Raw genomic sequence first — 144,179 nt, forward strand, 5'->3', positions numbered from 1 at the left:
CGACCCGACCCCTGGAAAAGCGGCAAATGATGGATGGATGGAGGTCTATAAAAAAGGACATCGACCTACGTAGCCTATCGTTCACGTCAATCATGGCGTGTCATTTTGATAGAGTGGTGGATGAGGCAGTCGCTTAAAGGGAACGTTCTTTCTGGAAGAAGTCACGTAGCCGTGAACATTGCGTTTTGCCGTGGTGAATCGATATGATCCATGTTCTACCCCTCGGGCTGCTTAAGAATAGGGTGCACCCGCAATTAGCTTGACTACTTAAATCAGACTCGAATTAGTAGGATTGCATGAGCTGATTGCTGGCCTTTATGCAACCGCTTTAGCCCCGCTTGACTTGTTAAGCTAATTCAAGTCCGGTTTGGGACTTTAAGTCAAGCTTTTTTGAGCGGCCTTCATGGAACAGGCCTCAGACCTCTCCTGGGGGGTATTCCAGAAAGCGGGTTTAGTGAAAACCCTGAGTTGGGTAAAATGAGGCAAACTCTGGGTTTTCTGTTCCAGAAAGAGAGGTAACAAAAACCTTTGGTCAGTGTCCATGGTAACTTACTCTGTGAACCTAACCTACTCGCGAGCAGGTTTTTTCATGACAAACTATGCATTTCTACCTATTCCCTCCCACTTTCTGAGCCTGATACAGTTGGCAGACATGGGGTGTCATTTCCTGGTTCAGCCGACCAATCTCAGACTAAATGTAATTCGCTTAGTTATACGCCAGGAGAGGATTTTAAGACTGCGATGCGATGTGCTTTAATTCCCTGATGAATACCTAAGTTAGCATTACCGTTTCCCGTCACACTCCATAATTTATTTTAGCAACATTCTCAGTCCTGACAGTGCTGAGAATGTTGCGTATTTTTCATTCCCCCGAGGCAAGTAGGGTGAAGTGCCTTGCCCAAGGACACAACGTCATTTTGCACGGCCAGGAATCGAACCTTCTGATTACTAGCCCGATTCCCTAACCGCTCAGCCACCTGACTCCCCATGATTGACCTATGACCATCTACCCTCCTGTAACTGGTGTTCCAGCAAATCAATTTCAAGATTGTAGGGGGTCAATATTGGCCTAACAACCGAAACCAATTCCCCTATGGTTTGAAGGAAGATGGGAAACTGAACAGTGTATTAACATTAACCAAATAATGCCAATACCAATGGAATTACAGTTATTTGATTTGGGTTAAATCAGAGCAAGAATGGTCAAAGTAAGGTTAAATAAAATAATAAGTTAATCATATTGCAAATTAATGAAATCAATTACAAATTAAGGTTAACTCTTACCTACTCTACCATGATTATTGTAAACTAGAGATAGAAAGCAAGAGGTGCCAGAGCAAAAAACAAAAAACAAGCCAGAGCTGAGGAGAAGGTCTCAGGAGATCAAGAATCCACAGAACAATGCTTCACAATTCCTTTTATACCCAAGAACAACCAATCACACCACAATCTTGGCCCTTACTTATCGACATCAAGTTGAGACTCCATCCAGTAACTACAGATTTTAGCATATGAGAGGTGGGGGCAGGTTGACACTTAGCCTTACAAGATCAGCCTTTATTTTTCTGCCCTAAGTACACCATCTCTCGGTCAGTTTTTGGCACTTGCTTCATTAGATGCAGTTTGTACAACTCCTTTACTTGTAACTGGGAATACATGAGATTACATTAAATTCCTCTTGCAGAATTCACATGCCATGAAATGAACATCTCACTGTGTACAGCATCCGTGTTCGGTTCAACAGGATCAGAATGTGCAAATCGTTTTCTATTCGTTATTCTCATCATTTCAGTGTAACTGAATTCCACACAATGCTGTAAATAAAAGTGGGCTACATGGGGAGAGAACTAACAGTAGCTACCATACTTAGGCCTCTCTGCATCCATCTCTGTGGCAGCAGTCAACATCTCTTTATCATCATAATCATCATCATCATAAAAATAAAAAAGACTAAATCTAATCATCCTGTGATGAAAAGCATTCTGTTGGGGGTTACTGCTACTACAAGTTGAAATAGGCACCAACTGATATTTACTTTGTATCATGTCAAATATGATTAAAACCAAGGTGACGTATAGGCTACAATCACAAGCTTATAAGCCTAAGCAAAATATTTCTTACCTGTTCGTAGTATGTTTTATATTTAATATAGCCAGACACTATTCCACCAGTAATATTAACGGACAGTGTGGTTAAATGTTCAATGTATGGACTGGCTACTGCATTCAAATGTATGCATTGACTCGGCCAGCAATTGTCTCCCACGCCAATTGTCTCTCCTACGCTGCTACAGCGGTGTTACTTTTTTGTGGAATATGTGCTCAGATTCACCATAAACACGTATTAACATCTGAAGTGTGGTGAAGTAGGACAACGTTTTTTGACGCCGGGTGCCATGGTGGATCCTAGTATCGGAGTTCCATTGATGTTGGGTTTTAATAGGCTAGTTCTTAGCCCGCGCTTAATTCAGAGTGGATGTACTCCGAGTTGATTTAACTAATTCATATCATGAAAGCTGCAGCTTTTCTGGAACCTAAAAATCGGGGTTTCCCATTTTAGAGTAAATCAACTCAGAGTTTAGGGTTAGGTTCACAGTTTGTTGAACCCGCTTTCTAATACCACTTTCTGGTTGCCTTCCAAAAGTATGTATCTCTTGACAGTTTTGTGTATTACATCTTATACCTATACCTTATATATCTATAAGGTAAAAAATATTGCACCAACAATATAATACAAATAAAATTGTGACAAACTATGATGAATGTATGAGTATGATAGTTCAAGGCTCAAGTAGTTGTACCAATTGTTTGTATACTGCATGCAACAGTTAGCCTGGCTCTGCCCTCCTACGTACTTCCGCTCAATTTAGATTTTGCTTCTGTACTAGGTCTGGGCATGAGGTACGTAAGTCAGATGTCTCTGGTTAATATTCTACCTGTCCAATCAGTGAACAGAGGGAGTGGCTGAGAACGATGACGATGATGTTGTGCGCTAGTTTGTGTTGTAGTTCCGTGATGGCAGCAGAGAAAGATGCGAGCAAAGCCATTTGGTCCGTTTAGGCAGCGCTGTCGAATATCCAGAAGTTAAAGCCGGAGCAAGAACAGTCTTTGATCCCCACGGGGTTCGTTTGATTTTCCAGCTAGGTCCGTTCGTCGTGAAGGAGTTGGCTAAGGCGAACGCTAGCGATTGGTTATGGCAGATCCAGAGTGGCTCTGGGCGATCCAATAGTTTTAAACTTCAACAGAGTACCCGCCTTCAAGGAAGTTAACGCTTGTCAATGGAGCGAGCCCAGACTCTCTGTACAAATGAAATGTACGAGAGTCTGGTTAGGACCAGGCTATGCAACAGTAGCCTACTAGTCTAGTATCAAGCTTCCTACTTTGTTAGGGCAGCTAAAGTGTGAAGTACCAGGGTTTCATTAAGACCCTAAATTAATATTAATTAAATAAAAATGTATAAATTGTGGTTAATTTCCTTTCTGTTGAGGCTTTTTAAATCACTCACCAAATAAAACGTACTTTTTTTTGTTTTCATATTCAAACTTTTGTAGGAAGAATCTTTTATTTTGTATTTTTTTTATACAATTCCAATACTAGTATAGAAAAAGAAACATCGCTACATCACAAGTTACCAAGAAACAAATCATAACCACCACTTTTGTACAAAAAGTCACCCATTTCTTCTTGCGCTTCAATTGGTGATTGGAGGGGGCGTACGTTGTTGTTCACTTCCGGCCGACAAGTGAGAGCAAAGATGGCCGCTGTTACCAGATGTTCGTTCACATTGGTTCGCCGTTTGGTAGGTTCACTTAAGCTATTCTAAACATTCCTCAAATTGAAGTTTGACAAGCAAACTGAGATGCTAGGTACACCGCCTGAGTATTGTGTGTTCCCCTAATACTTTGCAGTCGCCACCAGTCTACTTTGTTAGTTAGCAAGGTACTACTGTAGGTTACCTACCTAGCAAGCTAGCTAGGTACTGTAGGTAACCTTTCTTAGGCAAGACGTACAGCCTTTTGTAAAGTTTAGGCTCCCGTTCATAGGCTGTGTAGTTTAAGTATTTATCAGGTATAAGATGAAATCAAGATGTACAAAAAACTAGAAACGGTACAACTTGTGGGGAAATTGAGGTTGCGTCGGTTGCAGCAGGGCAGTTCTTTTTTTACTATATCGATTCCAAACCTATTGTTTACATTTACATTTAGTCATTTAGCAGACGCTCTTATCCAGAGCGACTTACAGTAAGTACAGGGACATTCACCCGAGGCAAGTAGGGTGAAGTGCCTTGCCCAAGTACACAACGTCAGTTGGCATGACCGGGAATCGAACTGGCAACCTTCGGATTACTAGCCCGACTCCCTCACCGCTCAGCCAACTGACTCCACACTTTTAAACTAATATCAAACATTTTGAGAATTTTCAGGTGTGTAATTCAGTTTTACACCTGAGATTTCTGTATATTTTAAGTAAGTATGTATACTTATTGCATGACTTAAAAAGCATATATTTGTTGTTGCTCATTTACACTAAATGGAGTGTAGAATGAAACGATTCTCTTCCCATTTCCCTTAGTCCAAAAGGGAATGGTGATAGGCGATATGGCAGCCTCACATGGTTGAAACAGTTGCAAAAAAATCGGGTAATCCTGTATCAGAATCAGAAAGGGTTTTATTCGCCATGAAAGTTTGCACAGACAAGGAATTAGCTTTGGCAGGAAGGTGCATACATTAAACATATATGAATCTTACAACTTAAATATGTGGTCTAACTATATTAAGGGTACAAGTCTAACTAATACTAACTGGATTTAGAATTATATAATTAAAATATAAAGAGCCAAATAATTTACAATATAAAAATACAAATAGTACAAGATACAAATAGTACAAAAGATACAAATAGTGTAATATAGTGCAAATTGCAATGTGGCAAGGTGTCATTGTGCAGATTGTAATTAAAGTGAGTGTGAGCCCTTGGCCTTGTTGAAGAGGCAAACAGCGGATATAAAAATTGTCCTAGCCTGTATGACTTAAATGTTCCTTAAAGGGGTCATTGACTGATTTTGTAGGGTGTTTCACACTGTTACTTAAGGTCTCCGAATAGGGTATGTAACATTGGTTGGGCTGAAAATGGCCTGGGTGCTGTTCTATGCGCCCTAATGCAACCCTGTGAAATGGCCCTAGAATGAAACAAGGTTTTCTCCCTTTTATGGTTTGCTCATAAATATTTAGAAGAGCTGCGCTCTGATTGGTTGGTTTACCATGAGCGAAGCTGTGGAGCAAAGACTCAACATAGCCAAACATGCATCGTGAATTGTATATTTACATGACAACACAGGTTATTTATTTGAATGAAACAGTCAGGAAAATGAAATAACGTTAGCCCCATTGCCAATAAACTAAATCATCACACATTATACCTATGCTAGATACAGGAGACGTGAGCATTGCTAATAACTGTGAGCGACACAATCATACTTACAGCTTGCGGTTGTGATGAGCATACGGTCGGAACAGCACCTCTTTTCAGCAACAGCAGCTTAGCAAATCCTTCTTTTAATTGTCCAAGGTTTTCAAAACTGGTGGATTGTTATTCCTGTGGAAGTACACAGAGCAGCGCGCAGCTAAACTATTGTCTGAGATCTACGCGCCCCTGAGATTGGGGCGTGACAAAGGTACAGACCAGAGCGAAATAGGGTGGAGCCACCGAGTTGACGTCAACTCTCAATTTTTTGAAACCGACCGTTTTACAGCAGCAGTTTAAAATTGTGAGATTTGCATAGGAAAGAGGTGTCAATGGAGTTTGAGGTTCAACATGTCCATGTTACCCACCGAACTGTCGTTATTCAACTATGACTAAGGTAAACTCGGTTTTGCAGTCAATGACCCCTTTACGTTTTTTCCCCATTTTTAAGCATTTAACTTACTCATATTGTATTCATTCATTATTAATATTAGTTTAGGGTTAGGCTTAATAATTTAATAGGGTTAATAATTTAGTATACATTATTATTATTCATCCCTTTTGAAACAAGCTTATTCTAACAACGTTGTCACCGGCAGTATCAGCTGGAATCGCGATTCAAACAGTACCATCTGTAAACTGAATATATAACGTAAATAAGCTTGAAATGTATTTTGGTAAAAATGGTTAATATAACAAGTTGACTGGAAGCGATCATCAGGGCTTGAAATTGAGACCATATGCTCCCGGAATTGTCTGTGCGACCTCCCAAATATTTTTAGCCACGTTGGGAAGCCCCATTCAAGTGAATGGAGCATTCTACAGCATTAAAGGGGTCATTGATTGCAGAACCGAATTTACCTTGTCACAGTTGAATAACGACAGTTCAGTGGGTAAAATGGACATACAGTGAACCTCAAAGTCCATTGACACCTCTTTCCTATGTAAATCTCACAATTATTTTTTTTTGCTGTAAAACGGTCGGTTTTGAAAAAGCCACCGAACTGACGTCAGTTCGGTGGCTCCACCTGTTTTGGCTCTTGTCTGTACCTTTGTCATGCCCCAAAATTTGCTGCGGGCTGCTATGTGTACTTCCACAGAATTACAAAGAAGAAAGTTTTTCTAGCATATTGAAAATGGACTACGGTGGTAAATGCAGTGTTCCAGGCTGCACAGGGAATGCTGACACTTTTCAGAGTCTTCTTAAGGAACCAAACACTCGACGGGCTGTGATGTTTGTCTATGAGAAGATCCCTGTGCAGTTCGACCTTCAATTACACATTTGCTCGAACCATTTCACCAAGGACAGTTTTGAATGAAAACCTTGGACAATTTAAAGAAGGATTTGCTAAGCCGCTGTTGCTGAAAAGAGGTGCTGTTCCAACCATATGCTCATCACAAACGCAAGCTGTAAGTATGATTTTGTCGATAACAGTTAGCAATGCTAACGTCTCCTGTATCTAGCATAGTAGAAGTAGTTGGGGGAAGGGAAGCTTCCGAAAAAATAGCCAGAAAACAAATAGCCGTCTAGCCTATTGCTAAACGCCTGTCAAGATTATCTATTTGAAATAACTAGAGAAAGGCAGGTGCTAGATACAGGATACGTTAGCATTGCTAATAACTGTTACCGACAAAATCATACTACAGCTTGCGGTTGTGATGGACATAAGGTTGGAACGCACCTCTTTTCAGCAACAGCAACAAATCCTGCTTTACATTGTCCCAGGTTTTCTAAACGTCCTTGGTAAAATGGTTCGCGCAAATGTGTCGAGGGTCGAACTGCACAGGGATCTTCTACGCTACGGTATAGACAAACATCATGCCCGTCTAGTCAATGTTAGCTAGACTCTAGCTCATCTGCTTTTTATTAACGCTGATTTGCAAGGAATGCAAGAACAGCTAGATAGCGAAAACACCTAGACTGTAAACTAGTTAAGCTTGCTAATGCAAGAGCATAGGTAGAATGTGTGATGATTTAGCCTAGTTTATTGGCAATGGGGCTAACGTTATTTCATGTTCCTGACTGTTTCATTCAAATAAATAAAACGTGTTGTCATGTAAATCTACAATTCAAGATGTATGTTTGTCCAGATCTATTTTTCAGTAAGATAGCTAGAGCTAACTGAAGCTGAGTTGAATGACGATAGTTTGTTTGCTAAGCTGTAGTGCTAACGTTACCATCTGACGGGAGTCCGATGGCTGAGCGGTGAGGGAATCGGGCTAGTAATCCGAAGGTTGCCAGTTCGATTCCCGGTCATGCCAACTGACGTTGTGTCCTTGGGCAAGGCACTTCATCCTACTTGCCTCGGGGGAATGTCCCTGTACTTACTGTAAGTCGCTCTGGATAAGAGCGTCTGCTAAATGACTAAATGTACCCACCTAAGGCGATCCTGTTTGCTTCGACAACAGAAGTGGAAACAACTAACGTAATCATTTCAAATGATATCTAGTCAATCTGTTGAAAACAGTGTTGTGTAGACACAATAGATTTATTTGTACGTTTTTATTTCAAGTCTCCACCTTCATGTTTCAGTGAGTGTTGGTAGTGTTGCGTCTTTGCTCCGCAGCTTCATTCGTTGTAAACCAACCAATCAGCGCGCAGCTCATGTATATATTCATGAGCATACCATAAAAGGAGAAAACCTAGCGTTTTTTCCTGGGAAAATTTCACTGGATGTATAAGGGGGCATAGAACAGCACCCAGGCCATTTTCAGCCCAACCAATGTTACATACCCTATTCGGAGACCTTAAACCTTGTGTTATCTTCGGGTCATTCTGACCCATCAGTCATTGTGACCCACCGTCGTATTGCGACAACTTTACCGCATACAAAACCTAAGTGAAGCATTTTCTTTTAACCGGTGGGCTGTCTCAGACCCCCCACATTGCGAACGTTAAAAGAAAATTATTTTTATTTGTTTTTGTATTGGGTAAAATTGGGTAAACACAACGATGGTTCGTTATGAACCTTTGGGTCATGTGACCCGAAGGCAGCACGAGGGTTAAGGAACAGTGTGAAACACCCCAAAAACCTAGTCAATCACCCCTTTAAGAACAGCCGTGTAATAATACACTAAAATGCAGTCTATTAAGTTTGTATTAACCTTCCCTCCAATTGACGGTTTTATGGGTGTTGACTATTAATGCATGAATTAGCACATTCTTTTTACATTATTGATGGCTTTAAACCTCGCTTATAGAGGAGTAAGAGACACTTGATGTGAAATAAAGCATCAGTTCGTGAAATTTCAATGAAATTATTCTTACTGAATCTCTTAAAGTACTTTACAGCTTAAATTTTTTTACGTACACCGAAGGGGAATTATTTGTAAAATACTGTTTTCAGAGAGTGTGTCCTTTTTTCCTCTTACCAGTGTCTGTGTTAATTTCTCGTTACAGCTCTCTCTCCAGTACAAACGTTGCTGCTCCAGATTTCAAATAACCACACCAGACTCCACTCCTTCCTACTCCTTACCAATGCACCATGCCTTTATCTCAAAACGATGCAGTGCACGGGGGTTTCACACCAACTTTGGTATGCAACTTCGATCTTGTGCTGAATGTGCTGAATGCCCAATTTAATAATTAACAGAAATTATTGAAAATACTATTAAATCAGAAGTTTTAATGTATTTACAGCTTCAGGTGGACCAATTCTACAATTCAAACTCTCTGATATTGGGGAAGGCATCATGGAGGTGACGGTGAAGGAATGGTAGGCTTGTTTAAAAAAACAGAAGGTTCATTTCTGCAGAATGTGTGACTTAAATCTCGGTGTGTTTGTGTGTCCCACGTTGATTTCCCATGTTTATCTGGAGAACCGGGCACTCTACAAAGTTCGAAATGTTGCAGGTGCCCTCTTTATAATCGATTGTGGAACGATTGACGTTGTTCGGGCCAGCATTTTGACATTTTTTTTTAAACATTCCCCATCCTTCATGTGCCTCCAGTCCACGGGCATCATGGGAACTCATCCCAGCCCCTTCACTCTGGTCATCCCAAGGTCAAAAATGACTAAATGTAAATGTAATATAAAGTGGATATACTTTCAGAATAGATCAGTGAATTTTCGGACATTAAGCTTCACCAGCGGGTGCACTAGGAGGCTGTATCAGAGACTGTATGATAACTTTAGTGAATTTAAGCGCGGAAAGTAGGGAAATTCTGTTTTGTTATTTAGAAGAGAATTCACTTTTACAACCTATAATCAGCAGCTTTCAAAGGGGTTTGCTGGCTAGCTAACAGACCGACAATATAAAGTGGATATACTTTCAGAATAGATCAGTGAATTTTGTTACATAAAGTAATGTGTTTACTGATGTCAAAACTGCCTGCACATTGCAAATTTATACAAGCGCTGTGTGGTGAATTAGTAGGGGTGGGAATCTTTTGGTACCTCACGATTCAATTCGAATCGATTTTTCATCAAATTTCGATTCATTATATGCTTACATTTGATTCCAGTTTGCTGTTTAGTGTTCCTTGTTTATATTTGACTGTGATAGGCAGTTGTGTTGAAGATAAAAATCCCACTGCATCAAAACCTTGACAGTTTAGTAAACTCAGTGTTGTATACAAAAATTACACTGGGCACTACACTGCGACCGAAATGGTCGCATTTGCGACCTTTTGAAATGCGATTGCGACTGTACTTTTTAATGGGTCGCAAATATATTACTGATTTATTTTTGTGCTTACCTTAGGTTTTAGGCAATATGCTATGATTTATTATGACCATCTATTAAAACGGTAATGTGTAACGTGCTCTGAGCATTAATCACATCAAGTTGGCTTCAGCCCCGCGACCCCCCGCCCCCCTCCCGGAATGGTGTAGCCTAACGTTGATTTAAAAAAAATCTACTTCTCGTCAAGATGCACGCAGAAATCGCATAGCCTATATATACTCAAATCTGCCGTGTTAAGATGAAACAGACAATTGACTCCTTTTTTAAGAAGGGACGTTTCAAGTGTAACCGAACCATCACTTGATGTCGATTCGCCATGTCAAACAGAGCTAGTGAGCCGTCTAAAACTGCCCTGCATGTTTTAGACCAGTGGTTCTCAAACCTGTCCTCAAGTACCACCTGTCCTGCATGTTTCCCTGTTCCAACACACCTGATTCAAATGAATGGTCGTTAGCAGGCTTCTACAGAGCTAGATAACGACCCATTTATTTGAATCAGGTGTGTTGGAGCAGGGAAACATCTACAACATGCAGGACAGGTGGTACTTGAGGACAGGTTTGAGAACCACTGTTTTAGACGTTTCCCTCCTCAAACACACCTGGTTCAAATTAATGGGTCGTTATCAGGCCCATTTATTTGAATCAGGTGTGTTGGAGCAGGGAAATATCTAAAACATGCAGGGCAAGGGGTCCCGAGGACCAGGATTGAGAACCACTGCTCTAGAGGGCATTTTAGAAATGCTTTTTCAACCCTGGGAGCACCAGGCAGTCACTCCTTGTCTTCCAGTGGGTCTGGATACACATAGGGCTGCAACAACAAATCGATTATTTTAAAGCGTTGGCAACAAATTTAATTATCGATTAGTTGTGTCGCGCGATTATTACGCCACTCAATATGTCGCGGAGATGTTTGAGTATAAAAAAAAAAAAAGTTTAGTTGAGCGCAGAGGTAGAGGAAAGGCCATCGGAGAGACGTTGTTCTAACCCTAACCCTAACACATGGCGGAGGCAGAGAAATCAGTACGACCCAAGTCATCCAAGGTGTGGGAGCATTTCACACTAAATACATCGAAACAGTGTGTTAATTGACCGAGTTGAAGTTAGTTTCATATTCGACATTCGCCTCACATTCGGAAGACGCTACTTTGCAGCATCGCGTTAGGGACCGGGTGAAAACAACCCATACCATTTTGAAAAATTGTATGGGTTGTTGGTATGGGTCCATACCATTTTGAAAATGGTATGGGTTAATGGTATGGGTCCATACCATTTTGAAAAATGATATGGACTTTTATAATATTTTTAGGAATATAAAACCTCAAACAGACACCAGAGTATCTTAACAATGTCTGGTATACTTCCACAGCCTTTACTTTTTCAATTAAGTTTCAAATAAAATGATAGAAAATCACTAATCTTTGAAAATAGCTTAATCCTCGCAAATCTTAATTTTTTTCAAAATTGTGTCAAATCTTAAATATACACCAGATTATTCTAATAAAGTCTGGCCTACTTCTAAAACCTTTCAATTTTCAATAACGTTTTAAACAAAAGTCAAATAAATTGCTCATCTTGGAAAATAGCATTAAATCCACGCTAATATTAATAACTTTTTCAAAATTGTGTGCTTGTTTGTGCACATTCTGAAAAAAATTTGCACTGTGAATTTGCACTGTCAGTTCTGATTTTGGAATAAAGGGTTGGAAATTAATGCTTTTTTGTTTTTGTTTTTTTAATCCGATTCATCGATTAATCGAAAAAAGTATTGACAGATTAATCGATTATTAAAATAATCGTTAGTTGCAGCCCTAGATACACACATGGGGACAATCTATATTTAACCTATAACATTTGGGAAGTCAGAAGGAGAGGATTAAGTAATATAGAGGCTGGTCAACAAATAAGCTACTTTATTAAACAATGAAAATACTGTATGGAATTGAATAAAAAGTCTCTTTGATTCTTTGTTTCAAGATGACCTGGAAAACTGGTGAAAATATTCAGGTATTGCTTTGGAGCAAGGTATACCTTTCTTATTTCCTGGCATACAGTTACCTTTGCAAAACCTTTCTGAGTCACCAACCCTGTACAATGTCCCACATGCAAAGAAACGAACACAGAGATGCAGACAGACTGACCAGTGGGCAAGGCTTGGCTACAGTGAGTTTGCTTCCTTATGTGTGATTCTAGCAGACTACATAGTCTAGGCCTACCTACATAGTGTACTACTCTCCTTTCTACTACTTTCTACTAAGGATGGTAGGCTACTCTTATGTGTTCATTGCCATTCTTAGCCCTGTAAGACCCCTTGTTGTTTTTTAAGACCACATTTACATAGCCAATGGGTCTTAGTATCTTCCCTTGCAATGCCATTGCATACTAAATGTGTATATAGATCTGGCCATAAGGCCATGAACTCATTCCACCAGCAAACCTTCCTGGAAGTGAATCTCCTTGTTTCATTTGACTGGATATATCAACATTGAAGTAAGTAAATTCCCAGAATTTGTTTTGGGGTGATTGTTAGCATAGTTCATGTAAATACTAAGTTATTGTGGAATTCATGCATCACATTTGATTTTCATCTTGTTTTGTCTTTGTTGTAATTTTACAACATTGGGTGAAAATGGTAGCTAAAATAGCATGTGCACCTTGCACACTACATGGAGACATTACACTTCTCAAATGTTCAGATACAGGATAAATACTTACAGAAATATAATGTATTTGATGATTCACACTTTACATATGGGTTATTTGTTATAATTTTCAGTTTAGACCAGATTTGAATAATTCCAAATCAATGTTATTTCTATGTTAGCAGTGAAATATAGTCAACAGTTAAAAAAATAATCTGGACTTTGTTTGTTTGCCCAAATATCTGCTTGTTGCACAATGCAGATACTGTTTGTGGAATGCTTTGGAGGATGGTTATTCAGGGACAAGTGTAAATGTTTTGGAATGTGGGGGTTGCATGTATGGTGCATTGTTCAGGGACAGGTGTGAATGTTCTTCAATATGGGGATGTAAGAGGTCTGGGGGTTGGATTTTCCTTTTAGAATATTAAGTAAAGAGCACATTAGGCTAGCCAGACAGTATTTTGTGTCTGCAGTGGGGGTCAGATGGCTGAGCGGTTAGGGAGTTGGGCTATTCAGAATGGGTTTTATTCGCCATGAAAGTTTGCACAGACAAGGAATTTGCTTTGGCAGGAAGGTGCAAACATTAAACATATAGGAATCTAAAATTTAAATATGAGGACTAACTATACTAAGGGTACATAACTAGCAGTACTAAGTGGAATTAGATTAAAATAAACTATAAAATAAAATAATATATAAGTTGCAGTAATTTACAATATATAAATACAAATATTACAAAAAATACAAATGGTACAAGATTGTATTGTGCAGTGCAAAAAGCAGTGTGTTTTAAGGGCATTGAGTCATGAAGTCAGTGTGAACCCTTGGCCTTGTTGAAGAGGCCAACAGCGGAAGGGAAGAAACTGTTTTTGTGGCGTGTGGTATTGGTCCTGATGGACCGCAGCCTTCTGCCGGAGGGGAGTGACTGAAACAGGGAGTGACCAGGGTGGGAGGAGTCGGCCACAATCTTCCTTGCTCGCCTCAGGGTCCTCGAGGTGTGCAGGTCCTCGAGGGCAGGCAGATTGCAGCCAATCACCTTCTCAGCAGTGCGGATGATACGCTGCAGCCTGCTCTTGTCCTTGGCAGTGGCAGCAGCGTACCAGATGGTGATGGAGGAGGTCAGGATGGACTCAATGATGGCTGTGTAGAAGTGCACCATCATTGTTTTTGGCAGGTTGAATTTCTTCAGCTGCCATAGGAAGTACATCCTTTGTTGTGCTTTCTTGGTGAGGGAGCTGATGTTCAGTTCCCACTTGAGGTCCTGGGAGAGGATAGTGCCCAGGAAGCGGAAGGACTCCACAGTGTTGACTGGGGAGTCACACAGGGTGATGGGGGTGAGTGGGGCTGTGTTCCTCCTGAAGTCCACAACCATCTCCACTGTCTTACGAGCATTGAGCTCTAGGTTGTTCTGGCTGCACCAGGTCACCAGGTTGGCCGCTTCCCACCTATAATCAGACTCGTCTCCACCAGGAGATGAGCCCAATGAGGGTGGTGTCGTCCGCAAACTTCAGGAGTTTGACGGACGGATGACTGGAGGTGCAGCTGTTGGTGTACAGGGAGAAGAGCAGAGGAGAAAGGACGCAGCCCTGAGGAGATCCGGTGCTGATGGACCGGGAGTCAGAGACTTGTGTTCCCAGCTTAACGCACTGCTTCCTGTCAGACAGGAAGTCTGTGATCCACCTGCAGGTGGAATCAGGCACGTTAAGCTGGGAGAGCTTGTCCTGAAGCAGGGCGGGGATGATGGTATTGAAGGCAGAGCTGAAGTCCACAAACAGGATCCTGGCATAGGATGCTGGGGAGTCCAGGTGCTGTAGGGTGAAGTGGAGGGCCATGTTAACTGCATGTCCACAGACCTGTTGGCTCTGTAGGCAAACTGCAGGGGGTCCAGTAGAGGGTCCGTGATGGATTTAAGGTGTGCCAGCACCAGGCGCTCGAAAGACTTCATTACCACAGAGGTCAGGGCGACGGGTCTGTAGTCATTATGTCCTGTTGGCCTTGAGACAGGCTGGCACATGGCAAAGATGTAGGTAAACACCGGAGACAGCTGGTCAGCGCAGTGCTTGAGGGTGGCTGGAGAGACAGTCCGGCCCAGCTGCTTTGCGGGGATTCTGCCTCTTGAAAAGTCTGTTAACTTCACCCTCCTGAATGGAGAGAGTCGTCACTGTAGAGGGGGGGAGGTGGGAGGCCTCCTGGGTGCGAAGGGGTAGTTCAGGACTGTCCAATTGTCTTTCAAATCTGCAGTAGAACTCATTCAGGTCGTTGGCCAGGCGAGAGTCGTTAGTGGAGTGGGGGCTCTGGGTTTGAAGTTGGTAATCTGCCTGAGCCCTCTCCAGACAGAAGCATAGTCGTTTGCAGAGAATTGGTGTTTTAGTCTCTCCGAGTACAGTCGTTTAGCCTACCTCACCGCCTTGCTAAACCTGTTCTTCGACTCCTTGAAACTGTCTCCGTCCCCACTTCTAAACGCGGCCTCTTTTGCTGACCTCAACCTTCTGAGTTTAGCTGTAAAACAGGGTTTGTCGTTGTTGTAGCTCACCCTGGTGTGTGTTGGTATACAGCAGTCCTCACAGAAGCTGATGTATGATGTCACAGCCTCTGTGAGCTCATCCAGACTATTGGTAGCAGTCGTGAACATGTCCCAGTCAGTGCAGTCCAAGCACGCCCGCAGGTCCTCCATAGCTTCACTGGTCCACTGTTTCGATGTCCTCACAGCAGGCTTACAGCGCTTTAACTTCTGCCTGTATGCAGGAATCAGGTGGACCATAGTGTGGTCAGAGTGACCCAGTGCTGCTCGGGGGACCGCATGGTATGCTTTGCTGATTGTAGAGTAGCAGTGATCCAAGGGGTTTCCTTCTCTGGTAGGGCATTTGATGAATTGTCTATATTTTGGGAGTTCTTGAGTGAGATTGCCTTTGTTAAAGTTAGCACAATAACCAAGGAATCCGGATTTTCATGCTCCACACTCAGTGTCTGGCTGGCGAGCACACGTTGAGCCTCATTGACGCTAGCCTGCGGAGGCATGTAGACGCCAACCAGAATGAATGATGCAAACTCTCGTGGCGAGTATTAATCAGAAAGTTGTTGGTTCGATTCCAGTCCTTGCCAAATGACGTTGTGTCCTTGGGCAAGGCACTTCACCCTACTTGCCTCGGGGAGAATGTGCCTGTACTTTTACTGTAAGTTGCTCTGGATAAGAGTGTCTACTAAATGACTAAATGTAAATGTGGAATGTATTGCATGAATAGGATTCATTTGCATTGGAATTAGTGATACCTGAACATACCGTATTTTATGGAAAATAAGCCGCGGCTTGTACTCCGATGTTACAGTTTTCTTGTGCTTGTGCGGCTTATATTTCGAAGCGGCTTATAGTCTGGTTTTAGAACAAAAAAGTGGCTTCTCTCAAGATCTCTACTGACCGTGCAGCTAATTTTATGCTCAACACTTGAACGGGGGCTTATTACTTGAAAGAGGAATTATTTACTGTTTTCTCAGTTACACTATCAGGGCTTGGAAATACAGTGACTTGCTAAAGTAGGCAAATGGCTAGTAGAACATAACATTTCATAATAATTTCAGTTAATCAAACAGCTGCAAGACCCAGTGAAATGTTATAGGCTAGGCTAGCTAGCAAAATAACGCTACCATCACTAAAAACATTACTAATTCAACTTTGGTAGTCTAACCAAGCTGTTTGTAAGTTCGTTTTAGATATAATTGTTTATGATCGTGTGGACAATAAGACACGGACGCGGTCTCTTTTAATAACTTGTATTTTACCACTGCTCTTCGTGACATCGCCATTCGAACAGCCCTCATTGATTTCACATAATGCTTTCAGCATCAAGCCTACAGCAACTCCCGAGGGACAAAACACCCTTGTCCGTTGTCACATAGAAAGGTCTGCTACAGTAGGCTATCCTCAATCGTTTGCAAACGAGCTAAACTTATAATATATCTAAAATAATTTTGTAGACATAACAATGGATCCTGTCACTAAATGAGTGGCTTCATTTCTGCACATAGTATCCACAACCGAAGTGTGTAACAGTTACACAATGCTGTAAGATCGCCTATACTCGTGCATTGCTCTTGGTACCCAGAATGCCCTGCGGCAAGCTGAAAAGCTACTAAATTAAGGGCATTAGCTTAGTTAAATAAGCATTGTTTGGAGTTCTATTGTTGTGTTCGTTCTGTTTTGATATGTGTAATGCTATGGTCTATAGTTTAGATAATTTGAGTGTTCACCCTGATTGGGAATATTGTCTAGTTAGATCTCTGTCCGCAGCTACAGTATGAATGTGCAAGTAATCATTTTTGAGCATTGGTCCGCGCAACGGCAACGTTGTTTCCTTTTAAAGTGCGGCTTGTATTCCGGTGCGGCTTATACTCAAATTTACAAACGCAAAGTGCTCATTCTGGGAGGGTGCGGCTTGTACACAATGCCGCTTATTTTCCGTAAAATACGGTACTCTATTATTTCCATTTCAGAATGACACCAATAAGGAAAGTTTACTTCAGTGTGCATGATGTCATTGATGCTATCCAAAATGGAGAGAGTGATTTTGACATGGAATCAGACACCAGTGATTCGAGTGAGGAGGAGGTGGTTGAAAATGTAGAGGAAGTGGAAAAAGAGAATCAGAGACCCACTGATTGTCCAACTAATGATGATGATGGTAAGGACATTTAGCAAGCCAACCAAACCACAACATATGCGCTGTCAAATGGTATGACAACAGGGCAGTCACACTTGTGTCATCCTTTGCTGGCATTGATCCTGTGCAAAAGATTCAACACTGGAACAAAGCCACCAAATCTTACATTGAAGTTGAGAGACCTCATATTGTGGGTGCATACAACAAATACATGGGCGGTGTGGATTTGCTGGGCTCATTTGCAGCCAAATACAAGTTCCCCATGAAATTGTGCCACTGATAGTTACATCTTCTGGCACATTATTATCATTGTTGTGATCAACACCTGGCTCCTCTCCAAACGGGACTACAAAGCTCTCAATATTCACAAGAAAAAGATGTTGAACAGAAAACTGTTTCAGGTGCAACTAGCTTCCTCTCTCATCCTGACAAACATAGCTGTCAATACACCAAGGAGAGGGCGGCCATGTTCAGCCAGTGGGAGCCCTTTGACGTCGATAAGTGACACCTCAGAAACCTGTGACTGCTCAGAGGAGACCATCCTCAGGTAATGGGGGGTCTGCCAAATGGGGTCCCAGCCAAGAGGGCATGTGGAACACCAACAGTTGTGCGCAGGGACATGGTCGCACATTTCCCGGTGAAGACAACGAGAGGACGCTGCAGACACTGCATAAAAGGATATTCTAATACGCTCTGCAGAAAGTGCAATCTACGTGTCTGCTTTTCAGAGGAAAGGAACTGCTTTTGGGACTACCATTGCAAGTGAACAATGGAAGCTGGTTCTTGACATTGGCATTCTGTTCTGTATAATATTTATCCCGTTTTCTTTTCTTAATAAATTCTGATTCATCAAAATGACTTATTATTGAAATGTACTGTTATAGTGCTATGTAAGCAATCCACACTCCAAATTAACCATTAGTTGTTTTTTGTATTTGTTCTGACAGTTTGTGAGCAAATGCTGAAATTCTGCTCCCAACTAGGCCCAATGTTACAATATTACATTTCCCTACAAACTTACAAAAACATGTTTTTTTTTATTTTATCCAATTCATTATCTGCATCAGAGGACTCCTACAACATCATCTGACACACACATTTGTTTTTTTTAGACATGTTTTTATATTTGGGTCTTACAGGAGTTGCTCAAGTGTTTTTCTATATATATTTTAAAGAATGACAAATCTATCTAGATCAACGATGCTGCACAGTGCATTACTTCTCTGAAGACCCATGGGGCTGGTGGGATAAAGGCTATTTATATAATCTGAGCGCCTTCATCCACAGGGTTGTCGAAGAACGGTTACGCCATAATTTCTGTAACTTGTCTAGACGCTAAATGCTTAGTTTAGGCCTTATTTTATGTAAATTAACCAATGTCTTTTGAAAACAGTTAGTGGCATTATTTCTTAACTTGTTTATTTAAATTAATACATTCTTTGGAGATGAAGTAAACACGTAAATTCATTCATGCTGGGTCATATTGTGAGGGGGAAAAAAAAGTTTCCCAACACGGACAAAAGTGATTTGTGCGCTGGAATTCACTCGACGGAATTCTGTTTCCGCCTGTTTTAAATGATTTGCAACATATCTTAATTTAGCTCGATTTTTAGCCTGACACGGAGCAGGCTAGTTCAGAAGTATAAGTTACCTTGGTTACTTAGCTGGAACTAGAATAAACCACCTTAATGGTACGGAACTCTCGCTGAAGTGAGACTTGTTGAAATAAGGCTGACTTTTCCTTAATCTACGTTGATGGTTTCCATAGCAAATTACCTTTGTTGCATCTCCACATCTGTAAATTGGCCTTTGACATGTCTCCATATCCGTTGATTGACCAGAAGGTGTATTTTGTGCCCAGCAGCAAAGTTTCCCCAGCATAATAGGTTTGAAATTCCACAATTTTGTGGAACACAAATTAATGCTGTGTGTATTTGCTTGAGTGAAAAAGGTGAATGAAGCATTCTTTTGACAATGCCATATGAATCTTCTATAAATGTAAAAAACAAAAACAAAAAAAAAAGTCTGATTTGTTGGAGCTGGATATTATTAAATTTAATGTGATAGCCTCTTCGGATATAGTTAAACTTGAAAGTCAAACAGATAAATTAAAACAATTTTACATACAAGATTAACAATTCAATCTGTTTGGTTACAGCAGCAACTGCGAGAGTTGTAAATGTGACATTTGTATAAAGTGTCTTTAAGATACTATTCATTCATAATGTGTATATATATATATTTGCCTTATGGATTGGCTACATAAAACATTTTTTATGTAGCCACATATGTGGTTAAGTATACTTAACCACATATGGTTAAGTATACTTAACCACATATGTGGCTAAGTATAATAAAAATAATAAAATAATGAGTGCACACTTTTAACACATCTAATAAAAGCCTAATCAAAGTTAGTTCAGTCCGTGCAAGGATCAGATTTTTTAAATATTTATTTTTCAAATCAATTGCTTGCTTTACATGTGTAGTAATGCAATAACCTACCAACAACTTGTTACAAGATTGCTTCTTTTACAGATCACTCTATTCATAGAAAAACAAACATGCCTGTTAAATATTTAAATATTTTCTATATTTTGTTACTCAATGGTGACGCATGATATTTAGGGGTTTCAGTATTGAAAGAGAACCACATCAATGATTCAACATGTTAGGAGTGCTCAAGGTTTTATGTTCATACTTTATGCAGGTCTATTTGTCTTTGTATTTTCCATATTGTTCCTATTTTATGTAGAATGGGGTTTAGTTAAAAACCAAAATGGGTTCATTAGCCGTTTTATTTTGTCATCCAGAATTAAATGTTTTAACACTTACACAGATGGATCATTAACAAGCCACCTAGCCAAAACTTGGATGAGTACTGTTTCTTTTGCCGTGGCATGGCTTAGATGTGACAACATGGACCCTTCATGGCGTGATCTGTTGGCCCAGAACATTTTTTTTTGCATCATCCATGCTAGGATGATCTTGATGAATGGGATAATAATGACTGTTGGAACCGACTGAACTGGAGATCTTGTGTTGCCTGGCAAGCTACAGTACTAGCTTGGCATCCAGCCTTTCAATGGACCGACTTAAATCACACGTGTCAGCTTCACCAGGTTGATGAAACTGGATCGACTACTGCATATTCACAAATTTGGTGTCTTGTGAGATTTGACAGAGAGCCAAATGACATGTTTCTCAGAAACTGACAAGAATTCCCTTAGGTATTTTGTTGTTATTTGTAGCATTGTTGATATGCCTTTTACTCATTTTGCATTTTTTTTTAATTCATTTTCCCTGGGTTTTTATTGCAAGACCAGAGCTGCCAACTCTCACGGTTTCGCCGTGTGACACACACATTTCAACCATTTCCCACGCTCTCACGCCACACATTATATATCTCACGCTGAAAAGGCAACGCCAAACAAGTAGCCAAGCTAACGTTGTAAACAGTAACGAACGAGGCGCAGGTTAGCGGAGTGAAGCATCATTGACGCGCAGACAGCCGTGTAAACTCGCCTGGGGGGGGGGGGGGGGGTTGTGGGGGGTGAAGCTCGCGATAGCTCGGGGGGGGGGGGGGGGGTTGCTGCTACCAAATCTCACGCCTAGGTTTTTGGAAAAGTTGGCAGCCCTGCAAGACTGCCATTGAGATGGATATGTAGATGGATCTCTGTGGGCAAATTCCATTGATGTATAGGGCTGCAACAAACGATTATTTTGCTAAGTCGTCAAACGATTAAATCAGGGCTGAACATAAAAAAAAAAAAATTGCCACTGGCCCCACTGGGCCAGACGAGCTTTCAAGTCTGTTTCAACCCCCCCCCCCCACGCATTGACCGTGAAACACACGCATTTCAGCCCCTTCACAGAGGCTTGAGAACCCTGTTTATTTACGTTTCATTAGGCCTATTTGGATGGAACCGGTAAGGTTGGCTTAATAATAGTAGGCTAGCCGTTTGTCCCTGTCTTAATGCGATGTTGTGCAAACCAAAACAACGTTTACAAACGTGAATTGATCTTACTCTGTACTTGAGGCCTTTTGCGGGCATCTGTGGGAGTGGGAGCACTCGATGGCCTCTTCAAAAATAGCCTGATATCCATGGCTAATTAATCCATTCCGAACAGGTAGACTAATCCACAACGTGTATGGGTGTACTTCGTGGATCCTGATTGGTGTCGCCGCCGCAGCCGCAACGCATTGATTGGAGGGTCACAGACCATACAGAGCAGATGAAATGATTCAGACTACAGCGTTTATATATTACACAATATGAAATTTAGTCTGGTGTTTTAAAATTACACCAAATTTTTTTCGGATTATTCCAACGGCAGAATACGAGGCGCAGGGAATTTAGATGTGCGTAAACGCGCATAAACGCTGTTGGAGCCATTACGCACCTTGTTTTGTTTTGGGTACACACCACGTTTGTGGTGCTGATTAATCTGTAGTTTTATGTTTGAGCACTGGGTGGAGCATTGCCTTTTGGACGGTATATAAGTAATTAACAGCCACGGATACACAGGTGTGTGGCTAGGGGAAATGCATACAGCTTTTCACCCTGTCAGGTCTGTGTCAATTGATCCAATACAAAAGAAAATGAATGGAACGAAACCAAACCAGATCTAATGAAATGGACTGTATTACTGGTGCTGCCGTCAAGACAATAAATGGGTAAACAGCAGAATGCAGAGAAATGGTGGACATTGGTTTATTGGCACGCAGAACACGCGTCCAGGGCAAGTTCTCCCCTGGTCCCACCTCATTGGCCAAGTGTAGGAGTCGTTAAAAGGCTCTACAAACGCTATTTAGAGGTGGATAAACGCAATTTCCGAATTTCGGGAGGTGCGTAAACGGCGTTTACGTGCGTTTAGCCCCCACTACATCCCTGGTTATGTTATTCTGTTAACATGTTTAACCATTTATTACACATCCTGGATATAAAAAGAACAAACATGAAATCACATTTCTAGTGATAAAAAAAGGATAATAGTCAGCAAAACAATTGACTTTTCACCTCCAAACAAGACGTGCTCTCTTCCCTGCTGACAGCCATCTCTGCACAACTCTGTCTGGCTGAAACTGAAACCTCTGGTCCCTCAATGATAATATATAAAAGCTTCCATAGCATTTCATCAGTATGATACTAAGCCTACCCAAGTCGACACCATTCTTCTGCTGCAGTTCAATAGCCTGGGGGAACGAGGCGAACGGCTGGCCCGTCTTAATTACGTGATATGCCGTTGTTATAAGTCGTGCAATAACACGATGGGCATCTACATTTAAGTTCCTGACCAGCATGGTCAACAGCCTGGAAGATGGATTGTCAACCATCCGCTTGGCTGTCACGCAAACCAGGTGCTGTCTGCTAGCATGGCTGGTCAGGGATTGTTTTCGAAAATTGACAGTGCCTGTGTAAAAAGATCCACTTTTGTCTGCTTTAGACGGGAACATACGACAGACACAGTGCTTAGTTCCATAAAAAAAGTTGCTTCCATTTGAGCTCGTAGCTCTACTTTGCTGCCAGTCTCGCGCCAGTTCTTATTTTTTTTAATCGAGATTAGAGAATTACAATTTGACAACCACTCGTCACTCACTACTCAACTCGTGATTTGCCAACTGTGCGCCCCACAAGCTGCAACGTTATTTATGCATTTAGCAGATAGCAAAACATATGAAGGATGTTAACTTTTACAATGCTAATTTTTTTTTCAATCAATAATTTGCAGTGGCCCGATCGGGCCAGTGAGTTGCTAGTTTAACTGTCCCAACGTTACTTTTTACTGGCCCCGGGCTATTGGGCCATCGTTATTGTCGAGCCCTGGATTAATCGACTCATCGTCGAGACATTGTCATTCACCATTAATTAACTGTATCAACAAGTGACTGACTGCAGCATTCTGCCTAATATCTCCTTTTGTATGTCATATGAATATGGAACAAAATAAAGGTGAGTGATAAGATGTTTTATTTTTGGATAAACTATAAAACAATGTATTCACAAAATATCCTCTCTCATACCTTATCAGTGCTTCTCAATCTTTTTCAAATTATGTACCCCCTATTAAAAAAAATCGCAGCCAAGTACCCACTGACCAGCCTTAAACATTTGAGATGGAAATAACGCCTATGACTACGATATAGTGATGAGGATATATAGGATTTATTAAACATTGTAAATGCAAAACATTTGCAAAAAAGAAACGTGTAATAAACGATCATGCAGTTCAAGTACCCCTTGACTGGCCCCGAACATGTTTGATAAAAAAACTATATAAATAATAGATATATATTTATACCATGGTCTGGGTGAATACTCGATTCTGATTGGTTGCAGGGGTGTTGGACACCTAAGTAGTTCCAGCGACACTGTCTGTTCACCATTCTAAATGATTGCGCTGGCTACATAGTATGGCCTGTAAGTGTCTGAAATGAGTAACCATAACAACAGGGCCTCAAAGCCTCCATTTACAATTTTGAAAGACTTTAACAAGCTAACATGTAATTACAACAATGAGTGACTTCAATATTTCTTTTAACCTATTTGGAAAATGATATTTTTCTGAATTTAATGTGTCAGTGTCACGTAACCGCTCATCTCACATCCCATTCGCTATTCACCTCGCTAGTCAATCTACTTCAGACAGGCTGCTGCCAACACGACATGTCGATTTTGTTCTTAAAAATCTTGATTTGGGGACAATGACATGGCTGGATAGCTGGCTAGTCTTGTTGTTAAACATAGTCAAATTATAATTACTGTTTGCAGAATGTCACCTTTTATGCGATCATCTCACAATCCATTAGCAATTCAACTCACTACACAGTACACTAAACTAATAGTAGCCAATACTTTGTTCGTGAAAATCTTGATATTGATTTGGGGACAATACATGGCTGGTTAGCCAGCTAGTCTTCTTGTCAAACATATTGTACTATAATTTTAGTAATCATGAATGATTTTGTATGTATTTTTTTATAAATCTCACTTACCCCCTAAAGTAGCCTACCACAACGTACCCCTAGGGGTACGCGTACCCCTATTTGAGAATCACTGCCTTATATGATACGTGTTAAGATGACCAAAAGTCCCGACTCCTATGCTAGATCACTTTCATCTACGCAAACCAAACTATCACTTTACTGCAATAATGTACTTTTTAAATTTTATATAGGCTATTTTCATTCACTAGGTGCGTTCCAGTTGTACTCTGAATTTCCGAGTGTTATTAAAACTAGTGCATAATGTCCGTGATAAAATTGGTGGCACCAGTGGCAGCTGCTGGTCTTTCAAAGAGGGGAAGCTCATTTTCGGCATACATCATAAAAAATTTCAATTTATTTGTCTAGTTCACCCCTACAACACTAGCCTAGCCTACTTTATGAATGAACAAACAATCTAACAAAACAATATTAAACTCGAAGAAGGAAATGTGGGAATTAGGTTCAACTGAAACAAGGAATGTGGTGTATAATTGTATAAAAAATGTGCTTGCAATTTCGCCAAGCAAATGCCAAGAAATAGGTTGCAGCAGTTTGTCTTTCGACTACACTTGCAAAATCTGCGATAGGACTGAACTCGAATAGCTTTGGCAACTTTTTATAGTACAAAATCGCTGTCAATCTAAATTAAATGCAGTCTTTCGACAGACCCTCCAATCATCAAGCAGAAGCCATGCGTCCAGGCCAGCCCACTCCTCCATTCACCCCCAGAGACGCTGAGTGTCCGTGGGCGGGACGTAATCGCAGCATTTATCCAATGACCGTATCGTTTAGAAGCACTGAAAAAAACTGTTCAAAGCAGCCCCATTGAAGTCCATGGACGCCAGGCTTCAACAGGGAAATGCACTGTGACGCCAAGGGAAAGTATGAGAAGGAACTCGAGTCAGTCGACCTGCTATATGAAGCTGATTCTGAACAAACTCGTCTTCGAGATGAACGTGTTCTAATGCATTTAAAATGTTAACACTAGACCATTAATATTTAGACATTTTAGGGTAAGCCGAGCTTCCCTTGCAGTCTTAAAGAAATCGCCACTGTGGCACACATTTCTGGATTTATAGATAGATGCCTGTGATGCAGCTGGTGATGACACAGCGGTTTTGGTACTTCTCAGATCACAATTGAAATCCTCTTATCTCTGAAGTACTTGTTCAACCACATCTATTCTAGTCAAATTGCCAATGCTGTGGTAGCCCACATTCATGCGAATGATTATGTAGCCTTCATTTGTCTGCTGTTTCATAAGTTATAAATTGCTTATGTTATGTTGATCAAAACTTACTATTCGTTCTCTGTTAAATTGTCTTACCTGCACAAACATCTAAACATTTAGATCATAACAGGAGTCATTACATGCACAATGGTTGAGCCAGTTGTCATAATTGTAGGCTTAATTCACCTTACAGCGCTTCTACATTTGCAATGTGTTGGCAGTTTTGACATCAGTAAACAGGGCCGGAGTGGGTAATCGGGAGAATTCCCGGTGGGCCGCTTCACTTTTGGGCCGGTCGAGGATTTTTCACGTTAGTCTATATTCTCTTAAAGTAGGCTACACACGTTCCGCATTCTGACACCGCAGCCTCTGCATGGGTTGAACCATGTGAGGGAGTTCTCCCCTCCAAAATAGCGTTGGTTGGGTCCATAGCCCGTCTTTTCCGAAACGTTTTCTCAGGCTACTGATAGCTGGGCCGGGGGGGCCCTACCGTAATGATATGCGTCAGGGAGGATGGATGGGAGGAAGAGGCCAGAAGGGGCTGAAAAATCCAGGTTGAAAAAAAGAAAGGCATTGGAGGAGGATGCTGCCAATTGGCCAAGCTTACCGATTCATTTTCAAGAGGACAAACACAAGTGGCAACTGGTATTGAGAGATATAGGCCTAATGATTAGCATTATTCGGCTAATATCGTTGTAAAGTTGTCAACCTATTCACAACAAATATATTACATTTAATTAAAATATTAGCCTTTTGGTATACAAAAAAGTGAGCCAGTCTTGGGCCTGAAAGCTAAATATGAAATTTAATTCAAATATTAGCCTTTTTGTATCACCCAATATATGATACAAAAAAAAAGTGGTCCGGTCTTGGGCCTGAAACTCCCGGGCTGAAAAGTGGCCCCACTCCGGCCCTGTCAGTAAACATTCATTTATGTAACATTTCACTGATCTTGAAAGTATATCCACTTTATATTGTCATTCTGTTCGCTAGCTAGCCCCTTTGAAAGCAGCTGAAGATCGGTTGTGAAAGCAAATTTACTATTTTCCTTGCTTAGTTTCATTTTGAATGCCTTTGTTAATCGCATTAGTTCAATTGTGGTCAAAACTGCCCAAGCAGCCTACATCAGTAAACACATGTAACAAGTCCCTGATACTGAAAGTGTATTCACTTTATATTGTCGTTCTGTTAGCTATTAGCCCCTTTAAAAGCAGCTGAATATCGGTTGTACGCTAAAAGCAAATTAGCTTCTAAATAACTAAACAGAATTTCCCTATTTTTTGTATTACGCTTGGTTTAATTTCATTGTGAATGCCTCTGTTAATAGCATTAGTTCAATCGCGGTAGTTTACTGCACTCTGTTGGATTATAAAAAGGAGACTAGACTAATCGCTGCAGACTAGAGGACCAATCAGAGTGCAAGGGGCTGTGACGTGAAGATAGCAAGCCAAGCTGCTGCAATTTTTCTCTCTCAATTATGTGATGTCGAAATTCTTATCCAAACAACCTCAATCCCGGCACTGCACTCCGTTGGTTTATAAAGAGGACCTATGCAGAATATGCACTTTGCAGTGTCCGGTTCTTTAGTTGAGCGTGGGAAACTAAACCCATTCTAATTTGCACACACACACACACACACACGGATTTATGTAATTAGAGAGATGGTGTACACAATAGGCTACTGTCTAACCGCCGTCTTTGAACATGTTGCTGTGGTGTTAGGCGGTGTGAAATACGAGAAGACACGTAAAACTCGCCCTTTTTTATCAACTGGTGTCGCTAACAACGGCTATCCTGGTTAGTTATGTGTCCTTTTGTGCTGGGATATTTCCTCTTTAAATGCACGTTGTGCTGCCATGATAGACAAGTTCCGCCGTGCATCTATTACACATCACAGCGTTTTTTTTTGGGGGGGGGGGGGTTTACCCACACTGCTAGTTTGGCTTCGTTTGCACTCCGACATTCTCTTAAGCACCGTGTTGTCTCATCTTCTATTCATAGTTTTCAGTCACGTGACACGCTCGGTGACCTGGAGGGCAGAAAGCTGCTGGCGATAGCGGCTCACACGTTGAGACCCGTTGCTTCAAGGCGAGGGGTGGGGGTCTGGTTGAGACGCAGCAAAAGCCGGCAAATTTACCTTCCCACGTTTCTTTGGATCACCTCTCAGCTAAAGAAAAGGAAAGATATGGACACAAACTGCAGGTGTTGGCGTCTAACACAACAACCCAACTATTTAGCTAACGAGCTAACTTTATCTCACTACGACCAATGCAGTTGGTCGCCTCGATACACAACAAACTATCTCAAACCGATTACATAAAGATGTTTTATGGCGAAAAATACGACCATTAATATACTTGCGTTTAACCTTACTTGTGCTTAGTTTTGATGAAGTGTTCGCTGCAAATACGTGTATATTTGGACGGCTGCCATTGTATGCCCTCCCCGGAGACAGAGGTAGCGTTATGTTTAAAGATCCTGTAAAGTGGAATTAAAAACGAGTTTCAAGTTCACCACACCACAGAATAATGTTATTAACTACCCATCCAAATTCTAATAGAAAAAAAAAAACACCGACAAGTATGTTAAATTAGGCTTTGAAATCGTAAGAAAATCATCAGTCTCCTCTTTTCGAGACTGGGAAGCCGTGTGTTGGTGAACCCCGTCTGTCTCTGGTCCATGTTAAAACTGTCCGCCGTGAAATGGTCAGTGGTGCAGAGGCGGCTGTTGGAGTTTATCCGAAGCTTTCCATGAGCGTGGCTCTTCACAAAATCTATCCACCTATTTTTCCTTTCATTATCAACAGGGAACTTAAATGGCGTTGCAGCGCAGCTGGAGTTCTTGCATCCAGGGAAGATGCAGTTGCAGGTCGTGGGAGACATCCTGAAGCTAGCTAGCTAGCTGATGTAAGCTACAATAACAGTACAGCAGGAGGAGCCATTCAGTGATCTGACGTAGATGGGGCGAAATGACGTAGATGGGGCATTTTTTGGCTCCGCCCATTAAAACCTGATCTGTAAACGGAAAAGAAACTGTTCTTTGGTTTAACTCCACATTTCAGTGCGAGTTTTAGCGCTTTGCACATGCTTTCAGGAACTCATTTCACACGTATATAATGTTCTTAGAAGCAAAACATGGAATTTACTTTACAGGATTTTTAATGGCACAAACCCACAATCTTCTCTCTATTTTCTTTATCGGACGGAATTCTGTAGAAACCCAGCCCAGGCTTGTCTCCTCTGCAATTAGTGCATCCGATAGCACAACAACTATCCGGCATTATGCCTAAACAAAAGCAGCAGGCTCAACGTAATTGTATGACTTTATAATGGGTGGCTGGCAGCGGAAAGTCTTTTTTGCCCTCCAGGGGGGCATGTCCCTTGGAATGTGAAGTCACGTGAAAACTAGGAATTGGATTGCATACATGAGCGTTACAGTCTTAGCGCTACAGCGCCGCACTGATCAAATCGCATTATTGCAGCCCCAATGGGCATATTGATGACAAACAAAACATACAGGTCTTGAATAACAAAATTATATTGGCAATGAAATTCGCAATACAAAAATGCAGTGCGTACAGACAAGGCACATCTTCCTGTCAGGTGGTAATTACACAGAAGCGGTTTCAAGCTCTGGTTAATTACAAATGGGTGTATTTTGGTCTAGAAGAAGTATTAAGTAGTACTGTCAAACGATTACAATATTTAATCGCATTAATGTGGGGGGTCAGGTGGCTGAGCGGTGAGGGAGTCGGACTAGTAATCCGAAGGTTGCCAGTTCGATTCCCGTTCATGCCAACTGACGTTGTGTCCTTGGGCAAGGCACTTCACCCTACTTGCCTCGGGGGAATGTCCCTGTACTTACTGTAAGTCGCTCTGGATAAGAGCGTCTGCTAAATGACTAAATGTAAATGTAAATGTAATGTCATAGTTAACTCGCGATTAAAAGCCATTTTGATCTATTCTAAATGTCCCTTGATTTCTTTTTGACCCATTATTTTTTTCTCATTTTAATGCTCTTATCAACATGGAAAAGTGGATTGGATTGCTTAGTTAGTGCAAATGTTTTTTTTAAATTGAAAACAACATTGCAACATTTGCCTGGCTTTGACGAGGGGGCGGAGAATTCCCATCAGCTGTGTGCTTGGCCATCAAGTGGTATTTCAGACTGGACGTGCTGCGATGATAGCTCAGTTCACAACGACAAAACACACAGATCAAATTGGTCTTGTCAATGGAACCATTTGGTAACTTTTTAAAAGTAACCTTTCCATTCAGAATCTTAATGGCATCCATTTCGGCGTCTCGCGCTCGCTATCCACTCAAAACGTAACGTTAGTCTACTACTCTTTAGCCGGCTCGCAAGCCCAAACAAGTGTGTGCGGCGTGCCTGTTGTTTACGGTCTAGCTAGATCCGGCGTGGTGTTGTAGTTTTTCTAACGTCAATAGTCGTTGCAACAGCATGTGAAAAAAACTACAACGTTTGCTAGGCCAAAAACAATGTTAATCTTGCGGAATTGTTTTTTACGCCGTTAAAATGGGTTTGCGTTAACGCCGTTAATAACGTGTTTAACTGACAGCACTAGTATTAAGCAAAAAAAGTTGACTTGTCTAACATTAAGCAATGATGATATGAGCTTGTGTCTCTTAAATTAGTTTTTCTTTTAAAGATTGGTGCTTATTTGTCAAGTTTGGCAATTTTATGAAAAGCACCCTTATTTTTTAACACTAAATGTATAATGGAAGTTCAACAATTACCCATTGACAGCAATAAGTAGCCAAAAGAGAAAGTTAACTCTCGCACACAACCAAATACTTTGGTTTGGTTTGGCTGACCAATCATTAGAATAAATTCCCACCCGTTTTATTTTGTCGCCTTTCTACCTGGAGGAAATGGTGTGCTTCCATGTTTCTTTGGCTTGTGTGTGCATGTGGGTGGGTGTCTCTGAATTATCAAGTCAATTGGTCTCAATATTCTGTAGTATCAACTTGTGTATCCTTTTTCTAGTCCATCATAAAATCCTGTATGAGCATTATCATAATGCATACTTTTTCACAATGAATAAAGCTGCTTTTACTGTTTTGTTGACATACTGCAATGTCTCCCCATGTTGTAATGTTTGTCTGTTCTGTTAGGTATGTAAAGGAAGGAGACAAGGTGTCACAATTTGACAGCATCTGTGAGGTGCAGAGTGACAAGGCCTCTGTCACCATAACGAGCCGCTATGATGGTGTGATCCGCAAGCTTTACTATGAGGTGGATTCTACAGCTTTAGTTGGCACACCCCTAGTTGATATTGAGACGGAGTCAGGTCCAGGTGAGTATGTTTTATTGCCCAGTATTTTTTTTCTTTCCAAAATCACACCGGAAATTTTTTTTTAAGGATATTTCACTCATTTACTATTAAATTGCTACGAGATGCATACTTTATTAATATATAAATATGTGCAAAATGATAAAAATAATTTAATTATAAGTGCATTTGTTTCACACACATTTGTGTGTAGACAATGGTAAGAGCAATTGTTATGTCCCATTATTTTAGAGGCAACAATAATTTACAATGGTAGATTGCAAATAAGACATTTTGTAAAACAGATAAAAGTAACATAAACATATTTTTGCATGTATTAAAACATGGGTCAAAGGAATCATCAGTCAATAAAATTACCAATGAAAATTGAAATGACAATCTGTGTGTAAATTAGAACCTCTGAAATACATTCTTTACCTTAAAGCCTGTATTTTATTGCAAATTAACAAACAAGCAACAATAAATGTACCTAATGCTGATAGGAAGTAGGCACTCTAGGGATGTGCATCTCCATCACTGAGGACGATGCGATACACATCTCGATGCACTGCCAACGATCCAATACATTAAAGATGCATAAAAGCAACTACTAATGCGATACGATATGATTCACCCCTATTGCGATGCAGTGCGATTCGACATGATGCAATTCAACAAGATGCGATGCAAAAGAATATGATACATAATGATTTATTTCCTTGTTAACCAGCAAATCATAAATTCACAAAAGTGAACGTTTTACTTCACATATTAAACAGTCTCTAACAAAGGATAAAATCAGGCCTGGACCTTGCCTTAAACCAGTCCTTCTTTCCTGTTGTATGGGTTCTCTGAATAAAAAATAAAAAGGTAAACTATTACTGGCAGTCACAAGCTGCTGTAAACACTGTCATAACCTCACACACTAAATGTAACTCATATATTCTACTTTAAGGTTTTTCTCAATGACTCAGCTATCTCTCGTCTTTGTCGTACACAACAGGGATTTGTTTCTCATGAATAGGTTCCTATTTGGTATGTGGTACCTCGGCTCCAATATGTTGAGGAGGTATTGGAAGCCCTTGTTCTCTATAACACTGTAGGGATTGATATCTTTACAAATAAATAAGGCGAAGCTTCGGTTATTGCCTTAGAACAGGCAGAGCTGTTAGCCAGAAGGGCATGAAAAAAAGTTGCAATACTTTGCTCACCACTCTACTTGCTAGGGGTACCGGTGGAGCTAGCCACTGACTGTAGCCATAGCTGAATCCGAGGGGGAGGCAGACGTCTCCACACAAATACCATGTAGCCTCTTCAGGTGAGTATAGGGTTGCCACCCGTCCCTTAAAATACGTAATCGTCCCGTTTTGAATCAATACGGAATGGGGTTTGTCCCGTATTTTCAGAGTTGTCTTCAACGCAGCATCCCATACAAATCATCCCACCCGCATTCTGTGAAGACTCGTCCTATTCTATCCCTGATTGGGTAATACTCGCTGCCATCGTTGGTTTGAGCGGTTTGTTTCAGTGTCATGGCCAATCCGAGTCAGAGGAGGGCGGGTCTCTTATCGGAGAGTCGATTTGAAAGAATGGTGCAGGCAGCTCCAGATAGTCCCCGCGTAATAAGAATTACACTCATAAAAGGAAGTAGGCTTGACATGCTCCAATACTGCACACTACTACTTCTGGTCCACTGATGTTATCATGTTCATGGAAGATCCTTTCGCAAGTCTCCTGCACTATATATATTTTTTCCCAATATACCTTTTTGAGTATCAAAGCATTTGTTTAATTTAAAGTTAATAAGTTATGGATATGTTAATTTAATATGTTAATAGAATATGGTTCACATGTCACAAGTTCCTCCAAAAGCCTATTTTTTGTGGTCTCACTGTCAAACTTTAATGTTTATTATCGTCATAGCTGAACTTGAGTTGTGATAGAGAGACTCTGAGGGCATCTGTTCACACTGACTTCAATAGTAGATATATATTTTTTATGTCCATGTATCAATCTTCATATTTTTATGAAAACATGTTTTAAGTTGTGTTTTACCACCACTGGCACGTCATCGGGCCTGTGGTCATCATGCCCACCCCCCCCCTCTGCGGCAGGCGTCCCTTATTTTTCTGTATTGAAGGTGGCAACCCTAGGTGAGTACCTAAATTAGACATGCTGCCTGTGTACTTTACAGCCGCACAACATATCTTGCCAATTGCATGGGTCTTATAAAATTGCTCATCTTACTTGGAAAATCCGAAGTGTTGCCAAACCTTGGATTTATTGCAATTCGTAGGAACGTGTAACTCTTCCTCCGCCATGAAAACTCTCACCCGAACACGCCTCCAACTTGCGCGAAACTTGGCCGAGAGACTTGACGAGAATCGGCCACTGACAGCGCGCTTAAGAAACAGTTAGAGAGGAGGAATCTATCTAAATATAACATTATTGGTCATAAATTATTGGTCACATTTCTAAATACTAAAGATGTTCGCCTACAAATAATTCTAGATAAATACATCAGATTAGAACGATGCAAAAATGGTAGAAATTATGCATCGTCAGCTTTTATGCCGAAGCACCGATGCAAACCGGTGAATCATACCATCCCTAAGGCACACACTATAAGCTAACACGTGATGATATGGTTTTTCATAATGACAGTATCGTACCGCAATATTCTCACCCCAAATAAAGTTAGTAAAAAAATAAAGTTGTTTAATGCCCTTCAACCACAGTGGCAGGTAACCATAATTCATAAATTAATTAGTCTGACATATGTTTTGAATTTATTAAAGTAAAAGATTCATCTAATAAAAGTAAATCTATAAAACTAGGATCTGCATTCGGTTTGCAAAGGGGCTGCACATTTTCGGAACTTTTCCCGACTTAGTATGGGAAATGAAGCTCAGGACTTTTGGGAAAATTCCAAGTTGGAAATTGAACAGTAATTTACGGGAATTAAAAGGAAATTTGGGTAAATACATTTTTGACTGTTTGACTGATTAAAGTCATACTTACAAATAGAGCCCGACCGATATATCGGCGGGCCGATATTATTGGCCGATATTAGGCATTTTCCAAACTATCGGTATCGGCATTTATAATGACCGATAAATTAATTAATTAATTTATTAATTATTTTTATTTATTTTTTATTTTTCAAAGGACTTTAAGTTTCAGATCTTAAGTTTGTATTTTTATACATTTTATTTATCAAACTGCATTATCATTATTTTAGTGAGGAAATAATAACAGGAGTCAGATGGCTGAGCAGTTATAAGTCGGGCTATTAATCAGAAGGTTGCTGGTTCGATTCCCAGCCGTGTCAAATGACGTTGTGGCCTTGGGCAAGGCACTTAACCCTACTTGCCTCGGGGAATGTCCCTGTACTTAGTCGCTCTGGATAAGAACTTCTGCTAAAAGTGACTAAATGTAAACTACAAATAACTACTGTTAGGGAAATCAGTTTGTTTTGTTACGCGTTTCTGGATTTTTTAAATATATTTTTATATCGACCGATATCGGAATATCGGATTTTTTAATCACCAAATATTTGTATCGGTATCGGCCTTAAAAATCCTTTATCGGTCGGGCTCTACTTACAAATAAATCAATTATTTCATAGAATTATATTAATTCTTTTCACTGGATGCTCAAATGTAGTTGTGAGGCTTTAATAGTCCTGCTGTAGTGTGCAGGATCCTAGAAATGATGTGTGTATGTGATCGAGGAATGCACAGAGTATAAATTCAACTGAATTGCATTAAATCTGGTTGTTATAACCAAGATTATGCTGCAAGATGTTTTTTCTTTCCTCAACTACATTTAAGTTCCCTGTTAGGCTAACCTGCAGTTTTGCAAATTTCCAGTTTATTCCCATGGAAGGTTTCCAACTGGAATTTTGAAACCTAAACCCAATATATACAGTGTGCAGACTAGGCTATATGCAGCCAGCCACCATTAACTAAATACACAGCCTTGATTGTGCAATTTCATTCATTGCATCAAAAGGTAGCCAACAAATATTGAGTGACCGGCTGTTTTTCCAGCAGCTGATACTTTTGGAACACAGATATTGTGAAATCTCTTCTATCTAATCTATAATTGTTTCATGACTGATTCTTCTTTCAGAGGTGGCCCAAGAAGAAGATGTTGTAGAGACACCAGCAATGTCACACGATGAGCACACACACCAGGAAATCAAGGGGCATAAGACTCAAGCCACACCTGCAGTACGGCGGTTAGCCATGGAGAACAATGTAAGTTATGAATACACTCACACAATGCAAAAATGTTGGTTATCAAATGGCTAATAACTAAGGCTGTCAAACATAGTTTGTCTCTATATTGCTTTTTAATTCATCTGTGCCACATTTTGACTATTTATGGAATATGTATACATACATTTACATGATACAAGTAACATACCAAATGTGATTTTTGGGCAATCTCCGACTGCCTGACATAAACTAAAGATAACAATACAGTAGTGACAGATTCTGGTAGTAATATTTGCATCTCAGTAGTCCTCAAATCCCGCTATTATTTATTTATTTATTTGTACCACTTTTTTAACTAGAGCTGTACTATGACTGTGGTGAAAACATAGATCCGTTTTTATAATAATTTATAGAACTGTGACCATGGAAATTACAAAGCTATGAAACATTTGAGCTATGTGAAGTTGGCACCTCACCCAACACAAGACCTCGAGAAAATCTCGAAACAATTGTTTGTGCTCCGGTTGTGCAGTAAAAAAAGAAATGTGCTGCTGTCATTCTGAGGTCACTCAGCCCAAATGCTCCAAATTCACCCAAAATAGTCATTTGTTTGTGCCTCATTTGTGCTGGTCTGTGTCATTAAAAGTGGTTTTTGCCACATTGTATTTTTCAATATTAGACATTTAGTTGTAGGTCAGGGATATCCAAACGTTTTTAAAAGGGGGCCAGATTTAATTCTGTGGATACACCTAGGGGACGGAAACTTCCCATTGTTAGGGTGGGTGGGTGTGTGTGTGAGAAACATAATAGTCATACGTATGCACAGGGATGCAACAATTAACCGATTTTACTGTTAACCGTGATTTACAACATCTCAGTTTTGTAACCTTGTAAAGGCTCAGCTAGGCCGAGTGTTCTGTTCTGTACTTTGTTACATGAACAACGGTTGCACAGTGAGGACAATTAAACAAACACTGCCAGAGTTTGCAAACAGTTCTGGAGATTTCAGTTCCTGTTTCCCCTTCAGTGCACTTGTGAAATCCTGATGTTTTCTCCTGTTGCTATCTTGAGATGATGGTATGTGATTTATCATTGTGTGTATTAGTTTATAGTAATTTCCATCAGCATTTCTAGTTTTTGTTATTTAATTTGCAAATACAAGCTAAGTATAGAATGTATTGTTATTCAGATTCTAATGCTAATTCTAGCTTTCGCCCTGTTTACAGAGTCCCTGTGTAATAGCTAATGCGTGTAGTGTGTCCTAATTTACCGTATTTCTTTGAATAAACGCCGCCCTCGAATAAACGGCTCACCAAAAATGAATGTTGTGTAATAAACGCCGCCCTCGAATAAACACTGCACCAAAAAATCTGAAAACGGTCATTTAATTGGTTAAATTCAACACCAGTATTTAGTACACATGTAGGCCTACATAACTTTCTGCACAGCTTTCTGTTTAAAAGCTAAAGTGTATGAACGTTTCGGCATGCTGCTTCAGATTTCTACACAATGTAGAACACTTGTATTTGAGACAGTTGTACTACCAACGCACACCTAATTGATAGCCAATGAGAAAGGGTGTTGCCGCACTCATAGACAAACAAAGAATAGACAAGGAGGTCAGGGGTAGTAAATGAGACCTGTATTTTCAGCTGCATGATTGATTTGTCACAATGCCAGCAACAAAGTTGTCTATGGCTGCACTGCAGCTACAATTCACAAAATCTCTCTTTCTAATTAAACGCTGCCCTCGAATAAATGCTGCCTTCGAATAAACGCTGCACCAATAATGAACACAATTTTATAAACGCTGCAGCGTTTATTGGAAGAAATACGGTACTAATGTATCCCAATTGGCTATATGCACACAACAGTGATACATATTTCTGGGGAAAAAAAGACCAGGTCTAGATCTTCCGGTGAAGTTAGAAACAACCTGTTCTGGATATTAAAAGTCATGTTCTTCGTTAGTTATTGCTCTCTTAACCCTACAGTCAGATTGTGCGGCTTGTTGCTTTTTTTCCATCTACCAATAGCAGGTCGCCTTCAGAGATCTCTCCTGTTTCCATATTTTTGTTAGAGAAAAACATGTTACATTACATTATCTATAGGGGGCATATATGACTGACCAATTATTTATCTGTTAACATTAACGACAAGCAAGCACGCTGACAATCAGATAATTTTGTACATTATGTAGCAAAATTTTACTAGCTAGGCTCGCTAATGCTGGAGTCAGATGGCTGAGCGGTGAGGGAATCGGGCTAGTAATCTGAAGGTCGCCAGTTCGATTCCCGGCTGTGCAAAATGACGTTGTGTCCTTGGGCATGGCACTTCACCCTACTTGCCTCGGGGAGAATGTCCCTGTACTTACTGTAAGACGCTCTGGATAAGAGCGTCTGCTAAAGGACTAAATGTAAATGTAATGTTACTGCTCAAATCCGTTAGCTAGCTAGTGATAGCTAGCTACTTTTACTGTGAGTTACATAGACAATTACGAAGGTAATGTTTATCTATCTCGAAACTTACAATTTGAACCCCTTTTCCCCCTTGAGGGCAGCAACATGTACATCATTAATTGTCATTTTGCGAAGATCGTCCAAACTCATCGTAAAAAAACTGAGAACTAACGTAACTGCTATCTGTACGATAAGTAAGCCTAGGCAGTGTTATTATTTTAGGCTACTCATCCCTGAGTGCACCTAGAAAAGTAGTTTCATTAATTAATTTACTGTTATCATTGTTTTTTTTATTTGGTACTGTATTTATTTGGTACTGTTATTTGACAACTATGATTTCTGTTTCGAAAGGCAGCAAGTGTTAAAAAAACAATAAAACCTCTAATTTAAGAATTTTCATGTGATTTTATACATCCCTAATGTTGTAAAATAAATGTATGCATAATTGTGAAACCGTGATTATTCCTCAGACTATAATCGTACCATCAAAATCTGTAATCGTTGCATCCCAACATGCACATTACAGTTACAGGTTAGAATGTATAAAAAATTCCTATTTAGCTGTAGTATCAATAAAAAAGTGTGTATATATAAACTAACTTTTAGAGTTAATATGATTTGAAATATGTAATTATTAGTAAACCAAAGTTTTACGCCGAAGTTTCCAAAAGTAGGCACCTATAGCATAGCCTGGTCCTAACCAGACCCTCGTACACTTCATTTGTACCGAGGGTCTGGGATCGCTCCATTGACAAGCGTTAACTTCCTTGAAGGCGGGTACTCTGCTGAAGTTTAAAACTATTGGATCTGCCCAGAGCCACTCTGATCTGCCATAACCAATTGCTAGCGTTCGCCTTAGCCAACTCCTTCACCACTACTGTAACGGAGCTAGCTGACGTAGCTGGAAAATTACACTTTTCCCAAACCCCGTGGTGAGGAGGGCCACAACATCATGGCCACCAACAAAAAAGATTGTTCTTGCTCCGGCTTTAACTTTTGGATATTCGGCAGCATTGCCACAACGGACAGAATGAATGGCTTCGCTCGCATCTTTCTCCGCTGCCATTACTGAACTACAACTCAAACTAGCACACAACATCAAGGTCATCGTTCTCAGCCATTCCCTCTGTTCGCTGATTGGCCCTACAAAGAATGTATTTGAGAAAACCGTACAGAAGCAAAATCTAAATTGAGCGGAAGTACGTAGGAGGGCAGAGCCAGGCCTCCTATAGCATACATTTGACAGATTTTTAAACAGGAGCCAAGTATAAACAGTAAACACTGTTTACTAAACAGATTGTCACATCATGTGGGTATTTCAGAAAGCAGGGTGAACATACTCAAAAACCACAGTTCAAACCACAACTCTGGGTTGACTGATTCTGAGCTGTCAAATTCAGAGTTGACAGTTTGTTGAAAATAAATAAAAGTTTTTGACAAGGATATAAAATGCCCTCCTCAAAGGAACACAGATAGCACTTCATGGCAACGGGAGGAAAAATGACTTACACCGCCAGTGGTGAAAATCTGCTATCAACTTTGGGGGGGACAATTATATGACACTTTCTCAAGAGCAATTTCTGAGGGGGACACCAAAATGACTGCTGTAACACAGCCTACATTGTAATATGTTAAATGTATATTGAGGAACCATAATTAATACTCCTGGATCATTTATAGTTAGTAACTGAAGGGTTGTCTCAACTTGTTCAAATGTAGTTATAGTAGTGTTTCTTATCAGTCAAGTATGAATGCAGGTGTACAGTATTTACAACCAGCAATACCAAGAAAGGCCAGTATGTACTGTACACTGTATGGGTGCAGTTTATGTAATTACAATGGGCATGGTGCAGTCTCATCTAAAATAATCTCAATTGAACCATCATAAAGTCTGGGGAAATCGCAAAACCATTTCTCTTGAAATGTCAACACTTTGTTGGCAAGAGTCTGCGGTTCTATAAATTGAGGGTGTGGCTGATATGGTTCTGTGCCACCACTGAGGTGACTAGACAGTGCTATGCCACTGTCTCCTATACTGGTGCTGCTGGCAAAAAGGTTGACCCCCGGTCCTGCCATGGCTGTGACACTGTTATCTGAAGTCTCTCCCTGGCTCTTTCCCTTTCACCACCCTCACTGACTCACAGTCTGTCTCCTAGAAAAGAAATACGATGTTTGCCATCCTCCTAACTACCAGTACCCAATACTACACAATTAATCACAACAACAATACCATTGCCTCAAATTAATCTTGGTTCAGTCACCAGTTTAAGTAGAGAGTGGGGGTATCCATGGCATTGTCGAATTATGTCCCTATTTTACAAGTCTAAAGAAGAGAACCCATCATGTTGCCAAACAAGAGACTCAACAAAATTATTTTAGCACATTTCAAATCATTTTTTTGAACATTTTATCAACTAGTCTTTGAAATTAGGCCACTAGGGTTCTTTCTTTGCGTTTTGGTGTCCTGAAATGCTCTGATGTCCGTCTTTCTTTTTTCTGCAATTTTTCTACCATGCTGGCCGCACACACAATGTACAGGTTATTTACAGTAGGAGATGGGCTTTTATCATTTATTACCATTCTTCTAGAATAGGCTTCGATCTACCAGGTAGCTAGTCAGTTAGGAAAGGTGAAACGGATTGCATTGACAGCTGGATTGACAGCTGTATGAGTTCACCCTTTACACAACGCAAACTGCAACCTTTTGTCATTTTAATATAATTCATGTTTTGGTTTTATATTTGGCTGGCTTCCCAGAATAGCTGAATATGCAGCTAGCGAGCCCCAATTCCGTTTGTGTGGTATTTGCCATCATCATTGTTATAGCCATTTTACTCCAGATCGGCAAACAGGTGCTTCAAAGTCCCTAGAGACGATTTAGCTTTTGCAACGAGACCATTTAAGATAATTATGACAATGGTAGAAGTATAGGTATAGTTTATGGTATGGTTATAGTATAGTTCTGTTCAGTATCGCTAAGCATGGCAAATGGATTTAGAAGAACTACAATATCCGTGCTGATCTTGGATTACATTGACGATAGCAAAGTTTCCATCTTTTGACGACGCCAAATGGAATAGTGCTAGCTAATGTTTTCTCTATCGGTTTGTTTGCTAGATATGCAAATGCAGCTAGCTTAGTGTGTGTGAACCCTGCCAACATAGTGAAATCGCTATGGTGCGATTAACTGGATTAATTTCACGTTAGCCACGTGCATTTCAAATGGTAGACACTCAAGTCACCTTGTCAGATATTACAACTACTTACTGGACATCAGCCACCAACGACACAAACAGATACTGTCCGATTTTCACACACTCACCTGCATCACTGCTGAGGGCTGTGGCTGTGGATCAAACCATTGTGGGACCAAGTGCGGGGTTCGAAATCTTTTTAAACTTCAAAAAGCGCCATTGTGTCCATAATCAGCAAAGCGCTTTCATTGCATATTATCAATGTTGTTGAAATTACATAGGTATGTTTACAGTGATTTATTGGGGGGGACAAATCATATTTTATCATGTTCCATTTATTCAACATTTGTGTGCGTGTGCCAATTTGTTATATTATTTAGGTGCAACCCAACAGGCACCAAATGCATTTGGCAGCAACTGAAGATGAAATACAAAACATTCTTTAAACCGGTATGGTACAATTGCAATGCAAGTAATTGTGATGTTGCTATTCCTTAAACAGCATTCAGCGGCTAAATATTCTGAGCAATACCTCTTTTTTTTTCCATCATGAGCCATCTCCACGCTGCCAGTAGGGCTGGGCGGTAAGGCTGCACGACTATTACGCCACTCATTAAGTCGCGGAGATGTTGTGTATTTAAAAAAAGTTTAGTTGAGCGCAGAGCTGAGGTAGAGGAAAGACCATCGGAGAGACGTTGTTGAGTAACGTTGTTCTGAAACACATGGCGGAGGCAGAGAAATTAGTACGACGAAGTCATCCAAGGTGCGGGAGCATTTCACACTAAATACATCGAAAAAGTGTGTTAATTGACCTAGGTGAAGTTAGTTTCATATTCGACATTCGTCTCGCATTCGGAAGACGATACTTTGCACCGTCGTGTTAGGGACCGGGTGAAACCTACCCATACAATTTTGAAAAATGATTTTTACAATATTTTTATGAATATAAAACCTCAAACGGACACCAGAGTATTCTAATAATGTCTTCCACAACCTTAACTTTTTCAATTAAGTTTTCAAATAAAACTAATCTAATCTCTGAAAATATCTTATTCCTTGCAAATCTTTAACCTTTTCAAAATGGTGTCAAAAAATCTCAAATATAAACAAAATGATAATTGCTCATCTCTGAAAATAGCATTAAATCCACGCTAATCTTAATAACTTTTTCAGATTTGTACAGAAAAATCTCAAATATACACCATCTTATTCTAATAAAGTCGAGCCTACTTTCACAACCTGTCAAAGTTTTTAACAAAATTCAAATAAATTACTCATCTCTGAAAATAGCATTAAATCCACGCTAATCTTAACTTTTTCAAAATCGTGTCTGTTTGTGCACTTTCTGAAAATGTTTTGCACTGTGAATTTGCACTGTCAGTTCTGATTTTGAATAAAGGATTGGAAATTAATGCTTTTTTTTTTTATCCGATTCATCGATGAATCAAAAAAATTATCGACAGATTAATCAATTATTAAAATAATTGTTAGTTGCAGCCCTTCTGGGCGGTATGGCCTAAAAGATTTCACAATATAATTTGATGATACATTTTCGAGTCCATTTGTTTCAATAGAAGGCAATCCGCAATGCTGTGGCTAATCTATCTCACACTACCGTATTTGGATGCGGTGTTGAATTTTTCCAACTTTTGCATTGCTTTGGAAGAATTGCTAATATGCATCTTTAAACAGTACGTTTATGGCATCACAAGAGAACTTTTTGTTTGATATTTGTAGTGAGCTAGTTATAACAAATTATTGCGGGGCTGAATACTCGATTCTGTTGCCCTACAAGAAACATTTCACAATTTTCACAATGTTCTACTCCATCTGTGCAATACTGTTTATGAGGATGCGGAAGATTGCTTGCACTGTTTGTGTAGATTGCTAGTGATATTTGCATTAAAGTTCTGTACGGTAATTTTATGCTGTGTCTGGTTTGAATGGGGCTGTGACAAATCTTATTTCTGAAAGGCTCTGCCGCACTTAGCAAGGTATAGTCAAAATCCATATTGTAGGCCAAATTCATACCAGTATATTTGTTTAACATTCATACAGTCCACCCCTAACTGCCAGTATTAAATTCTGTCAATTTGAAAGTCAATGTTTTCAAATTTGACATCCCTTAGGCCTATAGCTAATAGGAAAAAGAGTCCCGAAGAACAGGTGAAGGTCCACCAGGACTACCACCATCGAAGGCTGAAGAGATGGCTTACTGTACTGCATTTTCACTCACAGGGAATAAAAAAACACTTTCAAAAATGAAAGGCATTGTCTTCATTAGACTGGAGAAGTGATGGGTCAAAAATGAACGTGCTGAGAATATTGTTCAGGTACTGCAGAAAAGCGGTCAGGCTCGACAATATATTCATCAGGGAATGATGTAACGTCCCATCTTAGTCTGATCTCTCTACTTTTGTGGTGTATTTGTGCTTCAAAATGAAGTATCTCTTTGAGTAAGGAAATGCCATGTCTGACACATTCAGATGGCAGGTATCATTTAACCCTTGTGTTATCTTCGGGTCATTGTGACCCTTCAGTCATTGTGACCCCTCCACGTGTTGCGACAACTTTAACTCATACAAAAATAAAGTGAAGCATTTTCTTTGAACTCTCGGACTGTCTCACACCCCCCACCGCGCAAAGGTTAAAAGAAAATGCTTCACTTTATTTTTGTATGAGGTAAAGTTGTCGCAGCACAACGATGGGTCGTTGTGAACCTTCGGGTCGTTGTGACCTGAAGGCAGCACAAGGGTTAAAGAGTAGAACAAACTCAAGGTTAGTTGAGTAAAACCTGCGAGCGAGCTGGTTAGCTTCACAGAGTATGTTGCCGTTGTAACTAACTAGTAAAAGACTACATTTTCTCTAAACCCGCTTTCTGAAACATGCTCCATAAGTCACTTGCAAACTCGACTAGACAGCCACCTCAATGAGATGGATAGTACTGTTACCTGCATTGCAGCATACTGTTTTATCCAAAGGTTTGGGCACTGTCGCGGGAGTTTTTGAGGGAATCAATCGTTAAGCTGAAGTTGGATGAAGTACAGAGTTAATGTTTATTTGAAGTATGACGTATACATAATAACGTTACCAACATAACGTAATCGACACCAACATAAGACAAAGACAATTCCATACAGCTCCATCTAGTATTCTAGAATGGAACCGGAGTCGAGCAGACACCAGCACCACCCAGCTGATGGTCCTGGACTCCCAAGAACATCCTTCAACAGACCATTTTATAGCACACAGTTCTCAAAAGTCATTGGTCCATCCACAATCATGATACATGACACTCTGGATAAGAGCGTCTGCTAAATGACTAAATGATACAGACATGCAGTTGTCCCATGTCTCTTGTCATTGGCTTAAGTCCGAATTATACTTCTCCGACTCCGTTACGGACGGACGGAGTCGGACGGATTGGTTGAATTTATAGTACTCCGAAGGCTGTGGGTTCTGAGAACAATTCACCGCCAGAAAAGTAGGTGGCGCAAATTTACAAATTAGCTGTTTCATCAATAAAAAAAAGCACATTTTCAGCAACTACACTGCCCATTTCTCATCACTTTTTAATTCAGATGCTGATTTACATATACTGTTTAGCTGAAATATGAATTGTAAAAATTTACAGCAATGGCGGTCAAAGGATTCTGTTCGTCTTGTTGGTCACGGCAACCCCGCCCCTGACGCAAGCAGTTCTTAATACGGACCAATCACAGCCAAGGGGTATCCGTAAAATGACTGACGGATAGTCATGAAAATCAGGAGGTGCACGTAGAGCTCTCCGAGGGGCTCGGAGAGGGTGTTCCACGTCGGAGAAGGCGTTCCCTGTGTCCGTGTAAACGGAGTAGTATAAATCGGCCTTCACTCCCTAAAACAATACAATCATTCAGTACAATCAGAGTTGAATGAACATCATCTCCAGACCAATTGTCTCAAAGCTTTCTCCCAGGTGACAAGAACTCTTAAGCCACCCAGACTTCACATCTACAAGTCAGGCTGTCATAAAACTCCATGAGGCATTTACCCCAAATGGTCAAACTAGTCTCCATTGTATCAAGCTTGACCTAACTCCTTTTCTGCCAACTGTAAACTAGTTTTAAACCACTATTAAAACACCATTCATTGTACATAAGCCCAAAATGTCTTTCACAGCACACCATGTCAATTTATGTTACTGTGAATAGCTCAGCAAGTAAATATTACCTGATTTCCACAAGGCATGAAGTTAAAGATGACAAATTTCTTTATTTTAAGCAAGATTATTATTATTTTTTCATCTATTACAGTTTCAAAAAAAAGTAAACGGCCCCAAGTAAAAATGTGGGCACCCTGCATGGTCAGTACTTAGTAATACCCCTTTTGGCAGGTATTACAGCTTGTAACGCTTTTAACGCGTAAAAGAGTCTTTCAATTCTTGTTTGGTGGAATTTCACCCATTCTTCCTTGCAAAAGGCTTCTTGTTCTGTGAGATTCTTCGGTTGTCTTACATTCACTGCTCTTAAGACGTCGATACAAAAAATACAAATGAATGGTCATTACCTGGCTTCCACAGAGCTTGATAACAACCCATTCATTTGAAACAGGTGTGCTGGAGCAGGGAAACATCTAAAACATGCAGGACAGCAGCCCATAAGGACCAGGATTGGAGAACCCTGCTTTAGCGTATTGAGACCAAACTTGGTATGGGTCATCACCAGTGTTGGGGGAAGTTACTCAAAAAAGTAATTTATTACTTATTACTTATTATTTTTCAGTAATAGTAGTGATTAAGTTACATTATTACTTACTGTACAAAGTAATATTTGTACTTATTATATTACTTTTACTATTACTTTTAATAGTAGCGAGTTGTGGAAACGGGTTGCCATCTCTCTTAGGGTTTAAAGTGGATCTTTCGCTAGCTTCCAGCTTCCTTTCTCTGTACACTTTCAAGGTGTTTTTTTTAAGTTGAGTTGCTGTTTTTGGCAATAGATAGTAATAAGTTCGGGCACAGTTTGCAGTTCACGTTAATGTTTTTTCCTATCTCTTCAATGAAAGCAAATAGTGTGAATATTTCCACTCAAACGTGACACGTTCTGCTGCCTGTTTGTCTGCAGCGTGAATCGAAGGAAAACTACGCCCAGGAATTGTCGTTTAGGCAACAATCTGTATTTCTAAGGCTATTTTAGTTTTTTGTTGAATTCATGCAGTAACTTGGACAATTAACGCAAGTTACTTAAATAAGTAACTGTAATAATCAATGTCAAAAAACGAACGTGTTATATTACTTTGTTACTCACTTAAATAAAAATATTATGTAACGCGTTATAATACCCCCAACACTGGTCATCACAAGCATGACTTGAGGGTACTTACACATTTTTGGCACAGCGACACCTGCTGGTCAGGAAATATGACAAAAGTCTTTGCTTATAACTTCTGAACAGCTTTGACCAAATATGACAAGATTTATCTTTCGATTCAGTGCGGCATACCGAGTCATTGTCAAATTTACTCTTGACGGCTATTTGACGGCTGCGAGGGTCAGTACCACCAAGTCTGAGGCCATGGTTCTCTGCTGGAAAATAGTGGATTGCTCCCTCCGAGTTGGGAGTGAACTGCTTCCCCAGTCAAAGGAGTTTAAGTATCTCAGGATCTTGTTGGGAGGAAGGAGGGTCAGATTGACAGGTGAATCGTGCAGCGTCAGAAGTGATGGAGGCGTTGTACTAGACCATTTGTGGTGAAGAGGGAGCTGAGCCAGAAGGTGAAGCTTTCCATTTACCAGTTTATCTACTTTCCACCCCTCACATATGGTCCTGATCTTTGGTAGTGACCAAAAGAATGAGATCGCAGATGCAAGTGGCTGAGTTTTCTCCGCAGTGTGGCTGGGCTCAGCCTTAGAGATAGGGTAAGGAGCTTGGACATTCGGAGGGAGCTTGGAGTACAGTTGTTCGTCCTTCGTGTATAAAGGAGTCAGTTAAAGTAGTTTGGGCGTCTGAAATACCTCCTGGGTGCCTTCGTTTGGAGGTTTTCCTGGCACGTCCAACTGGAAGGAGACACCGGGGTAGACCCAGAACTCACTGGAGGGATTATATATCTCATCTGGCCTGGGAACACCTTGGGATCCCCCAGGAGGAGCTAGAAAGCTTTGCAGGGGAGAGACCTCTGGAATACCCTGCTTGCAACCACAACCCGGCCCCAGATAAGCAGAATACGATGGATGGATGGAAGAGTGGGTGGATGGACTGGAACTGTCGAACAAGTGCATATGAGATAGTAACACAGGAGATGAGCCCTGGCTTTTGTCCCGTACTCTATGCTGTATGGTTTAAATACACTTTTTAACCCTTGTGCTGCCTTCGGGTCACATGACCCAAAGGTTCATAACGAACCATCGTTGTGTTTACCCAATTTTACCCAATACAAAAACAAATAGGATTTTCTTTTAACCTTCGCAATGTGGGGGGTCTGAGACAGCCCAACGGTTAAAAGAAAATGCTTCACTTTGTTTTTGTATGAGGTAAATTTGTCGCAATACGACGGTGGGTCAGAATGACCCGAAGATAACACAAGGGTTAAATTGTCCCTGCAATGTCTGCCTCTAAAAACACTTTTTTTTAATGTAATTTTGAACAGTAATTTTAAGTTTATAAATCTGCTTCTCTAACCATTGTGAGAAATAGACGATTAATTATGCCAGTCCCTGAACAATAGAAAAAACATATCTCAAAACACTCCAGAGCATTGAAATCCTGTTTCTGCCTACTGCATGCAACTTTTTGGGCAAACAAACAAAACCCAGATATGTTTTTTTGTTTAGTTGGTTTACAGAAAGATACAGAAGTTTCCAATGCTGAAAACATAAATAATAATGGTAATTTGTGCAAATTGGTGTCCCAACCTACTTTTTTCTGTACTGTATATTCTACTAAGCAGAATTTTTTCTTAACACATTTTGAATGATCAAGTAAAAGTTGAAATGACATATAGAATGCTCATGTGGAAAAATAAATGTGTAAACTTAACAAAAGTTTCGTATTTTTAGGTATACAGGGTTTTTGAAAATGTAAACCCAAAAACAAAAGAATGTGTATTGTAGTGCCAACTGTGATTTAATCCTGGTCGTTGTGGGATAGTAATGTGTTGTGTGTATAGTGCGTGCAAAATGCTATAAGTTTTGGTACAGTAGTTAGGGAGTTATTTAGCGCCATGGGGCACCAAAAGAATAATTGCCATTTCACAACATAATTATTATATGCAAAAAATATGGATCTTCTGATGTGTTTTACACAACAAGTGTCGGTAAATTGACTGCAATTAACATATTTTTCTGTTTTCCTTTAATATTTTAAGATCAAGTTAAGTGAAGTGGTTGGAACTGGAAAAGATGGACGCATTCTTAAAGAGGACATCCTCAACTTCCTGGCTAAGCAGACAGGGGCCATCTTACCCCCCACTCCATTCCTTGAAATCCAGACCTCTGCAGCCATACCCTCTGCCACCAAACCTAAGGAGAAGGTGGCACCACTGAGTGCTCCTAGCCATGTCATGCCCAAACCTGTCTTCACTGGGAAAGATGTCACAGAGCCCCTAAAGGGTAATGGCTAAAATGAGTCAACTACAGTTTATTTATTTTACATTTGTTCATTTAGCAGACACTTTTATCCAAAGCGACTAACAAGAAAGAGCTTTAGAAAAAGTGCATAGGTCAAAATTGTAGGGTGTGCTTGCTTGCGTCGGTTGCAGGTGGGTCCGTTCCCTTAAGTTTTTCCCTTCTAGTGATATTTTCAAGCATTTAGCCTACTCATATTGCATAATTCATTAAGAACCCCCTTTGAAACAAGCTACTGTAACAATGTTGTCACCGGCAGTATTTCAGATGGAATCGCGATTACAACAGTACCATCTGCTAACTGAAAATATGCCCCCAAAAACTTAAATAAGCTTGACATTTATGTAGGGTGAAATGGCTAAAGCGCTGGAAATGAGAATGTTTCTTTTGACATAAAGTTTAGGCTGTGGCATTGAAGACAGCAATGCACCACAAAAGCTTGAGTTTAAATACATTATTTAATGTGACATTACTTACTGTACATGCAAGTCTTGATTTGCTTAAATGTACATGTGCTGCTAGTACACCACGGCACGATACGATACTCACTGTGCAACAGCACATATATGCATGTTGTATCCATGCGTCATTGCTAACGTATGCTGACGTTGTGACGTAGGCTAGCACTGAGTTCCCTTTTTTGACACGAGGAACTTTTTGCCACAAAAACTTAATTTCAGCCTAAACTGTGCAACGGAACGGAATTCTGGCAACTCAATCGCTACCAAGACGAAACTTTTGACACCAACGATGTCTATGTAGTCCAAATATTGACGGATCCTTAGGGGTGGGAAAATAATAATAAATAAATATATATGTGAGAGAACAATGGTTGTGCTCGCCAAAGGCGTGAGCACACCCAATTAAACAACATGATCCTCCAAAGTGCTAGAGTGTACCTGGAGGAAAGCAAGCAACAATAATATAATTCACAGCGAGTACAAGTAGTTAAATCAGTTACAACTTACCAACAAGTGCAACAAGTCCCTCAATAAGTGTCATTGTGTTCCTGGATGATCCAACATATGATCCAACAAATCTTTCTTGAGTACCGTTGTACTTAAGTTGTACTTGTTTTTTAGTTAACGTTAGACCTAGCTAGAATGTTATCGGTAGCATAAATTTTCAGGACAAATACATTGCCATTGATGAAAAAGGCTTAAATTCTTGTGGGAACAAATATTGATGTGGGCTTTGAGTATTTTAATAAAAAAGTGTGAAACTTTTATCACAGTTTCAGCTAAATTCTAGATGATTTCACAAGCCTCTTTTTGATGTGGGCTGTTTTTGATTGATGAATAGATTGATTGCCTAAACCTCGAAAGGAAAAATATATCTTATTAATTGCAATTACACTAACCCTAACCCAAGGCCTAATAATTTGCACATCTACCGTTCCAGGATTGTTAAAATCCCTGTAAAGTGACAATAAAATGTTTTGTTGTTTTTCACACCACAGAAAAATGTGTTCCTAAACACCGTCAAATTTGAATGATTAACTCAAATGTGTTGAAATCTTGAAAAATTAGCAGTTTTCTCAAACGCTGAGGGCGTTTCCACTGAGGTCGCTGAAACCACGCCCATTCGCGGGAAAGCTGCTCCTCTCTCTACTGTCAAATACCGCTACAGCAAAAGGGTTAGACTCTACAACAAAAATGGATGCACCTAGCAGGATTGGCTTTACACAGCCGTATCAGAATCAGAATGGGTTTTATTCGCCATGAAGGAATTTGCTTTGGCAGGAAGAACATTAAACATATAGGAATCAAAAAATTTAATATGTGGACTAACTATACTAAAGGTACATAACTAGCAATACTAAGTGGAATTAGAATTAAAATAAACTATACAATAAAAAATAAAATATAAGTTGCAGTAATTTACAATATAAAAATACAAAAAATCCACTGTCTTAATGGTTGTGGGCTTCAGGAAGAATACAGCCCCACTCACCCCCATCACCCTGTGTGAATCCCCAGTCAACACTGTGGAGTCCTTCCGCTTCCTGGGTACTATCCTCTCCCAGGACCTCAGGTGGGAACTGAACATCAGCTCCCTCACCAAGAAAGCACAACAGAGGATGTACTTCCTACGGCAGCTGAAGAAATTCAACCTGCCAAAGACAATGATGGTGCACTTCTACACAGCCATCATTGAGTCCATATAAGTTTGAGCCTACTGAGACTCAAAGAGAATCAAATTCAGAGGACAATCAAATTCAGAGGACATGGACCGGCTTCCTGGGAATGAATCTTGTCCTTCTCGGGCAGCAACCGAATGTTAATGTTTATGGAAGTTAGCAAGCTAGAGTACAGTAGCACAATATCGATATGTAACTAGCATGACTTACCAAATAACGTTAGGCTATCAACAAATATGTTTATTTGTTTTAATAACAGCTTATGCGCTCTAGTTACTAGAGTGTTAGGGGAGGGGCTATGCTCTGTGCCTCCATGGAGGCATGGTTTCACCCTCACCAAAAAAATAGACAAACTCGAAATTCACTTTACAGGGACAATGCGACAGTCAAAATATTTTCTTTTAGATTGGTATACATGCCATATACTGTTGGAAAGCTACGATTCTTGTGATTCTATCGAATTCAACAATTTCTCGATTGAGTCGAAACAGCAGGTACGATCAACATCTTTGTCCAACCACGAACATGACAACAAGAAAACAGAGACTACTCACCTATTGAGGCTCAGAGTTGTCAAGTTATACAAAACATCCCAACAAAAATGGTACATTTACATTCTCAAAGGTCCAAACAATCCAATCAAGTAAAATATTTTGTCCAAAACACTGTGTTATATACATAAATACCCATGGAATCTTGTTGCATCATTCTTAACGCTGCGTTCAACGTCTCTGTAACGTCTCTGTAATCAAACAGAGACGTTAACAAAAAAAATTATGCCTGGCGCAGGGTTGCTGAGGTTGTCGGCGTCCCTGGTGTGTATTTTGTACTTTTGTAATTCAGTTTCGTCACATTACGTAACTTTCTTCTGTGCTAGCTGCATAGTCTAGCTAGCTCACGGCACACGATTGACATCCAACATTGAAATGCTGGCTGGCAGCCACTCGCTAGCCATAAATGTGTAGTGGCTAGTCATGATCTAGCGATTGATTTGCAGAGATTTCGGGTAATATAATAAAAGATCTACATCTTTCTTTCTAGTCGATGTATGCAAAAAGAAATGGAAGACTTTGAGGGACGGATACAAAAAAGAAAAAAATAGGGAGAAAGAGCGGTGCAGGAGTGGAGCAGGTCTAGGGAGTGGTAGACCGTGGAGGTACACTGCGGTCATGAGCTTCCTAGCTCCATTTCTTGAATTTAGGGAGACAAGTGGCAACTTCCCCAGCGAGCCAGAGCCCCCAGCCAGCCAGCCAGAGCCCCCAGCCAGAGCCCCCAGCCAGCCAGCCAGAGCCCCCAGCCAGCCAGCCAGAGCCCCCAGCCAGCCAGCCAGAGCCCCCAGCCACCCAAGTTGGGCAAGACACCCAGGCCAGCGATCAGCCTGCCAGTGAGGCTGGAATTTCCCCTGTAATTTGGGGCTAGCCTCCAGCATCCTCTCACAGTCAGGCTAGGAAGAGGGTGCGGAAGGAGAGGTTCACAAGTTTTGAGGAGAAGGTGCTTGATGCTCTTCAAGCACCTGCACCTCAACCACCACCACCACCACAGGAAGATGAGGATGAGCTTCTTTTTTTTAAGGCTCCTCCCTTCACTACAAAGAATGACACCAGCCAAGCGTTCTGAGCTTAAATTTAACATACATCGTTTGTTTTTTGAGGCAGAGGCTGAGATGAGGGCCACAGAGTGACAGGCCTACTAAATAAAAAAAATTGTCACTGACAGAACCTTGTGTCCATATTATGTAATTGGTACTATGAATGGTTGGTATAATTTTAGTTTAAACATACACAAAGGATCTGTAATGATTGGACTGGATGGTGTTCAGTATTGTTGTTCAGTATTTCACTATTTAGGAGCACATGTTTGCTACCGCTTTTGTAACTGTCTTTAGAAGTGTTTTAGAAGTGCAAATTAGATCATATAAGAAACTACACAACCATACACTGATTTTATGAAAATAACATGTAGGAACTGATTGCTTTTTTTTTTTTAAAGAACCTTTGGTTTTCAATGCCACAGTCTATATGACATGTTGCTGCCAGGGCACTGCACCCTCTGCATTGAAGTATGCAGTGAATGCGTCCCTTACACGAATGGCTGCACGTGCAGCATTGTTGCTGCCGATTCGTGGAGCCTCCTGGAGACCTGCCGAATCCTCCTGGTCAAGACTGGCAGCTGTAGATCCCCTGGCATCTCTCCTGGACCTCCGGATGTAATTGTGGAGGATGCAGGTGGCCTTCACACAAACCTCCGCCTTTGCTGGGTTGACACCAATGACACGCCGATACATTCTCCACTGGCTGGAGAGTATGCCAAAGGCACACTCAACTGTCAACCTGGCACGGCTGAGGCGGTAGTTGAAAAGCCTCTTCTCCCTGGAGAGGTTCGTCCCAGGGAAGGGGCGCATGAGATTGCTCCGCAGAGGAAAGGCCTCATCACCCACAGATGTGCGGCAGTGGTCCACGTGGCTCTGCTCCAGGGATGATGCAGTTCTCTGGGAGGTCCAGGGTTCCATCCTTCAGGGCCAAACCAAACGCAGAGTTGCCCAGGGTCCCACCGTCACTGTTGCGACCGTAACCCCCCACATCAATGACCCGGAACATGCAGTCGGCGTCCACAACAGCAAAGAGAACGATGGATGTTCCCTTGTAATGGTGGTACAGTGACCCTGAGTTGTGAGGGGCCTGGATGACAACATGCTTGCCATCGATGGAACCAAGGCAGTTTGGGAAGTTCCACCTCTGAAGGAAGCCTTCAGCAATGGCCCTCCAGTCCTGCTTGGTTGGCACAGGCATGAACTCCTCCACCAGGCAGTCCCAAATAGCCTGAGACACAGCCCCAACAATACCTGCCACAGTGCTTGAGCTCACACGATAGCTGAAACTGATCGTCATGAACGAATCCCCCGTGGCAAGGTATCTACAAAGAAATACCATACATTTACACTATATTTTAGTCTGAGAATACTGAAATATAACTACTGTAAAGGCTATTAAAGCTTACCGTAGACAAATAGCGAGGCGTTCAGCTGGGCTGATCGCCTCCCGGAAAAAGGTGTTTAGCCTCGCTATCCGGGGTCCCACTCTGGTCAGCAGGTCATCGAACTCGGCCCAGTTCAGCCTGAAGTACCGCTGGAACAAGTCGTCGTCCAGTCGCAGCTCCTGAATCAGCCGGTGATGAGCTCCGGTGTCTACCTGCAAATGGCAAATGGGATGAATCCAAAAGTGTTGGCGGCGTCTTCTCCGGCAGAGCAGGGTGATGACAGCAATCCTCTGACGGTTATTCATGATGAATGATAGAATATTGATGGAGAACATCTATATTTATACCAAGGGAGGGAATTTAATTAGTTGGTTCTGAATACAGGGTGTGGTTATCTATTTACATTTAGTCATTTAGCAGACGTTTATCCAGAGCGACTTACAGTAAGTACAGGGACATTCCCCCAAGGCAAGTAGGGTGAAGTGCCTTGCCCAAGGACACAACGTCATCTTGCACGGCCAGGAATCGAACTGGCAACCTTCTGATTACAAGCCCGCTTCCCTAACCGCTCAGCCACCTGACGCCCTATCTATCAAAATCCAGCTATGCATACAACTATTTTCAATGTTACTGGAATAAGTGCTAGCTAGCTTGCAGAAATTGTAACTATTTCAATACATTAATAATAAAAATTTGCGGAAACACTATAAATAGTCTGGTGGCTGAGCGGTTAGAGAATCGGGCTAGTAACCAGAAGGTCGCTGGTTCGATTCCCGGCCATGCCACATGACGTTGTGTCCTTGGGCAAGGCACTTCACCCTACTTGCCTCGGGGGGAATGTCCCTGTACTTAATGTAAGTCGCTCTGGATAAGAGCCTCTGCTAAATGACTAAATGTAAATACAAATACAGCATCGGCAAATTCCAGCCGGCACAAGACCGGTTACATAGAGTGCGGGTGGCATTTAATCTTTCACTCGGCCTAAGAAGTGTGGAAAGAGATAACCTATTGTTTGCAGTAGATAAGATCATGTCAGATCTAGAAAGCGTATCGGATTTTTGCTTAATGTGTGCAAAAGTTGTATTTAGTCTGCACACTTTGCCATGACATACGAACTACAACAGCGACTTAAGAGAACTACAGCTCTGCATTAATCTGTCTGACACGCCCCCGAGCGTGGTGCACTGTGAGAAGGCAAGCGGTGCAGAGCGTTAAACGCTGCAGTGTGAACGCAGCGTAAGTGGTCGCCTGTTGCTCTACAGTCATTCACATAAACTCTGTTCTAACTTCAGTTCAGATGTAAAAATCCCTAAAATCTTGGTCTCAAAATGGCCACTGCACTCTGCCATTTCGATTGACACATAATTTGACCCAATAGGAGCTTCTATGTCCTGTCCATAGCCTTCGACAGCTATCTAGTACCAGTGTGCCAAAGGGGTTAAAGTGAAAAAAAATCTATCTAAAATATTAAACCTCATGCAAGTTCCCAAATTATTATATTTTTTTTAAATCTTCACGGCCGGACATCTGGCACGGTGCCGGAATACTTTAAGCCCTGGCGCCATGCCCACCCCCACCTACTTTTTCTCTGTGAAACTTTTTCACTTAGCTTCAATTGGTTCACAAATACACTGGCAGACTGTATTGCCAATTAAATTCTGAAGACTTTGATAGGCAGGTTTAGGGGTAATTTAAGTTCTTGCATAAAGCTTGCTCACATGTCGTTTGCCCATGCGCTAAACCAAAACAGAATGCGTATGGTAATTGTTGACACTTTTGGATCTCTAATCATGGCAAAATGGATTGGTAAAACAAAATAGTTGCTCCAAGAAGTGGTGAAAGAATGCACTCGGCAGAGTCTGGGAGTCTTTTTTTAATGAATGAAATTACTCATTGATCTTTAAATAACAAACCAAGCAGTATTTTAGGAAATTCTAAGTAAAATTATATAACAAACATGCAAATAAATTAAAGTACATCCAACTCAAGTACATAGATTTAACACACCCATTATCAATTGTATTAGCTGTGGCTGTGTTGCTTACATAATACCAATGTCAACTAGGCATATTTTTTACCCGTCTATGGTTTTTTTAAGTTGGAAAAAATAGCGAACTCACTTGAGTGGTCTGGTGTTAATTTGCACTTTAATATTCAAAGTGCAGTGGTTGAGATGGATGGTGATGCAGTATGTGGCATACTGAATGTGATGTACTGAAAAAGTATACAAAATAAATCAGCAGACAATACTGTAAGCAAGTTAAACACTTTAATATATTTTGGTTTTGGTTTGTGCCAAAGTGCAGGGCCCAGTTGTTCAAAAAGTTTAATCGATCAGATTTATCTGGATTTTGAAATCCCATGTTATGCTATCCAGGATCAAGTGTTGTAAATGAGACTAAAGTATTTTTCGGAAATAAACCCGATTTTTATAACCTGATTAAAAAAAATTCTTGTGGTGTTGCAGTTTATATTTCGAAGCGGCTTACAGAACGTTTTTATAACAAAACAACAGTAGAAACACTTTATTCGTAAATTTTATTTAACCCGTTAAGGGTTAAGGGAGTAGCGTCGCACATATGTGATCGTTCGAATGCGGATCTCACAGCGTAACGTTGCATATATGCGTAGCCGGTGAAGCCACCTCCCCGAAATTTATTTTTGCAGGTTGGGATGTCTGCTAGCATTGTAGTAGCATTGCTATGAGTATTATGCTAGCTAACTTAGCCCGTAAGCGAACTAAAGCTAGCTAGCTACCGTTTCGGAAAAATAGCTTACGCTTTGGGGACCGTCAGAAATATTTAGAACTTGCGCGTCTAAAGGTAAATATTAGTTCATAGAAAACATACATTAAGCACTTACTTACTTTAGTTTTCGAAGTGTTACACAACGGCATGCAGTACTGCCTATACTCGTGCATTGCTTGGTATCATTGTTTCCGTATCAAGTGCGGCATATATTCCAGTGCGGTTTATAATCCGATTTACAAACACAAAGCTCCCATTCTGGTTGGGTGCAGTTTATAGAAAATGCAGCTTATTTTCCGAAAAATACGGTACCTATAACAATGTAGGCTACTGGCTACGTAAAGAACAGGTTCAATAGCCAGCATGGGTCAATATAAAGTGTTTTGATTTGAAGAGACAGAATAAGGCAAAATAAAACAATCCAAACAGTCAGAGCCATCATCCGACCCACAAACAATTAAAAACAAACATGTATGCTTTCTTCACAAATACAATGTGAATATTTTGAACGTGGTTCAAAATCAGAGAAAGGTTAAATGTCAAATATTTTTTTGAAGCTCTCCTTTTAGGAGGCGGATCTCAAGTCTGGCTTTGATTTGCTGAAGTTGGGAAAGAGTGATTTGTTCCTCTGCCAGACGAATCTGTACTTCTGCTCTTTCACATAAATAAATGTAATGTGCTACATGATACAAATATGTTAACATTTTACAAATTTCAAGCTTTATATGTACTATACTTTTTTTTATTTTGAACAACCAATTCTTAAGATTATATTACTACAGTGCCTTCCTCTGAAGTTTCCTTAATTAAAATATCCGTAAAAGCAAATTTTATTACAATTTGAAACTAGAGAGGGTACAATTTCTGGGGAAATCTTCTTGGGAAATTGTGGGGTGTGCTTGCGTCGGATGCATGTTTCCAGGCTGTGAATATCAACACCCTGTATTTATGTACGCCCTTCGACTGGTTAGCTTCTGCAATTCCCACACAGCAGAAGTCTAGTAGTTAGCTAGCTCTACAATTTACCGGGGCTAGGCCTGAATCGAGGAGCAAAACGGAGCACAGCTGCCAGCTATAGGTATATGCAGGTAGCAACGCTAGTGTTAAATAACTATTTAGCTGGTCGGCTCCGGCGCAACGCTAGTGCTAATTAACTATTTAGCTAGTCGGTTCCATGACGCTCGGTAAACGTGTGCTGACATTGTGACGTTAGGCTAGCACTGAGGTCCCTTGGTGCACCCAAGGCACTTTTTGCCACAGAAACGTTGTGAGCTACTAAACCGTGCAACGGAACATAAATAAAAAGCAAGCAACGCAATCGCTACCAAGACGAACCTTTTGACACCGACCTTGTCTATGTAGTCCAAATATTGAGGGATCCTTAGGGGTGGGAAAATAAATAATAATGATAATAAATATATGAGAGAGAACAATGATTGTGGTCGCCGAAGGCATGCACACCCAATTATTACATAAAATGAAGAGGAACCTGTAACAAGATAATAATGATTCAAGAATAAAGTAAAAGTGTACCCAAGCTATGTTGTTAACTAACGTAAGCTTACGACATTGCCTAGCCAGCATATCTTGTTTGAGGAAAGTTAGCGTTAACGTTTGAATAAACATCCTTAAATGGCCTTGACATCTTAAATCCACCAAGATGTATGCTGGGTTAGCTAATGTTCAATCAAAATGATAGAATAATAGCTAGCTAGCTAACGTATTAGTTGAATATACCTTTCCTGAACTGAGTAAATGCTTGTTTGTTTGCTTATGCATCGGGCTGGCTCTGTATGTAGTAGTTGTGCGATAGCAGGATGCAGTACTGTAGTCAAATCCACCTAAACTGAGACCAAGTCAAGACCAAGACCAGTTATTTTCCTACCTTAACACTAAAGTGGCAATCTTGGCATGCAACTTAGTGTTATTAACAGGTCGGAAGCAGTATGCAGATGACATTAGCTAAAGTTGATGTAGGGTAACATCATTAGCTACATAACTATGTGGCTTGTCACGTCATTGTTGTTCGAAAGCAAAAGTGTATTTTGGTGAGGGGTGAAGACATTTCTCAAGAGTTTTGGTACAGATGCAGCTTGTATAAAATATCCTAGCATACTAGTGCAGTATAAAACTGAACAATAAAACCCGAAAACGATGCTCTACTCCATCTGTGCAATACTGATTATAAATCTTATTTCTGGAAAGCTCTACCGCGGTTAGCACGGTATCGTCAAAATTCATATTGTAGGCCAAATTCATACTGGTATATTCCTGTACCGTCCACCCCTAGTTTGTAGTTTTGCTGACTCATCCTATTCTCTCATTGTGAACTTCAGTGTGAAAGACTAGTTTTAATGTGTCAAAAAATTCATAAAAGTTGTGAAATGTGGCATTGGGGACAGGATATAGGATGTATTGGATTTAATGAAAACGCTAACATTTTCACTGGCACAAAGGTTTGTCCAATCTTACCCAAAATTGGCATGGATTATCAGATGGATTATTATTAGTTTCTCTGTAATGGCTAATTCAATTGAGTGCCTAAGCCGCCAAATAGTAGGTCAGGTGATTTCTCAGCAACTCTTTGATGCAGTGACTCCAAACTTGGTACATGTAGTCAACCCTATTCTGAGGATTTCCCAAAAGTTTTTTGTGTCATTTGACCTGTTGGGAAGCTTGGCCCCCTCATCGCTGCTTGCAGCAATATTTGTAGTATGGTGTTATAGTTTGTAGAAATTATCCTGAGTACATTCCCCATAAATGCCTGAAAATTGGTTATACCTGCCTTATTTATCATGGCGAATAAAAATTCCATGGGACCCATAAAGTCCACCATGATGGAGACGTGTTATACTGCGGTTGGTCTATAAATGCGTAGCCCAACATTAGCAACATTCTATTGTCGGGAATCGAACCAGTGACCTTCTAATTACTAGCCCGATTCTCTAACCGCTCAGCCACCTGACTCCCCCTGACTCCATCTGGCACCCAGTATTATTGTACTGACTATATTGCACTGTACATGGCCCAATTATGGTTCACGTTGTGTTAACTTGTTCGTGCAAATTGCATCTTCTGAAAACAGCCTGAAAGATTTATTCACAGTTTACCAGGTCATACAAAGAGATTCATCCTGTGCGCAATGCCTATTCGTTCTATTTAGTCCGTGGATGTAGGCTAAAACGAACGGATGACAAAAATGTATGCCGAACACAGAAGGCATGCTTCAAAGTTGACACAACTATTTGTGAAACATTATATTTAAGGGTACTTGACTCGAGACCAAATCTGCCGATTCACTACTTTATTAGGAGTTGGGATGGGATCGTACTTTGTACAGACAAACATAACAGCTAGTACCACCGTGCTAGCATAAGTAAGCCTAGGGAAAAACCGGCTGCACTGTTAGGCAAATCACATCACGCATGACACGCCCACAACTGGAAGCTTAGGTAAACAAGAACACATAATGAGTATTTAGTGATCCTATACATGTTGTTTATTATATGGCTTCTTCAACACGTTACACGTTTGTAATATGCAAGAAAATGAAAACTGTAAAAAATCTAAACACTATTAGCGTACAATGCGGAATGCCGACAAGAACCCCTTTTCATTGGAGTGTGTCACATATGAGAGGCAAGTGTAACTTGTTTGGAAATTCTCAAATTTAGTCTGAAATTCATCCTTTACTGTACCAGTTTGACTCTAGTTCCCAGTGTGGAGCACGGGCTACAGCGCATTGTGTGCAAACTAAATTTGCATTTGAAAAAGCTGTAATGTTTTGTATGTAGGCGATGTATTGAATGCGATATCCCATTCCCCCTCCTAATCACCAAGTAATGAATAGGCAGATTGGTCTCAAGTCAACTACCGTCCTACAAAGTTTTGTGAAGATTTAAAACTTTTCAGCCTTCATACAGGGACTAAATGGTTGCGAACAACTGGTTTACTACACCCCCAACCACTCCCCCCTAAAAACGTACCTGCCACTTATCTGTAGAGCTTTCATCTGTCATTAACTGACATGTGATTGCTAAATACACATTAAAATAATCTTTCATCCAAAATGTGCATAAAGTTTGTAAAAGATAACTGTACAATTGTGATGTTATTAATGAAAAAGGATATACTTTGTAATTTATTAAAATTATAAAAAGTATTAGATGCTTTTCAAAGAGAGAACGTCAGCGTTCAACAGAATTCAACTGGTATGTCTCTATTCTATGTGATAGCAAACAAAGTGACCAAGTAACGTTCACATTAGACTAGCTACTGTAGCCAAAATTAAAACATTTGCCGAAAAGGCAGAGATTCAGCCCAGAAGAATTGAGATGGAAACACTTGTCAACCAAAATGATCAGATGTGTTTATAGGTAACAGCAAATATTGGACTGATGAACAGTGCACAAGACAAAAATGTATGGTGTATGATTTTAAAAAATGAGTATGATTTGAGTGTCTACTTCCCTGCTCAGATGGCTCAACTGATTGCCTTTTTATATAATTTGATGCACTTCCTCTGTTGTTTTTCTTTTAAAATAGGGTTCCATAAAGCAATGGTGAGGACCATGACTGCAGCCTTAAAGATACCACACTTTGGATATTGTGATGAGGTGGACCTTACACGGCTAGTAGAGCTGCGAGCAGAGCTGAAGAGTTTGTCTGAGTCCCGAGGGGTCAAGCTCAGCTACATGCCCTTCTTTATCAAGGTGTCCATTTTATCATTAACCCCTTTTATGAAATAAGTAAAGTATTTACATGGCACGTCTATAGATGATGACATAAAGCTATATTATATATGAATGTTGTTGACTCAAACTTGTAACAATCAGAATCAGAATCAGAATGGGTTTTTATTCGCCATGAAAGTTTGCACAGACAAGGAATTTACTTTGGCAGGAGAGCCTACCTAGGCAGCCATTTTCGGCGCCAACTAGAAAGTTACAGCATAACATGAGGAGAGAGGAGGAGAGAAAAAGGCAGCACCCAGACAATGCTCCTAGAGGAGTACAGTGTGGGAACAGACAAAAACCTCAGCACATAAGCACAACAACATTTACAAAAACACGTGACTTGCAACGGGGAGTGGGGGGGGGGGTAGACAAGCAGCATCTGGACCTGCAGCCATGGTAGGCGCTGGACACAGACCCGCCAGCCACCCTGGGGAAACAAGCAGGCGAAGGCGTTGGATGGGGGTGGGGATATCTGATCTTTCCTCACTATTGTCTTTGTGTGTATGCAGGCAGCCTCCCTTGGCCTGTTGCATTTCCCAATTCTCAATGCCTCGGTAGATGAATTCTGCCAGAATATCACCTACAAGGTAAAACTGAATCAATTGGTGGTGTTTTGAAGTTCAAAACGTTTTCTCTAAATTAGCCTTTTTTGTGCCTCTTGGATGCTAGGACTCGCATTTTAGATGTTTTTTTCTGTGTGGTGTCTGAGAGCGCAACAATAAAGGACAGACATGTGAAAATGTAATTTATCAAGCTCCATCACCACAGTCACCATCCGTGTAGACAATTTTGGTCTCACTCGAGCTAGATAGGGTTCGCTATGGACTATCACCTTGTATCGATAGGGTGGCTGTTAGTGACCATTTAGCAGCTGGATGATGCAGTGAAAAAGGATACCAAGGCAAGGGTAAGGTGTACGAAATCATGGTGGTGTTTATTCACACAAACCGCTACAGCAGTTCAAGCATGGCAGCAACATAAACACCCATGTGCAGCTAATGCACTTCATATAATTCTCTTAAATTTGAGCAAAATAGCCTTATTAGCTTTCCCCGGTGTGATTTAGAAAACTTTAAAACACTGGTTGATAAAACACATCTAGGAAAAGTCTAGAAGGCAGGGTCTTGGAATTTGAGTGCGAAGATACTATTAAATTTTTCTTCACTGGGGTCAAATGAACCCTGCTCGGCGCTTCTAGTGTTAAATGAAGAGACAGAGGCATGGATGCCAAAACACCGTATCCCAGTTGTATATGTGTCCCAATGGGTGGTGACTTAACACTAATTAACCTCTCTTTTTGCTTGTATCTGTACCCTTGACTCCTCTTTCAGGCAGCCCATAACATTGGCTTAGCAATGGATACAAACCAGGGTCTGCTGGTTCCAAACGTGAAGAACGTACAAGTGCTAAGTGTGTTTGACATTGCTGTTGAGCTCAATCGACTACAGACACTCGGTGCAAATGGGCAGCTTGGAACCGCTGACCTCATGGGGGGCACTTTCAGTCTCTCCAACATTGGCTCAGTAAGTGCAGAAGGGACCTAAGTCGTACAGTTTTTTAAGTTGAGATCCATAGATACTAAAATGAGAAAGTTATAGTACTGGCATAGTCAACTTTCTTATGAAAAACATAATTGTAAAAAAAATAAAAATAATGATTAAATGAATGATGACACCTTTATTATTTTTTTGGACTGTGTTTAGTGGTCATTAAGGAATTTGCTTTGACTTAAAATGTTGACATCCTAAAAAAATATTTAATGTTGCACTTTAATGTTTGTGTTTAACTCAGATTGGAGGCACATATGCAAAGCCTGTGATTCTGCCCCCCGAAGTGGCCATTGGTGCACTGGGAAAGATTCAGGTTTGTGGATAATTACTCAATCAATAAAGTGAAATGTTAATAGCCTTATTATATCAAGAACATGGTGTGTTAATCCCTAAAATATATAGCTAGGCTTGGGAACTTACAAGACACACAAATAAATGAATAATGTGGACAGTGAAGGTTTCTTTTGTAACACATTAGATTACAATAACTACAATGTAACCACAAAACAATACATATTGCAACATTGTAGTTACATAGATTTAGTAGCACTTTACGGTTTAGTAGTAATATTATTATTATGGGAGAGGTTGGGTTTCCCAGGGGTAAGTGGGTGTCAACATTGATCTTGCTTTGGTAACCAAACCTTCAATTGCCCTTTACACCCATCCCCATACTGTGCCTTCTTAGTCTTTTATAATTGGGTGTGCTTGCCTTTGCACTACATAGACAATGTCTTGGTCCCGATTGCATTGCTTGTATCCGTGCAAACATTCTGTTTGACAGTTTAGGCATAATTTTTGTTTTTGTTGAGAAAAGTTAATGGTGGCTGACTAGCAAGCCACAGTCACAAAAGTCACTAACGTCACAAATCTACGCGTGATTACCTAGATTAGCCTAGAACAGTGGTTCTCAAAGTGGGGTCCCCGGACCCCTAGGGGTCCGCAAACCATAGCCAGGGGGTCCGCGAAATTATTTGCCATAAATTATAACATTGTACAATTAATTGTAAAATGTATGTGTATCATTAAAAAGTGAACAAATATATAATAATCTACAGATGGGGGGACCATTTGCATCAATAAAACAAGCATATTGTGTCCATTTAAGAGCACAAAGGGTACGCTGAATGGATGTTTATGGGGGTCCTTGGAAAATGTTAAGCCCTGTAAGGGGTCCCTGGCCCCAAAAAGTTTGAGAACCCCTGGCCTAGAACATTAGTTTAGCAACTTGTTAACTTCTGGGAGATGGCTAGCTACCTAAAACGGCAAGACAGCTGCAGAAATGCCACAGGCAAAGGCCAGGGTGATAACATGTAGCTTAGCAATGGTTCCAGGCTGTGATATTGTGGTGGGAAATTGATTATTGGGAAGGTGGCAACCGGAGAAGTGTACATGGGGTCAGATTTTGGGGCCTAAGATGGCGGACTGAGGCCTGCGCAGTTAGAATTATACTCTGAACAGGATCAAACCAGAACAGGGAAAAAGGCTGATGGGGAAATGGTTTGGCAATATTGGGATGGGAAAAGTGTGTTTTGATAAGAGTGGGCTGTTATTACATAACAATGGATTGCTAGACTCAATCAACAGGATGCTCCTGTCTGAGAAAGGAGGGGGTCCAGATAGCTTACAGCTGTGAACGACCTAAAAGTAAGGACTTGAGAGCTAAAAGTAACCCCCAGGGTCAAAGGCATATAGCACTCCGAAGGCTGTGGGTGCTGAAAACGATTCACCGCCAGAAGAGTAGGTAGCACTTTACTGCGATGCTAGCTAGGTTATCGAAAACTCGGAGCAAATGTACAAATTAGCCGTTTCATCAATAAAATAAGCACATTTTCAGCAACTACACTGCCCATTTCTCGTCACATTTTAATTCAGATGCTGATTTACATGTACTGTTTAGCTGAAATATGAATTTTAAAAACGTACAGCAATGGCGGTCAAAGGATTCTGTTCGTCGTGTTGGTCACGGCAACCCCGCCCTGACGCAAGCGGTTCTTAATACAGACCAATCACAGCCAAGGAGTATCCGTAAAATGACGGACGAACGGACAGTCAGGAAAACGGAGTAGTATAAATTGGCCTTGATAGTTGGGGTGAACTGGAGTTGAGATGAAACAAGGACATTGAGGGGGGGCTTTCTGGGGGCTTTGGAGGAGAGAAAAGTTGATCAACACTATAAGAGCCAGGGGATGCGCACGCAGTTTTGGGATGGATAGGAACGGGTTAAAGATTGTGTAATATTGAGAGGCAGGGCGGGGGTCTGATCCTCATATTTGTCTATATAATGAGATGTCCAAGGAAATGTGAGGGCTTTTTGAACCTTCCGTGTATGTATACCAATGCTGCCGTGCTGAATAAACCACCAAGCCATCGTGAAAGATATTCTGTTTTAGACAATATTTTTGATAATCATTCTGGAAGACGTCTAGTTCTTCAACAATATCAACACCCTGTATAATGATGATCATAAGTCCTGTAGAGCAATCAATGCCATTCTGAAAGATTGGAGTGGATAAGCACGAGGTGGGTTTCCTTACTCACAGTGCGGATAGCCGGTCACATTACATGACCCACTAGTCTTCAGACAGGGACGTTGATACTGACACACAATGATCACTTTTAGGATGTAGGCTAAAATGATCGTATGACAAAAATGTATGGCGAACTTTCAAGGCATTCTTGAAAGTTGACACAACTACTTCGGAAACATTATATTTAAGGGTACTTGACTCAAAACCAATCTGCCGATTCACTACTTGATTAGGAGCGGCGATGAGATCATACTTTTACAGACAAACACAGCCTACATACGGCTGCACCGTGATGCAAATCGAATCACATCACGCATGACGCGCCCACAACTCAACTGGAAGCTTAGGTAAACAAGAACAAATTGAGTATGTAGCGGTCCTAAACATGTTTATTATATTGAGTGGCTTATTCAACATTTTAACATTTGTAATATGCAAGTGAGGAAGTCACAGCACTGACAGTAGCTCACTGGGATAAGATGGTCTCCTGTGAAGTGCAAGGTCATAGGTTCAAATCCAGCCACAGCCTTCAAGTCTGTCATGATACTCATTATCTGTTTAGTGAAACAGGAATCCAGGTACATCACATGGGGGTCAGATGGCTGAGCGGTTAGGGAATTGGGCTATTAATCAGAAGGTTGCCAGTTGGATTCCTGGCCGTGCAAAAAAATGACGTTGTGTCCTTGGGCAAGGCATTTCACCCTACTTGCCTCGGGGGGAATGTCCCTGTACTTACTGTAAGTCGCTCTGGATAAGAGCGTCTGCTAAATGACTACATGTAAATGTAAAATAAAAAAAATATTTTACAAAAAATAAATAAAAAATATATATGTTTTCGGCTTCAATTGTGTAATCCAGTGCACAATGCAATGCCCGAGATCAGCCTATTTATTCTATTAAGTCCGTAGATGTAAAAGGAACAAAAACGTAGGCTATACTAAATTATCTGTCAGGCAAGTTTTAGAAGATATGCACATATGCGCTACTGCTCTTGCGTAACCCGCTATCCACGCTTGGAACTGGAGTCCCAATGTTGGCCTAAAGAAAACCACAATAGACATTCTCCAGCAGTATATTATTCATTGCCTATTATTCATGGATTTCAGTCACGTGACTTTTTTTGTTGCAGCCGCCATCTTGAGGAAAGATTCGCAGCCTCTCCCCAGGTCTCCTCAGTGAGAATGAATGATGTCGCACACGAAAGTAGCATACCTTACCACCGACAAAAAACCTGCCAAATTTGACGTTTGCTGACATCTACATTTACCTCGTTCACAATCCCTCTCCATACACCGGGGAAGCCCATTTAAAAGCACTGAAGCCTACCGCTACTTCACCTCAGGATGGGTTAAAGATCCCAAAATGTATCATCTGGAGATGAAGAAAATGTTCTTGATCACAGAAAGGGTAAATGGCAGTCTGTTAATCAAGCGATATTAACATTACACGAATAGCGTTTATCACTGAACTGAATTGCCATCAGATTCTGTTGTAATATCAGTCACATCAGGACACCAAATGAAAAGTAGTTTAGCATACTAACGCCACTCCAACAAGTAGCAACATAACATAATTCAACCATATAACTGTTACTAATGTAAATATAGCTAATTCTAGCTATAATGGCTAAAACTATATAGCTATATAGGCTTAAGCCTAAAACTTAAAGCCATTGAGGGGCTGCTATATGGACTTAAAACAGTCTATGGCTAGTAAACTAGCTGTCACGCTCTCTTCTAACTTAAACCGCTCCGTAGCTGGCTGTAGAAATCAGACATAGTCATCGTTGCGTTTGATGGTCATTTATTGTTCACACTGTTCTTCCAATGAACTTGCAAGTCCATGTGTCCATTAAGCTCCAACAAACAAACATTTTCATCCACTTGAGCATGTAACGTGTGTAGCGATTTGAAACGGTCAAAAACTATTTGTGCTCCTCCCATAACAGCACCCCCTGTTACCTGTTGAAAGGTTCCTACTTAAATAGGAATCACTCCCAAGCACACTAGTGACACCAGTGGACAAATTGTGGCCTACACCCAAAACCTATGAAAATGGCTCTTACAAACCGGACCCTAATTGTAATAAGGAGTCAGGTGGCTGAGCGGTGAGGGAATCGGGCTAGTAATCCGAAGGTTGCCAGTTCGATTCCCGGTCATGCCAACTGACGTTGTGTCCTTGGGCAAGGCACTTCACCCTACTTGCCTCGGGGGAATGTCCCTGTACTTACTGTAAGTCGCTCTCGATAAGAGCGTCTGCTAAATGACTAAATGTAAATGTAAATGTAATGACGTACAGGCATGACAATTCAAACATTTATAAGGTACAGAGCCATGGTCAAAAGACAAGTAGTCACCTTTCTCATTTCCCTAAACACACATTTTGAATGCACTGCTACCCTGTACCCTCACGCAGCAGGCAAAGTTTAGTCACAGGCTTTGTAAGTACTCCAGACTTTGTCTGCAGATGCACTGAGCGAACAAATCTATTTTTGTCCTGGAAAGCCTCCAACACGCTTCCAAGCGGCCAGGAGCCCCATGGGGCACAGGGATCCATTATGACAATAACATCTCCTGGTTTTAGGTTTCTCTTTGTTTGATTCCATTTTTGTCTTTCCTGCAACAAAGGTAGATATAAACGTATCCAACGTTTCCAGAAAAGATCAGAAATGTACTGAACTTGCTTCCATCTTCGCTTTACATACAGATCATGCGATTCAAACTATCCAGGTGGCAATGATGGTTTCCCTTTCATTAGAAGAATATGGTTGGGAGTGAGTAGCTCAAGATCATGTGGATCACCTTTGAGAGGATAATTGGATGCTTCATTTCCTTTAATGACCAATCAAGGTTCCAACATCTTGGGTGCGTTGCTTCCAATCAACAGGTCCACATTAGCCTTAATGCTGGGGATTTGAACTTTTGACAGATCTCCTTCGGTCACAATGTTATCTGTATTGACATGCATTTTCTCTTGGCTGAGGACTTCTGGTAGATTATAGAAGAGGTTTTTCTCCAACCCAGACACTTCCAAGTCGGAACACTCATATGCCGGCACAACCCTTTCGTGTCCCATGGTTTGCAGCAAAAAGTGTGTTTTTCTACCAGCCAAGTTGAGTCTTTTCATGAGATGTTCTGAACAGAAATTGGCAGTACTGCCAGGGTCCAAAAATGCATAGGTGTTAATTATCCGGTCTCCTTTGATGGATTTGACTTGAACTGGCAAGATGGAAAGAAGGCAGCGATCCCTACCGGCCCCTGTTATGACCACAGGTTTTATGAGATGCTGTAATGTTGCATGTGACCTTTTCTTTGGAATGCTCTTTGTCTGTGTTGGCTTCATTTCTCCAGTTGATATGAAGCACACTTGGATGGTTTTGACCACAACTCCTACAGGTCAGACGCTCACTGCAGTCACGACTCCTATGCCCTGCACATAAGCAACCGATGAAAAGCTCTTTCTACCTCAAAGTCTATTTTATCTCTTACTTTCCTTCTTTTTGAACCTTTGACAGTCTACCAAAGAGTGACCTTGAGAACAACAAACACACGTAGTCAACTGTGGAGACATATGAGACTGTCTTTAAGTCTCTGTGGCTCTCATTTGATGACACAGATGCAACGGTGGTTGCAAAGCTATTTCCCTTAACTGTATTCCCTGTGTGTGGTTTTAACCTGTTAACAACCTTTGAATCAGAATTTCCTGATGACGTGTCCTGAATGTCGCCAAATAAAGGGTCTGAGAGGACTTTGACATGTTTTTCGATGTATGAAACCAAATCCAACAGAGCTCTGCAGTTGGATTTTTCCAGAAAGTCATTTGCAAAAGTTCTTCATCGCTCTCTTAACCTAAATGGTAACTTAGACATCACTGCACTCATGTTGCTTGTCATGTCCAACTCTTGCATGTACTGCAACTTATCCATGACATTACAACATGAACATAGGAACAGAGAGTAGGTTTGTAATGCATTCACATCTTCTGATTTTATTGAGTGCCAAGCCAAAGCCATGTATTCCATGGCTTTCCATGTATGCAGCAGCTATTTTATATGTTTATATGTTTATGTTTATATGTTTTATATGTGTGTTCGTGCAACAGCCTTTTTGCATGAGCATAACTTTAAGCAGGTTCAACATGTTGGCAACTGCGTACCAGCTCCCTTGGCTGCCCTCTAGTAAACTGCTCCAGGTAATACAAGCTCAGGAAAAGGTCACCAGTGCTGACCTTTTCCTCCACACCTTGTTCAAATGCTCTTTTAAATTAGATATATTGAAGAGGATCCCCATCAAATAGAGGAATATCTCTGGCAGGCAATACTATTAAATCTTGCTGTTGAACAAGGGCATTTGTGATCTCATTTTGCCTTTGCATAATGGTGCAAATATCTCCAAGATGCCTATCATCCACTGGTTGAGCATTGAACGCATAGGGCTGACTTTCCTCCTCAGGTTTCCTCCCTCAATGCAGGTTACGCCGAGTAGGATGCCTTTTATCTGCTGGCTGAGCATGAAGCAAAGAGGGTTGTAACTGTGGATCCGTGTAACTGTACTGTTGTGAGTTGCTAGGATTAACCCGGTCTTGTGGTTCAGTCCACTCCCTGGGTTGAGTCATTTGTTGCCACCTAGCCTCCTGTGGCTCCCTAACATTTAGTGTTGGGTTAGTTCCTGGCAATGACCAATCCTTTATTGATTGTGGTTTGTTTTGCTGAACTGGCAACTGGTACTCCTTTGCCATTGCACTCAGCTCACGTGCTTCTTTTCTTTGTGCCCTTTTCAGATAGAAATTCATTGCGTTTGATGATGCCCTCAAAACACTTTGAATGTCAGAGGCCTGTAAAACGGCTAATTTAGCAGTGGATGCTTCTAGCAAAGCTTCCAGCTGTTCCTTTTTAGCTTTTGCTGTTGCTCTTCCAAAGCCTTTATTTTCTTTAAAGCTTCCACACGAACGAGCAGTGCTGCTCTGTCGGCCTCTTCCTTGACTCTGGCAGAGGAAGCAGTGGTTGATTTTCCACTGCACACACTCTTTTTGCTTGTGTGCTTGCTTGAAACATTTTAAACACTGTCCTCTGGATTTACATTATCATCATCAACCTCATCATTGTCAACCTTATTTCCATGCTGTTCAGAATCTGTTACCCACATTTTCACATTGGAAACTAGAGAGGGTAAAATTTCTGGGGAAATTGTAGGGTGTGCTTGCTTGCGTCGGTTGCAGATGGGTCCGTCCCCAAAAGTTTTTCCCTTCAATGATATTTTCAAGCATTTAGCCTTACTCATCTTGCATTAATTCTAGTTCTGTCAGTTAAACGCGTTATTTAACGGCGTTAACGCAAACCCATTTTAACGGCGTCAATTATTTTATCGCGAGATTAACGTTCTTTTTGGCCTGGCAAACTTTTTAGTTTTTTTCACATGCTGTTGCAACAACTGACGTTAGAAAAACTACAACACCACACCGGATCTAGCTAGACCGGAAACAAAACAACAGGCATGCCGCACACACTTGTTTGGGCTTGCGAGCCGGCTAAAGAGTAGTAGGCTAACGTTACGTTTTGAGTGGATGGCGAGCGCGAGACACCGAAATGGATTCCAATAAGCTTTTGAATGGAAAATGTACTTTTAAAAAGTTGCCAAATCGTTCCATTGACAAGACCAAAGGGATCTGTGTGTTTTGTCGTTGTGAACTGAGATATCATCGCAGCACGTCCAGTCAGAAATAGCACTTGATGGCCAAGCAAACAGCTGATGCGAATTCTCTGCCCCCTCGTCTAAGCCAGGCGATTGCAATGTTGTTTTCAATTTAAAAAAAACATTTGCATCCACTTTTCCATGTTGATAAGAGCATTACAATGAGAAAAAATAATGGGACAAAAGAAAGAGACATTTAGTATAGATAAAAATGTGCGATTAATTGCGATTAATCACGAGTTAACTATGACATTAATGCGATTAATCGCGATTAAATAATTTAATCGTTTGACAGCACTAATTAATTCTTTAAGAACCCCCTTTGAAACAAGCTGAACCCCCTTTGAAACAAGCTATTGTAACAACGTTGTCACCGGCAGTATTTCAGATGGAATCGCAATTCAAACAGTACCATCTGCTAACTCAAAATATGACCCCCAAAACGTAAATAAGCTTGACATTTATTTAGGGGGAAATGGCTAGTTCAAAAGAAGTTTACAGGAAGCGATCTTTGTCAGTAGCTAACAATGCCAAATGCGACCATTTGGCCTCAGTCTAGAGCCCTGCATGGAGAAGCTGACCCCAGTAAATTGTGCTACGTGCAAGCTAGCTGCTGTTGCTAGCCAAACTTCACTGAGGGGATTGTTTGAATGCGCCGGAAATGAGAAATGTTTCTTTTGACAAAGTTTAGGCTGTGGCATTGAAGACAGCGACGCACCACACAAGCTTGAGTTTAAATACATGATTTAATGTGACATTACTTACTGTACATGCAAGTCTTGATTTGCATGTATGATGCTTGCTAGTACCCCACGGCACGATACGATACTCGCTGTGCAACAGCACATCTATGCTCGTCGTATCCATGCCGTCGTTGCTAACGTGTGCTGAGATTGTGACGTTGGCACTGGGTTCCCTTTGTGGACACAAGGAACTTTTTGCTATAAAAACATTGTAACCTCTTAAACCGTGCAACGGAATGTAAATCCCAATAGAAGCAACGCAATCGGGACCAAGACGAACATTTTGACACTGAAGTTGTGTATGTAGTCCAAATATTGAGGGATCCTAAGGGGTGGGAAAATAATAATAATATATATGCAGGGCTCAACATTAACATTTTTTGGCACTTTCCCCACCAGTGGGTTTGAAACTTACTGGCCCCAAGACAATTTTTACTGGCCCACCCTCCAAAAGTTGTAATTTATCATTGTTACAACAAAACCAAAGACTTATAAGTTGTGTTATTCTGTTAACATGTTTAACCATTCATTAAACACATTGTGGATATAAAAAGAAAAAAAATTAAATCACATTTCTAGTGATAAAAAATATAAAGGTAATAATCAGCAAAACAATTGACTTTTAACCTCAAACATGACGTGCTCTCTTCCCTGCTGACAGCCATCTCTGCACAACTCTGTCTGGCTGAAACTGAAACCTCTGGTCCCTCAATGCTAATATATAAAAGCTTCCATAGCATTTCATCAGTATGATACTAAGTACCCAAGTCGACACCATTCTTCTGCTGCAGTTCAATAGCCTGGGGGAACGAGGCGAACGGCTGGCCCGTCTTAATTACGTGATATGCCGTTGTTATAAGTCGTGCAATAACACGATGGGCATCTACATTTAAGTTCCTGACCAGCATGGTCAACGGCCTGGAAGATGGATTGTCAACCATCCGCTTAGCTGTCACGCAAACCAGGTGCTGTCTGCTAGCATGGCTGGTCGAAAATTGTCGTTGCCTGTGTAAAAATATCCACTTTTGTCTGCTTTAGACGGGAACATATGACAGACGACACAGTGCATCTTCTTTCCTTAAAAAAAGTTGCTTCCGTTTGAGCTCGTAGCTCTACTTTGCTGCCATCTACACTTTATTGTCTCACGCCAGTCTCGCGCCAGTTGTTAAATGTATTGAGATTAGAGAATTACAATTTGACAACCACTCGTCACTCACTACTCAACTCGTGATTTGCCAGCTGTGCGCCCCACAAGCTCCAACGTTATTTATGCATTTAGCAGATAGCAAAACATATGAAGGATGTTAACTTTTACAATGCAAATTTTTTTTCCAATCAATAATTTGCAGTGGCCCGATTGGGCCAGTGAGTTGCTAGTTTAACTGTCCCGACGTTACTTTTTACTGGCCCCGGGCCATCGGGCCATCGTTATTGTCGAGCCCCATTATGTGAGAGAACAATGGTTGTGCTCGCCAAAGGCGTGAGCACACCCAATAAGATCATTATTACAGAAATGTTTTGCTTGGAACCATACTTTATGCTTTTCCCTTTCATCATCATTTACATTACATTGTAATGTCATCATCAGGTAGCAAACCCATTAACGAACCATGAATACAGTTTGCTTCATCACACAATTTTACCAGATCATCAAGAGCACATTTTACCTCTGATTTATTATCACCTTTTTGTTTAAGCTCTTGTATCTTTTTCCTCAAATTGTTATCCTTATTTAGCTTAGCTTTCCTGTCACTCTGTAACCTTTCCAGCCTTTCAATAAGTGCTTTAGCAGTTAATTTCACAACCCGTTTTTCCCTTTTGTTCTTTTGTGTATCACAGTCATTCGCGCTAATGTTCGTTTCAGCCGACTGCGCAATAGCCTCAGGCCTGTCCACGATTTCACGCGTACCCATTGTTTAGTTCAATCCAGTAGTTCACAAAGTCAATTGTCATTTGCCTTTGACCACCAATGCATTTGGATTTATGACTAGTGTTCACACAAAAAAAATGGCCATTGATAGTGTAGCACTACTCATACCTAGGGTGACCAGACGTCCGGACAGTCCGGTTTTCCAGCCTTTTGTCCGGGCCGCTGTTGCGTGTCCTCCTTTTCGCCCTTTTGAGCTTTTTGACCCTTCCTACCCACGGCGCAATTTACCACTCGCGTAGGCTTTCAGATGCCAAAAAGAAAGACCTCCTTCAAACCTACGTGGAGTTCAGAACTCCACTTTGCCACTAAGAGCAGCAAAGATCAATATCATGCCTTCTGTAAACTCTGTCGCATTGATATAGACGTGAGTAGTAGGGGGAAAGGGGCTTTAGAGCGGCATGCCTGCGCTACCCAACGGCACAAGGATGTTATGCCAGGCACTCTTCCTTAACACAAATTTTTGCTACGAACACAACAACAGCGGATGATAAAACAACCGCTGCTGAGCTGACCAAATTATATATTTTAATTTCTATTACAATTGAAATAGTTTGGGGAATGGTACTGTCTTATTTTCTTATTTATCTTTTGACTAAACTTGTCTCACCTAAGACAACAGAAAATCTGCACTTGTATTGAAGTATTTAATTTGTATTCAAACTACAACTGTTGACTACTAAAATGACAAATTGATTAACACTCCCCCCAGGCCCGGCGCCAGGCATTGATTTGCGGGGGGGCCATACGTTGCCTTGGGGTGGACACGTTTTTTTTTTTTTTTGCAGCCTATGGTAGCATAGTACATTTAGTCATTTACTAGGTCAACTTTTCACCTATAATCCAACTCCGGCACAAAAAGGTGACAAACGGTATTATTTAGAATCTCACAAGCTAATAAATAGGCCAGCTGAGCAGGTTGCCTACCCAACGAATAATACAGCAACAATAATTGTATAATTTGATTTATTTAATGTCTTCATTTTCAAACAAAAACTGATGACCGAAACGGAGCGCAGCGCAGCATCCAGCAACCACAAAAAGGGCCTACCAACAGCTATAGGCCCTATGTTGAAAAGTATTTTTTTTGTATTCAGTGCCGTATTAGAATATAGTTAGAATATAATTTATTGTTTTGTATATCCATATTGAAGGTCCTAACATGTACAAAGTCATCTGTTTCAAAATTAATTTGTAAAGCGTTTATTCAGAATATGGTGTAGTAGCCTTCGTTATTTGTAGAGAATGTAGAGATCTGAGCGATAGCCCGATGGTGGGCCTTCAGCAAGCCGCAGCCAGCGGGGCCAGTAGCCGACGTCTGTCGGTTAGGAGTAGGCTGCCACTGGTGGGCCGCTGGTAAAACGATTAGCAAAATATCAGCCAGCCTATCGGTCACATGCTAGCTGGGTAGCCTACAACAGAATTTCAGAAAACATTGCTTTGCATTACACGTTTGTTTTTCCAAGAAACAACAAACACATAGGCCTACAACCAACAATTTAGCCTAGTCCATATAGGGCCGGCAGGCTGGATAAAACCAGATAACTCACCATTAGTAGAGCTGGAGACGACGATTGGCCGCCGAGTTAAATCTGCGTAGGACAGTGTCCCTCCATTCACTCCTGAACTTCCTTGTCAAGTCCTTCTCGAAAGCTAGCAATATCAGGTTGGCCTTTCGTTTGTGGAGCATCGACTGTCTGTGATCTGAGAGAACATTCTTTAAAGTGGAGAAGGAATTCTCACAGAGGGCCGTGCTTGCCCCAAAAGTTAGTGCATGTTTCAGAGCAGTTATGACGCTTGGCTTGCTTTAAGACAGCCGGGCTGCAGGCAACGCCGGCGCTGCATGAAGTCGAACGCACCTATTGTTTTCCGAGAGGATATCATGGGAGTGCCTACAGTGTTTTCCGCTTCGAATTGAAATCGCAGACGATATTATGAGTAAAGACAAGTTTCTTAATATGTGTTGTCAATATTGTCAATTAAAAGTCAAAACTTTTTTTCTTACGAAGAATTTGTTTGTAGCAGTAACGTGAGTTATTTCAGGAAAGAATTATGTGACCGGTTAGATAGTTAGTTATCATACCTAGCGATAGCGTATTTCGACAGATAGCTAGCTAGCTGCAAGCAGCTTCATTTACTTCGGTGTTTTTTGATATATTGAGTTGGGAGTGGGGTCTCCCACACTGTTTAATCCACAGCCGGCACCTTTCCTCCTGTGTTTTGGACTTTGGAAATATTTTTTTTACGTGTGATAAGTGACTGACTGGCTCGTTCGTCAAGGGCGGGCCCAACCGAGTCCCAGGGCCTATAGCGCTGGGTCTGACTCCCCCCCTCCACGGTCCACAACTTTTTGGGATTGTCCTCCTTTTTTACCCTTTTTCCTCCTTTTTGGACCCATGTGTCCTCCATTTCAGGGTCATGCTTCTGGTCACCCTACTCGTACCTCGTGTTGGAGCCCTGACCCTTAACCTTTGAACGACTCAGCTGTCCGGTATTTGAAGAGCAGAGGGGGTCAGATGGCTGAGCGGTTAGGGAGTCGGGCTATTAATCAGAAGGTTGTTGGTTCGATTCCCGGCCGTGCCAAATGACGTTGTGTCCTTGGGCAAGGCACTTCAACCTACTTGCCTCTGGGAGATGTCCCTGTACTTACTGTAAGTTGCTCTGGATAAGAGCGTCTGCTAAATGTAAATGTAAGAGCAGCTCCTTTCCTGATGCAGCTGAATGGGATCTTGATCCGATGGTTGAAACGTGGTTAACACCGCTAAACCGTATGCCATCCGACGCCCGGCCTCTCGCTGATCAGCTGGTGGCTACAGCTGACTCGGTGAAAGATGTCAATTTCCAGCAGCTTCCGATGTCCTTCACCGCCGTGATGAAACTCCTCCAATGTCCATGTTTTGAGCAAAGTTGACTCGTTTTTGACTTGATATAATGGCTAAGCCTAAAACTTAAAGCCACTGAGGGGCTGCTATCTGGACTTAAAACAAACAGTCTGTGGCTGGGGTGCTCACACTTTTTCAGCATGCAAGCTACTTATAAAATGACCAAGTCAAAATGATCTACCTACTACAAAAATGCAAAACTTTTATTTTATTTTTACAATGTATGTTGATGCATACCCGCATGAGCCCATATTGCACAACACAATTAACTATGTACATTTTTGTCATTACCTGACTTTATTCTGATGACTTGCACTGAATGGAATCAGCTAGGGATGCATAGTCCGGACAGTAGCTGCTGACAGCCAGCCTCAAGCACACTTCCAAATGATCATCAGTCATGGTGGAACGGTACTTTGACTTAATGATCTTCATGTGTGAAAAAGCCGACTCACATAAATAAGTGGAGCAGTATAATGCAGTCAAGGAGGTAGCACATTTCCTCATGCTGGGGTACTTTTCCTCTGTGAGTAAGTTCCAGAACTGTGCATGAGCTCTGGACTTCATCTGAATGTCGGCTTGTAGTTTCAAAATCTCATCTTCCACTTCAGAAGAGTTCAGGTGAAACAGTGTTGCAATTTTTGATGCGAGTGAATCAACCTCAGCATCTTCCCGAAAAGGTTAGCACATGAATGTAGCGACTGGCTCGAGCAAAGAAAAGTCTTGAAAGCGTTTGTGAAACTCTGACAGACAATTGTCAATCTGCTCTGTGTAGCGTACACTGTCAAGTTGCACACAGGCCTTCCCTTGCAACTCCAGCTCTTGACGCCAGGTTCTGGAAGTTTGCCAAATCATGGCACTGTAGCTTTGAGGAGAGATGTTGCATCTTTCATTTGAAAGCATTAACTGAGCTGATCATATTGATCACTGTTTTGTCTTTTCCTTGCAGCTCTAGATTAAGGTCATTCAACATGTTTGTCAGATCTGTTAAAAATGCCAAGTCTAACAGCCACTGACCGTCATTTAGCTGCTTGTATTCTGCATTTCCCGCTACATGGAAAAACTCCTTAATCTCCAGACAGAGCTCTCGGAATCTTTGCAGGAATTTCCCTCGACTAAGCCATCTCACGTCAGTGTGTAGCAACAACTCAGTGTTCGCAGTCAGCCTTCTCCAGATGTTCACGGAATAGCCGTCTTTGGAGAGATCTGGCGCGAATAGAACAGGCGATCTTGCCACGTCCATGATCTCTTTCATGTTGAGCATTTTAGAGCATAACGCTTATGCTCTAAAATGCTTATGCTGATGGATTATGCAGTGGTAATTCAGGAAGTCCGGGAAAGCGTCATCCTGCCTGCACTTGGCAATAAATCCATTCAAGCGGCCAAACATTGCGGGTGCTCCATCTGTAGTGATGGACACCAATTTGTACACCGGGAGCTGGGTTTTCTCGATAAAGTTTTTGAACGACTGAAATATGTCCTCTCCTCGCGTCTGTTCTTTCATGTGCAGTACTGTTAATAGCTCCTCTTTTGCAGTGATTTCAGTAAACACCATACGAATGAAAATGCACATCTGCGCTGTGTCACTCACGTCCGTAGATTCGTCCAACTGCAGTGAGAAACACTCGCAATCTGCGATGTCCTTCCAAAGTTGCTGGGTCAAATCCTCGGCCATGGCTTCACTGCGCCGTGTAACTGTACATCTTGACAGCTGGAGAGCTTTGATCGAAGATAATATTTCTGCCTTGTTTTATAAAGTCTCGGAACAATGAGTCAACTGCTTCAACAAATGCCTCTTTTACCATCTCTCCGTCTTGGAAGGACTTCTTGTTATTAACGATGAGGTGACTCACCCGGAACGATGCTTCGGTGGCGGCTTTTGCTTTTGAAGTATGTTGTGAGAAAAGTGATTGCTGTCCGGACAACTGGCATTTAAGTTCCTTCACTTTTCTATTAACTCGCTTTTCTGCGGGAAGTCAGTGTCGTATTTTCTATGAACAGTCCGAAAATGTCGCTCCACATTTCCCTTCTTTGGTATTGCGATGCTAGACTGGCAGATGAGGCAAACGCACTTCGAAAATGTCATTGTGAGAAAAAGGTGGTCCTCCTCCCATTCCGTATGAAAGTGATACGTTTTTGTCTTCTTACTTGGTCCAGCTTCCCCACTCATTTTTATACCCTTTCTTACAGTAAGTTTAAGAGAAAAAACCGAGGGCTAAAAATTGGAGGTAACTCGCTAGCTAGCTTGTCAGTTTTTCTGACACTTAGGTCACTGCGCATGCACTTACGCAAACGGCGCTAAGTGCCCTGTATATCAGTCAAGTGACGGGATGGATGATAGGTTGACGTCTATTTTTTTTATGTCATGCGATCTACCCACAGTACCTTTTGAGATCGACTGGTTGATCGCGATCGACGTATTGAGCACCCCTGATCTATGGCTAGTAAACTAGCTGACGCACTCTCTTCTAACTTACACCGCTTTGTAGCTGGCTGTAGAAATCAGCGTTTGATGGCCATTTATTGTTCACACTGTTCTTCTAATGAACTTGCAAGTCCATGTGTCCATTAAGCTCCAACAAACAAACATTTTACATCCACTTGAGCGTTTAACATGTGTAGCGATTTGAAGAGGTCAAAAACTATTTGTGCTCCTCCCATAACAGCACCCCCTGTTACCTGTTGAAAGGTTCCTACTTAAATAGGAATCACTCCCAAGCACACTAGTGACGCCAGTGGACAAATTGTGTCCTACACCCAAAACCTATGAAAATGGCTTACACTAGCTGTCCAGAATAATGTTATACATGCTCAAATTTTTTATTACATGTTTTAATCCATTTATCACGACGTTCAGGGTTTTTTGGGACATTGTAAAAGGTTCATCCATTTATTTATCACAGCCCACAGCACAGCAGATAGACGGCATCTTGCTATTCGGTCCTAAAGATGGCGCAGCGATCACTGTGTGACGTCAAATGTAATCTATGAATAACTGCCTGTCTTGTCATTCCAAAAGTTGTTAAATTGAATAGGCTAAGCATCAATATGTAACATCAAGTAAGCCTTATAGCCTAGAATTTCCAAACAATTCACACTTCTGTGCTCTCATTTTTGCAATTCTTGGAATGATTCTTGACAATAAATGAATGCCTTTTTTGTCATTGCACAGCTGTACAATGAAATTCAAATGCAACTCCTTGCACTTAGAAGTAACAGACAACAAGCAGAATACAAAACACTGAATAAATGAAGAACATTACCTGTTTTGCCAGAATAACTGGATCTAATTAGACCATTGAATGTTTATGATGTCCGTGTGTTTATTCTTTTGACTGTGGACATCCCCTATCCACACTAAGTAGGGAAAATTGGCTTGGCGCTTTTAGTGTTAACAATTAACAAACTTTGTTTCACCTCCACTTGAAGGGTACGAAATTATGGTGATAGTGTTATCCCAAAAACTGGTACACCGGTACCAAGTCGGTACTCAAATCAAAAAACGGTACGATACCAGGATTTCTGAAGTACTAGGTTTCAGAGTCGGACGCTGACAAAGCAGTGTTGCCCAAAAAATCTCACCAGAAGTCACTAGTGGCTCTCTGAAAAGTCGCTAGATTTATCACTAGATTTGATTTTTGGTCACTAGGGAAGGCAAAAAGTTACTCTGGCGACAATGTTGCCAGAGTAACTTAAATTGGCAACATTGGACAAGCAGCTAATGCTGCAGGGGCTCTACATAAAAGTGGAATAGCCACGTATGGAAATGGCTTCGGTGTGAGGCAGAAGACAATGAGAACATTGATCACCAGAAAACAATTTGCAAACATCACCGTTCAGGGCTTGTTTTATAAAAGGTTTGGCGTGAGATTACCATACATGTAATGTATGGCGAGAGCCCTGACCATTCATATCCTTTATGGTTTGCCGCAGACTGCAAATGCAATACCTAGCGTGACCATAATTTTAGGAGCGCCATGAAGCGTGTTGAATCCACTCTTCTATTTCTTATAAATCATGTTTAAGTCAAGATTTATATTTTTTGAGCTCTACAAATGAACTCAAATGATTTACATTAATGCTCTGTTGTCATAAGTAGGCTACAGCCTTAGATATTGTAGGAATTGTTATGCATTGTTATTGAAAATGGTATTGAGTACCGTGAAATTTCACTGGTATTGACCTATCGCGAAAGCCATGCCCCAAAACGGCTTTGACCAATCCTACCTTAGCTACCGGTCACTACTTGAAGAAGCTCCGCCAAGCTTTCAGTCGTTGAGGCTCAAAATGACATACGGAACATTCAAATCCGATAGCAAGTACCCCAGGAGTTTAGAGGGGAGAGTCAATTGTCCCCTTTCCACAGCCCAAAATCTAGTAAAACAGTATGGTATCCCTCATTCTCAGCTTAATATCCTAAAGATCAACAAACATACTTTCGTCTGTTTCAACGTAGGCCTACTGTGTTGCTATTGTACTCTCTCTGAAGCCTTATGCTAGCTAGCTATTAAATATAAGATTACATTCGCAAAACTTGATTTAAAAGTGGTTACTATTTATTTGTATGATTAGGCCTACTTCTAATATCTTAATAGTAGCTAGCTTGTAGAGCTACAATTACCAACAAACTAAAATAACCGCTGTAAAGTTAAGCTAGATAGAGCTAGAGGCCACGTAGGTACAGAAACTAAGGTAATGTTGTCAACTGACGCTGTATCTAGCCACTACTACTAGTATGATAATATTATCAGTAGTTAATCATACTAGTAAGTGTCTTTTAAAATCCAGTTTTGTGAAATATGATCTCACATCTAACATAGCGTTAGCTCTAGCGAGACGATAACAGATTACTTGCCAGCTACACTCCAAAAGTACGTATTTAGCTTTAGTAACTGGGTTTGTGCTGTAAATTTCACATTGCCTACTTTAATTCGGAATCGTAGATTATGAACTTGAACATGACGCCATAACGACCAATTACGAATTGATTTGCTTTAATCACTAAAGCAGTTTAACCTTGACACTCTTAGTACTACTGTACTGTAATGTAGTACAGTATGCTTTGCTTTAATTATTGATATGCCCCTTCCTTCTTGATTTGAATATTCTGAAAATGTCCACCGCATATGGCAATTTGTTTTCCCTTGATCTGGAGGTATTACTCCAAAAAGAATGACTTACTCTGACCGGTACAGTATGCAACTTATACAGCAGTTTACAGTTGTACCCGCTATAAAAAGTAATGCTTGACGGACTAACAACGGTAACTAAGGTGGGCGTGCTTACGCGAAAGGTCAATTGGTACCGACTACTGACATTTCGGTACTGTGTCAACACTAGATGGTGATGTATAGATCAGGGGCCCGTTCTCAGGTACGTCGCTTATTACATCCGAGATCAAATGACACATCCAAGATGACATCATCTTGCTTATCATGATCTGGCTAATTCGGTTCTTCGAACACACTTGTTGTTTATGATTAGTATAGCTGGATTGAGTTATACGGTGGTCTAAAAGGGGGTATGTATCGATAGTAGAAACCTTGATCAGCAACGCTGCTATTGGCTGCTCACATAAGTCTATGGCTGCTCACCGTGGCCGGTGAGCAACAGCTTGTTCGAAGGTTACTCCGAATTTGAAGATTTTATCAGAACGCCAGGGAACACCTCAAAGTCTGCAAAATCCAAGAAAGAGGGCTGGCAAAAAGTATCAGACCAAATTAAATGTAGAGGAGTGACGCATTTTATCGCTTATTACAGTATAAGCTGGGCCTATGTTTAAATTTTTATTTTCATACCTTCATATTTTCATTTATCATCTTTAATGTCATATGATGTGGTTTCAACAAATTTATTATGTAAATGACACCCTCACAAAAAAACGATAGGCTATCCTCTCAAAAAGTATAGGCTAGCATAATATCGCGCTGTGCTTAAGGAGCCTATCTATCACGCAATGAGCAATTAATTCGGTTTCATGTTAAATTCTGCTAATTATTCTTGCACCTTCTGCAACAGGTTCCTGTAGTAAAAACGGACAAGACATGTCTGTAACAGACTTCCTGTATCACCTCTGCTTGTAAAGCCTCAATCTAATCGTGTTTACATAAAATAAACCTGCTCCCGAGCAGGTTTAAGCATACGGACCTGTTGCTATGACAGCAAGTCCAGGATGAGCTTCGAAGAACCGAACAATCCAAGATAATGACAAATCGTCAACAATCAAATCCAGCTAACTGAGTTAGCGACGTACGGAGAACGGGCCCCAGGACTGCTACTATTCATTGTTATGCCAACTATGCACTGATGGATGATTAGTCAAATAATCAAAACAAGAAAACATGACTTACAGTACATTTAGTATTATTCCACAAATATTTCTAAACTTAATTATAGTGTGTAAATCAGACGTCTCTTTTTCTACATTTTGTGTAGAATCAAAAAGTAAATGTAATCAGTCTACAAACTGTACCCCATAATGATAAATTGCAAACAAGTGTCCATTAGGGATGGGCACCAGTATTTGATAATTCAAACAGGTATTTGATCGTATATTTTTATAATTTGTTGTGATTCAAGTATATACAGTCATCGTATTTATTTTAGTTTTATCCCCTGCTGATTTTGTACATTTGCCCACTGACAAAGAAATGATCAGTCTATAATTTTAATGGTAGGTTTGTTTGAACAGTGAGAGACAGAATAACAACAACAAATCCTGAACAACACGTCAAAATTGTTATAAATTGATTTGCATTTTAATGAGTGAAATAAGATCCAAGATGGCGCCGATGATGGCTGCCTCGGTCGTTAGGTGCGCTCTTTTTTGTGTTGTTTTGTCTGTTAATTCAGTGTTCTGCCAAGAATTCCGGGGTTCTCTAACTAGAGAAGTACTTCTAAACATCAGGACTACAACTCCTGTGGATTTATCTCCCACTTTTCTGCTTCCAGCGGCAGAATTAGTGGGAATTATAGTCAAAGCCACCCTCGGCTTTGTCCTAGCAGCGAAGCGCCGTAGGAGAGGCAAACGAGCCGGTGCTCTGGTGCGACTCCGTCGGCGTGGGGCACGCACAGCGTTACCGGGGATATTTCTCTCCAACGTGCGTTCACTGAGCAACAAACTGGATGAACTTCAGCTACTGGTGTGGAAAAACAGAGACTTTCATTCATCTTCCGTTTTGTGCTTTACGGAGACATGGCTGAGTGAACTGATCCCAGACTCTGCGCTACAGCTAGCAGGTTTCAAACTGCTGAGAGCGGATCGTGACCCTGTGCTCTCTGGCAAAACGAAAGGCGGTGGTATTTGTTTTTACATTAACAGTGGCTGGTGTGAAGATGTGACAGTGATTCTGCAGCACTGTTCTCCTGATCTGGAATCATTTTTTATTAACTGTAGATCTTTTTACTCGCCACGAGAGTTTGCATCATTCATTCTGGTTGGCGTCTACATGCCTCCGCAGGCTAGCGTCAACGAGGCTCAACGTGTGCTCGCCAGCCAGATACTGAGTGTGGAGCATGAAAATCCGGATTCCTTGGTTATTGTGCTTGGCGACTTTAACAAATGCAATCTCACTCAAGAACTCCCAAAATATAGACAATTCATCAAATGCCCTACCAGAGAAGGAAACACCTTGGATCACTGCTACTCTACAATCAGCAAAGCATACCATGCGGTCCCCCGAGCAGCACTGGGTCACTCTGACCACGCCATGGTCCACCTGATTCCTGCATACAGGCAGAAGCTAAAGCGCTGTAAGCCTGCTGTGAGGACATCAAAACAGTGGACCAGTGAAGCTATGGAGGATCTGCGGGCGTGCTTGGACTGCACTGACTGGGACATGTTCACGACTGCTACCAATAGTCTGGATGAGCTCACAGAGGCTGTGACATCATACATCAGCTTCTGTGAGGACTGCTGTATACCAACACACACCAGGGTAAGCTACAACAACGACAAACCCTGGTTTACAGCTAAACTCAGAAGGTTGAGGTCAGAGAAAGAGGCCGCGTTTAGGAGTGGGGACAAAGACAGTTTCAAGGAGTCGAAGAACAGGTTTAGCAAGGCGGTGAGGGAGGCTAAACGACTGTACTCAGAGAGACTAAAACACCAATTCTCTGCAAACGACTCTGCTTCTGTCTGGAGAGGGCTCAGGCAGATTACCAACTACAAGCCCAGAGCCCCCCACTCCACTAACGACTCCCGCCTGGCCAACGACCTGAATGAGTTCTACTGCAGATTTGAAAGACAATTGGACAGTCCTGAACTACCCCTTCCCACCCAGGAGGCCTCCCACCTCCCCCCCTCTACAGTGACAACTCTCTCCATTCAGGAGGGTGAAGTTAACAGACTTTTCAAGAGGCAGAATCCCCGCAAAGCAGCTGGGCCGGACTCTGTCTCTCCAGCCACCCTCAAGCACTGCGCTGACCAGCTGTCTCCGGTGTTTACCTACATCTTTAACACCTCCCTTGAGACATGCCATGTGCCAGCCTGTCTCAAGTCCTCCACCATCATCCCTGTGCCCAAAAAGCCAAGGCCAACAGGACATAATGACTACAGACCCGTCGCCCTGACCTCTGTGGTAATGAAGTCTTTCGAGCGCCTGGTGCTGGCACACCTTAAATCCATCACTGACCCTCTGCTGGACCCCCTGCAGTTTGCCTACAGAGCCAACAGGTCTGTGGACGATGCAGTTAACATGGCCCTCCACTTCACCCTACAGCACCTGGACTCCCCAGCATCCTATGCCAGGATCCTGTTTGTGGACTTCAGCTCTGCCTTTCAATACCATCATCCCGCCCTGCTTCAGGACAAGCTCTCCCAGCTGAACGTGCCTGATTCCACCTGCAGGTGGATCACAGACTTCCTGTCTGACAGGAAGCAGTGCGTTAAGCTGGGAACACAAGTCTCTGACTCCCGGTCCATCAGCACCGGATCACCTCAGGGCTGCGTCCTTTCTCCTCTGCTATTCTCCCTGTACACCAACAGTTGCACCTCCAGTCATCCATCCGTCAAACTCCTGAAGTTTGCGGACGACACCACCCTTATTGGGCTCATCTCTGGTGGAGACGAGTCCGATTATAGGTGGGAAGCGGCCGACCTGGTGACCTGGTGCAACCAGAACAACTTAGAGCTCAATGCTCTTAAGACAGTGGAGATGTTTGTGGACTTCAGGAGGAACACAGCCCCACTCACCCCCATCACCCTGTGTGACTCCCCAGTCAACACTGTGGAGTCCTTCCGCTTCCTGGGCATTATCCTCTCATAGGACCTCAAGTGGGAACTGAACATCAGCTCCCTCATCAAGAAAGCACAACAGAGGATGTACTTCCTTCGGCAGCTGAAGAAGTTCAACCTGCCAAAGACAATGATGGTGCACTTCTACTCAGCCATCATTGAGTCCATCCTCACCTCCTCCATCACCGTCTGGTACGCTGCTGCCACTGCCAAGGACAAGAGCAGACTGCAGCGTATCATCCGCACTGCTGAGAAGGTGATTGGCTGCAATCTGCCTACCCTCAAGGACCTGCACACCTCGAGGACCCTGAGGCGAGCGAGGAAGATTGTGGCCGACTCCTCCCACCCTGGACACTCCCTGTTTCAGTCACTCCCCTCCGGCAGAAGGCTGTGGTCCATCAGGACCAATACCTCACGCCACAAAAACAGTTTCTTCCCTTCCGCTGTTGGCCTCTTCAACAAGGCCAAGGGACCACACTGACTCTAATGACTTCTTGCTTAAAACACACTGCTTTTTGCACTGCATTACAATAATGGTATCTTGTACATTTGTATTTTTTGTAATATTTGTATTTTTGTATTTTTATATTGTAATTTACGGCAATTTATATTTTATTTTATTGTATATATTGTATATTTAACTCTATTCTAATCCCACTTAGTACTGCTAGTTTATGTACCCTTAGTATAGATAGTCCACATATTTAAATTTTAGGTATATGTTTATTGTATGCACCTTCCTGCCTAAGCAAATTCCTTGTCTGTGCAAACTTTCATGGCGAATAAATCCCATTCTGATTCTGATAAGTATTTGACCCCTCTGCAAAACATGACTTAGTACTTGGTGGCAAAACCCTTGTTGGCAATCAGAGGTCAGACATTTATTGTAGTTGGCCTCCAGGTTTGCACACATCTCAGGAGGGATTTTGTCCCACTCCTCTTTGCAGAACCTCTCCAAGTCATTAAGGTTTCGAGGCTGACTTTGGCAACTCGAACCTTCAGCTCCCTCCACAGATTTTCTATGGGATCAAGGTCTGGAGACTGGCTAGGCCATTCAAGGACCTTAATGTGCTTATTCTTGAGCCACTCCTTTGTTGCCTTGTCCGTGTGTTTTGGATCATTATCATGCTGGAATACCCATCCACAACTCATGTTCAGTGCCCTGGCTGAGGGAAGGAGGTTCTCAACCAAGATTTGCCGGTACATGGCCCCGTCCATCGTCCCTTTAATGTGGTGAAGTTGTCCTGTCCCCTTAGCAGAAAAACACCCCCAAAGCATAATGTTTCCACCTCCATGTATGACGATGGGGGTGGTGTTCTTGGGGTCATAGAGAGACTTGTTGCTCTTGTTGGTTAGTCGTAACGGTTTCAAATTCTTGTACTCGCTGTGAAATATTTTACTGTTGATTGTTACAGGTACACTCTTGCACTCTTGTGGGGAGTTTCATGTTGTTCAATTGTAACTTGTTTAACTGCATGCTCTTATGGTTCTTCCCTTTGGCACTTATTTGATTTTCCACAATGTATGCTTCATCTTTTGGCTGCTCGCAATGTTTGGGGCTATCTCGTTATGATCAGTGACCTATGGTCTTTTGTAAAGCTCTCTCTTGGAAGTCGCTTTGGATAAAAGCGTCTGCTAAATGCATAAATGTAAATTTCATAGGCAGCATTCCTCCTCCTGCAAACACGGCGAGTTGATGCCAAAGAGCTCAATTTTGGTCTCATCTGACCACAACACTTTCACCCAGTTCTCCTCTGAATCATTCAGATGTTCATTGGCAAACTTCAGACGGGCCTGTACATGTGCTTTCGCACACGCGTTACTCAAGATAGTCTTTTGTTCCCGAGCCCTCAGCATGTAGCTAAAAGTCTAGGAAAGTTGAGGCTACTTTTCGCTAGGTACCTACGAAAATGTCTTAATCTGCTAGACAGGTGGGTTCCCCCTCGTTCTTTTGGTGAGCAGTCTCACAAGCCCAACTTACCTGGCGTCATGGAGCCGACCAGGTAAATAGTTATTTAAGACTTGCATGTACAGTAGGCCTACGTAATGTCACATAATGTATTTGAACTCAAGCTTGTGTGATGTGTTGCTGTATCGTTGCAGCGGTTTAGGATTATATGACAGTAAGTTAGTCTGGTTCAGTACATAAGTGAAGTGAACACCATTTTGCTACCATATACATAGCTATAATTAGCTTTGTTTTGCTCCTAGATTCAGACCTAGCCCCCATTAAATGTGCCTTCTGGGCATAAGAGTGACCAAGGTGAATTGTCTTAGAAATCCACAAGGTGAGATCTTGCATGTAGCCCCAGACCGAGGGAGATTGACAGTTCTTTTGTGTTTCTTCGATTTGCGAATAATCACACCAACTGTTGTCACCTTCTCATCAAGCTGCTTGGTGATGGTCTTGTAGCCCATTCCAGTCTTGTGTAGGTCTCCAATCTTGTCCCTGACATCCTTGGACCGCTCTTTGGTCTTGGCCATGGTGGAGAGTTTGGAATTTGATTGATTGGTTGCTTCTGTGGACATTTATACTGTGGTCTTTTATACAGGTAACAAACTGAGATTAGGAGCACTCCCTTTAAAAGTGTGCTCCTAATCTCAGCTCGTCACCTATATAAAAGACACCTGGGAGACAAATCTTTCTGATTGAGAGGGGGTCAAATACTTATTTCACTCATTAAAATGCAATTCAATTTATAACAATAGCGTTTACATGTGTTTTTCTGGATTTTGTTGTTGTTATTCTGTCTCTCATTGTTTAAATAAGCCTACCATTACAATTATAGACTGATCATGTTTTTGTCAGTGGGCAAAGTATAAAATCAGCAGGGGATCAAATATTTTTTCCCCTCAATGTATAGCCAATTAAACTAATATATAAACTAATATAAATTGATATAACTAAATAATATCTTCAAATCAAACTACTCTGTATTTTTATAACTAACCCAGTTTAGACATCACATCTGCGCTGCACATAACCTAGCTATCAAGGAATAATTATTGGGTAACTTGGTATAAATCAAGTCACATTTAATGCAACACTAGAAAGTTAGCTAGGCAGAAGTGGCAAGCGTGCAGCATTAATCCAGTTCACTCAGGCAAGACAAGGGTTAGCCAATTCAGATTGCTTATCAGGCTGTGTTGAAAAGATTCGTATGTAGCTTCTACCAACAACCTCACACAATAAAATAAAATAGTGTTTGTCAGACGATAACTCCAGGGCATGTGATTCCAATGCTTTAAAGGTTCAAGTTTTACAACACTAGTCGATGCTTGGCAGTGACCATTGTGATGTTATGCCATGGAAATAAACGGTTCTTAAGCTGACAATGTCTGCCTTTGGTTTGATCACTCAACATTAATGCACTAAAATGCTTCAGCAATAATTTGAAGGGGACCGGAGATTGAACCATACAGTGGGCAAGTGAGGAAGGATGTGATACTGATGAGCAATGGGATTGACACCTGTGAAAATTGCACAATAGTTTTCAAATCCAAGTATTAGAGTGTTGAGCCAAAACAAACATTCACTGTCCCAATACTTTTCAATGCACTGTAAAATGCTACCTTATATAATATTGTGACCTGGTTTTATACCCCTTCTAGATCCTTCCAAGGTTCAACTCAGCAGGTGATGTAGCAAAAGCCCACATCATGAATGTCAGTTGGTCAGCAGACCACCGGATCATTGACGGGGCTACCATGTGTCGCTTCTCTAACCTATGGAGGTCTTACTTGGAGAACCCTTCCACCATGGTCCTTGATTTGAAATGAACGAACCACACCACCACTGATGCCTAGTCATGCAAAAACAGTCACCATGTATGATTGACTGTCTTGTTTGTATCATCAGCTAGGTTGTATGTGTTTCTATACCGCTGTTACCCATATTTCCCTTCATTATACAGTATCATTGATGGCGATACATAACTTGGACCCAGGTCATATTTCAGAATTTATAATAATCATCTGTGTGTGCTCTTGATTTAAGTCCATCTGTTACTGAAGCAATGGCTCAATCCTGAGGACCTAAATGCTGGTAGACAAATGTTAGTATCATATTTCAAAGGAGAATCCAAGAAGCAAATATGTGTGCGTTTGTGTTGTGGAATTGCTCATTGCGTATTGAGATGAGTTATCAACTAAAAATAATGGTCATAGAGCACTCAGTTTAAGGCTAGTTTGGTGTAAGTGCTGTTTCTAGAATGTTCTGTTTTCTTGAAAATTAACATTGTTTTGATGGAACTATAAAGGTATGAATTGAAAAAAAAGGAGGTCCACTTTATTTGTATTTCTGGTTTTATGGGTGGGTGGGGGGGGGGGCATTGACCACAGATCACTGTACACAAATAATAGTATTAACCTGACTTGCCGTTACAAAATATTATTTACTTCATAGGACCTTTTTCTGGTGCACAATATGCACCCAAAATGTCCAGTAGCACACTGCTGATGTTGAATGACACGTCTTACTGTGATTTGTTGTTTGTTCTGAACACTTTATATTGTGTTTGTGGTTGTTATCTAAGTAAAAATGCTCAAATTTAAACTATAGATGGCTATTTTCTGAAATGTTGGTACTGTCCATGTGTGACGGTGTACTTCTTGTAGCACTTCAGATTTTTGTCCCTTCCACGTACAATCCCAGGCAACTGAATGATTTGAAGGAGACTTTATTTCTGTAACACATTAGTGAGTCACGGTAAGATGACTGCTTGGCTATTCAGGACATCCCACATCACTCCAAACAAGAATGAGCAAAACACATTTACAATAGGACAGAAAATGAGTTATATAGTTGCCTTCGGCAAGGGCACAACCTTTGTTCTCTCATATAAATGTATTTTTTATATTTTATTTTCCCACCCCTAAGGCTCCCTCAATATTTGACCTACATAGACAACGTTGGTGTCAAAATGTTCGTCTTGGTCACGATTACGTTGCTTGTTTTGGGATTTACGTTAGGTTGCACTGTTTAGGAGAATGCAACGTTTTTGTGGCAAAAAGTGCCTTGAATGCTAGCTAGTTTGCTAGCCTAACGTCACAACGTCAGCACACATTAGCAATGACGCATAGATACGACATGCTCGAAAGACAGGCAGCGATATCAGCGAGCCCTCAGCATTAAGGTCTTTGCACACTGGGCGCGACACGAATAACATCACAAAATTGCGAATAATTCAGATGATTATTTTGGAACATTTATGACGCGCCTTATCATACACATCAAGCGCGAAACTTATCAACATGGAAAAGTGGATCAGATTGCTTACAGGAATCCAAGGGAGTTAAATAGTATCACAATGTGGGAGGATATAGGGACAATTAGCATAGCCTTCGCAAGAACAGAAAAAGGACACTGCATGCTGGATAGTTTTTGTTCAGGTCTTTTAGATAGGGCTCCTTGACGTTTGTTCCATTTTCCTTGTTCAAAGTAGCATGGCATTATACACCTTGGTAATATTGTGATCTCTGACCTACACTAGTGTCACAGGCATTAATAATAATTAGTGCTGTCAAACGATTAAAATATTTAATCGCATTGTCATAGTTAACTCGCAATTAATCGCACATTTATCTATTCTAAATGTCACATAATTTTTTCTCATTTTAATGCTCTTAACAACATGGAAAAGTGGATCGGATTGCTTAGTGCAAATGCTTAGTGCCATCCACTCAAAACGTAACGTTAGCCTACTACTCTTTAGCCGTCTCGCAAACCCAAACAAGTGTGTGTGGCGTGCCTGTTGTTTTGTTTCCGGTCTAGCTAGATCCGGTGTGGTGTTGTAGTTTTTCTAACGTCAGTAGTTGTTGCAACAGCATGTGAAAAAAACGATTTACGGTTTGCTAGGCCAAAAAGAACGTTAATCTCGCGATAAAAAAATTGACGCCATTAAAATGTTTGCGTTAACGTCGTTAATAACGTGTTTAACTGACAGCACTAATATAAGAAAATTTAGGGCCTATACTATTATGTACATTTAGTCAAAATGATCATATTTCAGGACATGTACAGTTCTAAATCACAAATCAAATGGATACAATAAGAGGAAGAAAAACATGTCCCATAGTTTAATGATCCACTTTTCTGAACTAAAACCATTTTCTTTACTAGAAGCATGGAATTAATTAGCTGGTCTCTCAAAGCTATTGACACCATCTTCTCGAAGAGAAGCTCGGGTTCGGGGGAACCCAACTGTCCGGATGGGACGTTCGCAGCTGGCTACACGATGGACGCGTGGGAGAATTGGCGTGTCGTGTGTCTAGCGGCGCTTTCCGTGGAGGACGTTGAAGACATCTTCATATTCGGAACCATGATTACAGGCTTTCTGCTGTTTGGAATAGGCGCTGGCTTTGTATATCGGAAAATCAAGGAAACGGCTGCAGCCATCAAAAGCCCCGTTAGGCTCCCCGATATGATTGATGCGGTGGGCAGAGTTGTTGGAGCTCAGACTGTGAACTGACAACGCAGCATTGATTAAAACAGGGATAAGTTTGCGGCTCTGCAAAGGAAGATGGAGGACATGGAGACCTTCCTGAAGGGTGGACGTGAAAATTGAGTTGCGGCTACTCGTCAAAACAACTACCCCAATCTTATCCACTTTCGGCCCCGTAACCAGCACAGGCCTTGGCCAAGGCCGTCGCTGGAAAACAACTCCCCTGGAGAGCGCTGAAGCGAGACTATCTTGCTCCTCCCTTCCCCCCCCCACCGACATCTGTGGTTTGGTCTCTGCCCGGGTCATGACCAAGGATGTCTCCTGGCCAACACAATCTGCAGAGGGAGAATCGGACTGATTGTGGCCTAGGTCGAGGGCGCCAACCCAGACCTACTCACACATTAACTTTCACCTACTACAGATATCACCACCCCCCCATCCAACGCCTTCGCCTGCTTGTTTCCCCAGGGTGGCTGGCGGGTCTGTGTCCAGCGCCTACCATGGCTGCAGGTCCAGATGCTGCTTGTCTACCCCCCCCCACTCCCCGTTGCAAGTCACGTGTTTTTGTAAATGTTGTTGTGCTTATGTGCTGAGGTTTTTGTCTGTTCCCACACTGTACTCCTCTAGGAGCATTGTCGGGGTGTTGCCTTTTTCTCTCCTCCTCTGTAGGCTCTCCTGCCAAAGTAAATTCCTTGTCTGTGCAAATTTTCATGGGGAATAAAAACCAATTCTGATTCTGATTTTAATTAACTAATTTAACAATACTAATCAATTCACACATAAAACAGGCATTAACAACGAGTTAGACAGAAGACACAAATGTTAAGAGGTTAATGCCTCCTTGGCCATGGCCCTGTCTTTGTGGCCGCCTCCCCGGTCAGATGCCATCTTATGGCGTAATAGTCAATCTCACTGTCCGGAGCACTCAGATGATTCTTACTTACAGTTTCTGTTGAGGGAGATTGTCCGTCACTTAATAAACTGTCACTAACAAATATTCTGAATGTTCCACTTAATCCAGCAAATTCTCCATTGTTTTGACAGCTGCTTTATTGTATTTTACAATACTGATTAACAGAGTTCTTGTGAGCATTTCTTTGAAGCATTTATTGCCATTTACTCCTTTCCAATTTATTTTTTTGGCCACTGTCAGAGAAAATCCTTGATAGTACATTCCAGGATATTATTTTGGTGTTCTGTCCTCCTACAGCACCAAGTGCAGAAATCTGACAAGATAAAACAGGTTTTTTTTTTAGATCAAAAGACAAAATATTTGCTACAATTATGCAGTTTTGTTTAGGTGGTGAACTCTATGAAGTTTGCAATTCTGCATCAAATGCTGGGTTTATCTGAACAGAACCCTGCCCTCAACACCAGCTAAACAATATTAGCACGCAGTAGATTAAACAGCATTGATGGATGTCGCTTTAAAGGTGATGTAAAAAGACAATGAAGTTGTCGGTTCTATACCATGTTTTGCTTAGCATGAGTCTTTCAGCCAGGGACGTGCACAGACATTTGGAGGGGCTATTGCTCTAACATGAAAAAAGCCCCCCCCCCCCCCCCCCCCCCCCACATTGGAGCTGAGGACAGGTCGGTAAATTGAGCACATTAAGAACACAGACATTTGATAAAACCTGTGATATGAAATTGGTTATTGAAGTAGGCCTACCTGTGTCACAACCACAGTCAGATTGCCTCCTCAAATCTGGACTATGTCCAGCAGAGAAGTGGTGTGGAGGACTTGGAAGCATGTACGGTGGAGGGCTAGGGACAAGTGTTGCAGGAGCTGTAGTATGCCTTGGGCCTGGCAGAGGTTTACTAGTGGTCTGGCAAACTTCATTGAGGGTAGGTGGAGGAATAGGAGGCAATGGAATGGAGGTGCGTCTTCTCTTGTTCCCCTCATCTGCCTCACTGTCAGTCTGTATCACCAAAAATTATCCTAACAAGCAAAGCACAACAGCTAATCTGGTATATGCAACATAAAAACTAGTTTAGAATTTAAAAACATTGGCTCTTATCCTAATTAAAAACATCATCTGTTTGTAACTCTTAAGTGTTACAGATCAGTGAGGCCCTCAGCTTTTCTCTTGCCTTTATGTAATCACCTGATAAAAATTGAGAAAATAAGAATTATTAGTCTACCTCTGTAAACTCTCATAATGTAGCAATAGTAAGCAAATATTTTATGATATAAATTATGAATAATTTCAGTGCCTAATTAAGTAAACTTTGGAAATGGTTCCGTATCAGTGCTTAAGAGGACTCGAACATCAAACTGTTTCCAGTCTGGTCCTGGTTCCTCCCGTTTTTGGACAGCTTTATTGATGCGTTCATCACTTTTGTAGTTTGGCCACCAAGTCACACCATCTTCAAAACACGAGTCTGATATGTTTACCGTTTTCATTTCAGTAAATTACACAACTATGTACATCTGTAAAAGAACATTTTACAGATTAAAATGTTCCTCCGGTAGGAGGAAATCAATTGTTTTTGTTAGTATTCTTCTTATTAGGGTTCCTCCGGTAGGAGTAGGGATGGGTATCGAGAACCGGTTCTTGTTTAGAACCAGTTCCCAGTGAATCGATTCCTTGGAATCGTTAGCAAAATTCCTTAACGATTCTGTTAACGATTCTCTGTGCCGTTAAACAATTAAAATGTTACGTTTAATAATGGATTAAAAATCGATATGCTCAGTTTAATAATGGGACACGCAAATGTCTGTCTGAATAAACTATAAAAGTTTGCGCATAGACAGACTACAGCAAACATGGCAACTAGGAAGAAGCGTTCTAAAGTTTGGTTGTATTTCACACGACAAAATGACAACAACGCCACTTGTAACGCGTGTAAAAATTATATTTTGTCGAAGGGAGGAAATACTACAAATATGAAGAAGCATTTGAACACACAGCATGGAATGAAGTTACTGGAACGTCATGTGTTCGATGCATGCAGCAGCGCAGCTAACGTTCGCACTTCATCTCTAACTATCTATGGTACAGCTAAACTGTTCAAAAGTGATCACAACCACTTGCAAGGCCAGATTAACCATTAGGGCAACTGGGCACTTGCCCAGGGGCACATGACATCTAAGCAGTACCGCCGCTCCCATAACGCGCACTACGCGCTGTGCGTAGGGCACCAAGTCCAGAGGCGTCACCAAAAAACCCCAGAGGGGTCACGCCCTGTCCTATCTCAGTGGCCTGACGAACTTTGACAGTAGGGTCAACATTTCGAAAATGGCCTCAAAAAGCCAACAGGAGTCAGGGGCAGAAATAAGAAAGAGAAAGAAACTGCGAAATGATGCCAGTGCATCACTTTCAGGTAAGTCCATGTTTAATCATTGTTAAATACGGGAAATGTGCTGCTAATTTAATGGTTAGCCTATGCATACACCTCGAACTACGTCCAACGTCGGGCCGACGTATACAATATACAGGGTTCTTGCAGGTTTCAGTTAGTCAAATTTAAGACCTTTTTAAGACATTTTAAGACCATAAAGATTGAAATTTAAGACCTACACGACGCATCACCCCAACATTTTATTTCAATGAATTCAGTCATTGAAAAAGCAGAAATTTTATTTACAGATAAAACAATCACATTAGTAATTTTTGAATATTTTTTGGGCAAAGTTTGCAGCGAGCCTTGTACCTCGAGCTGGGTACCGCTTGTAACCAACAGCGGAAATCGCTGTGATCTAGCCATGTCTCGTTGAAAGTACACTTTCCCATTTTCCACACGTAGCCGAACTTTAACAAACTCTGTGGAAGCGCAGACGTATTTCACGGGCAGGTATTGCATTTATAACAGGATTTGTAGTTTTATCACCGTGTACATACCAACACCAATATCCCCCAGAAAGAACTACAACACACCGAACCAACGTTCTGAGGGCAGCGTTCTGCTGGTTTCGTTTGTAGAGCTCCGCTTTGTAGGCTGCGACTCAATACTTTTTTGCTACTTTGTCATAACTTTCTGCGGCCAGCGGTTCTGGAAATGAACGAGGGTAAAACCGTTTTTAGACCTGACTAAATGAAATTTAAGACCTCGGATGAAAATCTGGCCGTTTTTAAGACGTTTTAAGGCCTTAAATTTAAAGTTCAGAATTTTAGACTTTTTAAGACTTAAGACCCTGCGGGAACCCTGAATATATACGTCGGGCCGACGTCGTATGGACATCGTTTGCACATTGGCAAGACGTCGCCGAGACGTCGGCAATTGATCGAAATCGACCTCCAGACGATGTCTGGACGATTAATCAAAACTGTACCAACCGGCCGTTCTTCAGATATTTCCTCTTAACTCTACATTTATTTTTTCGTTCGGATCTCTCTGACAGCAAATATTTCACTATCTATCTGAAATGTCACTTTGCAAATGAACGGGCTATTAACAGTAGCTAGCTACTTGATTCAACCTGGATTTTCTGTGTTTGGGTATTATAATGAAGAGACAATTCAAGATAATGATCTTTTATTATCAGACTGGATGTGGATGCCATCAAGCTCTTAAAAGAACTCCAACACAGAAAAGAGAGATCAACGGAACAGAGAAACATAAATATACAGCTTTGCCTACAGTTCTGCGTCTTCCATTGGTCTCCGCCGCCCAGTCTGAATGTCTTGACTGCCATGGTTACAGTAGCTAACTGCCGAAATTAGAAGAAAAAAATCAGACATATCTCTGTTAAACCAGAATGTATTAGCCTATGTGTATGTAGGCCTTGGTTACTTATTAAAATACAACACTTTGACATAACATGTAGTCTATGTTTATTTTGCTCTATTAGCTACTGTAGACTCACGGTGATCCGTACACAACTTTTACTCACGGTGTTCCGTACACGTCACATAAAACACGCCAGCCAATAAAAAATACTTCCTGGCAAAATGTGTAATCGATACTGTTACAAAGTTAATTTTCTCCCGCTTCCAGCCAAATCAAATTGACATCAGTTGGACTTCTGCTGTCAACAAGAGCACAAGTAAGTAGCGAAGCTCCCCCTACCGTTGAATCATGGGCTTTAACCCTTGTGTTATCTTCGGGTCATTCTGACCCATCAGTCATTGTGACCCACCGTCGTATTGCGACAAATTTACCTCATACAAAAACAAAGTGAAGCATTTTCTTTTAACTGTCGGGCTGTCTCAGACCCCCCACATTGGAATGGTTAAAATAAAATTATTTTTATTTGTTTTTGTATTGGGTAAAATTGGGTAAACACAACAATGGTTCGTTATGAACCTTTGGGTCATGTGACCCGAAGGCAGCACGAGGGTTAAAAATGGTGCCAGGAGAGGAATTTGCATAGCAATTAGCTAGGCGGAGCCATATCTCCGTAAGGGAAACTGCTCTCTAAGCCTTGTTTTATCAACTTACAAATGTCTAAATTAAACTAAAACATCTTAAAGTATGTTTTGACGTACCATTTCATACAATTTGTAGTTTTAAAATGACTTTTTACAGTCTTGATTACGTGATGGTTTAATGCTAGAATCACCGCAGGAAAATTGACTGTCATGATGCGTCTTTTTGAGTGAAACCAATATAAATGTATTATGTATTGAATTACGTCAAACTGATCTTATTTTATTTAATGCCAATGTATTCCTTTACAATCATTATCAAAACTACCCAATAAGACCATTTATTTAAAAACCTTACCTCAGGAAACCTTAACTGTCATGTTGCGTCTTGTGCAGCCGCAACCTAAAATCATTAGACTGAACACTACTGTTAGGACGTCATATTTCTCTTACTTAAAATACAATTACGATGCTATAGTCAACCTTATTTAATATATTATGAAATAGAAAACAGGTACAGTAGGGTCTAATACTGTGTGGCGCTCTCTTTGACTCCAGTGGTGGCACTCCTGCTTTGTCAGGACGGGGTTCAAATCCCTGTGGTGTCTTTTGCTTTTATTAGTAGACTTAGGATGATCAATATATATGATCATCAATATACTGTATTGTAGCCTAACTGTGGCGCACCAGCAAAAACAATATCTAGAAGAACTCGAGCTTCATCTATTATGCCACAAACAATAACGCTTAGTTATCATTCTCAGATTGCTCTCCTGTCTGTGTCCCTTGTCAGGACATGTGAAGCACTAGGTCTGGTCCCCTGGTGTTCTCCACCACCATCCACACGTGTGTTCACAATGTGTGATAGGCCTGAATAAAGAATTGTCGTTTTCTTTGTCTATTTCTACAGCTATGACATCAAGAGTCCAAGAGGAGGAGGACCTACACCCCTCAGGAGATGGAGGTAAGGGTGGCAGAGGTGAGGGGGGGGAGGAGTGTGAGGGAAGTGGCCAAGGAAAGTGGCATGCCTGCCACAACCCTCCAGGATTGGGTGACTGGTAAGTACACCCATGGGCCCCACACCAACCTGGCCATCACTCCGGATGAGGAAGAGGAGCTCATCAGGTACTCCCTGTGGATGGCAGACCATGGGTGGCCATTGAGCCAACACGGCTTCCACATGAAACCGCACTTGGTTTTTAATGCCGATGAGACAGGGTTTGGGGACAAACCCAAGTCCAGGGAGCGGGTGCTGGCGCCTAAGGGCAAGAGGCACATCTACCGGCAGCAGGTGACCACCCGGGAGCACATCACTGTGCACAGCTGCATCAGTGCTGCAGGGGCAGACATCCCCCCCTTTGTCATCTTCACTGGCTGCCTCCCGAGTGCTCCATATGCCCCTGGTGCCATCTATGGCAGGTCAGAGAAAGGCTATATGGACAGTGGCCCGTGGTCGACCAGGCGGAGCCACATATGAACACGGAAGCCATCCGGTTCTGCAGGGAGAACATGGTGATGGTTGTGTGCCTCCCTGCGCACACCACCCACGTGATGCAGCCACTGCATGTGGGGGTGTTTGGTCCTCTGAAGAGGATTTTTGACCGGGATGCTGCCCGTCTACTTGCCTCAGGGGAATGTCCCTGTACTTACTGTAAGTCACTCTGGATAAGAGCGTCTGCTAAATGACTAAAAATGTAAATGTAATAAAGGAATTATGCTTAGGGAACCAAAATGGCTTGCAGCGGCACTGCATCTAAGGGGCCCTGGACAATGTCAACTAAAATGTTATATCACTTTATGAACGCAGTCCTAACTTTACTTAATGTGAGTACTTTATTGCAACTCGTTCGATCAAAATATTATGTTAAATCACGTCAAAAACAGTGTTTGTGTAGTCTAGTAGTCAGTGCCGCCGCTCCCATAACGCGCACTACGCGCTGTGCGTAGGGCACCAACTCCTGAGGGGGCACCAAAAATTAGCCAACTGAAAAATCATCATAGTTATAATACTTATAATGCTGATATTATTTTAGTATAGAAATATTAGGCAGGTATATTACAAAACAGGCAGAACAAGAGATATAGCCTATTTAAATGCTCAAAAAAAGTTACGATGGTGCCCCCCCCAAAAAAAAACAAATACACACTCAACTTCCCAAGCTCGCTGTGGGTGCCCTTCCCTATCTCAGTGGCCTGACGAACTTTGACAGCAGGCTAGTTCAACTTTTCTAAAATTGGCTTAAAAAGATAACAGGAGTCAGGGGAAGAAAAAAAGAAAGAAATAGACTGCGAGATGGTGCCTGTGCATGTTTAATCATTGTTAAATACGGGAAATGTGCTGCTAATTTAATGGTTAGCCTATGCATAAACCTCAAACTAGCTGACGTTATTGCTAATGTTAGCACACTCAAATATGTTTTAATTTAGGTGCAAGCTAAATTGAGATGTTACTGTTAAACATTATATATGCATTTTACAAATAACTGACGCCAGCTAGCTGTTACCTTACATTCTATGATGCTTTTATATTCGATTTTTCAAATAGTTTTAAAATGAGTAAGGTGGAGAGCTCCTTGGCTAAACCAGGCTAAGAAGCGCAAGGTAGCTACGTAGGGCTGAAAAATTAAGAGACAAAAAGACATCACCTTCTCTAGACAAGATTAAGGAGGGGGGGGGGGGGGCTTGAGCCTTGTTGCCCAGGGCACAGAAAATTGCAGCAGCGGTTAGAACCGAAACTGTACTGTACTGTGGCGAGTGGTACGTGACAGTGGAGCGAGTGGTACGTGACAGTAGCTAGTGGTACATGCAGGTGCCTCCACTGGCACGTGACAGTGGCTAGTGGTGTGTGCCAGTGCCTCCACTGGTACGTGACTTTAGCTAGTGGTACATGCCAGTGCCTCTACTGGCACCTAGTGGTACGTGCCAGTGGAGCTAGTGGTATGTGCCAGTGGAGCTAGTGGTACGTGACAGTAGCTAGTGGTACGTGACAGTAGCTAGTGGTACATGCCAGTGCCTCCGCTGGTACATGACAGTAGCTAGTGGTACGTGACAGCGCCTCCACTGGTACATGACAGTTACTGTTCTGTTGATAGTGGTATGCAAGTGTCTCGTGGCAGTTGCATTGGGTGTCTTGCAGCTTTTGTTTACTGCCGTGTAACTGCCCCGCGGCCATTTTAGAATAGGAGAACAGGCTATAAACTTTTATTTAAAAAAATAAGTTAAACTGTTCGTGCCAACAGACTCCAAACGATGTCTCACTACAAGCTCACCATACAAAGTAGTCGATTTAAACATTATATTGCATATAGTGTAATGGTGTGACTAATGTAAAGCAGACTTGTAAACACGTAGTGAATTAGTAACAAATTCTTTTACTCAGAGTAACTGAATTTAAGCGTGCACATGAGCCACCGTTGTAGACTCTCGCCTCTAATGCACATCGTTGTGTTGTTATCAGCGCCTCTTAGTGGCGTATATCATTAATTGTAATAACTGAAGTCAATATAGGTAGCCTACATTTGCATTTCGATACTCTAAGTAAATATAGTTGTTAATAATAGTCCATTATTTTCATATGAAGAACCTTGTCAATTAATGACACCCTATGATTGCAAATGTACTTTCTGGGTATTATACATATTGGAAACTACAAACTCCTGTAATACAAAATACAAATCCGTTTAAATCACTCAGATATCTTTATCACAACTGAAGTTACATCATTTTAAAGTCGACCTGTGTCAAAAAGTGATATGGGAGAAAACTCTTTTGTTCGTAATGACGTTGTGAATGTAAATGTCAGTTTAAGTATAGACTACATTAATAACTTCTCAGCAAGTTATTTCATTGATCAGTTGTTATGGGCTGCTGCAGCACTCAAAAGAGCAGGCAAACTAAGCATTTGATTTGACATGGCTTGAAAATCTTGCTAGCTGACATGTCCAAAAACCGTTGAAATTAATAGTTTTTCATAAGTAATCATATACTTTTTGTACATTAAAATTGAAGTTTAGGGTGTTAACGATACAAAACATCAAAAATCTAAATTTTGACAGAAAACGATTTTCGATCTTTTATGGCTTATAGCCAACAATGAGCGGCCGCGACATCCACGGGTTTCCGCAGGCCGCCACACATACTTAAACAATTCTATTCTAAAATGGCCACGGGGCAGTTAGGCATGACAGTAAACAAAAGCTGCAAGACACCCAATGCAACTGCCACGAGACACTTGCATACCACTATCAACAGAACAGTAACTGTCATGTACCAGTGGAGGCACTGGCATGTACCACTAGCTACTGTCACGTACCACTAGCTCCACTGGCACATACCACTAGGTGCCAGTAGAGGCACTGGCATGTACCACTAGCTACTGTCATGTACCAGCGGAGGCACTGGCATGTACCACTAGCTACTGTCACGTACCACTAGCTCCACTGGCACATACCACTAGGTGCCAGTAGAGGCACTGGCATGTACCAGTGGAGGCACTGGCATGTACCACTAGCCACTGTCACGTACCACTCGCTCCACTGGCACGTACCACTAGCTACAGTACAGTACAGCTTCGGTTCTAACTGCCTCTCGAAAATTGTTAATCTGGCCCTGACCACTTGTTACTGTGTGAAGCAATTTGCCTTTATTGTGTGTAGTCGATCTAGTTATCTTCTGTCCCGTCGTTTGAAGCATACATTTTAGCTCCGGCATTCGTCTCCCATTAGTATTGATCTTATTGATCATTTCACGTTATCGGGGCGGCGTGTGTTATCAGCAAACGTTCGCGTGTCGCATTATTAAACTGAGCATATCGATTTTTTATCCATTATGAAACTTAACATTTTAATTGTTTAACCTTTTAATAGTCCTGTTAAATGTGCCTGAAAACGCCTAAACAACATACCCAAAGTACATTGAAAGCTGTTGTTGAACCATTTGGAGTACATGCATGTAAATGGCCTCTTTTGAAAGGTGACACTGAAGTTATTTTCCCTGTTGTTAGGACCCCTGTAAGACCTACTGGTGTTGAGTGATGGAAGCTTGAACACAAGGAAACTGAAAGTTTCTATCTACGACTAGATTTGTTTTTGAAAATAGAGGCCTGAAGAGGTCTAGAGGTGGTAGGTATTAGCTCATTTCAGAGCCAGTCAAAGCCAGTTTGAGAAATTCGTTTAGAACGAGTGTGTGTGTGGGGGGGGTGCAGGACGCAAATACCTATGGCTGTAGAGGGGAACATCGATAAGAGAATCGATAAGGAATCGAATCGATAAGCAGGAATTGATAAGGAGTCGGAATCGTTAAAATCTTATCAATATGCATCCCTAGGTAGGAGGGAACCTATTGTTTTTGTTAGTATTCCTATTATTATAATTTTTCCTCTTCTCCGCTAAATGGCTCTACAGCTCATAAAGTCCTCGACCCGATTTTTTCAAATTTGGCCAATGATACAACAGGTCACTCACTACTCCCAGACGGCTAGTGGCCCACGTACGCCCATAGGTGGCGCTATAAGCCACACCCAAAGTATGTGATTTCCCCAGCGCCCCATTATTCCAAAATGACTGAAAATTGGTATACATGCCTTATTTCTCATGGGGAACAAATAAGCCTCAAGGACCCATAAGGTCCGCCATGATAGATTTTGCTGTACTGTCCCAATTTGGTACAACCTTCAAAACCCTTCTCATGAGGTTCATGAGGAGAAGGGTGACATAGGGTGACACGGAATAAGAAATGCAATACAAAATGTCTGAAAGGCGTGTATTTATGTAAATTTACACATTGCCTCAATATCTTTGTGTCAATAAATCAAATATAATTTTGACTGATGTTTTTTTCAAACCTAATAGGGTTCAAGATGACATCCCTCTGAAGTACCATAAACAATTTCACCTTGGTATGTCAAAATATGATTGAATTCAATTTAATTGCTCCACAGCGCGCACGCTCCAAATTCTCACAGACTCATCCTGCCCCTGGACACTAGGGTGACCACCTGTCCCGCTTTGCATTGTGTTGCACAGCATTTTCACCCCTTGTCCCACATGTCGCATATTACATTTAGACATTTACATTTAGTCATTTAGCAGACGCTCTTATCCAGAGCGACTTACAGTAAGTACAGGGACATTCCCCCGAGGCAAGTAGGGTGAAGTGCCTTGCCCAAGGACACAACGTTAGTTGGCATGACCGGGAATCGAACTGGCAACCTTCGGATTACTAGTCCGACTCCCTCACCGCTCAGCCACCTGACTCCACCTATTGAAATATTGAAAATGCTGTGCGATACAGCGCAAAGCGGGACAGGTGGTCACCCTACTTGACACACGCGGGAGCTTGGCGAGACACACACACATCCTTTCTGGAAATTGTGTGCTGACCTAGCCCCCACCCTCGGTTTTTAGCTCCTGTTCCATTTCGCTTCCAATCGCAGCTCGCCGTTACAAATATAAATTCTTTTTCGGCGGCCATTGTTGTTTTCAACTGGAATCGCCTGATAGCCGAGGCAGCCATGGTCAGTAAGTCATGTCATCGATTTTTACACATTTTAAGCTAGAATCAATGATTGGGTTCGTGAAAGTACACTACTCTTGAATTATGGTGAGGGTTTGTGCACTTTTAGACCTTTAGATCGTGAGTCTGAAGTGACGGAAAACCGAACTTGAAAAGTAGCTAGCTCTAGCTATTTTCCTCTGTGTTTTTAATTTGTGAATAATTTTGCATCTCAGAGAATTCTTCATCAAAAAGGTCGAAGAGGGCAGCCTCTAGGGGAAAAAGCAATTCCCCACAGACCTGTCGGCTCAGAATTTAGATTTGGTCGTGAAAGTCTTTGTAATAAGCCTATGCGCCAGGGAGACCGCATAGGCTTAAGGCCGCAATATGCTTCTCCGACTCCGTTTACGGATGGGCGGGCATACGAATAAGGACGGATACGGACGGATAGACTGCGTTTATGGTTCTCCGTAGGCTGTGGGTGCTGAAAACAATTCACCGCTAGAAGAGTAGGTGGCGCAACGGTTTTTTGTAAGTCGTCGTCGAGTGTTTATTTACCTAGGTCCTATGTTATCTAGAAGTCGGAGCAAATTTACAAATTAGGAGTCTCTACTTGAGAACTACTTGTGAACTATGACCAATTAAGAAAGAATAACCAATGAATTACTTATCACAAAAGTAATGTCTAAAAAGTGAACAATTGTGGGGTTTTTTTACTCTTAACATGGTCATAACATTTCAGAAGCTTGTGCCTCAAATGAGTTCTTTGTGGAAACCAGTTTATGAATATTAACGTTATAACACGTCCCCCCCCCCCCCCCCCAATATTTGATCATACTGTATGATTATGGGACACGTCCTCCCCAATATTTGATCATACTGTATGATTATGAGGGAAATGTCGATGTGACTGCTATTACGTCTTTCTGCAGCTTAGAAAATATCAAATCCCGGCCGGTCCATTTTCCAAATCCAGTCGACTTAGCTTAACGAAACCTATTTGTCCTGAAATCCAAGTCATGTTTTCCCTAAACCTATACTCTGGTGCAACGTCAATGTTTGGAGCGCGAAATAATTTGGCACATTTGTATGGATGGTAAATATCCAGTATTTGGCTCACATAATCCCTTAGATAACGACTAGGTGAATTTCACTAGAATTTCGAATTGTAGAATTACAAGCTAGCCGACAGCTAGCCTGGCTTTACAGCTAGCAACAAAAGGACTGTAGCTAGCGTTTTGGGCCTGTTCCTGTTCTCTGAATTGGGTTATCTAGCAAGTTATTTTACAGTCCTGCCATTTGTTCTTTCATCCTTCATCATTTTCATCCCTTTGGAATTGCGTTGCTGTTGTATTTCGCAGTAGTGGCCAATGCCACTATAGAGTGAGTAGTTAATTTGGGTTAGGGTTAGCCATGTACTATTACTTGTTTAGCCATTATGTTTGATTCAGTTTCTCATCACAGTTTGTTGAATGTGTATGTTTCATTCCAAAATACAGATTTTTTTTGTTTAAATGCTAGGTTTCATCATTGTGCCAAACAAAAAATGTTTCATTCAGACATATTTTACAAAATTCTTTATTCTTGCATGCCCATGTGCATTTTTGCATTATGTAGGATTTTATTTTACGATTTCATGGAAAACGTCCAGTGCATATAATTAAAAAAAATGTTACCAATCACTGCAGTTGTTTTATGTAGTAGATCTTGCGAGGTGACATGTTAGTGAGATGTTAACATGTTTTTCACTTTGAAATAATGGTCCAGATTACAGTTACTATGGGATGACAGGGTAACGCTTGAGTAATTAGTGAGGAGTTAACATGTTTGTCACTTTAAAATAATGGTCCACATCACAAGTAGTTCCTGCAGGATGACATGGTAACGCTTGAGTAATTAGTGAGGAGTTAACATGTTTGTCACTTTCAAATAATGGTCCACATCACAAGTAGTTCCTGCAGGATGACAAGGTAACGCATGCGTAATTAGTGAGTAGTTATACTGGTTTTCACAAGTTATATGATAAGTCTAATTTTATATTTGACACATACGGTACAGGCATACATTTCTCTGAGGCACTAGTGATATTCTAACAAACATTGTAATCTGGAAGATGTGGTTTTACTCTTATCGCAACATAAATGCAGGATGCAAATTGTTTTTGACAAGAGAACATCCATGTTTATATTCATATTCTATAGAGAAGTCCTCCTCAGGCGGCTACTGTAACATAAAGGTAGGTCTTTGGAGTCTGAGACATATTGAACTGACACTTAAGAGCTCATAATAGTAAACTAATCCAATCATGAGCGTTTCAGCATCACTTCCTAATTATTAAAAAGTTATCATTATTTGTATTATACCATGTTTAAGTTTGAAATAAACAGAGAACATACATCCATCCTTTGGTAAGTAGTCACAATGTCAACCTGTAGCTAACAAATTTGGGGGGATATAATATTCATAAACTGGTTTCCACAAAGAACCCATTTGAGGCACAAGCTTCTGAAAAGTTATGACCATGTTAAGAGTAAAAAAAACAAATTGTTCACTTTTTAGACATGTTACTTTTGTGATTAGTAATTAATTGGTTATTCTTTCTTAATCATAATCAGAATCAGAAAGGCATTTATTCGCCATGAAAGTTTGCACAGACAAGGAATTTGCTTTGGCAGGAAGGTGCATACAATAAACATATACCTAAAATTTAAATATGTGGACTAACTATACTAAGGGTACATAAACTAGCAGTACTAAGTGGGATTAGAATAGAATTAAATATACAATAAAATATAAGTTGCCGTAAATTACAATATAAAAATACAAAAATACAAATATTACAAAAAATACAAATGTACAAGATACCATGTTGTGGTGCAGTGCAAAAGCAGAGTGTTTTAAGCAATAAGTCATTTGAGTCAGTGTGGTCCCTTGGCCTTGTTGAAGAGGCCAACAGCGGAAGGGAAGAAACTGTTTTTGTGGCGTGAGGTATTGTTCCTGATAGACCGCAGCCTTCTGCCGGAGGGGAGTGACTGAAACAGGGAGTGTCCAGGGTGGGAGGAGTCGGCCACAATCTTCCTCGCTCGCCTCAGGGTCCTCGAGGTGTGCAGGTCCTCGAGGGTAGGCAGATTGCAGCCAATCACCTTCTCAGCAGTGCGGATGATACACTGCAGTCTGCTCTTGTCCTTGGCAGTGGCAGCAGCGTACCAGACGGTGATGGAGGAGGTGAGGATGGACTCAATGATGGCTGAGTAGAAGTGCACCATCATTGTCTTTGGCAGGTTGAACTTCTTCAGCTGCCGAAGGAAGTACATCCTCTGTTGTGCTTTCTTGATGATGCTTGATGATGCTTTGGGAGCTGATGTTCAGTTCCCACTTGAGGTCCTGGGAGAGGATAGTGCCCAGGAAGCGGAAGGACTCCACAGTGTTGACTGGGGAGTCACACAGGGTGATGGGGGTGAGTGGGGCTGTGTTCTTCCTGAAGTCCACAACCATCTCCACTGTTTTAAGAGCATTGAGCTCTAAGTTGTTCTGGCTGCACCAGGTCACCAGGTTGGCCGCTTCCCACCTATAATTAGACTCGTCTCCACCAGAGATGAGCCCAATAAGGGTGGTGTCGTCCGCAAACTTCAGGAGTTTGACGGACGGATGACTGCAGGTGCAGCTGTTGGTGTACAAATCCAGATCCATGATAGGCCCTACACTAACATATAGAAGAGGTTAGTTCATAAATATATTTATGGCACACTTACTTTGAAATGCTGAAGTAGGTCCTGGGCAGTTGCATGGCCCATGAACTGTGATCCATAAAATCTTGACTGGACGTGGTCATTTAACCAATAACGCACATGCAGGTCCAGTTGTTTGGTTTTGGTTGTCTGGTTCAGCGTCTCGCTGAACATGAGGACAAATGCACCGCATTTTTGGACTTCGGTGATGAGCTTTTTTTTTATGTACGGCGCCAATCCAAATTTAGCCACGTATCTTGTCTTGTCTGTTCCACAAGTAAATGACTGTACAAGCCCCGAATCTGGGAACATTGCTTTGAACACTTCTTCAATACCGTCATTAGACCTGCATGAATGGTGGCTTGTCACAGTCCTCAGCACCCTAATTACCTCAGCTTTTAGTGTTGGCGTAGAGCCACACATTGCTCGGAGGTCAGATGGCACGGTTGAGACGGTTGGCTCTGGATTTACTATGGTGACATCCAGAGTTGTGTTGACGTCGTTGCTAGCGGTGGAGCAGAAACTAGCGATTGCAGGCTGCTGGCGTGCCTTTGCGTAGTCTCTGTGCTTCTTGCTCTGCAGGTGAGATTCCACCGCTCTGATCCCCATTGTCCCAAGTTTGAATGTTTTCCGACACATAATGCAGCTTGCTTCAGAAGCATTTCCAGGTACCAACCTTAACCAGAAATACTCGTTCTTTTCAAGCCATTTAGTGTTGAACTTGCATTTCCCCATGTTTTGTAAGTTCAGTGGCTGATAGCCACCTGTATGGCCGATGCTCTAACCCTAACCCTCATCAAAAGATGCACAGTACACTACGCTCTGACGTAACCATAGACAACGCAGCGGATAGCCTACCGGACAAAAATATTCGACCTGGCAGAACGGACGCATTTTCGCAGTGACATGACAAAAAAAAAAATTAAGACCCATCCAATCTGAATTTAAGACAACTTTTTAAGGCCTTATTTTTAGGAATAGCGATTTAAGACTTTTTAAGACTTTTTAAGGACCCGCGGCCACCCTGGCATGCTCTGTTGCACTCTGTTGAGCAGGCCTCTGCATGACCTGTAAAAGTGAAGAAAGGGTCCATGTCAGTGGTGAAAAATGAAGCTTTTTCCATCTACACTTGATACAGACTTCAGTTTTGACTGTGAAATCCAGTGGCACTACTTGAACTTGAATCCAAATGTGTTGGAGACCCATGCAAAGTTACTCAAAACACTGGTTCGATTCCAGGCTCTAGCAAGAGTATTTAGCTCTAAACTGGTCAATATACACATCTGACCAAAGACTAGCTCGACCTTTGCCTGTAAACAATGATTCTGACTGTCAGAGACTTGACCTAGTGAAATTGGCAAAACTAGCCTAGCTAACATAGGTCGTTTTCTCAGGGCATATGACGAATGAAACAGATCTTTAGCAGGCTCTTGTCTACAAAAAACAGTCCTCCCTGATGTTTTTGGAGTAGAATTGAGTGAAATACAAAATTGTTTACACAATGCCAGTGGGCGAGCAGAGTCTGACACTGAGGCTAACGAAACCATCTGGCTAAAACCATCTGGCTAAAAGCACAATTCCCACATCTCTTGAAGGCTGCCCTGCTCGTCTTTTTTGGTGTAGACCGAACTGTAAAATGGTGAATTTATGAACATGACGCGACCAAAGCATGGCTGCCACCTAAGCCTATGCGGTCTCGCTTGCGTCCGAACTCACTCCAATTACAAAGACGTTCACGACCCAGATCACAATTCTGAGCCTACAGGTCTGTGGGGAATCGCTTGTTCTCCCAAAAGCTGCCCTCCTCTACCTTTTTGATGAAGAATTCACCGAGATGCTAAATGATTCTCTAACTAGAGAGGGTACAATTTCTGGGGAAATTGTAGGGTGTGCTTGCTTGCGTCGGTTGCACAGGGGTCCGTTTTTGAATGACATTTTTACAACTATTTTATATGTAAATGCATACTTATTATTTATAAAGATTAAATAGATTTAACTGAATTTTTTTTTGCTGCTCATTTACAACTGAAAATACGAGTGAAGTGTAGAATGAAATAGATGTCTTCTCATTTCCCCTGCAAGAGGCAGCCTCATCGTTGAATCAAAACGAATAAATTTGGCAGACCGGTGTAAAAATGGACCTAATCTCTATGACTTAAACGTCATTTTAAGTTTTTCCCTTCTCGTGATATTTTCAGGCATGTAGCCTACTCATTGCATTCATTCATTAATAAAGAACCCCCTTTGAAGATTATTCTACGACGTTACCCGGCAGTAGAAGATGGAATCGCGATTCAGACAGTCCCATCTGCTAACTGAAAATATGCCCCCCAAAACGTAAATAAGCTTGACATTTATTTAGAGGAAAATCGCTCATTCATAAAAAGCTCACTGGTAGCGATCATTGTCAGTAACAACGCAAAATGCGATATAGCCCTGTGTGGAGAAGCTGCCCCGGTAAATTGTACTACTACGGTACAGTACTAGTAGACTACTGCTGTGTTCGTCTTGGTAGCGATTGCGTTGGTTGAATTGGATTTAACGTTCCGTTGTACGGTTTAGGCTGAAATTAATTATTTTCATGAACAGATTGGCAACATTTAGGCTGTGGCAATGAAGTTCAGGTTAGTAGTTAGATAGACTTTTGATTAAGTAAGGGGAGTGCTGAACATGTTCTGTCGCCGTTTGACTTCCTACAGCTGTGTAGATGTTTTTGTAGTGTCTCGCGTAGGCTACAGCATTGCAGTGAGCAACATTGGTTTGAAACCACAGGTAATGATAATTTCACCCACAAATCATTTACTTGTAATGTAATGTCATAATAAATCCTACAACGAAAATGTATTTGTGAGGAATGTTTATTTTAAAGATTGAAAACAGATGCATCATAGACCACTGTAGTATGTGTTGCCCGGGCAACAGAGGCTAATGTCATGATGCTAATGCTTCAGTGAAATAGTAGACTACCGTTTCCAAAAGTAGATGTGGGCCTACTTCCTTAATAATATCAGCTAATATTGTACATTACATTTCATAATTGTGTTTCACATCACAAAGTAAAATGAGTAAATAGTTATCACCCTGGTCTCTTTGCTTGTGGCGTTCCTGCAGCTGCCTTGCAGTAAAGCTATAGTTAGCCTAGCTATCCCCCAAGTTAACAGATGTGAAACGAATGTTCTGCTACAGGTAGTCACGAGTGTTTTCATGACGTTAGTGACGTAGTGACGTTAGTAACGTCAGTGACTGTGGCTAGCAAATTAGCCACCGTTAGCTTCACTTTTCACCACAAAAACGCAATTTCTACTTAAACCATGCAACGGAACGTAAATAAAAATACAACCAACGCAATCGCTACCAAGACGAACCTTTTGACACCGCCGTTGTGTATGTAGTCCAAATATTGACTGATCCTTAGGGGGGCGAAAATAAATAATAATAATAAATAAATAAATAAATATATATGTGAGAGAACAAAGGTCGTGCTCTCGCCGAAGGCTTGAGCACACCCAATTATAAACACAGAGGGAAAAAGCTAGTGCTACTTTTCGAGTTCGGTTTTCCGTCACTTCAAACTCACGATCTAAAGGTCTAAAAGTGCTCAAACCTTCACCATAATTCAAGAGTAGTGTACTTTCACAAACCCAACCATTGATTATATCTTAAAATGTGTAACAATAGGACTTACCGAAAGTGGCTGCCTCCAACATGGCTATCAGGCGACTCCAGTTGAAAACAACAATGGCCGCCGAAAAAGAATTTATATTCCTAATGGCGAGCTGCGATTGGAAGCAAAATGAAACAGGAGCTAAAAACTGAGGGTGGGGGCTTGGTCAGCACACAATTTCTAGAAAGCATGTGTGTGTGTCTCGCCAAGCTCGCTCGTGTGTCAAGGGGCAGGATGAGTGTGCGCGCGCTATGGAGCAATTCAATTTGATTCAATCATATATTGACATATCAAGGTGAAATTGCGTATGGTAGTTCAGAATGATGTCAACTTGAAGGCACTAACGTTTGAAAAACCATCAGTCAAAATTGTATTTTATTTATTAACACAAAGATATTGTGGCAATGTGGACATTTACATAAATACACTTCTTTCAGCCATTTTGTATTGCATTCCTTATAAAATTTGACCCTATAGGAAAACATGTATTTTACAAATCTGTAACAAATTTCAAGTCGATTTGATCTATGTTTCATGAGCAGAAGGGTTTTGAAGGTTGTAGCAAATTTGGACAGTACAAGAAAATTCATAATTCTGACAATATGGGTCCTTGTAGCTTTTTTGTTCCCCATAAGAAATAAGGCTGTCTACCAATTTACAGGCATTTTGGACTAATGGGGCGCTGGTGAAATCACGTAGACTTCGGGCGTGTTTTACAGCGCCACCTATGGGCGTACATGGGCCAAGTGACCGTCTGGGAGTAATGAGTGACCTACCGGAGGAACCCTAATAAGAATACTAACAAAAACAATAGGTTCCCTCCTACCGGAGGAACCCTAATACATTTACATTTAAACATTTAGCAGACGCTTTTATCCAAAGCGACTTCCAAGAGAGAGCTTTACAAAAGAGCATAGGTCACTGATCATAACAACAAGATAGCCCCAAACATTGCGAGCAGACAAAACATGAAGCATACATTGTGAAAAACCAAATAAGTGCCAAAGGGAAGAACCATAAGAGCATGCAGTTAAACAAGTTACAATTAAACAACATGAAACTCAAAAAAGTGCAAGAGTGTACTTGTAGAAAAACAATCAACAGTAAAATATTTCACAGCGAGTACAAGAATTTAAAACCGTTACAAATAACCAACAAGAGCAACAAGTCTCCCAATACGAGTCATTGTGATCCTGGAGGAAACTAACATCAGGTCCAGCCAAGCATTCCTAAGTGCCGTTGTACTCCCGGAACAAGTGCGTCTTGAGCCTTTTCTTGAAGGTCGGGAGACAGTCAGTGTCCCTGATGGAGGTGGGGAGTTGATTCCACCATTGGGGGGCCAGACAGGAGAAGAGCTTGTGTTGGGACAGAGCGCGCTTGAGCGATGGGACCACCAGACGGTTGTCAGAAGAAGACGTAGGTGGCGGGTGTAAGGCTGAAGGAGAGACTTGATGTAGTCGGGTGCAGTCCCGTTCACCGCTCGGAAGGTCAGTACCAGGGTCTTACATTTACATTTTACATTTACATTAAGTTATCCAGAGCGACTTACAGTAAGTACAGGGACATTCCCCCGAGGCAAGTAGGGTGAAGTGCCTTGCCCAAGGACTTTCCTTGGGCAAGGACTTTCCTTGGGCAAGGCCACGCATTCTGAATCCTCTGGAAAGGGCGGGTTGCGCATGCTGGGAGACCGGCGAACAGCGAGTTGCAGTAGTCCAACTTTGAGAGGACAAGTGCTTGGACTAGCAGCTGGGTGGAATGCTCAGACAGGTCACCCCGAGGTTCCTGGCAGAGGATGAAGGAGTCACCGTCGCAGATCCCAGGGTGATTGAGAGATCGTGGGAGATGGAGGGTTTGAAACCCTCTGCTGGAACCGACTGCTAATGTCAGCAACTTTGTTCTCAAAGAAGGAGGAGAAGTCGTCTGCTGTCAGGGTGGAGGGGGGGGGTGGGGGAGGTGGGTTTAGAAAGGTGGAGAAGGTAGAGAAAAGTTTGTGAGGGTTTGAAGCAGTTAATTTTGTTCAGGAAGTAGTGGGTTTTAGCATCAGTTATGCTGGCAGAGAAGGATTTAAGGAGGGAGTGATACTTATCAAGGTCCAGACCATCTTTGGACTAGCGCCATCTCCTCTCAGCTGCCCGAAGGATGGACCGTTCTTCACAAACAACATCCGTGATCCATGGGCAAGAGGGAGAAGATCGTGCGGGCCTGGTTGACAGGGGACAGTGTCCAATGATGCAGTTAAAGTGGATAACAGGGTGTTGGTGGCAGTGTCAGTGGGGTGGGACATGAACTTGTCAATGGGAGGGAGGATGTTACAATGGAGGACAAATGGGAGGGGGATAGGGAGCGGAGGTTGCGGCGGAAAGTTACAAGGGGAGGGGAGGTAGGAGGAGTTGGAGGGAGAGAGACAGAGAATTGGATAAAGGAGTGATCAGAGATGTGTAGTGGGGTTACAGAGGTTAAGTCAGTGATACAGTTACGTGTCAGGATGAGGTCGAGCTGTTTTCCTGCCTGGTGAGTCGCCGGTGTGTTCAGCAGCGTTAGGTCAAAGGAAGTCAGAAGAGACGAAGTCGACGGCCTGCGTTCCTTAGAGGTGGATGTTGAAGTCCCCAAGGACTATCAGCGGTGTTCCATCATCCGGTAGGACGCTGAGGAGCATGTCCAGCTCCTCCACAAAGTTGACTAGCGGCCCTGGTGGGCGATAGAGGACAACTAAAAATGCTTTGATAGGATCAGTTAGCATCACATAATGGTGTTCAAATGATTTGGCAGTAACAGAAAGTGGGGTGGATGTGTATTTAATATGAGGGGAAAGAAGCAAACCTGTCCCACCACCTCGCCCGGTTGAGCAGGGTGAGTGAGAGAACGAGTGGTTGACGGAGAGAGCAGCTGGAGTTGCAGTGTTCTCTGGGCGGTTCCATGTCTCTGGCAGCGCGAGGGCGTGTAGAGAAGCATTGGACCAGCTAGTTACCATAAACCAATCTAGCTCTTGTATATTTTGTATAAATAATAAGTATGCATTTTTATATAAAATATACTGAAATATAAATTGTAAACATTTATATTATATATATTTAAACACCCATCTGCAACCGACCCCACAATTTCCCCAGAAATTGTACCCGCTCTAGTTATTATTATTATTGGGTGTGCTTTGCCTTCGGCAAGGGCACAACCTTTGTTCTCTCACATATATATTATTATTATTATTATTTATTTTCCCACCCCTAAGGATCCCTCAATATTTGGACTACATAGACAATGTTGGTGTCAAAAGGTTCGTCTTGGCAGCGATTGCGTTGCTTGTATTCGATTTTACGTTCCGTTGCACAGTTGAAGTTTTTGTGGTGAAAAGTCAAACTAACGGTGGCTAACTTGCTATCCACAGTCACTTACATCACTAACGTCAGAAACACACACGCACAGCTTTGCTGCTTGGCCACTAATGAAACAAACTTTTTTCACTTTGTCATTTTGGGGTTTTCTGTGTAGAATTTTGATGGAAAACAATTATTGAATCTATTTTGGAATAAGGCTTGTAACATAACCAAATATGGAAAACGTGAAGCGCTGTGAATACTGGATGCACTGCAATGGTTGGACTGGCAGACATGAACGCATGTTCTTTCCTATGGTCCCTGCATGATGAATACATTCAATTAGAGTAAGTAAGTAAGTAAGTAAGTAAGACTTTATTTATATAGCACATTTCATACAAGAATTGTAGCTCAATGTGCTTTACATAAAATCAATAAAAACAATAATACAAGTGATAAATAATTCAAACAATAATAAAAATCCCAATAAGATCTCTGTTCAAGAGAGAAAACAACTTTAAAAGTAGGAAAACCCTTTTGAGATAAAATTACTTAAATGCTTCGGTAAAAAGGTAGGTTTTAAGCTGTCTTTTAAAAATGTCTAGAGTGTTAGCTTCCCTAATATTTATGGGTAATTTGTTGAGAGATTTATAAACTTTTATTAAAAGTTGCATTCAAAAACTTGACTTTACATACTGAAGTGGAATAATATCACACTGTTGTAATTATGAAAGATGAAGAAAGAGTATGGATTATATGATTGAAATACGCCTTTAAATCACTTTTATACTTTTATACCTTTATATGTTACACTACTGAAAAAAGCCTGATGCAAAGCCATTGACAGGTTAGCAATTCCCCTAAAATATAGAAGGAAAATTAAGCCCAAAAGTGTTAATCTGGATGATTGGGGCTGGGTGTGAGAAAAGGCTATGTGATCAGGCCCCTATTATAGAAAAACTACAAAACCCAGCAGTAATGAGGCAATTTTACGGCCCACGGCCCGGAGCCCAGTGTGACTGGCCGTCAAGGTCAGAGCAGGTCTACAAAAAATAGATGAATTCTCTATGCACCTGTAATCTGAAGCCTTTAGAGAGAGAGACCAATAGAGTGTAAAATGAATTATGCATTTGTGATAAACAATATTGTACCAATAGCAAATTTACAGAACTGATAAGGTTTAGATATAAAAAAGAATGTCCGGAGAAGATTTCTCAGTCTGATTCTGCAGAATCTGGCTCACGTTTGAAAGGCATCACCCTGTTGTATTGGATTCTGATTAAACACTTTGCATCAAACTCTGTGGAAGTTTCAGTGCTGTTTCAAACTTAGAGAAATTAACCCAAGGACTTAGTACTTTGAATTTTCTTCATCAATACATTACTCTAGACTTGGGTTGCATTCATCGATCAAGCAATGATATGAACTAGGTAAGAGTACTAAAGACAATTTATGTTAAGACTTTCACATTTGTTATCAGCTATGTTATTTGAGACTCTTCAGGTGCTTAGGTTTACCTTGCCCTGATTCTCCTACAACATTTAAAGCCTTGACCATAAAAACCATGTGAAGTAATTATGTGATTTAATAATGATTCTTTTTGTAGTTTATACTACAGCCATTACTATAGTAGATAATTCAACTTTTATAAAAAATGGTCAACATATTGAGCACTCCCTGGATCAGTTGACCTCATTTCAACTACCAGTATGTTCCACCAACAAAGTAAGTAAATGATGATCTGTTCTCTCATGGCAAATTACCATATACAATAAGTTAACACCCAATCAACTAACCGAATGGCTGCATCACGGGAGATGCGAGCACTGTTCTAGTTAATGTAATAGTGAAATGTGAGCAAGCTTATGACCTGCGTATTGAAATGGTATGCTTCAGCGATCACTTAAATTAATTCTGTATTTAGGAGAAACATGATATGTGAATGTCATCTCCATCAACTAGCTGATTTACAAAAGACCATATGAGAAACCATTTTCTGACAGTTCAGACTAGTGAATATACATTGTCCCAAAATGTCAGTAATGCCTTGACAAGAGATTACCCTAGAAGAAGATGAAGAGAGATTTGTGACCACAATGAACGCTCACAAGCTATTATTAATTTTATTGAATATAAAATATATATATATAATAATTTGTCATAAAAAAAATCTTAATGATCAGGAACACCTATCACCATGTATCACTGCAGTTAGAAATTGTATTAACATAAGCTTAGACTGAGCAGTGTGTTTACAGCAATTCATTTTCTACATATCTGTCAAACTTTTCTCATCAAATCTTGATTCTCAGCATGTATTTACAAGTAAAGTTGTATAAACCGAAGAACATGTCAAACTTCTTTCAAGTTATTGTATTGCATAATTATAATGTAAATAATTATAATGTACATTTAGCTAATTATTTGTATGTCTATGCTATTTATAATCATAATCACGAAAGCCTTTCGTGCAAAAATAAATAAAATATCAGTTAAGGACAATATTTCTCAGCAGTATTCTCAGTTTGGTCCATCATTGACACAAAAAACTCCACTCTCCAGTAGGGTTGGGTATTGTTTCAATTTGACCAATTCCGATTCCGGTTCTAGTTTTAAAATCCGGTTCTTATCAAATCTTGGTTCCGATTCCAAGAATTCTTTGGAGAGAAAAAACATAAGAATATGATCTTATGTTACATCTTATTCTGATGTGGAGATAGGCAAATGAGAATATCCATTGATATTTCTGTGAAAAACAAAAAATGTCATGCTTTTTGTATTTATTCAACAAAATGTGTAGGCCAATTATCTTATCCTGTACTATACACTATAACTACAAAAAGCATCAAAAGTTGATGTCAAATTATGAGATGGAAATAAATAAATAAATACAAGTGAGTGGTAGCCTAACCTACAATTTCTATTTCTGGGGAAATTGTTATGTTTTCCTGCGGGCCGACCCATTTGTGCGTAGTGTCCGTGCTGCTATCAACTACCAAATGTACATGAACACTGCTGATACAGCTCTGCAGCTAGCTAGCTAACTTACTATCGGAACATACACACAGCTAAATAACTCCTACGTTCAACAAGACTCAGTTGTTTTCTGTCATCTTAGAACGTCAAAGCTGGAGTTGCCAGATAGCTACACTCAGCTACACTATGTTTATTGTATGCACCTTCCTGCCAAAGCAAATTCCTTGTCTGTGCAAACTTTCATGGCGAATAAATCCTGTTCTGATTCTGATTCTGATTGAAATCCTCAACATCCATCCATTCATTTCTATTGCCCATATTTCGCTACAAATATTTCGGAACTCTCCAACTAATTCGTTTGAGAAATCTTGCCTTTTTTGTGCCCCACACAGCATTTGGCTTTAGCCTTTATTTGAGCTGTAAAGTCAATCAATCAGCCTCTAGCCATGCGAAAGGCTCAACTTGGGGAGTACAAGCGATGGTGCGGAAGAAACCTGTTGCAAATTAGAAAATTTATTAACAGAAAAATACCACCAAGGGATCGTAGCCTAATCAACCCTCAACCCTTTGTAATGAAGTCAGGAACCGAAATGAGGAATCAAAATGTGCGTGTCTTATCGAATCCACGGTTCTTGGAAATTTGGAACCGGTTCTAAAATGGAACCAGTTGTCAATACCCAACCTTACTTTCCAGGGAGGGAAGTGCTGAAGTCTACATAAGCCAGAGGCAACACACCACTAGTAGTTCAGAAGAACATGAATGCCAGGTTGCAGTTTGGAACAAATGTATGAAAATATAGCTGTTTACAATTTAACCTTAACCTCATGAGCGAAGCCTAGTTCAGGCATGGCACTTGGGCAGCGAGCGTCATCCGCTTATTAACGGCACCTGTGTTTGCCCGCTCAAGCCCATTGGGCTACGTCCGATAAGGTGTAATTAAAAGGCCTCACGGATACGCACACACTCATCCATGTTGTATGATCTGTGGTGCTGTGGTTTCTATACATCAGGGAGATTATTACTCATATTGCTCCCTATGTATGTGCTTGCAAATGCTAGAGGGCTTCCCCGAGACACACCCACTCCGCCCAAGTCAAACCTATTTCCATGTCTATGGTTATCAATAAATGCTAATCAATACGTGAGTGAGAAGACTGTCTTGACTGAAATAGTTTTAATATCCTGCTAAACTCAAAGTGGTAAACTGCAGAACCAAAATGTGTCATGATATGCTGCTTAAGCTTGCATTATATACTGATTTTGTTTTGCATTTCAATGAATTCAATTGAAACTCCCCTGAAAGCAAAATAGTTGCAGAATGACTAAAGCGAATGGACATAATTGTTACACCTGTAGATTACATGCCAACCTCACATGGACTGAACACATTTGTACACTCAACATTATATTCAGAAAACAATTAAAGTTCCCTTTTCTCTCATATAAACGTAACTGTACTAACATGTTAACTAATCATTGTCCCCAAAGCTATTCCTATCTAAACCCACCGTCATTTTGGAATCATTACCAATTATTATGTAACTAGCATTCTCAATATGAATATTAGGTCTAGGGGACGTCAAGGGATGTTGGATGTTGAGTTCACCCAGTGGCAAATTAGGCTTCCATTCCTGCTGTATCTTATCAGCCTCCTTGCTTTCACAGATTAAATCCATTTGTAGCTTGATATCTTCACGCGCTCTCTCCTTTCTTCTCATTTGTTCCTTCACCCTTTGCTCTTTCCTCCACACCTGCCTCTGGTCTTCAATCTTTGCTGGGTTGATGGCTTTTTTTGCTTTTTTCTCAAACATCTCATTCTCTTTTAATGGAACCAAAATCTGCAGAAGTTTTGGCATTCTTTCTTTGAGCATACAATTTTCTTTTGGGTGCAGAGGGATGACAGTGTTGTACTTATGTCGGTTGTTAATAGAGTTCATTAGAGCTGAATTAGTTTCAATTTCCAGAAGACGGGTGTTGAAGTTACTCGTAAGTAGCAGAAGAGTGAAGGCTGAGTTGTCAATGGCTTCTTCTATGCACGTAAGAGTGCTCCTGCCAGGGATTGCAAAGTCATGGGAGAAAGTTGCTCCTAAAGCAATGTTCAGAGCCTCTAATTTTTCTTTCATCCTTTCAGCCAAATCTATATCCTCTTCAGCATGCAGGATCACAAACGAGTAAAAGACTGACTCTTCTTCCTCCACATTTGTTTTACATTTTGGAAAAGTGTTCGGATTTGTCTCAGTTTTCATGGAGGGGGAACAATTCTGAGCTGAAGAAGAGGGAATGTGAGGTGAGATGGATGTATTAACTCTGTTAATGGGTGGAGGTCCATTTGTCATCTGAGATTTACTGTAGTATTGTAATACATCTTTTTCTGTATTATCAAAATGTGCAGCAGGTGATTCCATCTGGTTAGGTGGGAGCTTGGAAAATATTTTATCTTCAGATACACTGATCTCTAAATGAGTGGGGAGACCTTGGGAGATGTACGTCTGTAGAGAAGAAGGCAGACTTTGGTTGCTCAGTGGATGATTTCCAGAAGTTTGAGTTTTCAAAGCTGTATTTGATTCATGTAATGAAGAACAGTACTCTCCTGATGGTAAGTTCTTGAAGGAAAATGTATCCTGAATGACATCTTCAATCCGAGGACCACAGACCTTTTTTGCTTCTTTTTTCAGCTGATCCAAGTGTGTGTACTTTTGACCTTCCTTATAAGTACCTTCCGTGTGCCTGCAAGCTTTAAGGGCCCTCTTATATGCACAATCTCTTAGAAATGTTTCGCACAACCTCTCCTCAGCCAACAACTTGAAAATCCTGGCCAGATATATTAAGTTGTCTTCTGCCATTGCTGTTCTGTCCACTCTGAAGTTATTTAACGTCACTCCACAAATGTTTACCCTTTCAGATAGATATTTAGCAATGCCATTTCCTTCTAGGGTCTGGAGCTTATCCAGGGCCTCTGTCCCTCTCCTAAGACTAATAAGGGACATGGCATGTGTGAGCTTCTCAGCTGGGCTGCTGCCCAACTTTAATGTCAGGCTATGCAGTCTCTCCTTTGGTAAATCTGAGAGTATCCTAAAGACATCCACCAGTTCTGTCCCACCTTCAAGACTGTCTTCTCTTATCGTTCTATCTTCTCTCTCCATCTTTTTCTGAAGTGTAATAATTGTTTTGTCTTCTTTCAAGGGATACACTGAAAGAGAAACAAACAGTTTGTTAGTAATACTCATTCAGACTGTATGATGACCAAATGTTGTGAACTTCAATAATAGGAAAGGACATTAGGAGGCAGCAAATACTAAATGAAGCACACAGAGAGGAGCTTGCCAAGAAACAGCTATAGTTTCAAGCAATATGGGAAAGAAAAAGGATCTCTCTGCTGCCGAAAAGTGCAATGCCTTGGACAAGGTATGAAAACATTAGATATTTCACAAAAACTGGTTTAGAGCACAGGCAGGTTTGTGCAGATAAAGGCATAAGGAGGAAGGTTTAGACAAATTCATCTGATTAAGAGAGCAGCGGCTAAAATACCATTACAAAGCAGCAAACAGGTATTTGAAGCTGCTGGTGCCTCTGGAGTCCCACGAACCTCAAGGTGTAGGATCCTCCAGAGGCTTGCAGTTGTGCATAAACCTACTATTTGGCTAACAGTCTTGTTTACTAATGAGTGCCGTGCAACCCTGGATGATCCAGATGGATGGAGTAGTGGATGGTTGGTGGATGTCAACCATGTCCCAACAAGGCTGTGACGTCAGCAAGGAGGTGGCAGAGTTATGTTTTGGGCCGGAATCATGGGGAGAGAGCTGGTAGGTCCCTTTAGGGTCCGTGAAGGTGTGAAAATGATTTTGGCAAAGTATATAGAGTTTCTGACTGACCACGTTCTTCCATAGTACAAAAAGAAGAACCGTGCCTCCCGTAGCAAAATCATCAGGAGTCAGGTGGCTGAGTGGTGAGGGAATCGGGCTAGTAATCCGAAGGTTGCGGGTTCGATTCCCGATCATGCCAACTGACGTTGTGTCCTTGGGCAAGGCACTTCACCCTACTTGCCTCGGGGGAATGTCCCTGTACTTACTGTAAGTCGCTCTGGATAAGAGTGTCTGCTAAAATGACTAAATGTAAATGTAAAATCTTCATGATGACAATGCACCATATCATGCTGCAAAGAATACCTCTGTGTCATTGGCTGCTATGGGCATAAAAGGAGAGAAACTCATGGTGTGGCCACCATCCTCCCCTGACCTCAACGCTATTGAGAACCTTTGGCGCATCCTCAAGCAAAAGATCTATGAGGGTGGGAGGCAGTTCGCATCAAAACAGCAGCTCTGGGAAGCTATTCTGACATCCTGCAAAGAAATTCAAGCAGAAACTCTCTAAAAAGTTCAATGGATGCAAAAATTGTGGTGATATCAAAGAAGGGGTCCTATGTTAACATGTAATTTGCCCTGTTATGATGTTATTGATTGAAATAGCTTTTGATTTCAGTAAATAGGCTGCAAATTCAACAAATGACAATTGTTTTTAACATTTTTAAAAAGGGAGTCAGGTGGCTGAGCGGTGAGGGAGTCGGGCTAGTAATCTGAAGGTCGCCAGTTCGATTCCCGGCCATGCCAAATGACGTTGTGTCCTTGGGCAAGGCACTTCACCCTACTTGCTTTGGGGGATTGTCCCTGTACTTACTGTAAGTCGCTCTGGATAAGAGTGTCTGCTAAATGACTAAATGTAAATGTAATTGTAAATTAATGAAGTAAAGCTCTATAAAACGTTCTACGTTCCTACCCTCACCTATGGTCACGAACTGTGGGTAGTGACCGAAAGAACGAGATCGTGGCCGGCCGAAATGAGTTTTCTCCGCAGGGTGTCCGGGCTCTCCCTTAGAGATAGGGTGAGAAGCTCGGTCATCCGGGAGGGGCTCAGAGTAGAACCGCTGCTCCTCCGTGTCGAGAGGGGCCAGTTGAGGTGGCTCGGGCATCTGATAAGGATGCCTCCTGGACGCCTCCCTGGTGAGGTGTTCTGGGCACGTCCCACTGGGAAGAGGCCCCGGGGAAGACCCAGGACACGCTGGAGGGACTATGTCTCTCGGCTGGCCTGGGAACGCCTCGGGGTCCCCCAGGAAGAGCTGGTGGAAGTGGCCGGGGAGAGGGAAGTCTGGGCCTCCCTGCTTAGGTTGCTGCCCCCGCGACCCGACTCCCGGAAAAGCGGCAGATGATGGATGGATGGACTTGAAAATTATACTGACTGTCATTTGCATCGACTATTTAGGAAAATCAGAGAAAGATATCATTTGCATAATAATTTGAAACGCGGTGTATAATGAAACCTATGCCCGAGTATAGCAACCCTTTGTAGAATCTCATGGCTTACATAGTTTATAGATTTTTTGTTTTTTTTACAACAATGTAAATTAAACTTGCCAACATGCCTCTTCCTCAACGATTATGTTAATGAGGATTGACACATTTTGGCTAGTATTTACTAATATGTGGCCACAGAGAGTAACGGTGGTGGGTAACAACAAAAACAATTGTCATTTTGTGTTAGTTTTTTTCTTTCTCAAAATCTATTTGATACAACCATGGTGGCCACATTTGAGCTTAAAATGCTTATAGGGTCACTGTACCCTCAATAGAATGCATTTTACTTCAGACTTACTGTCTGTTCTCTCTGATATTGCCAGCTGTGACATGACAGTTGTTAAGGCCTTCCAACCGCCTTTTTTAGGCTATAAACTCATCTGTTACTGGTATTTATTTAATGTTCCCCAAACTGTGTCAGTAAACAGTAAACGTTCTATAGATCATGATGGGCGCTGCTCTTTGTGGCGACCGGTAGCAGGTGTCCGTGTCTGTTTGTTTGTTCAATTTGTATATTGTCTGCAACCCTATTTTTTTTTTTTTTTTTTTTTTTATCTACTCAAACTATTTTTTATCTAGTTTTTGTCTACGGTATCATGACCAACAATGGAGATATTTTCCTTCTTACTCCTGGCAATTGTGCTGAACATCGCTCAGGGTTTGTCAAGCCCGATTGGATCTAATATACGAGGGATCTAATATACGAGGGTCCTGGGATTTAAATCAAGCTATTACGTGGATCAAGATCTAACCCGGTTATTAAGTCGTGGGAAGCTTAATCGTTATGTTTTAATCCGTGACAATGCTTCGACACAAAGTTTAAGGCGTCCTACTACTTCTGGTAAACAAACCAAGAAGAGGGGGAAATGGGGCGGAGTGCGGCAACGACTAAGTTGCCGCACTCCGCCGCACTAATGCCGCACTAATTTAAAAGAAATGTCTTCCCTTACCGTCAATGCTGCTGGCTAATGTCCAGTCCCTAAAGAATAAGACTGATGAACTGCAAACGTGTGTGGCCTCGATGCGCGAGTTCAGGGTGGTGGCTTTCACCGAGACTTGGCTGACAGACACTGACTCGGATTCTACAGTGAGCATTGATGGTTTTGGGGTTCCGATCCGTCTGGATCGTGACCCAGAGGTGACGGGGAAGTGCCACGGCGGGGGTGTTTGCCTGTACATCAACCCCAAGTGGTGCAATGGTGCCACTGTGCGCGATCGGATTTGTTTACCGGACATCGAGCTGCTGTCTGTGTCTGTTAGACCTTTCTACCTGCCTTGGGAATTCCCCCAAATATTCCTAACAGTAGTGTACATCCACCCGAGAGCGGACTCTAAAACCACTTCTGACGTCATCTTCTCCGTTGCTCAAAGACTCAAATCTATCTCTCCCGATGCCCTTTGCTTCTTTTTTGGTGATTTTAATCATGTCAACTGTAAAAAACGCTGAACAGATTCACCCAGTACGTCACCTGCCCCACTTGGGGTAACAGAACATTGGATCTCTGCTATGGTTCTATCAAGGGAGCCTATAAGTCTGTGGTAGGTCCCCCTATTGTTTTTTTCTGACCACAACGTGGTGCACCTACTCCCCACATACAGACCTGTGCTGCAGAGTCAAAGTGCAGACACGTGTGGTCCAGGTGTGGAATGAGGAGAGCACTCTGGCCCTACAGGGCTGCTTTGACTGTACCGACTGGTCCGCCCTTCAGGATTAATGCGGCAGCATTGATGAACTGACAGATGTTGTATGCAGCTACATCTCTTTCTGTGTGGACAGTGTGATCCCATCTAAGACAATGTTTCTTACCCCAATAATAAGCCCTGGATATCTAAGGAACTGAAAAATCTGTTGAGGGAAAAGAGGACTATTTTTAATAGTGGCGACCAGATTGCATATGCTGAAATTAGTAAGGTTGTGCGGGCGGAAATTGTAAAGGCCAAACTTAAGTATAAGAGTAAAATCGAGTCTAAATTCAGTGAGTCGGACATCAGATCTGTGTGGAACGGCATGAAATTGATGACAGGCCTACATAAAGGCAGTAACACTGTCTCCTTAAATGGTTTTAATTCAGACGAGCAGCTAGCTAATGAACTAAACAGTTTTTATATGAGATTTTCTAATAGTGATTTTAGTGAGAGAATTAGTCACATGCGTGATAATCTTTCCAGTGACTCCTCTGTTTTTGATATTGATGTCTCTAAGGTTGAAATATTATTTAAACAAATTAAGGTTAGGAAAAGTCCTGGCCCTGACAACATCAGTGGTCGTGTGCTTAAGTCCTGTGCTGGTCAGTTAAGTGAGATTTTCAAAGTGATTTTCAATCCTTCCAGACGAAAACAGTGCGAAGAATCTGGAAACATTCTATCATCATTCCTGTGGCTAAGTGTAACAACCCCAAAATCTTGAATGATTTTCGACCTGTAGCTCTTACCTCATTGGTGATGAAAACCTTTGAGAAGTTGGTTAAGCAGGTGTTATTGGAGCAGGTGGAGAAACAGTTAGATCCACTGCAGTTTGCCTATAGGGCTAGCAGAAACTTGCCTTGTTAAATTCTCTCTATAAACATCTGGAGGTCCCAAAAACTCATGCTAGGCTCCTTTTTATCGATTTTTCATCAGCATTCAACACTATTCAGCCATGCTTGTTGGCTGAAAAACTTCAGGCTCTTTTTAACTTGAATTCTACCCTAATTGGCTGGTTACTGGATTTTCTGTCAGATAGGTCGCAGTGTGTGAGGGTTAATGGTGCCTTATCCTTAAAAGTCCTTTGTTCCACAGGCTATCCTCAGGGCTGTGTCCTTTCACCATTGCTTTTTATTTTATATACTAATGACTGTAGGAGTAGGTTTGAGAATAGGCAATGTGTGAAGTTTGCAGATGACACAGTTATAGTGAGCCTTTTGAACAATGAGGAGGAGGGGCACGGTCCTGTTGTTGATGATTTCATTGCTTGGTGTGATAACTTTTGTTTGTCTATCAATGTTTTTAAGACCAAGGATGTGATTTTTGATTTCTGTAAGTCACAGCACAATGTTCCGCAAACTGTTATTCATAACAAGAATGTTGACATTGTAGCTGAATACAAATATTTAGGAACCATCATCGACAAAAAATTATTTTTTGAGAGCAATACTGAGGCTGTCTGTAAAAAGTCCAAACAGAGACTTTTCTTTTTGAGGAAGATTAAATCATTCAGGGTGTGCATGACTATGATGACTTTGTTTTACTGTGTTTTATTGAATCTGTCTTGACTTTTGGCATTGTGGTGTGGTACAGTGGTCTTCCATTGATCAGCAAGCGTAAGCTTACAAAGCTGATAAATGTAGCATCTAAGGTGGTTGGGGTACAGTTAGCCCAGTTGCAAGATATATATGATAAACGGGTTATGGGTAAGGCTAAACAAATTTTAAACTGCCCTGATCACCCACTTTCCGGAGAGTTTAATTTGCTCCCTTCTGGTCGCCGCTTTAGGCTACCTAGGTTAAGAACTGGTCGTGCCAGAGATTCCTTCATTCCTGAGGCTATTAGGAACCTGAGTTCACTTGGCTGACATCAAGATTTTTTTATTATTTATTTTTTGCCAATGGCCATTACTGTCCCAATTGGACCCTGTCATGGGGTTTGGGGGAAGGTGTGTCTCTATTGTGTGTTCTGTGTTGTGTAATGTTGTTGGCATTTGGCTCTGTTCTGTTCTGTGTTGTGTATGTGTTTCTGACCCCTGCTGCACACTAATTTCCTTTTGAAGGATAAATAAAGTTGAAAGTTAACAGCGAAAGTTGACAGACCAATTATTTGTTTGTAAACATTCGGGATGCACGCGCAGCATGGTGGCAGAAAACTGGGAAAAGATAGCCTTTATAATGGCTAGAGAGTTACACGGATTATACAAATAGTTCGATAAAAAAAAATACCAAAAAGGTCGAGGAGCACAGCTTTTAAGAGAAAGCCCATTGCCCATTGATCTGTCACATCAGAATTTTGCGGCACAAAAGTCTTGAAATTTGAGTGAGAATGTCACCCGGTAGGCCGCATAGTCTTGGGCGGCAGCCATGTCTTCACGTCATGTCACAAAATTAATATTTTTTTACAGTTTTACAGTCAATTCTACACCAAAAAGGTCGATCAGGGCAGCTTTCAAGAGATATGGGAATTCTGCTTTTAGCCAGCTGGTCCGATTATTTTTGTTATTTGTGTACAATCTGAGTGAGACTGCGTCCCCGTTACAGTACACTGTTTTGACGTTAGCCTCAGTCAGACTCGGGTCACTCATTGGCAGTGTGCATAATGTTGTATTTCACTCCATTCTACACTTAAAACGTCAGGGAGGACTGTTTTAAGTAGATACGAGCCTGCTGAAGATAGCCAGCATCTCGGATTTCTTTAACCAAGCCTGTTTCATTCATCATTTGCCTGAGAAAGCGACTACGAGTGACGTTATTACTAGCCAGGGCTGCGTTTCCCGATAACGATGGATCGTAGCAACAATCGAGCAAAATAACAAAACCATAGATATTTCTTACGTGCGTTTCCCATGCTCTTAAGGAGTAGGCTAATCTATGCGCTTTCAAGAGATACGAATTTTCAAGAGACACTTTAGCTACGGTGTCTTTGGGAACGGCCCGTAAAACTAAGATTTGTCGTACGATGGATTCTACGATCAACTTACAACGCTTTCGGGAAACGCAGCCCAGGCTAATTTGGCCAGTTTCACTCGTCAGGCTATTTAAAGGTCTGGGGGGACAAGTGACCTTTGTGCATGGACAAGTGAAACGTAAATGTACTTGTCCAAATGACAAGTGATTCAGAAAGTTAATATCAAGCCCTGCAATCCAGTGTCCAGAGATATATAATCGACACTCTAAGTGTATATACCCGGGAGAAGTTCGTCTTTTGCCACCGACATGCGCAGTTGAGCCTGCTCGACGTCGTGTGACGTAGGGTGATAATTGGTCTATAGTGCAACAGTCAGGGCTTAATTTGAGCCAGAACACGCGTGTTCGACGTTGAATCCAGAACCTTTTTTATTGGATCCGGAACCTCCTGTGTCACTATGAAAAATGATTTGCCTAAATGAAAATGAAAGAAAAAAAATTACTGTTTGTGTAGTGTTCAATGTTGTTACCTTGCTTGTGAGTCTTTATTTCCCATTGAAGTTCCACAAGAATCTTGTGTTTGCATTTTCGATGCATTTTGAGGTTAATTTTCAGGGTAAGACAGGGGGAAGTAGGTGGTGGGCCGAGCCCGCGTATCTGCTTTAGTTTTTGAAATGACCTTTCCCTGCCGATGGAGGTGCTGGATTTTTGATATTATAATTTTTGTCGTTTTTATTGTCGTTGTTTTTTTCTTCGTTTGTTGGCACATCCAATTCTTGCACATTTTTTCTGTAGTAGTGATGGGTAGTTCGCGAACGATCCGGCTCTAAGAGCCGGCTCTTGAAGGTGAACGTCGGGAGCTGGCTCGCATATCTGAAGAGCCGACTCTATTTTTAATAGATTAATACAGCCTATAAAAACTAAATTATTATGAAATAATGAATCTTAATTGTATTTAAAATAATTGACTAATTCAAAGAACAACAAAAAAATACTTGTAGTCTTAAAGGCGCACACAATCATCCTCACATTCTGTTCCTGTCAATCCTGCATGAGGGAGGGCCGAGCCAACTCACACACAGTCAGAGAGTAGTCAAAACTCGGAGGAGAGCCATGACAAATCAATGCATTTTTAAAGATATGTGGTTATGGTCGAGTATGATTTCATTTCATAATTTAATTCAAATTGTTTTCACACCCATCATAGTCAAATTCATAGATAAAACATGTATTTTTTAAAGAGCCATTCGGGAGCCAAAAGAGCCGGCTCTTTTTGGTGAGCTGAGCCATACGAGCCGGCTCACGAAAAAGAGCTGGAATGCCCATCACTTTTCTGTAGCTTAGTTCAAAGTTAGCAACTTTATCAGGCAATCGTCTCAACTACCTAACTCTCCAACCAACCAGAACTCGTGTATCATCTTGTTAGCTAATCGAATGGTTCGTAACAGGATCAGCTGATAGTAAAAACAACCTAGGTGACCATGCGTCAAGTACCTAGCCTAGTAAGCCTACAAGTCTCTGCACCACAATGGTAGCTCGGTGAGCTTTAATTAAATACTTGCTTTCCGTGTCACTGTCTGTCTTTAATTTAATTTACCTTATTTTCTTCATTTTTTAAATCAGTGGCGGTGATTAAAACTGTTGGGCACTCACTGACCTGGAGATTTAGCTGGCTGAGCTCAGGATAGCCAAAAAACACAAAGAAATATGAGAACATTATTGAGACGTTTTTATACAACGAATACCATAATATGAAGCATGTTGAAAGTGTTTATGTAGTCTTGGCTCTTCCTCTTGTGTTTAGAGGAGACTTAAAATCGACACTGGCTGACCCTGAATGGGGTAGCCCTTGCAAGTGATCCCCAAAAACCCTGTAAAAAGTAATACACAACATCCGAGTTGGACTGTTTTTAAACATCTGATGCTATAATGTGTTCCAGGTAGAGGGTGTAAGCTGTCTTGTGTCTACCTCTTGTTGGACTGGATGATAGTAGACTGAGCTGGCTGGTGAAGGGACCCTGAGCTGACTTGAGATGGTAGACTGAGCTGGCTGGTGATGGGACCCTGAGCTGACTTGAGATCTGGATAAGAGCTCTGGATAAGAGCGTCTGCTAAATGACTAAATGAGATGGTAGACTGAGCTGGCTGGTGATGGGACCCTGAGCTGACTTGAGATGGTAGACTGAGCTGGCTGGTGATGGGACCCTGAGCTGACTAGAGATGGTAGACTGAGCTGGCTGGTGATGGGACCCTGAGCTGACTGGAGATAGTAGGCTGAGCTGGCTGGTGATGGGAGACTGAGCTGTGTCAACATAATCAAACGAGCGATAGGCCTCGGTCTGCTCTAAAAGTTATTTCCCGACCTTTAACCTTCGTCATTGTCTTTCTTGCTCTGTCCTTAAACATCTAAAGATTATATTTTTTAATCTCTTCACTCTATAGCCTTTACTGTACAAAAACCATGGGAGCAGACACTCTGACGACTAGAGGGGCATGGTATTCCACATCAGATTATAGGTCTTCTTTGTCCTGCCCATCCTCTCCTCTGCCCTGCCCGTCCTGTCTGTGCTTTTAATAAGCATGCAATGTATGTTAACTAATTTTCAAATAAAATGTGGTGCACTTAAGATTGTAACAGCAAAATTGATTTTGCAGTAGGTTATTTGTATACATTGACCCCACTGTACATTTTGCTATACAACATACGGGGGTCAGATGGCTGAGCGGTTAGGGAGTCTGGCTAGTAATCCGAAGGTTACCAGTTCGATTCCCGGCTGTGCAAAATGACGTTGTGTCCTTGGGCAAGGCACTTCACCCTACTTGCCTCGGGGGAAATGTCCCTGTACTTACTGTAAGTCGCTCTGGATAAGAGCATCTGCTAAATGACTAAATGTAAATGTAAAAATACAGAAAACCTTCTCCAGAGCTGCATTTTCACTCTTACGTGCTTTAGCTATATTTATTGTGTTGGTGAAGTTACTGTAACACCCCTGTGAAATCCAGCATTACCTAGCACAGTGGTTCCCAACCCTGGTCCTCGGGGCTCCCCTGTCCTGCATGTTTTAGATGTTTCCCTGCTCCAACACACCTGATTCAAATGAATGGTCATAAGCAGGCTTCTGCAGAGCTGGATAACGACCCATTCATTTGAATCAGGTGTGTTGGAGCAGGGAAACATCTAAAACATGCAGGACAGGCGTGCCCTGAGGACCAGGGTTGGGAACCACTGACCTAGCATAATGGTTCTGAGGTGCTGAATTTAAGTTGAATCTTTCCACTGCTTTTTCTGCAAGAATGCTTTCCTTGCTGTCAATTTTGCAATTGCAATGGACTCTGAACAAACTTGGACCAACTAGCTTCAGTAAATGGGTAGATTACATCTTTTGGTTTGCTACCTACATGCATACAGCATGATTGCAACTACTTGTGGCCTTGAATACACTGCTAGCAATACAATTAATTGTGCACATGCGTGTATTATGCTAATGAGGTTCGTTTTCCAAGTGTGCAGAGATGTCAATGTGTATTGATAAGTGTTACTGATGTGGTATACCTACTCTTGACCAATTATAATTACGTATGTCATTGATTCATGTCATTATTATATGTTTAGGCAACACACATATAAAACAATACTGTACATTTATTTGAACAATGTTCTGCACATTTCATTATCACCTAACTGTTCTGATGACTTGCTCTGATGACAAATTGCAGAGCAATAATATAACAAATATGCTCGTTTAAGTGGAATGATGCAATGTTTGTTTAGAGAATACCTGAATTAGCCATTTGTTTTACTTTTTTCCATATATTTGAAGCCCAGTCGACCACTGAAAAAATACCGGCTCACTAAAATGCACATGTGAATGTTTACTTCCTACTTTACTCGTCTTGAATATCGGGGTATACGATTGGTGGATTTTATGAAGGTGTCATGTGCTCTTATTGGATGCGGACCATAGTTGTCCAGAAAACATGCCTGTGTCGATAAAGAAACTAAATGTTTGTTCCTTGAAAAATGTGCAAGAACTGGACATGCCCAAAAAAAATTAAGGGTTGTAGAAAAGTTTTAAAGCGATACAGAAAAATCCAGCTCCTCCATCACCAGGGATCGTTCAAATGCACGATTTTGAGCTTCAGCCCACCACCTAAAGCACTTCAAGTGACTTTTTCAAATACGCTGGCCATCTGGATCCCAAACAAGCAAAAATTGTTTCCGCCGATCAAGAATGCGGAGACCAGGGTGGACACAGCAGTTATAATAGTCCGATGGATAATTGCTGCTTGTAAAAACGATTGTTCCAGTGTATAAAAAAAAAAACATTTCGCGCCCATGCAGTGCATGTTCTGAAATTAAAATAAACATTGCCCTGATGTACACATAGCGTTGTTTAGGTTTTCTTAGTCAGAGATGCTACGTAGGAAGTGTATTTTTATTTTTTGTTCCGTTACCTCCAACCCCTGTTTTCAGTCGCCGGATCCACCCAGCTGCGCTCCGGGACCTCCCACTTTACAAATTAAGCACTGACAACAGTATATTCTCCTAAACACCCAAATACTAGATCTGGGGCCTGTACTACGAATCAAGATCAACATGCTCTGGATCACTTTCAGTTACCCGGCTGAAACAATCGCAGTCACGATAAGTTGTATCACGACGGCGGTTATCAACTCTCTAACGCTGCGTTCACACTGCAGCGGAGCGGGCGGCGCGGGGCGTCGGCTTCCAATTCATTTTCATGAAACCAGGCGTTGACGCTCGCGCAGAGCATTGTGGGAAGGCGAGCGGAGCGGAGCGGAGCGTTGCAAGTTGGATTTTCTCAACTTTATGTAAATGAGGAGCGTGAAAACGCTAGCGTTGGCCAATCGGATTGGTTTCTTGTAACGTGTTCGTCATGGTAAACATTTCTAGGTTTGACAATTTCAAGATGGAGGAGAAACTTTTCGTATGTGTCTGCACACCCAGTTCTGTTCAGAACAAAGTTACTAATGTGACGAGCCTGAATTTAAAGAATAAATTAAACTAATAATGCATGGTGCATGGTTGCCGATGTTGTCATTGTTCCTAGTGTGTTTTTATAGCCTACTTTAAAATTTAGTCTCGTCACATTACGTGACTGTTCTGTGCCACTGCTAGCTCGCTAGCCCAGCCTACAAACGACTGGTTGAGTGACCGGTGGCGTAACATGTATTCTACTGTAATCTTGCACTAGTAAAATCTTGCACTTACATAAATGTTGTGTAAAAGTGGTATTTTGATCGATATTGTGAGTACATGAACCCAAATCTGCACGCTTGGCCATGACTACAACAGTGACCTTAGAGAACTACAACTCTGTATTAACTTGTCTAACACGCCCCCGAGCGTGGTGTACTGTGGGAAGGCAAGCGATGCAGAGCGTTAAAAAACGCTGCAGTGTGAACGCAGCGTAACTCAACCCAGATCTTTCCAATCTAGAGACGTGCGCGTTCACTTAAAGGGGCAGTGTTTGCACCGTATGTCCAATCGCAAACATGGACAAAACAAGAGCCGCATATTTCACGCAGGAGGAGCCGACAATAATCTTCTAAACTTTGTCTACTCCTCCTGCGTGAAATATTGTAATACAAACATATCAGGAATACAGACATATAATACAGACAAAAATCAACAAAGTCGCTGTTGCCAAGCTGGCAGAAAATAGCAGACGCTGTAAATGCGTAAGCTACATGATTTATTGATATATTGTGCCCCAGGCACAAGATGTGACCATAATTACACGTGTGAATTCCATAACGTTAAACTGTTGCCGTATTATTTTAGTTGCAATCCTGGCAGTGGCAAACAATCGTGGGAGCAAATAAAAAATAAATATAAAACCATAATTCAAAACGGTAAGAAGGCAATACTTGCACAGATTTTAAGGCCAACAAGTACAAGGCTGAATTGCCTGAGTCAGTCCCTTTTGTAGGATATTGGTATAGCTACAAAGGGCCTATAGAACAATGAAATTGCTTGTAGCCAACTGGAAGAAAAATTAGGCAAAGAAAACTGGGGGGGGGGGGGGGGTATCAGGGTCACCCCATGATGGAAAGAGTGACAGGGGGCATTTTCTTCAGACCCTGGTGGCAGCAGCTCGGAAACCCAAGCATATGTATGTTTCAAGCAATCTATGTGACCATGTTCATTCAACAATTATTTATGAATATTGTAGGAGTGAAATGGATTACTGTTCTCTGCAGTGACAGGAAATACAGTGGTGTTGCTGCCACCACCCACTGTTGTCCCACTGTGCCATACAGAGGTAACAGTAAAACTAATAGTCATACGCCAGTATGTATGCCATGTGGTTGCTGAATATTGATCAAATATGCCATTTACTTTCTCAAGTGGAGGTCCTAGATGATCAGGAAACTGATCACGATCAGTGTCTGCCTGCTCAGAGAGCATTTTTTGTTTTTTTTACCACTTGCAACACAGATGGTGAGAGTGTGTGAACGTGTGGCTGTGATTTAAGTGTCTGTAATGACTTGCTAATGGTGGTGGTCTGAACATGAGACACAAATCCTCAAATATGACTCAATTGATTAAATTGCTATTGGTGTTAAACTGAGCAGGAAGAGGAACTTCTTCCTCCCCCTGAGCCTAGGGTCTCCACTTTAAGGCCAAGACAAAGACACAAGGTATAAGCAATGAACCTTGAAACACAGTAGTCAAATGGACACCTTCAACTTTCTCCAAGTGTGCCTTGCAAAGAGACGATGTTCTTTATTTGTTTCAGGTTGGAGCAGACAATGTGAGGGCCCTGTATAAAAGAACCCTGGAGCTTGATATAGAGTATAAGAGGCTTTTAATTAAAAAAACAAGGCTGGCTTTTCTGTGTTCCTAGGGAAGGGAGAACACATGATTATGTATTTGTTATACTTTTTTCTACGTTTTGATCTTTTTATACCTTTTTGTTGTACATTTTTTGTCTTTTGTGGGGGTTTTCACCATTTCTTTCTTTCAATGTCCTATTTATTCTTTTTTTTAAATGCTATAAAAGTGAATGAAACATCCAAATTCAATGAAAGTAGTGAAATTTTCATTTATTTAACTTGTGAAGAGCATTGTATGGTACCATACACATTGTTCTTTTTGGTTTGAAATGTTTTGGTTGAAAGAAACACACTTTTCTGATATGGAAATGATTAGAAAATGGCTCAAAGCAACCCAAGGACAACAGAATGGGTTAAGGGGAGACACCCCAGTGAATAGGGAACATATCAACATGAAACCTCTCCAGTTGATAACTAATATTAGGTAAAATATTGTTTTCATTACTAGTTTCCTGTAAATGTATGTTTAAATGAGCAAATGATGCATTAAGTTGTAAAATATGATATAATTTGCATACATTTCCAGAACGGAAATCAGAACATTGCATGAAGACAGAATGAAAATCCTTGTTTCATTTTGTGAACATAGAGTCCAACGTTTTTACAAAGGGCACTTTGGATATCTATTTTTCATCACTCCATTAATCAGAATATGGTGGCAACAGCCATTAAAGAAAATAATTTGCAAATTGCGCGGCAGACCGTGTTCTTGCTGAGGTTCTCCGAATCACCCACACTATAAAAGTAGGCTACCCGTAGCGAAATAACGAAACGCTATGCATGTGGGACTGTGAGCGCACGGCTTCGATGTGTCGCATTGGCAACATACGGCTCAAGAAGCTGGCAAAGATACGCCAGCTCTGCTGAGAATCTATATCTTTCATAAAGATACTCATGAGGGAATGCGAAAGGGTTTTGTCGGTCTCTAAATGTTCTGTCTCTTCTGAGCGCGCCTCTCACTATCCGCGCAGCAAGCTCCACAGGATCTTCTATGAAAGGTGACGGCATTATCCTCAAGAATGAGTTAGTGGGCGGGGCTTTTATACCGGTTGATCTCTGATCTCCAACTTAACCTGCTCCCGACCAGGTTAGGCGGTCAGCATGTGTTACCATGGCGATCTACCCCGGTAACAATTGATCCACCGTCGTAGTACAGAAAACCCTGGGTTGAACCTGAAGTTACCTCGCTAACGCCAAATCTTGATTCGTAGTACAGGCCCCAGGTCTTCCCAAACCTGTTCCTACAGTCCTGTAGGTTTTCATTCCAATTCTAATCCAACACACTTGAATGTAATACTTATCTGGTTGACAAGGTAATTCCTATTTGCTAGAACAGGGATTGGAGCGAAAATATACAAGAGGGTAGATCCCCAGGAGCAGGTTTGGCCAGCACTGCATTTGATTGTCTACTTGCATAACTGGCTCTTAACCAGGAACTACAAAGTATGTGATACATCTGTGTTTTCATAAAAGTGGCATAGCTATACAGTAATTTATGAAAATGTTAGGGGATTTGCTTATTATCAGAGGTTTCTGAACCATTATTTACATTTACCGCTTCAAGTGAAAGTGGACATATTGTAGCAATATGTTAAAGTTTTACTACATAATCCTGCCTTAATCTCTTCTCTTCATCTGTGCTTTAGGTTAGACTTTTACTGGGTTCCTTTTTTGACTCTGCAAGACCATTTAGAAGCTTTTTATTCTGTAAAATTGATTTACAAACCCCCCCAAAAAACATAAAACATTATTACTTACCAGCAAGAACGGGCAGAAGAAAAATGGAGAGCGTGAAAGACTCAACCCTGGCAACCCTCGGCTAACTACAACCTAAACACGGAAGTGATTCCCATTTCCTGTTTTCCATTTAACCCTGTAAGACCCAAACATAAAAATAATGTCTAAAAACATTTTTTTTTTGTCAGATGATGTTGTAAGAGTCTTCTGATGAAAATAAAGAAGGATTAATTCAAAAAATATGTTTTTGTACGTTTTTAGGGAAACGTAATAATGCAACGTTGGGCCTAGTTGGGAGCAGAATTTCAGCATTTGCTCTCAAACTGTCAGAACAAATACACAAAACAACTAATGGTTAATTTGGAGTGTGGATTGCTTACATAGCACTATAACAGTACATTTAATTAATAATAATCACCCAACAGTCATATTTTGATGAATCAGAATTTATGGGAAAAAAAACAACTGGATAAATATTATAAAACAGAATGAAAACTTCAAAGACCACGGGTCCATTGTTGACGTGCAATGGTAGTCCCAAAAGCAGTTCCTTTCCTCTGAAAAGCAGAGACGGATATTGCACTTTCTGCAGAGCGTATTAGAATATCCTTTTATGCAGTGTCTGCAGCGTCCACTTGTCCTCTCAAAGTTTGACTACTGCAACTCGCTGCTCGCCGGTCTCCCAGCATGCGCAACCCGCCCTCTCCAGAGGATTCAGAACGCGGCGGCCCGTCTGGTCTTCAATCTACCCAGACGCTCACATGTTACCCCGCTCCTCATCTCCCTCCACTGGCTTCCCATCACGGCCCGTATCAGATTCAAGACTCTGGTACTGACCTTCAGAGCGGTGAACGGGACTGCACCCGACTACATCAAGTCTCTCCTCCAGCCTTACACCCCCACCTGCCACCTATGGTCTTCTTCTGACAACCGTCTGGTGGTCCCACCGCTCAAGAGCGCCCGGTCCCAACACAAGCTCTTCTCCTGTCTGGCCCCCCAATGGTGGAATCAACTCCCCACCTCCATCAGGGACACTGACTGTCTCCCCACCTTCAAGAAAAGGCTCAAGACGCACTTGTTCTGGGAGTACAACGGCACTTAGGAATGCTTGGCTGGACCTGATGTTAGTTTGCTCCAGGATCACAATGACTCGAATTGGGAGACTTGTTGCTCTTGTTGGTTAGTTGTAACGGTTTCAAATTCTTGTACTCGCTGTGAAATATTTTACTGTTGATTATTTTTTCTACAGTTGCACTCTTGTGGGGAGTTTCATGTTGTTCAATTGTAACTTGTTTAACTGCATGCTCTTATGGTTCTTCCCTTTGGCACTTATTTGGTTTTCCACCATGTATGTTTCATGTTTTGGCTGCTCGCAATGTTTGGGGCTAGCTCGTTGTTATGATCAGTGACCTATGCTCTTTTGTAAAGCTCTCTCTTGGAAGTCGCTTTGGATAAAAGCGTCTGCTAAATGCATAAATGTAAATGTCCTCTCGTTGTCTTCACCGGAAATGTGCGATGCACATCCGTTGGTGGTTCACATGCCCTCTTGGCTGGGACCCCATTTGGTGGACCCCATTACCTGAGGATGGTCTCTTCTGAGCAGTCACAGGTCTCTGAGGTGTCATAGTTATCGATGTCAAAGGGCTCCCACTGGCTGAAGATGGCCACCCTCTCCTTGGTGTGTTGACAGCTGTGTTTGTCAGGATGAGAGAGGAAGCTAGTTGCGCCTGAAACAGTCTCCTGTTCAACATCTTTTTCTTGGGAATATTGAGAGCCTTGCAGTCCCGTTTGTAGAGGAGACAGGCGTTGATCACAGCAATGATAATAATGTGCCAGAAGATGTAACTATCAGCGGCGCAATTTCATGAGGAACTTGGATTTGGCTCCAAATGAGTCCAGTAAATCCACACCGCCCATGTATTTGTTGTATGCACCCACAATATGAGGTCTCTCAACTTCAATGTAAGATTTGGTGGCTTTGTTCCAGCGTTGGATCTTTTGCACAGGATCAATGCCAGCAAAGGATGACACAAGTGTGACTGCCCTGTTGTCATATCACTTGACAGCGCATATGTTGTGGTTTGGTTGGCTTGTGTTGGTTTGCTCGATGTCCTTACCATCATCATCATTAGTTGGACAATCAGTGGGTCTCTGATTTTCTTTTTCCACTTCCTCAACATTTTCAACCACCTGCTCATCACTCGAATCACTGGTGTCTGACTCCATGTCAAAATCACTTTCTCCATTTTGGATAGCATCAATGACATCATGTATACTGAAGTAAACTCTCCATGCTGGTGCCATTCTGAAATGGAAATAATAGTTAGAGTATGTTCAAGTATACCTAATTCCAATGCAAATGAATCTTATTCATGCAATACATTCCACTGAAGGCACACAATACTGTCTGGCTAGCCTAATGTGCTCTCTACTTAACATTCTAAAAGGAAGATACAACCCCCCAGACCTCTTACATCCCCATATTTCAGAACATTCACACCTGTCCCTGAACAATGCACCATACATGCAACCCCCAAATTCCAAAACATTTACACTTGTCCCGAAACAACCATCCTCCAAAGCATTCCACAAACAGTATCTGCCAAGATTTAAAAAAACAGTTGACTATATTTCACTTCTAACATAGAAATAACATTGATTTAGAAATCTTCAAACCTGGTCTAAACTGAAAATTATAACAAATAACCCATTTGTAAAGTGTGAATCATCAAATACATTATATTTCTGTAAGTATCCTGTATCTGAACATTCGAGAAGTGTAATGTCTCAATGTAGAGTGCAAGGTGCAATTGCTATTTTAGCTACCATTTTGACCCAACGTTGTAAAATTACAACAAAGACAAAACAATCTGAAAATCAAATGTGATGCATGAATTCCACAATAACTTAGTATTTACATGAACTACATATTCTAACAATCACCCCCAAAAATGTTTCATGGAATTTACTTACTTTAATGTTGATATATCCAGTCCAATGAAACAAGGAGATTTGCTTCCAGGAAAGTTGGCTGGTGGAATGAGTTCATGGCCTTATAGCCAGATCTATATACACATTTAGTATCCAATGGCATTGCAAGGCAATACAATAAGACCCAATGGCTACGAAAATGTGGTCTTTCAAAAAAATTGGTTACAGGGTTAAAGTGGCCACTCACATTTACAATCTACTGAAGTAAACCTCTATGAAGTTCAACAGTCATTTAAGCAATCAAAGGGCACAGTTATGTAATTCATTCCATTCTATGGAATTTTATCCAAAATAAACAAAAGCAGTAAACCAATGACTCAGGGTACTGAACGTTGTCTAAACCCAGTGGTGGGCCGTGCATTTCACGCCTAGGCCTTCAGTGACGTCATACTTAGTCCTACCTAAATTAATACACCTCATTTTAGGTGTGTTTGACTTCATGCAGCGCCGGCGGCGGAAGCAGGCAATTATGGGGACAGTGGCGGAACCAGAGTTTTATATATGGGGTGGCCAGGGCTACTACAGGGGGTCCACAGACCAAGACTGAAAATGTGTGTGTAACCTTAGCCTGGCATCTAAGCAGTGTAAATTATTCATATGATTGCTGATGAGAAATATAAATTCTAATTCACTTAAGCCTGAGTTCTTCAGTGTGGCCTAGTATGGTCCACTAGGGTTACTTTAATCAAATTCTACATTTACTATGAATAGACTGTGTCTCTACATCTGAATTGCAACTCATTTCTTTCTTACACACACTGTACTGTACTCACAAACTGGAGAGACTTTGGTCACTCTGTTTTCATGAATATATAATCTGGGTCTAACCAGGTTAGAGGTTAGATCCTTTGATGAATCTTTTACATTAAAACACAGCTGTTAGTGTATACTCACACAAAAAATTCCACAGCCATCAAAACAAGAACACTCATGAATCAATAACCAACATCTTAAAGTGAGGCTTAATCGGAAAAAAACTTTTGTGTAGGCTTACATGTGTGGCCTACAAACACAAGCTAAACTTGGCATGTGACTGACTGCCTAGTATGCTCTGACCTGGTGCCTGTAGCCTCGGGGAGGGAGCTGCTCTGAGGTCTTGGGGTGGTGCAAGGACTGGGGTCTATTTCCACCTGATCCTGTTTGCTCAGCTTTTTGAAGAAGTCACCCCTTCTTTTAATGTTTGAAGTAGTGCTGTCAGTTAAACGCATTATTAACGGAGTTTACGCAAACCCATTTTAACAGCGTTAATTTCATTATCGCGAGATTAACGTTCTTTTTGGCCTAGCAAACTTTGTAGTTTTTTTCACATGCTGTTGCAACGACTACTGACGTTAGAAAAACTACCACACCGGATCTAGCTAGACCGGAAACAAAACAACAGGCACGCCGCACACACTCTACACGTTAACCTACTACCAGAGCCTATTAACATACATTAATAGGGAGTAGCAAGGCTCTCCTTAAGCCCCATTGGACCGAATTTGGCTGCAGTTCCACCAGAGTTCCACTGGGGGTGATCGCGAGCGAGTGCATGTTGAATGGGAGTCTATGGAGCTAAACGGCTAAATTTGTCTCTTTCGCCTGATTGTCGTTGAGAAATCTCCGATTTTATTGTAGTTTTTGCATGTTCAACATGGATTATAGGTCGAAAGTTGAATGAACGAGTACTTATGTCCTTTTGATTTCTTACAGGGTGAGTCGTTGTTGCCCATAACATGCTAGCATTCTGCTAATGAATGCTGATTGGTTAGTGAAGGACTGATACGACCAGAGCTCCCGCTTGATGGCATCCGAAGCGGAATCAGAATGTCAGAGCATTAGCAACATTAGCAACAACATTAGCAAGCCAAAACTCTTTCTAGCATGTGTATTGACAGGGAGAGCCTAACCTGTCAGTTGTGTTGTCGATGCCTTGAGAGAAAAAAGGAAGTGACCAGAGCTTGCCGTAAAGCAGTAGTAAAGCTATGTTCGTCGTACGATGTGTATGACGTCAATGACATTTTCAAAGGCTTTTTAGAACAGAAAGGCGACTTTAAAAAAAATCTAACAGCCAGCAGTGTGTATTTTTTTGCCTCCCCTTTCGAATTCAGAATTCAAATGACTAGACAAAAAATTATATCCTGAGAAAAGTGGATTTTGAGGGGTACAGCTCCATAGACCTCCATTCATTCTGCACTCGCTCATTAGCGCCCTCACATGGAACTGCAACCAGTTCAGAACCCGGAAGTTTCCCAAGAGTGGCAGTTCTCCCTATAGAGCTCCGGACGTCACGTGACTTTACTGTTTATGTCGCCATTTTGGCAGGAAAGTAGTGGCAAAAATGAACGGCGCCAGCAGGCATTTCAACTTGTCCGAGTTCACTGCGCACTTTAATTCAAAAGACATAGGCAACTATAAAGCAAAACTTGATCGATTAAACATTAGTGATTCATATAATGCTCCCGGAGTTATTTTTACGACCTTTACGGCTTGGCATTTAAGCGACGGACACAATCAAATACTAAGGGAAAGATATAGACTGGCAGTTTATGAATTAACTTGTCCCTTTTAAGCACGAATTGTGGTTATTTTGTTACTTATGAGGTAACGGAGTTGAGGAAATTATTGTATGCGCGTCCCATGATCGAGCGCCGGAGGGCGAGGATAGTTTGGCTTGAAAAAGGCCATATTTGTAGTTCACTACCACATGATATTGTAGTTCTTTTATTCTTCAATATTGTGACCGTTTTACAGTGCTATGAGATTGTGCGACTGTTTTATAGTGCCATGTGATTTTGTGACTATATTCTAAAGTGTTGTGTGATTCTTGCTGCAGTAAATCATAAGAGTTGGCTACATAGCCTACCGTTATGAGATTTGTTACAGATACTTTGTATTCAGATACATTGTAATTCAGTATGAGTAATCTAGCTTCCAGTACAGGAGCGATAGAGACGTTGTTAGTCCAGCCCGATATATGATTTGATTTACATGGAATTCAAGCAGTGTCAAGCATTGAGAGATGGCATGCGTGGATTAATCATGACCCGAGACATTGTTTTCCGCTGGAGTGAACGTTTGATGTAAAATAAAATATATATAGGAGAATTTAAAAGCGGTTTTGAAAGACAAGGAAACAAGTCGGACGTGTAAACAATTTGTCAGCTGGCCAATGTTTATGATATGGTTAACTGAAGCTACGAGACAACGTGGCATTGTCTATCTTGAGAAAATACAATCAGATCAAGCTAAAACTGATTCTGATAGAGAAGCAAGAAATGACCCGGAGCATCTTGAGACAGAGAAAAGATGATCAGACTGAACAAAGTCATAAAGTGAGGGAACTCAAGACATTGCTCGAACATGTTAACATGAAGTTGCTTGAACAGACTAACAGTGCCAAAACTAATTGTGAGAAGTCAGTAGTTGTGAAACAGGCTGAAGGTAGCGCTAATTTTCAAGGGAAACAAGAGAGTCTACCAAAGATTTGTAGCCTATTTACCTACGATGAAGATGATGTTGTTGCTATAGCTGTGGCTATGCAGAGGAGAGCCAGAGACAGAGAAAATGCATTATTAGGGGAAGCAGCGGATCAGGTGCAGCCAGAACAGAACCTACAAGAGAAGGTTTATATCACAGCAAAACATGATGGGTGAAGTTAATCAGGAAGGCCTGTCAGTTGAACCCCCAGGTATCAATGAACCCTATGTGTGCATATCCAGGTCATGATGTATGACAGCCTATGTACCTTTATCGCCCATGGTCAGTGACTGAGCTGAGGGAGCTAGGAAAGGGATTTCCTGACATGAGAGGACTCAGCAACATTTATAAGAGATTTTCAAATAGTTATCAATGCCAACATACCTACCTTTATTGATTTGAATCAAGGCTTAGAGGGTGAACTCCAGACCGGTATGTTGAGAAAACTTAAAGCATAGATTTCTGATGGTGTTTAATGGCAGTAATACTGGAGGGGTGTTGCTTGATTGGAGCAAAGTGTATGATTGGAAACAGAAAAGATGAGGATCCTACAGATGATCTGGAAAGACTTACTAGGATTTTTTTGTTGGAAAAAAAAACTTTCTGGTTTTACAGCAGCTGCATCCCCATGCCACTTTATCATGTGTTCATATGTTGATTGCTTCCTGAACTCCAGGTAGAAGTTAAGAAACAGGTTCTAAATTGGGAGAACAAAAACTGTTGATATGATTATGGATTATGTCAAACATAATTGTACATTGATGCAGGAGAATGCAGGAAAGAAAGTTGAGAAATTAATGACATTGCAAATGAATGTCTTACGGAGAATAATAATAATATGTACGTACATTTAAAAAAATAAAATAAAAAAAATAGGTTCATTGAGGTTAGAGTCCTCTAAAAAATAGGGTTAGAATCCCTGAGGTTAGAGTCCTCTAAAGTAAAGAAAGAAATAGGTTCAAATCCTTGAGGTTAGAGTCCTCTAAAAATAATAATAATCAAGAATACGGGAGGCAGAGAGCTTCTCTTTTTCAAGTAAGACCCAGAGCTACTAGGTTAGCCAGTTCAACAGTATACAGTACCCAAATCAATGAGATGATAGTGGTAGTTTTTGGGGTTCCTGTGGACACAACTGTCAGTTAGCTCTTATGGGTGGATAAATGGATCTTTGAAAGATGAACATGTATTTCTTTCAGTAAGTAACAAGTAAATCTGTTGGAAAGGAATTTGTTGTGCAAACTGAACCGAAATAAAATGCACTACTGACCTTTTCTTATCTATTCCTTAAGATAAAGAACACTTGGTCTAGCAATCCCATACACATCCCCCAGCAGTGGAATGCAGAGATTTTAGCGACCGCAGATGTGGCCTTGCTAGAAGCTGGGCCTGAGCTACTGTGGTCCACACACGCTTATCATATTGGGTGCATTAAGAATGCTACCCCAGTGTTATCATTGTTTGTAGTACGACTCTTGAGAACCGTACCTCAGTATGCTAGTAATAGAGAAGTAGGGAAAGGTATTGTCCCAGTTATTGATGCTTTGTTGAAACAAGGAGTCATAGGTAGACTTAAGGTCAATTTGATCCTTTAAGGCTAATAAAATACTTGGAAGTTTATTATGGGTTTATAAGCAGGTAATGCCTGTGTTATAAATCCTGTTGTGCCGAACCCTGTTAC

The 144,179-nt window shown here is 41.3% G+C and overlaps 2 protein-coding genes across 2 annotated transcripts; one reads left to right on the forward strand and one right to left on the reverse strand.

The window, feature by feature from the left end:
- Positions 1–3,743: 3,743 nt before the first annotated feature.
- dbt (dihydrolipoamide branched chain transacylase E2) lies at positions 3,744–89,893 on the forward strand. Its single transcript, XM_067230682.1, has 11 exons — positions 3,744–3,798; positions 8,863–8,998; positions 9,103–9,178; positions 30,796–30,977; positions 35,088–35,215; positions 48,168–48,411; positions 60,835–61,001; positions 61,535–61,612; positions 62,357–62,548; positions 62,817–62,888; positions 89,196–89,893. Exons 1-11 carry the CDS (start codon positions 3,754–3,756, stop codon positions 89,361–89,363), a joined length of 1,488 nt encoding a protein of 495 aa, XP_067086783.1. The 5' UTR covers positions 3,744–3,753; the 3' UTR covers positions 89,364–89,893.
- A 28,311-nt stretch (positions 89,894–118,204) lies between these two features.
- ticam1 (TIR domain containing adaptor molecule 1) lies at positions 118,205–136,122 on the reverse strand. The gene is made up of 2 exons (XM_067230808.1): positions 136,073–136,122; positions 118,205–120,703 (listed from the first exon to the last, which is right to left on the reverse strand). Exon 2 carries the CDS (start codon positions 120,654–120,656, stop codon positions 118,983–118,985), a length of 1,674 nt encoding a protein of 557 aa, XP_067086909.1. The 5' UTR covers positions 120,657–120,703; positions 136,073–136,122; the 3' UTR covers positions 118,205–118,982.
- Between the last annotated feature and the right edge of the window lie 8,057 nt (positions 136,123–144,179).

This window comes from Osmerus mordax, chromosome 27, assembly GCF_038355195.1.
Source record: "Osmerus mordax isolate fOsmMor3 chromosome 27, fOsmMor3.pri, whole genome shotgun sequence".
Classification (NCBI taxonomy): Eukaryota; Metazoa; Chordata; class Actinopteri; order Osmeriformes; family Osmeridae; genus Osmerus; species Osmerus mordax.

Excerpts from the sequence above, each read along its gene's own strand:
- ticam1 (XM_067230808.1), bottom strand. The coding sequence starts at position 120,656 with ATGGAGAGAGAAGATAGAACGATAAGAGAAGACAGTCTTGAAGGTGGG.
- dbt (XM_067230682.1), top strand. The coding sequence starts at position 3,754 with ATGGCCGCTGTTACCAGATGTTCGTTCACATTGGTTCGCCGTTTG. Across the intron at positions 3,799-8,862 it reads TCACATTGGTTCGCCGTTTG|CTCTCTCTCCAGTACAAACG; the intron begins GTAGGTTCACTT and ends TTCTCGTTACAG. Across the intron at positions 48,412-60,834 it reads TGTCACAGAGCCCCTAAAGG|GGTTCCATAAAGCAATGGTG; the intron begins GTAATGGCTAAA and ends CTTTTAAAATAG.